At 44.2% G+C, this 144,179-nt stretch overlaps 3 protein-coding genes across 6 annotated transcripts; all 3 read right to left on the bottom strand.

The window, feature by feature from the left end:
• Positions 1-1,848: 1,848 nt before the first annotated feature.
• Positions 1,849-96,420, bottom strand: LOC101796452 (protein ARK2N). Of its 4 annotated transcripts, none has more exons than XM_038169464.2 (6): positions 96,259-96,391; positions 90,920-91,030; positions 41,579-42,397; positions 24,194-24,376; positions 20,135-20,261; positions 1,849-2,977 (listed from the first exon to the last, which is right to left on the bottom strand). In XM_038169464.2, exons 3-6 carry the CDS (start codon positions 42,297-42,299, stop codon positions 2,788-2,790), a joined length of 1,221 nt encoding a protein of 406 aa, XP_038025392.1. In that variant the 5' UTR covers positions 42,300-42,397; positions 90,920-91,030; positions 96,259-96,391; the 3' UTR covers positions 1,849-2,787. The 4 variants fall into 4 exon arrangements, 3 of the variants coding, with proteins under 3 accessions (XP_038025392.1, XP_038025391.1, XP_038025393.1); XR_011805639.1 differs by lacking the exon at positions 90,920-91,030 and adding an exon at positions 7,688-7,815 and having other exon boundaries at positions 2,843-2,977; positions 96,259-96,397; XM_038169463.2 differs by lacking the exon at positions 90,920-91,030 and having other exon boundaries at positions 96,259-96,420.
• LOC140000593 (uncharacterized) lies at positions 63,630-68,498 on the bottom strand. The gene is given in 2 exon segments (XM_072030616.1): positions 63,630-64,230; positions 64,233-68,498. Coding segments are annotated over 2 exon segments (858 nt in total). The 5' UTR covers positions 64,842-68,498; the 3' UTR covers positions 63,630-63,981.
• A 31,764-nt stretch (positions 96,421-128,184) lies between the features above and the next one.
• LOC140000519 (ribonuclease H-like) lies at positions 128,185-128,798 on the bottom strand. Its single transcript, XM_072030453.1, is given in 1 exon segment — positions 128,185-128,798. A coding segment is annotated over 1 exon segment (594 nt). The 5' UTR covers positions 128,779-128,798.
• Between the last annotated feature and the right edge of the window lie 15,381 nt (positions 128,799-144,179).

Here is a 144,179-nt window from a genome sequence, read left to right on the forward strand (position 1 = left end):
AAAAACAGAAGGTTTCATCTTGCACCAAAAATATATATATTTATATATATATATAACACTCTGTTTTATTATTTTTTTTTCTCCAAAGACCATTAAATACTAGATGGAAAATGAGAACTAAGTAATGAGTGTCGAGAAGAATCAAAATTTTTTAACTAGAGTCGCACATTTTAAACATTTAAATTCTAAGCAATGATTTGTCTTTACTACAGAAGATTCCAAGTTTACACTCCAGCAATTCAGGAACTGCTAAACCATGAAGGGCTTGAGCCAATGCACACTGAAGCTGACGGAAAGCCCCACAATCAGCTCCAGTGGGTTCTGGATCAGGCCCTAAGTGCATTGGTTCTTAGCCATACAATGGCTAACATTTCACTTTCCTGCTGAGAAGAGCAAAACCGTCCAGGCACCTTTTGCTCTCTTGTAAAAAAAAAAACAAAACAAAACAAACAAAAAAAAAATAAAAAAAACACTTCCTAGCTATCCAGTGATTGTGGTTTTTGGATCACTACCCTTTCAAATATGTTACAAATAAATGAAAATAATGTAGTGTTTTAAATAAAATAAAAAGAAAACCTGCATCAGACTACAATACATGAGTTGTTTAAACAAACACAGTGCACAATTGGAGGAAGTTTGGTTAGGACACAGTTGCTTTTATATATACATGGAAGTCATATCATATACAAACTGAAAAACAGATAGATAGTTTGCATTTTTAATGGAAGTACTACAAACGGGTCCCTACAGCTTGCTTCAAAACTGATCTTTAAAAGACTCAATGAAACAGCAAAAAACAGCCACACTAAATCAGTGTTCCAAAGTTACCTTACAAGCATGTGTGCTAGCCCACCAAAATGACAGCCGAGTTACGTGATGAAAACATGAGGAGAAAAAGATCAACAGCCAATGCTGTTAGAGCGTCCTGACGGTGCAGGCTTTTTTTTCCCTACTGTAAGGAGCGTGGGCTCCACTCCTCCCTCCCGCCCCGAGAAAGAAACCTGTCACTAGAAGCACCACATACATTGTCTGGTCATGCAATACACTTATCACAGCTCAATGTTTTAGAAAACTTTAAACTGGAAGAGCAATCCCTTACCTAATTGTTCTCAAGTGCAGTCATAACCTTTCTGCTTATTAAAGAAAAAAAAATGTTTGTTATTGACTATACCACCACTGCTTTTGTTTTTGTCTTTTTTTTTTTCTTTTTACATCATTACGTAACAACACAGGTATTGACTTTTGATGGTGTTTTGTTGTTGTTGTTGTTTTCTGCTCACAGAAAAAAAAAAAGGAAGCCAAATATATTTAAAAATGAGCCAACACAAAAACAAAACAGAACCGTGTCCTGACTACCCCCTGTTCAGCATCAAATGGCAAAAGTCTGCTGAGAGAGCTGTAGAACATTTCCATTTGAAACATTTGAATACAAAGGAATATTTTAATTGCACAACAGACATTTAAAGTGAATATCATCTTGTTTAAGTCTAATCTTTGGCTTTTGCCTTGCAAAAGGCTCAGTATGACAGATTAGGGCCAGGAACTTCCATATACGCTACAGAAACTAGAGCCCACTGAAGCAAGTGGTTCCACTGATTTCAGCTGAACAAATATTCCGGTAGAAAGCATTTCCTGGATCATACCCTAGAAGCAATTCCAAAACTAGGATAAGAGACATGACCTAAAGCCAGGAAAATGGTGCAGATCTAGTTAAAGAAAAGATCACAACCTCAGGCCCTGATCTTGCAACAACCTTTAGGACAGAGTTTGAAGCACTTGAATGCTCCCGTGAGTTTCAGCGAACTGTCAGAGCTTAACAATACACACCTGCTGAAGTGCTTTGCTAGTTTGGGGCTTTACACGTTTGTTGTTTTTTTTTTTTTATTTTTTGAGATGGTCAACGAAGCAGATAAACAATAGAAGAAATGAGGACTAGGAGCAAATATGTTTCGTTTTTCTTCTTCCCCTACTCCAGGCAAGATTCAGAAATAGGTAAAAAGCTCAGATACATTTAAGAAAAAGAGGGATGTTGGGCCTTTTTATTACTTTTCATTTTCTTGTGCTTTTGTAATAATTAGCTGCTAGAAAGTTTCTACTATGACTATTTTAAATTATAATAAGCTGTGGGAAATGATCAGTGAAACATAATAGTCAAGTAGACAGAAGACTCAGCACTGAAAAGAGTGTAAACTATAAATTATATTGAAAATAAAAGTCCTTTAATTAAAAGCTGTTCAGTGCATATGCTATGGGCCTTTTGTATTACAGACAGTTCCTCCTGCTGGTAACATAACCACATCAGCTTGGGTATAAATACTCTCGGCCCAGTTTTTGGAAGTGTTGAATACCCACAGTTCCACTGAAATCAGTGCAGACACAGCATTTCTCAAAATCACTGATGCTCACACAGCAAAACACTAACTTCTACTAACAAACCCAATATACTGATAAATTAAAAATGTTCTGAAGTTGGAGGCAGGAAAGGGTGGGAGGACAACTTTGTACACATTTCCTCAAATTAACACATACAAGTTAGCAACTATAGACGTGTTTTAAATTTGGAGCTATTGGGTCTTCATTCTGGGAAGAATCCTCCTTTGAGAAGGCAAAAAAAAAAAAACATTTTAAATGATCTTAAAATTATACTACATTCTTATGGAAATGAAAAACTTCATGAGTTTGAATTTCATAACACCAGGAATAGGGCTTCTAAAGCTGAAGCTATAACAATGAACTTCTGTGCCACAAAGGGAGGAGGGATGAGGACAGAAACACAGTGACACCGCATTACAGTAGATATTTGCGTCTGGTATCTTCATCCAAAGTGAGGTCTACTACTTCTGGGGGCGAAGACCAATTCTGCTGGGGAGTCACAGCTGTCCATGATTGCGTTTGCTGAGTGTTAATGTACTGTGAGCCTGAGCCATGCTTCCAGGAAGACACACTCTGGATCACGCCTGCCCTAGGATGCACACATCTGTAGCAAGGCAAAAAGCATTAAAGCTGCTATTGAATTCAAGCATGAGATTCTTAGCTTCAGTGTTTTACCACTTAGGCATTTAATTAACAAGTCCCTCCCCAAAATTTCCTTGGGGCTTTTCCATTTGTAGATCCACATCTTAAATACCCACTGATCTGCAAGTTCACCATGCTGAGACTAGACTTAAATTCATACTCAGGGGCAGAGCTGGGGAAGGGGCTGTTGGGGTTTAAATTCTTTTTAAGAACTCAATTCTACCAGTGGGCGTAAAGTGATGTTCCCCACTAAATATGTGCATGGATCCCCAGGAACCTGAAGAGTTTTCTGCCCCATCACATGTACTATGCCATGCATTATTCAGAAGCATTCCGTTTCCTGTTAGCAATTTTACCCACTGAAATTTTAAAAAGAGAAAAATTGAAAGCAAGGCTTGATGAGACAAAGAGAAAAGATAACTTTCTATATGAAATCAAAACTGTGTTACCATAAGGACATAATGATACCTTCATTACAATAATAAAGCCATTACACTTGATTTTTCTTCGGTCATCTTAACTAAAAATTACAATCATGCTGGGAAATGCTCCCTGCTAACAGTACAGCCCCACTTCAGCAAAACATTTAGGCTTTCAGTGATTGCAGTCAATGAAACTAAATCGTGTACTTAAAGATAAGCACACACTCAAGTGCCTTGCTGAAGTGAGGTACATGTCTACTTATTTGCACAGTATTTTTATCTATTATATTGATAACAGATAAGTGACAAATTAAGTACAAGCTAGGAACAACTAGAAAAAAACATAACAGAAGACTTGGCTTGCTCTATGAAGTGATGACAAGAATTACTGGAATCTTTAAGATGGTCACTCCATTCATAGCTGGAAATATTAAACGAGCACTAGTAAAACATTATAAATTCTGCTCCAAAAATCATTTTGCTCTTGCAAGCACTGGTGGCAGCTGCAGCTGCTCCTGACTGAATACATAAGCAGGAGATTTGGGGCTGCTAGGGTAACCTTTTCCATTCTCTTTTTGAAGGCATGTGAACTGTATTTCAGGCACCCACGTATCCTGCACTGGTCAAATATTCCTGACATTTTATTGACTTTAATTCAAGGTAGCACAATTTAGTTTCTCCAGAACGCCTTAAGTTATGCTATTTTTTTTTTGTCTCTGCTTAGAGAAATAGTTTCATGAAATAGGATGAAAAATCTCATTCTCTGAGCTCTAACTTGTCAGAATACAAATGTCAGATATGCTATCACTAGTCGGTCGAGGGAAGTGATTGTCCCGCTCTACTCTGCACTGGTGCAACCTCACCTCAAGTACTGTGTGCAGTTCTGGGCACCACAGTACAAAAAGGATGTAAAACTGTTGGAGAGTGTCCAGAGGAGGGCTATGAAGACGATGATGGGCCTAGAAGGGAAGATGTATGAGGAGCAGCTGAGGTCACTTGGCCTGTTCAGCCTGGAAAAGAGGAGGCTGAGGGGAGACCTCATCGCAGTCTACAGCTTCCTCACAAGGGGGAGTGGAGGGGAAGGCGCCGATCTATTCTCCTTAGTCACCAGTGATAGGACCCGCGGGAATGGTGTTAAGCTGAGGCAGGGGAAGTTTAGGCTGGACTTCAGGAAGAGGTTCTTCACCGAGAGGGTGGTTGCACACTGGAACAGGCTCCCCAGTGAAGTAGTTACTGCACCAAGCCTGTCTGAATTTAAGAAGCGACTGGACTGTGCACTTAGTCACACGGTCTAAACTTTTGGGCAGATCTGTGCGGTGCCAGGAGTTGGACTTGATGACCCTTATGGGTCCTTTCCAACTCAGGATATTCTATGATTCTATGACTCTAAATGTTTAAAGTGAATTATTCTGAAAAGAAACAAGAACACAAATAATTATTTTGGTTTATGTATTTGCATATTCATACTATAGACTTAAAAACTGAATTCCAAACAATGCTTCCTGATGTATAAAAACTTGGTATCTCAACATTTAGTATCTTAATATTTCATATGTTTAGCCTGTAAATCACAAGCTTAATCTAAATACATATGAGATTGATAACTATTCTCTAGAAAAACATTCTGATAACACGATAACAAGCAGAATAGAAAAAACAAGTGCAACATTTGCTACCTGTTGAGGGATTTTTGAAACAGCAAAGATCCCATGGCTTGCTGCAGCTGAGCAAACCAAGCTACCAGGACGACTACGAGAAGTTCCCACGACAATGATTCCCACATCGCCCAATTGAGGAATTCAGAAAAATATTGTTACCAGCAGCTGGCTTCAAGGACAAGATCTACGTGACTGCTAATCACAAGGGGGGTTCTTTTCTTGCAGGTGGGGTTGTTTTCTTCTAGTTGTTTGTCTGAGTGCTTTTGACTAATAATCTTGTGTGAAACACCGTCCGCCGTTAAGTTCACTATAAAAGTTAGGCTATTTGGACAATAAAATGGAGCATGATCTGACTCTGCTGGTGTCTCTCGTGCTTTCGGCCGTACTTCTTCTAACACCCCATCCCCATTTACATTTCCCCAGGAACTTTACCTACCAAGCAGTAGACTCATCCACACTTTTCCTGTTCCCTGAATTTTACACCCGGTAGCTTGCAAGATGGATACCAGCATGTTGTATAGGGGGAGGCAGGAAGGTGGGAGACCAAAAGCACTCACACAACCTTAGGGAAGACCAGAGGGTCCCGCAGAGCTGGGGTCAGCATGACGTGCCCACACACCTCTTGCCCACCCAACCTACATGTGGTGTTTGGGCACATGGGAGCATGTCCAGAGCTTTGGGGAGAGCAGGTTCCTGCTCCAGGCATTATATCAGCCCTGTGGTGGTTGGAGACCAGCCCCATGCAGATGTGGCTGTGGAAGTGGATCCACATGGAAAGTCCCATTGTTTGGACTCTGGTGCCAAGCAGAAAGAATGTGTCCTACGTTGAGTTTTATGATGGGGAAAGTTTTATGGGCTCAGTTTTGCCCTCTGGGAGGTGGGAATTGGGGGAAACAGTCACTTTTCCATTGTGCTTTTAATCATTCAGTTTTGGGAAGATGCCCCAGGTGCAAACTGCACCCCTGCCTAGATGGCCCTGGGAGAAGGTGTCCTCCCAGGGAATGCTGGCCCAGGAGCAGACACCACTGAGGTGCTTGTGTGAGACACTATCCACCCCTGTTAAGTTTACTATAAAAGTCAGGCTATTCGGTTAATAAAGAGGCAGCATGATCTGACCATACAAGTGTCTGTCCTGTTTTTGGCCGTTCTTCCTGCAACATATGGCCTTGTCCTTGAAGCCAGCTGCTAGCAACAATATTTTTCTAAATTCCTCAATCGGGCGATGTGGGAACACTGTCATGGGAACTTCTCATAGTCGTCCTGGTAGCTTGGTTTGCTCAGCTGCAGCAAGCCATGGGATCTTTGCTGTTTCAAAAATCCCTCAACACCGAAACACCTGAGAGAAATTGAGAAACTCCAAGCACCGACCCGGACACAGAAATCACGGGGAGACACAGGGAGAAATGGCGGTGAGACGGGGGAAAGTGACGTCATCGCGGTGAGACGCGGGACGTCCGGGATCGAGTTGCTACGGGAGATCGGAGGCGTCAGTGAACAACGGCAGACGACCGCCACCGTGTGGCGAGCTGGCATATAGCAGAGGGGTGGAGATCACGACCCTGCAGCCCGTCTGACCATGGAGGAGGAAGCGACTGTGCAGCTTCTCTCTAGCATTCTCTCTATGAGAGGCGTATCTTGCAATGTAAAAAAGATCAAATCCTTGGTACACTGGGCCCAGAAGGAGGGTTTTCTAAAGGGAATCCTTCTAATTTTTAGCCCAGATGAGTGGCGGCTCGTAGGAGATCATTTAAGGGATACAACCATCACAAGTGGAAAGTTGGATAAAGATCTATGTATGACCTGGCGTGCAGTGCTTAACACGCTGTGCGGTATGAAAACCGAATGGCAGATGGCTATGGTGGTGGCGCAAGCTTTCTCAGTACCATCTGGGACTGACAGACTGCCGAGTATGAAACCTGAGACTTCAGGAATTCAGCTGACACGATTTTTATCGTCGGTTCCTGCACCCACCCTGGTTCAGGGTATGACCTCTCCAATAAATCAATCAGCGGCAGAAGTAACTGAGGGACTATCCGAGCAGAGTGCTGATGGGGAGTGGGGGCTGCCCTCCCCACCCCCCGCGCCGGAAAACCTTGATAAAGCTGTGCTGCCAGCATCGGTGCCACTGCCAGGCAGCAATAAATCCACTTGGGATGCTTCACCAATGAGAGGTGCATCAGCAGCTTGCGAAAATCGACCTTCACTGAAGGAGCTGATGGGTACAGTGCAAGGAAAAGAAGACCTGATTAACAGACTGCAGACTCAGCTAGCAAAACAGAAACAGCTGAGGACTGAGGAACTCAAAATTGTTCAAGAGAAAGCTGCCAAGATCAAAGAGTGGGTAACATTTAAGCTGAGAGAGCTTGAGCTAGAAAACTGCCACCTGAAAAACTGTAATCGGAGGCTGACAGAGCAAATTGAAGCCCTTCAGGATACATTGCAAGGTATGACCAGCATTTCTCCCTTTAAATCTCTTTGGAGCTGTAATTCTCTGAAGTCCAGAGCACCACAGACTTCTTTCCCTGAGAAGATAGACCAGAAATCTATGCTTCTTGCACCTGGTTTCAGGCAGCTATGTCAAACAAGACCTACCAAACGTGTCTTCTCTACAACAAGCATCGTCCTTGCCAATGACACCTTCACTGAGGATGGAGAGGACAAATCTCTGCTTTCTCAGAACACACTGAAGCTCATGTCTGACCCATCAAGCTGGAATCTCTCTGCAGAAAAAGACATATTTTCAACCATAAACTCTGAAGGCCAACGGCATCCTGGCATTTATCAGAAACAGTGTGACCAGCAGGGCTAGGGAGGTGATCGTCCCCCTGTACTCGGCTCTGGTGAGGCCGCACCTCGAGTACTGTGTTCAGTTCTGGGCCCCTCACTACAAGAAGGACATCGAGGTGCTTGAGCGGGTCCAGAGAAGGGCGACAAAGCTGGTGAGGGGCCTGGAGAACAAGTCCTACGAGGAGCGGCTGAAGGAGCTGGGCTTGTTCAGCCTGGAGAAGAGGAGGCTCAGGGGCAACCTTATTGCTCTCTACAGATACCTTAAAGGAGGCTGTAGAGAGGTGGGGGTTGGCCTGTTCTCCCACGTGCCTGGTGACAGGACGAGGGGGAATGGGCTTAAGTTGCGCCAGGGGAGTTTTAGGTTAGATGTTAGGAAGAACTTCTTTACCAAAAGGGTTGTTAGACATTGGAACAGGCTGCCCAGGGAAGTGGTGGAGTCACCATCCCTGGAGGTCTTTAAAAGACGTTTAGATGTAGAGCTGTCCTGGTTTCAGTTAGCACAGAATTAATTTTCTTCCTAGTAGCTGGTGGAATGCTGTGTTTTGGCTTAGGATGAGAAGAGTGCTGATAACACCCCGATGCTTTAATTGTTGCAGAGCAGTGCTTATACTAAGCCAAGGACATCTCAGCCTTTTGCTCTGTCCTGCCAACGGGCAGGCTGGGGGTGCAGTAAGAGCTGGGAGGGGACAGACCCAGGACAGGTGACCCAAACTAGCCAAAGGGGTATTCCATACCATCTGACGTCATGCTAAACAATATATAGGGGTGGCTAGCCGGGGGGAGGGGGCCGGGACTGCTCGGGGTTAGGCTGGGCATCGGTCAGCGGGTGGTGAGCAATTGCATTGTGCATCACTTGTTTGTACATACTATTACTTTCGTATTATCACCATTGTATCATTATTATTATTATTGTTATTATTATTTTTGTTATTATTATTTTCCTGTCTTATTAAACTGTCTTTATCTCAACTCACGGGCTTCACTCTCCATTTCTCTCCCCCGTCCCAGAGAGGGAGGGGGGAGGGTGAGCGAACGGCTGCGTGGTGTTTAGCTGCCGGCCGGGTTAAACCACGACAAGAGCTTAGGGATATGGTTTAGTGGGGACTGTTAGTGTAGGTCAGAGGTTGGACTCGATGATCTTGAGGTCTCTTCCAACCTAGAAATTCTGTGATTCTGTGAACACAGCTTAGGGTGCTCTGATCCTGTGTCTCTGCACCCTCCAGCTGAGCCCACAAAAACCCTTGAGGCTTTGACTTTCCGGTCTTCACTAGAGGGAAACCATTGCACGGTGAGCACCTTGCAACAAGTGTCTTTGGACGGAGCCGGTTCCTCTGATGATCTGAGTGCCAGGTTCTGTTCCCACCACCTGGATTCCACTTCCTCAGGAGAAATAATGAGCATGCTTGAGGGCACCCTCCAGACTGCTGGGCCACCCCTGGCTGTGTCAATGTCGGCTGTTACAGCAGGTTCCATCTGTCCAGGGAGGGAATGTGGCCTTGGAAGTAGTATGACCTTTCCAAAAACACGGACTCCCAATGCACCAAGAGACGGTATCCAACTAGCCAAGAGACATTACAGCCAACCACAGTCAGGTGCTGGTTCTTTCCATTGTGTAATGAGCTTAGAGGCTAGCACCTTTCAGCCCCAGAACCACTCAGTCATTCAGTGCTGGCAACTCCTGGCTTTATGTGCTCCTCTGTTCCTGCCACAACATCACTTCCTCTGGTACATCAAACAGCACTTCCAGCGCCATGCAGACCCCAGGAGTGAAATAGGCAAGTATGCCATCTACTGCCAGAGATCAGTGGACCGCACTGTGCAAACTGGTGAGCGAGAAGCCAAGCCCTCACGGATGGAGATTGTGTCTCCTGCTGAGAAATACCTACCACCACTCACTGCCCTTCAGCATCCCGGTGTACTTTATGAATGGAACCTACCAAGACGTAGGTTTTGATGGCTCCTCAACAGTTATTCATCCATTTGCGGTGATTGGTCAGTGGCAAAAAGAAAAGGGGGAGAGTAAGGGGCGACAAAGACAGAAAGTATCAGGAGGATGCCACTGACACTAACAGCATGGGTAATAGGAGTAACATAAGTAAAACAGGTGATGGCAAGAGTGGAAAGATAGGGAAGCATTTTCGAGTTCTGGAATGGATTTTCCTACAGATTCAGCCAAAAACGAGTGTTCCATATTCTCCCACGGGCCAAGTGATGGTTGAACGATCACACCAGGTTTTAAAGGAACAATTAGTGAGACTATGTCCTGGTTTCAGTTAGGACAGAGTTAATTTTCTTCCTAGTAGCTGGTAGAATGCTATGTTTTGGCTTAGGATGAGAAGAGTGCTGATAACACCCCGATGTTTTAATTGTTGCAGAGCAGTGCTTATACCAAGCCAAGGACATCTCAGCTTCTTGCTCTGTCCTGCCAACAGGCAGGCTGGGGGTGCAGCAAGAGCTGGGAGGGGACAGACCCAGGACAGCTGACCCAAACTAGCCAAAGGGGTATTCCATACCATCTGACGTCATGCTAAACAATATCTAGGGGTGGCTAGCCGGGGTGGGGGGGCCGGACTGCTCGGAGTTAGGCTGGGCATCGGTCATTGGGTGGTGAGCAATTGCATTGTGCATCACTTGTTTGTACACATTATTAGTAGCAGTACTATTATCATCATTGTTATTATTATTATTATTGTTATTATTATTTTCCTGTCTTATTAAACTGTCTTTATCTCAACTCACGGGATTCATTTTCCAATTTCTCTCCCCCGTCCCAAAGAGGGAGGCGGGAGGGTGAGCGAACGGCTGCGTGGTGTTTAGCTGCTGGCCGGGTTAAACCATGACAGTCCTTTTGGTGCCCAACGTGGGGCCCGAAAGGTTGAGATAACGGCAGATCTGACCAGAGTGTGTTAAACTAAAATTGGTATAAGTATTAGACCTGCTTAATAGTTGCCAGTCACAATGCTGATTGCTTTAATCTCAAGTCTGCTGCGCCTGTTTTCCAAATTGAGTATTATAGCACATTATTTTCCATATGTGCTCTCTGTCATTTTGTTTATCCTCTCCGGGCCCTGGTTTTAGATCATTATGGTACTGTGCGGTGTAACACTGGCTTATGAGACGATTAAATATCTGGTCATGACTCTAACTTGGTATTTGTTCTCAGTAACGTCGTCCACTCTATACTTTGGAAACCGTATCTCAGAAACAATTATACCTGTTGCCTTTTTCCATTAGGGAGTCAATCTGTGGAGGGGAAGGGGGAAGATATTTTTTCTTACTCGTTCACTCTCCCTTTCTTCTTCACCACCCCTTTATCCTCCTTGATCACTCTCCCTTTCTCCTTCACCACCCTCTTATCCTCCGAGCTTGTTACAATAGTTCTCCAAGATATTGAATATCCTTGGGATACTCAGACCAGCATAGTCTTGTTGTTATGCCTCCTGAATGTGCTTCAGGTTTTGCTTAAAGTTAAACAACTACTTAGGAAGCTCATCCAGAGATCTGCCCGGAGGCAGGATAGTTGTGGGTGGCAGGGATTATGGGAGGATATGGGCAGGCATCTAGAGCAGTGGGCACCTCCTGTGTTTTGGAAATTCACCCCTGAACACCTGCAAAATCCGAAAAAAATGGCAGAATGCTTGAAAAAAAGGTGTCATGACTCTGGCAGTTCCCAAGTAACACAAATCATTGTAACGTGCTGGGGCCTGGCTCATGCCTATCGAGCTGCAATTGATACTACTATCAACTTAGTGACAGACCCTGAGGCCACTCCAATTCCTGTGACAGATCCAACGGCAACTATGACACCTATGATGGACTCTGCAGCCACTCCAGTTCCTGCAGCTGCTCCAGCTCCAGTTCCTGCAGCCGCTCCAGTTCCTGGAGCCTCTCCAGCTCCTGTGGCTGGGTCGGAGAAACGAGCTGTAGCAGTGCAAGTTGCCCCTGCAGAGGGTATTCCAACCCCTGTGGCAGACCCTGTAGCTGGGTCAGAGAAACAAGCTGTAGCAGTGCAAGTAGCCCCTGCAGAGAAGGTGAAAAAATGGTATAGAGATTCAGGTCGTTTAGAACGCAGAGAGTCTTCTGCCAAATCTAGGTATAGAGACGACGATGCTGGGCCATCAGGGATTCAGGAGGAGGAAGATGAGGATGCCGAAAAATCAACAGTAACTACCCGAAACCTATACGAGCGTGAGCTACGAGATGTGCGAAAAGATTTTGGTCACTGCATAGGTGAGCAGCTTGTCACCTGGCTGCTCCGGTGCTGGGACACTGGAGCCAATTGTGTGGAATTAGACGGCAGGGAAGCCAGACAGCTGGGATTCCTTGCTAGAGATGCAGGCATTGACAAAGCAATTGCAGATGGAGCACAATCTCACAGCCTCTGGAGGCGTCTCCTCTCAGCTGTGAGGGAAAGGTATCCCTTCAAGGAAGGACTTGTATGTCTACCAGGCAAGTGGACCACTATGGAGAAGGGAATCCAGTACATGAGGGAATTAGCCATAAAGGAAGTGATTTATGACGACCCAGACAACGGACAAACATCCAGAGATCCAGATGAAGTCAGGTGTACACAACCCATGTGGCGGAAGTTTGTACAGAGTGCACCATCATCATATGCCAGCTCATTGGCAATAATGGCCTGGAAAGATGATGAGGAACCCACAGTGGATGAAGTGGCTAAACAACTCCGGCAGTACGAAGAAAGTCTCTCGTCTTCCATACAGGCCTGCGTCTCCACTGTGGAGAAACTTTCTGAAGAGTTCCACCAACTTAAAGAGTATCTATCTTCCTCCCCACCTGAACCAACCAGTGTCCACCGACCAAAAGAGAACACTTGGGAGAAACTTTCTGAAAAGGTTCACCAACTTGAAGAGAGATTATTTTCCTCCCCACCTGCACAAAGCAGTGTCTCAGCTATCAGGGGTAAGCGTTCATCCGCACAAGGAAGACGATATGGTGGGTATTCACCCCGTGCCACCCTGTGGTTTTACTTACGAGACCATGGAGAGGACATGAGAAAATGGGATGGAAAATCTACCGTGACCCTAGAGGCACGGGTACGTGAGTTGGAAAAGAAAAAAATCGGGGAAAAGGGATTCTCTGAAAAGTTTGCTGCTCCAACTTTCAGCAGACAGTCCTTCAAACACAGAAACGAAGAAGATTCTGACCAGGATTAGGGGGGCCCTGCCTCCAGCCAGGGGGAGGAAAAGACAATCGAGTTTATTGGACTGTGTGGATTCGATGGCCTGGCACGTCAGACGCACAGAAGTATAAGGCTTTAGTAGACACCGGTGCACAATGTACTGTAATGCCATCGAGCTATAAAGGGCCAGAGCCCATCTGTATTTGTGGAGTGACAGGGGTGTGGAGGAATCGTTAAGTGAGGCAGGACATGTGAATGTTGAGCAGTTGGGAGACAATGGGCTGGTGAAGCACCGTACTCAACTCACATGAGCCTTGGCACGTATGCAGCTGGCTGAGAGCCAATCAGGCTCAAGGACACGATGCCCTTGGGCCATCGGGGAAAGTCCCTAAGGTGGGACAGGTAGCCAAAAGAAGGAGGACCAGACTGAAAAGCCCGGGAAGTGTTAACCAATCCTGAGCTTAGTTTCTGCAATATGTATGAGTTGATTATGTTCAAACTAGATAAAAGACGACTGAGCTATCCATTAAAGGTAGAAGTTCACTGTTCACTCATATTGATGTGCTGGGTCTTCCTTCCGTCGGCAACAAATTGGCGCCCGAACAGGGACCGGTCTGAACGGGATTTGGACACTGCTGGCAGTGATCCAGGGCCACGGTTGGACGGAATAAAGGAGAAGCCGGTCCTGCAACGCAGCCCAGGAGGTGAAAAGGACAAGAATCCCCGCACCCGCGCCGGGAAGGTGAAAAGGACGTGGAGTCCCCCGCACCCGGGAGTGGATCCCGCCGGTCGCGCGTCGCCGAGATCTGCAGCTCGGAAGGTGAAAGGGAGTCCCCGCACCCGGGATGAGCCTATTTAGGGTCCCGCCGGAAAAGCGCCGCCGAGGTCTTTGCAAAGGCTGCAATCGACGTATATAAAGGTATGAAAAGATAAGCGGCGTATTATTTGCTCAAATGCTTTTTAGAAAAGCAGAGCATTTTAGATACAGATTGTAGAAAAAGATTTGCCAGGGTTATTAGTATATGGGCTAGCTAAGGGTTGTTTTACAAGTCCTGATACAGTTTTTGAACAAACAGAGTGACGTAAATTTGGAAATAAATTGTTTGATGATGTTAGGAACGATGTTAAGTTTACTGGGAGATTTGATGAGGCCATGGAGAGTAGTGGCTAATGCATTAGCCACACATAAAGATGAACAAAGAGTTGCCGCTGCTGCAACAGAGTGGTTAGGACCACCAAGCAGGGTTAGTAATGTTAATCCACAGCAAATAAATATGGAAGGAACAGATTGCCCGTTGCCACCTTCCATTAGAACTTCTACTATTACACAGGGGGCCTCGGGAATTTCGGGGGTGCCTGTGACAATGTCCTCTGTAGCTAACTCATTTCCATCAAATATAAATCCCTTCACAACGGGGGCGCAGGGAGGAGAAGGTCTGCAGCCATCGAAGGCCTTTGCTGTTACGCCCCCTGTTGACCTGAACGTGCCTTTTGACCCAGGCCCTATTGGCCTTGGAAAGGAGCGATGGAGGCAAATAGCAAATGAGGCACTGCGTGAAGGGAATTATGAAACGGCAGCACAGTTAACACAAGGTTTTCCGGTAGTATACTCGCCAACAGATGCACAGGGTAATGTGACCGTTAATATGACAAATTTATACTGGAAACTATTAACTCAATTACGATCTACAGTAAATGATTCTGGTTTAAAGGGGGAACCTACTCGGCAAATGTTAGATTATATTTGGGGAACTAATATATTGCTCCCCGGGGACATACGTGGTATAATGAAGCTGATCCTAACACAACATCAACAGCTTCTTTTTAATGCGCATTGGCAAAGTGTTTGTCAAGAGGCAGTAGCTGTAATAAGGGCACCTGGAGATCCATTGTATGGTGTCACGTTGGAGGAATTGATGGGACTCGGACCATATTATAGATTAGAGACACAAGCATTGCTGGGTCCAGACAAAGCTAAAGAATCAATGAGATTGGCTCGAAGAGCCTTGGACCAAATTAGAGAGCCAGGGGGGATACCATCCTATATGGGCATCAAGCAAGGAAGGGAGGAACCATTTGGGTTGTTTATTGATCGAGTAGCAAACGCAATACAAGCGGCTGGGGTACCTGATTATCTAAAGGGCACTATTCTAAAGCAGTGTGCAATTCAAAACTGCAACCCTTCAACTCGTAGTATATTAGCTACGTTACCGGGAACTTGGACAATTAAGGAGGGTTTAGAAAGGATGGCTCAGGTACCCGTGGGTCCGCAGGCTATGCTGGTAGATGTAATAAAACAACTAGGGAATAGCATGAAAGAACAGGCACAGGTATTCAGAGAGACTGCACAGCAATCGCAGAATCAAGTACTCGCTGCCCTTGCTCCTTTGCAAACGCCCGGAGGCCGTCCTACTGGCCGAGGGTCTTCACTGCAACCGCGTTGTTTTCGCTGTGGGATCACCGGACATAGGAAACGAGAGTGCAAAACGAGATCAGTGTGGTGTCATCTGTCGGTATGGTGCGTCGGGAAACGGCCAGAGCAGCAGGAAGGACCGCCCCGCGACGACACAAAAAGTGGCATTTACCACAGCGGCCGGAACGACACCGGTTACCTCTGACCAGTCACCAGAGGGAGTCTCGGCTTGGATTTGGCAACAGCAGTAGATGTAACGCTATTGGACTCTAAACCCACCAGGGTAGGAACAGGAGTTATGGGACCAGTTATTGTCAATGGTGATCCTGTAGGAGCTTTATTTGATCGGAAGATCGTCTGCTACCTTGAATGGATTACAAATATTGGTTGGACTTACAGATAAAGACTATTGTGGGGAAATACAGATTATAGTTTCTGCAATGTTTCCTTTTAGGGGTTCATAGCATGGAGATGATGAGGAACCACCCACGACACGTCATTACATTAAGTCTGAAAATGATAATAAATGTATTATGAGAGTACTGTACCGAGATACGAAAACGGGACAATGGCTGGGGCCTGCTGATGTGATTTATATGGGGCGAGGTTATGTGTGTATCTCTTCCCCTACAGGGCCAACCTGGGTTCCTAGTCGATGTGTTAAACCAGCCATTGAAGAAAAGTCATCAAGTACGAATAACAGCAACCATGTCTGATCTAACGGCACAAGGGATTTTGGTTGCATTATCTTTGACAATGACGGTTGGACATAATAGTGCCATCCTAAGCAAAATCGATCCTCAAACCAATATGTGGGTCACTTGGGCAATTCAAACCGGACAAAGTTCATTTTGCCTATTACAAGATAGTTGGTTTGAAGGTTGGTTTACATCTGTTTTTGGGAACATGGGTGGATGGCTTTTTCTTCGTCAAAGAAGAACTTCGTTTTCTACTTATATTGATTATAGTTGCTGCAAAATAAAAACGGGGGAATTGTGGAGGAATCGTTAAGTGAGGCAGGACATGTGAATGTTGAGCAGTTGGGAGACAATGGGCTGGTGAAGCACCGTACTCAACTCACATGAGCCTTGGCACGTATGCAGCTGGCTGAGAGCCAATCAGGCTCAAGGACACGATGCCCTTGGGCCATCGGGGAAAGTCCCTAAGGTGGGACAGGTAGCCAAAAGAAGGAGGACCAGACTGAAAAGCCCGGGAAGTGTTAACCAATCCTGAGCTTAGTTTCTGCAATATGTATGAGTTGATTATGTTCAAACTAGATAAAAGACGACTGAGCTATCCATTAAAGGTAGAAGTTCACTGTTCACTCATATTGATGTGCTGGGTCTTCCTTCCGTCGGCAACACAGGGGGATCTCAGCAGTTGACTCTATTGGAGGCTGGAGTCTGACTGGGAATGAGTGGCAAAAGCACTGTATTGTGACTGGCCCAGATGTTCCGTGCATCCTTGGCATAGACCATCTTAGAAGAGGATACTTCAAGGACCCAAAAGGGTTCCGGTGGGCTTTTGGTATAGCTGCTTTAGAGACAGAGGACATTAAACAATTATCTACCTTGCCTGGTCTCTCAGAGGACCCCTCTGTTGTGGGGTTGCTGAGGGTCGAAGAACAGCAAGTGCCAATCACTAGCACAACTGTGCACCGGCGGCAATATCGCACCAACCGAGACTCCCTGATTCCCATCCATAAGCTAGTTCGTCAATTGGAGAGCCAAGGAGTGATCAGCAAGACTCATTCACCTTTCAATAGTCCCATATGGCCAGTGCGAAAGTCTAATGGTGAGTGGAGACTAACAGGGGACTATCGGGGCCTGAACGAAGTCATGCCACCACTGAGTGCTGCAGTGCCGGATATGCTGGAACTCCAGTACGAACTCGAATCGAAGGCAGCCAAGTGGTACGCCACAATTGATATCGCTAATGCATTTTTCTCCATCCCTCTAGCAGCAGAGTGCAGGCCACAATTTGCTTTCACTTGGAGGGGAGTCCAATATGCTTGGAATCAGCTGCCCCAGGGGTGGAAACACAGCCCTACCATTTCCCATGGATTGATCAAATCTGCGCTGGAGCAGGGGGAAGCTCCTGAACACCTGCAGTACATCGATGACATTATTGTGTGGGGTGACACAGCAGAGGAAGTTTTCGAGAAAGGAAAGAAAATAGTCCAAATCCTTCTGAAAGCCGGTTTTGCCATAAAACAAAATAAAGTCAAAGGACCTGCATGAGAGATCCAGTTTTTAGGAATAAAATGGCAAGATGGACGTCGTCAAATCCCAATGGATGTGATCAACAAAATAACAGCTATGTCTCCACCAACTAGCAAAAAAGAAACACAAACTTTCCTAGGTGACGTCGGGTTTTGGAGAATGCACATTCCAAATTACAGTCTGATTTTAAACCCGCTCTACCAAGTAACCCCTAAGAAGAATGAGTTTGAATGGGGCCCTGAGCAACGACAAGCCTTTGAACAAATCAAGCAGGAAATAGTCCATGCAGTAGCCCTTGGGCCAGTTCGAACAGGACCAGATGTAAAGAATGTGCTCTACACTGCAGCCGGGGAGAATGACCCCACCTGGAGCCTCTGGCAGAAAGAACCTGGGGAAACTCGAGGTCGGCCTCTGGGGTTTTGGAGTCGGGGATACAGAGGATCTGAGGCCCGCTACACTCCAACCAAAAAGGAGATATTGGCAGCATATGAAGGAGTTCGATCTGCTTCGGAGGTGGTCGGTACTGAAGCGCAGCTCCTCCTAGCACCCCGACTGCTTTTACTAGGCTGGATGTTCAAAGGAAGGGTCCCCTCTACACATCATGCAACTGATGCTACCTGGAGCAAGTGGGTTGCACTGATTACTCAGCGGGCTCGAATAGGAAACCCCAGTCGCCCAGGAATCTTGGAAGTGATTATGGACTGGCCAGAAGGCAAATACTTTGGGATATCATCAGAGGAGGAGGTGGGTCGTGCTGAAGAAGCCCCACTGTACAACCAGTTACCAGAGAATGAGAAGAAATATGCCCTGTTCACTGATGGGTCCTGTCGTATTGTGGGGAAGCATCGGAGATGGAAAGCTGCTGTATGGAGTCCTACACGACGAGTTGTCCTAACTGAAACCAGGACAGACTAAAAGAGATCAAGGACATCGATGAGCAATTGTCCTAGGCATTGGTTGTCTTGAATCACTCATATTTGACTAGGAACCGAGAAGACCCTCCTGCGAGCATTCATTTTCAAACAATAAATAGAGCAGCACCAAATGTGTTACCACAAATAAGAATGAATTACCGAGATCCTGCTACAGGAACTTGGAAAGGGCCATACGGGTACAGAAATACAAATAACACCTGTGATTACAATGACACTGCTAGGCAGGGTTTAGAGGCTTATGGCACGGAGACAAGGGGTAACAACTATAGCTTTTGGAACAATCGTACAGCTATCGCCTTACCTCCTGATGTTTTTCTGATTTGTGGGGATAGGGCCTGGCAAGGTATCCCTGCAAATGCTATCAGAGATCCATGTTACTTAGACAAACTTACTATATTTGCTCTTAGCTTGTCGCAGTTGCGTGAGATCACCAGACATAAATGGGCATTGCTTGCACCGGATTGCAATGATAATGTTGAATTGCTTGGTGTTGCAGCTAGAGCGGCATTGGCAAGTTTAGTGCCAGGAGTGGCCTCTGCAGCTGCACTTAACAACTTAGAAAAATTGGTATGCTGGGCCAAGAAGCAAGCCCATGCCACGACAGAGATACTTGAGGAGATGTTACCAGATCAAAATAGTCTGCGACATGCGCTCTTACAGGATCGAGCTGCTATTGACTTCTTGCTTTTGGCTCAAGGGCATGGGTGTGAGGACTTTGAGGGAATGTGCTGTTTGAACTTTTCTGATCATAATGAGTCAATTCACAAATCCATTACTTTCCAGAAAGAGCACATGAGAAAGATTCAATATGATATCAATCCTTTCAATCAATGGCTCACTGACTTGTTTGAAACGATGCCTAGATGGTTACTGGGATTAATCAAAGAGGGATTAAGGATTCTGTTTGTTGTGGTGTTAATCATCATTGCATGTTGTATTGTAATAAATGTGGTTAAAGGGTTACTTGCAAGACTGTTACATTGGGCTTGGTTTGCTCAAACAGAAAAAGGGGGAATTGTTGAGGGATTTTTGAAACAGCAAAGATCCCATGGCTTGCTGCAGCTGAGCAAACCAAGCTACCAGGGCAACTATGAGAAGTTCCCATGACAGTGTTCCCACATCGCCCGATTGAGGAATTTAGAAAAATATTGTTGCTAGCAGCTGGCTTCAAGGACAAGGTCTATATGACTGCTAATCACAAGGGGGTTGTTTTCTTGCAGGTGGGGTTGTTTTCGTGCAGTTGTTTGTGAGTGCTTTTGACCAATTATCTTGTGTGAGACACTATCCACCCCAGTTAAGTTTACTATAAAAGTTAGGCTATTCGGGTAATAAAACAGAGCATGATTTGACCATACAAGTGTCTGTCGTGTTTTCGGCCGTTCTTCCTGCAACAGCTACCTTTTGGGCATCAGTCATGGATGATAACCAGTGAAGTGGAAGTTTCCATTTTTGTTCTTTATTATTTTTTGCAGCATAGATATTCTGATAAAATTAATGAAATATTAAAACTGAAAAAAAGTAAGAAAAAGGAATTTATACCTGGCATGTTCCTGAACTCCAACAATCTCTACTTCACTATCAGAAGAGGCAATATTAATTTCTTCATTGATCTGGGCATTACCAGAAGAGGTTTTGTCACTTGCAAGGAAGCCTGGATCCAAATGACCTATAGAAGGGAAAAATGCAAACACTTAACAGCTTACATGTCTCAGAAATCAGCTGGAAAAGGAATTTCTAGATCTAACCCCCCAAAATAACGAAATACCAAGATCGGGAAAGGTTATTAGATCAACTTAGCTAACTTTCAGTTTGTTATCAGATACAGGATGATCATTAGATTTATCCTATCTCAGTAGCTCTAGTGACGGTGTTATCACACAAATGTGAGAAAAGACATACCATTATGTCAGGAACACTTCTCTGATTTAGGGGTAATTAGACTTTCCAACTGTTATTTTACAATAATGCTAAATTAGCCTGCACGTCAACCTCTTTGAAATAAAGCAAGATGACAATCTATTGTCAATAAATCAAACCCAGTGACACTATGGGAAAGAAAGCCTACAGGATGGATGGAAACACCACACACTCCGAGGAAATAGAAATGTTGGTGTCAACATTTTGTTCTAAACTAGGAGAAGACAGAAGAAAACAAAACTATCATTTTCTGGTCATGCCACTTCACATCTGCTCTTATATTATTACAAATACTTGAGAAAAAAAAAAATCTTTTCTTCATAACCTCTATATAAAGCACTGTTTTATTTTAGTTTAGTTTTTATTACAGCTCCTCAATAGCTATCCAGTTCATCAGTTTGTCAAACAAGTCCTTTCTAAACATAAGAAGTGTGGCAGGTTTTCGGTTTTCTGCCAAGTACTGCTGAGTACTTCACCACAATTAGTGAAATTGTGTTGTGAAACATTATACTTGCACAGAAAACACAAAATAGACAAAACATTTTTTGTTTTATAGAAAATAAACTAATTCAACACATAAAAGTATAAAAATATATATACTTTTATTGTCTCTCTTTAGCAGCAACCTGGAAGAAACAGGGCAGCCTTGAAGACGAGACTACCTACTTCTTGGAAACAATTCACACAACTGTATTACACATGGGAAGAATCATTTGTAGAGCAGGAAAATTTGAGATTAGCTGAATGTATTATCTATATCTAGTTTGACTGGACACTTCCTCAAAGATAGGAGGAGGAGGTTGCAATAATCATCTACAGAACTCTAAAATGTAGTGTGCAAACTACAGAACTGATTAAACCCCAAGGAGGACACAAAAAGAAGAAATTAATCTTAGAACATGTGCCGGGAAGACTTTCTAATTGAAAATACTCAGATACACTTGAAATACTTGGAAAAGATGGAAGCAAAATAGAAGGACAGAGTATGTTCACTGCTTCTGGAAAGTGAAGGCCCTTGGTGCAGCATCGGAGCAGGGCTGGAAAGGGAAGGAAATCCGTGTGCTGCAATAGGCCTGAAGGAGGAGTTTCCACCTCACAACACAAAAATGATTTTAAGCTGAACTTAAAATAATAGCCCAGGTAGACTTTTCCTAACATTACAGTTCAGCTGAACATTTCTTGGCAAATATCACTGACCGCCATGAAGTCCCAAAATGGGTCACAGATATTTCTTAAACAGAAGTGGCTGGTGCAACATGAAACAGAAGCTCAGAGGCTTTGATTCACATGCTGACAATGTAAACCAGGAGCTCGAGGTGATTGCTGCCCCAGAAGGTCGCATCACCCTGCTCCCAACAGCCACGGACACTGTGGCACTGGCAGCAGAACAGCAAAGTGCTCCTTGACCGCTTCCAGCTTACTGCTACTGCTCTCGGTCTGCCTTAGTATGTTAACTGCTGAGTCTAAAAAGCTGACATATGCCATCCTGCAACCTCTGCTAGACAGGGTAATGCCCGGCAGAGGGGCTTTTAGAGCCCTACAATGAGTCCCCAGGGTATAATCAAAGAGCCCCAAAAGAGTAGGATATTGCCATAGCTTGTTCAGACAACAAAAAGGTACTTAGCAGTAGGGAAAACATGATTAGCAAAGTAAATATTACAACATGTAGCTGAGTGTAAATCAGGATTACAGCAAACAGATTTATAGCCTCTGGCCATACAAATTTCATGCCTAATAACATGGTTACACTTTTTTAATGTGAAGATGACACTCAAAGGAAATGTTTTGTTTGCCCTACAACATCAGCTTGCAAAATAACTCCAAATATTTGCCTATACACAAAGATGTGATAGTGTGTCCCAGTAAGATTTTTCACTTGGATAAACTTTATGGTGTTATTTTCTCATGGGAACACATCTTTTAATGCATGCTAAACTAGATACTGGCTTGAGATTAATTTGGAAAACAGAATTATCAAATCTTACATCTGCTTTCCAAATGTGCAGTCTTAGGCATGGTAAGAAAAGGCCAGCACTGACAAATGTAGAGCCAGAAGTGTACTAGAGGTACAAGGTTCTGAGGCAAAGTATACACAGGGGAAAGAAAAAAAAAAAGAAAAAAAAAAAAGATTCATCCTTTCAGATGCTTTCCCAGCATGAGGAATGAATTAGTCTGGACATGTTCCCATTTGTTCAAGGATAAAGAAGTTTCTTGAAGTTATCTAGGTTTCTTTTACCTCGCAACCTCATCCTTGCAAAAGCAAAGTGCCCTTGGATATAGGTAGAAGGAGGGATAACAAATTTCTACCTGCATCACTCAACTGTACTCGTAAGAGCTAAGCAGAAGGGAGCTTGGTAAGAAACATTCACTTTTTATGTCTTTACATTCCTTTCTTTCTACTAAAGTACCAAATCATTAGTGCTATGTAATAAAGTTAATTTCAGCTGTTCTAATCTTTTTTTCTAATCACTTAATAAAGGAGTAGGCTTGTGAGCCTACTATCCTGCAAACAACAGCAGTGAACTTGGAAAACACAGGCTAGCTTCAAAAAGGCTGGAACATCATCCAGCCACAGAGCATAGCAAAGATAACATAACAGAGGTTCTCACATTCGCGTAACAGAAACGTCTGCTATATAGTAATGGAACAGCTCTTTCAGAATCTGCTACGTACTTGTCTTTCTTTAAGCCTGATAGACATAGAAAAGTAGCTCTGAGCTACCAGGAGACTTCCAGTATAGGTGCCTTTTGGCAGGCTTACATTTAAAAAACAGAGTAAAACAAAAAACTTCTCTGCTCCACCACCACAGGCAAGACTCCATGTCTTATGCAGTTAAAATCATAGCCATATATCAAAAATGAGTGGAAAGGAAGCTAATACATTGGCACTTGAGGATACTGGGTGAAGTCAATAGGAAACATTCCCCATTAGCTCCCTGCTTATATAGCACTCCCCCAAGATACAGGAACATCTTGTGTTAATGCTCAACTCTTTTTCTAGTGGAGTGTTGCAAGCACCAAGTGAAGCTGAGCAGTTTTTATGAAGCCTTCCACAGTATTCCTGCTCTTACTTTCTTGTAGGAAATTTCTTTTTAGTCTCTTGATGTGAAGCCCGCTTACCAGCACTTTTTCACCCTTCATCTTTATTTGATGTTGGTATGTTCAGTTTTCTAGGGTATGTTAAAGAATACAGATGGCATATGGAAATAATTAATGCTTGTATTTTAAGGAAATAAAAAGAGAGAAAAAAAGACATACAGAGACATAGACAATTACAACAATTAAAATAAGATTATGATTGGTTTACTAGCTAGTGGCATGGGTCATCAGAATCAACCATTCAGTAATAAGTTTAGCTCACTCTCATTAGAGAGGAGGAAAAAAGAAAAGAAGAAAAAAAAAAAAGACCTATTTTCCAAGAAGTAATTAGAGGGAAAGGAGGAAAAATAATTAAGAAAATTAGTTTAAAAAAATACATTGCAGGAATCTTTGCCAATTTTTACCAGTTGTATGTTGGAATAAATGTCAGACATTTTCAATTAGCTCCTATACTGCTTTATTGCATAGTCCATACAAGGTGCTTTTAAAGCCGTATAAATTACAAAGATATCAAAAGGACGGAAGGCAGAGACAGTGGCCAAGATGCTGGAATGAACATCAGAGGAAGGGAACTTCAACAGACCTGTATCAGCACTCAGCTCATCTAGAAGCCCTTTGGTTCTCCAGGTAGATCCCGAGTCTTGATTTCCTAAAGAATTATTGTGTTTTTGAACTACTGCAGCCGCCAACAGATTGTCCACATTTACCACTTCTGGGTCCGAATTTGTGTCTGATATATCATAATGAGCTACAACTGGAGGTCCATCTGCAGAAGGAGAGAAAGGCAGCAGTTGTCAGAAATCAGCATTCTGTGAAAGACACCTTAAAAAGTACAAATAAGTTGTTTAAGGATTAATGCAATCTCCCAGCAAAGCTCTTAAAAAACTATAAATTGTATCAATTGTATCACTTCAGTTAATGAACATAGTCTGAGATTACAGAGACATTTTAACCTTTGCATACACAGAAAACACAAATGTGAGAAAAAGTTATGAATGTATCCGTTATTTGTGTAATATCTTTCACATTAACACATAACAGCTCCATATCAGACAATGTCACATTTACAGTCCTAAAAGGATAAAACCTTCAGTTTAAAAGAAGAAATAATATACTACAGGACATTAAGTTTTGGCAAGACATTTAACTAAAGAATTTTACAAAACTCAAGTGACAGCTTACATTACTTTAGGGTTGATTGAATAAAGCTAACTTTCTGATATATCTGAATCATTAAACTGTAACTTTTACAACAATTTAACATTAGGCAAGCTTACTTATGTAACAGTTATCTGTCAGGGACGGGGGGATTTTTCAGAAGTGCATATTTTTAGTTTTGTTTGTTTGTTGTTATTATTTTTCTTTTTTTTTTTTTAAGATCAAGAACAACGAGGAAGGAAACTATAGTGTGCAGTGATAAATACACTTCTTTTTGTTTTTTATGATTACCATATGCACCTTTTGCCACCAAAGTGAAGGGGGGAATAAGCAGAGAGAATTGCTTACATGATTCTGAAATCTATTCCTGAGGAAAAACAAAACGATATTTTTGGTCCATTTTATTAGGATAGAATATTTCCCTTTTGAAAAACCCCTATAATTAGGAAGCATACTAGGAACAGAAGAGGCTCACAGAAACCTCAAATTCAAGATAAGGATTAATTTGCAAGTAAAGAGAGAATAGCTAAATATCGTCACACTGAAAGGATGCACATTTTAATTACACAGAATCACAGAATTTCTAGGTTGGAAGAGACCTCAAGATCATCGAGTCCAACCTCTGACCTAACGCTAACAGTCCCCACTAAAACATATCCCTAAGCTCTAATTCAAATACCTTGTCTCAGCTAGTAACTACAGCTTATTGATTCAGAGTGGGTGAAAGTGCTTGGAGTTCTCATTCAAGTGCCAGAATGAAAACTTGGTTTGGGCTAAGACTTTAGCCACAGAAAACAGTACAAAATGGAAAAATGGCCAAAGCTCAGCTGCTTTCCTCATGCAACTGAACAGCTCCAAAGGAATGCTGGCAGCTGAATGTCTGAGGGACTTTTTCATAGCATGATGTATCAGTCATATGGGACACTAATAACGTGTTCAGAAAGACAGGACCTTCAGAGTTACTGAATGACTGAAGAAATTTTTAAAATTCACAAAGAATAAAAATAATAAAAAAAAAAGTTTCAGGAAAGATTGGCCTCATTGAGAAGTAACCAAGGTCTATTGTTGAAGACAAAGAATGCAATGAGCTAAAAGTTTCTAGGTCTCTGAAAAGCTGTTTCTACTCAGGTTTGCTTGTGTGACTCGGTCCCTGAAACATAATTCAACACAATATCCTAAGAAATGCCTGTTCTGGGATTAGCAATGCACTTCATTAGAGTGACCATATTGCTTAAGTTGTACTAAAGATCAGTTTTGCAACAAGGTATGAAGAAATTCACAAAATATTTGAGATCAGACCTGCCTCCAAAACAATTTCATAAAACAACGTTATATTACAAACTTAAAACAGACCCAACAAAAATAAATGAGTAGTTAAATGCCAATGTATTAAAGACCAAATTGTTCACAACATGAAACACTGATGATTATGACTAGAAAATAAATCCTGATAATTAACTGAAAGGCAATCTTTTGCTTTTGAAAAGGCAATTGCAAAATAATGGCACTCCAAGTTCAAAATTAAGCTGGCTGATGTTCAGTTAATTATTTGTGCAAGCTGATGATTTAATTACATGCAGAAGTTACAAGTGGACTGAATTACAAGAGGAACGTTTTCTTTCAGTCTTATCATCAGAGTTCAGCATGAACATATATAACGTGATCTATAAAAATAAACAGTTGAGTGCAGAAGATACGAGGGTCAAGTACAATATTGACTATTTGACCATTTTTACAATAGGTTATCTAAAATTTCAGGAGCTGTGTACTATTCATTCAGGTATTTGTTTCTTTAGCTGCTTGATAAGGTTTCCAAAAGAAGCAGCAATATTTGATTTAGATAGACGTGTTTACACAAGTAAAATTGTATTTGGACAGAAGGCACCAATAGTCTCAAGTCAAAATTGTACCACTCCTACATGTATAATCATGCAAAAATGTATAATAAATGTATATACATGCAGAGTGATTCTCATCACCTACCCATAGAAATAACTTGTGTGAAAGTCTTCATCAGTAGGAAATACAAGCATAAACTTGTTATCTGTAGCTCCACTCTTGTATCTTCCACACTTCCAAACAGCACACCTTATAACTTAGCTTAAATTTAGTATACATCAAACAGACAAAAATATTTTCAATATAATTTATATACTGTAATTATAGTTGTCAGCGTAACAGCCACCAATTTAAAGGTCTGGAAAAAACAAGCTGACTGTTTACAAAGCAAGCACAGCAGAGGTCTCTGTGCTTTTCTCAGCGTTGCCTTTCAAAACCAGATTTGGAAAGGAAATCCAAATGTACCTATCACCAGTAAGCGGCCAACACGGCCAAGGTAACAAGTCCTAGGATTCTCAGCATGAATAAAAGAAGAAACAAGCAAGAAATGCTCACATGTGTTTAAAACAAACAAACAAACAAACAAAAAACAGACATAGATAACAACTAGATGAAAGTTGCAGTAGATGTATATCAAAAAATCCTCTAAAATAGCTCCAGCCCCCAAAACCCATTTCCTGTTCAATAGCAGGCGAATGGGGCAGGAGGGATTAAGCTTGGGCACAGTGCGACATGACCAACTGAGGGCGTGATGCAAAGTGACTGCGGGGTACTGAGAAATAAAGGCAACTGGCTTCAGCTAGGAAATAAGGACTGAAAAAGGCTTTCACGATGAAAAGGATCAACTAAAACCACAGTCACAACTCTTATCGGCTTGTCTTTGTGATAGAGCTGCTCCTTGCAGTAACTGACTGTAAAGGGATTTCGAAGGAGAAAAGAGACACCAAAACAAAACCATGGCAGGATCACAATTTAACGTAGCACAATTAGGAGGTTCCCTACTCAGTAATTTAAACAATGTCTTTAGGAAAAATCACATCTTCTGAGAACCCAAGGTAGCTGGAAGTCTTACATTTCACTGGTGATAATTTATTTACTGGGTTTAATTTATTACTAAAGCACTAAATGCTTCAAAAAGACAAGGCTGAAAGTTAATAAGTACCAGCAGCAAAATACACTTAATGTTAACAGGGGGAGGGAAAGACCGCAAGGTTTTTTTTCTTATTATTTTTTTAAAGAATCTGGAGGCAGAGGTCATCACAGGGACAACGCTTCCAAGCATCCAATTTTCCCTCGATTTACAGAGCCCATCAAAGCTAACTCCACTCAGGACAACCGAATTAAAAGCCACATGCACAAAAATCCAGGTCCACACAAAACAAGCTTAATTTGCAATGCAACAAATTCAGTCAGTTCCTATTTGCTAGCCACTGCCATGCTTTTCACAGAGCCACATCTCCTTTTATCCCCCAACTCACAAGAACAGCAGCACAAGAAAAAAGGGGGAACCAAGTGTAAAAATCCATCTGTGGGTTAAAAGCAGCAACCCTAGAAGCACCATTCCTTACCTTTGTGCTGAAGCAGCTGCTTACCAATGCACAATGTACCCGGTGGTCACTTTGGTTGTGAAACAAAGGGAAAGCTAGCACAACCTGAATGGGGAATTTACTCCTTCAAGTCATTCTCCCTCTTCAGCTTTCATAAATTTAGGCACGGAGACCCAGCTCGCTGCCCAAATGCCCTCCCTCTGCAGCCAGAGAGGGGGACTTTGGGGGATAGGCAGGCTGAGGAGGATAGGGGCTCACATTGCAGCCCCCGGCATCATCTCCCTCCCTCCTGGCCTCCCCAGCACGTGGGGTTCAGTCCAGCACCGGCAGGGCACCCATCTCCGGTACCAAAACTGCCCAGAAAGATCAGCTCCAGCCCTAGGGATGGGACTTATGCTGAGTACTTTATGCGCTTAAATTCCCTCCAAGTAAAGGAAAAAGACTGAAGGCTCCAGAGGACTGCCCTGGCTGAAGTCAGTCCAAAATTCAAAGCCTAATTCTGGTGGTTGGAGCTGCCCTCTGGAGCCAGCGGTGTCTGGAGACATGGAGCCTCATTTATGTGTGAGCAGCACCATAAGCTCTCAGATGCACAGACGTGTACAATAACAACAGTAGTAATTGCAGCGCTTTGTTCTTAACAAAGCTTTCCATTAGTGATCTCAGCGAGGTGGTTATTAATCTCCTTTTGCCTGTGGGGGAAACTGAGGCACACAGAGATTTGCAGCTTGCTCAAGGCTAACAAGCAGGGGAGCTGAGCTGAACTGAAAACAACACTCCCCTCAAATTACCGAGCTATTTTTAACTGGGAAATTATGGAGGAGTTTAAAAATAGCATTTGGGAATGTTTTCTTGAAACATGCAAAAGCTGAAAAGGCAACACACTGAGGTACCCAGGTACTCGTGGGCCTAAAGAGCCATGGACTCAGCTCTTGGTCTTCTTTAGGAATAAAGGCATTGCTCTGTTTTATGCCCATCCCAGTACTCTGAATTAAATTATTGTTTTTATATAGTAAAAATGACTACTGAGATATTTTAAAAGAATAAAAAAAAACAAGAACACCCTTCATTTACACCTCGCACAAATTTAAGAGAGAACTGACTTCAAGATTAAGCAAAACATAGCATGGACTTTAATAACCACATAAACAATCGCTCAGATAATCACTACGCTAATCAATGCAAACAAATTTTGGGCGCCAAAAACTAAGATCTAGAGGATTGCATCCTCAGTAACTTGCTGAAATAGTTTTATAGTAGATAAATCAGTAACTTCCACCTAAACAGGATGGTTTCATGTATGACTACAGGTTGAAGCAACCACTTTTTTTGTTGTAGATAAACAATACAAACCTGCTATTATTTAAGACATGATCCAGAGATACATCTAAACTAGGCTCGGTTCAGATGGCATAAATGATCTGAACTCTAAAACGTTCCCAAAGGAGGGTGGGGGGCAGGAGACCTTTGCTTTTTTATGTTGTTTAGCAACATGAAACACTTCATTACTATTTATGTTTATTTATTTATTCCATGTTACAGTAGTTACATTTCAAAATTTACAGGGTTAGGCAAAGAATACATGATAAATACAATAAAAAACAATAGTGGTGTAACAACATTCTGCCTAAAATCATAAAGTGAACAAAAAAAAAATTGATGAATCCATTTTCCTCACAGTTTCATTCATTTCACACAGTACAGCTTTTTTTTTTTTTAAATATATACATAATGATAATAAAATAATAGAAACTAACATAATCAAATGAGCATCTGTTCTCAGACTGGATCATTTATAATATATCACACCAGAAGAGATCTTAAAAATTCAAGTCTTGCTGATCATCATTCATTCTTTCAGGCTTTTTGATGGTCTGATGGAAAATATCTTAGATTTGTTTTACCAAATTATACAGAGAGACACAATAGTTATTTTCAATGTGCGTTAAGCAAAGGCACATGAAGCATGGTTGTGCACTGAGAACAGGAGGAAATGCACAATGTCTGTTGCACAACAGGACTCACTGTCGCTGGTGCTACTTAATGACTGCTTAATTGTGGAAGCAGACACATTAGCCAGATCTCTTCCCCAGTTTTACTTGGGAAAGGTGAATCAGGAGGGAACTGAAAGCATCACACAGAGCTATGACCAAAGTCTCCTGTGGAGGCACAACTTAGATTAGCGAAAGGCAGACAAAGGAGGGCAGGCTCACCCCACCAGAAGCATCATGTTTTTGTGAGCCCGAGCTGCATCCTCCCACGACGAGCTGCTACAGGCTTGATGAGACGATGCGAAACTCCTGATGGTCCGGACTAACCCTTGCTCCATCAGTTTGAGATTTAAGAGTGCTCAAAATTGGTTTTAATTTAATCTTGTCCTCCATGTGCCTTCGCTTTGCTGATCCAGCACCATGAGATTAATAAAATTTGTGAGAAAAAACGTTTTCTAGCGGCATGTTTTGCAAAGTACTGTCCATCTTCATCAATCAGCCTGAGTATTTAGCTTCTACAGTACTAATTGCACAGCGCGTTTTTTCTAATGCTTCCAAACACAGCTGCAGTGGTCACAGTGCAGACCTTGATCGTTTTAAAAAACAAACATCAGCTCAGGGAGCCCCATTTACACACTTTTATCAGGCAAAGAGTCCCCTTAATGTAGTCTCTGACCAAAACCTGCAGAAAGTTCATTTTAATTAAGTGAAATGCCAGCTCCATTGAAATTAGTAGAGGTTTTCTACTGGTTTTAATAGGGCTAGGATTTAATTTCTAATGCCCTTGAGATAGCACTTAAAGACATTTATAGTATGTGATACAGAAAGAAAAAATATATATTAACAAGAAAATGCAGTGATAATATAAATATGTTTTGATTGGCAAAATAACTGCCCAACCTAATCCCAGCCCATTTAAGTTAAGATTGGTCCTCCAGTCTTAACTTTAGCAGCTCTGACAAAATAACCAAACAATCCTGCACGAACACTAAAAAGACACCGTGAACTTAAAAATAAATAAATAATAAACAGATGCATATTTCTACCTGAATTATTTTGTTCTAATGTTGTTAGAAATAACAAAAATCAGTATACCTGAAAGGTCTAGGATTTTATTTATATATTTTTTGGCCTTTTTTTTCCCATTTAGTTACTTTTCCAATAGACTGTTTTAAGGCTCACTGCCTTGACTTGAATTTGTTTTATGCTGTGTGCTACTCTATTTTTTTCCCCCTAAATAAACCCTGAAAATTCACTTACTTTGTTAGAAGCATGTGAAGTAAAGACCCTGACTCTCAGCTAAAACAATATGTGCCAAACTTGGGGATTGCCTGTAGCTCTCAAAGCCCTCTCAAGGGCAGAAGGGGCATGAGTGCTCAGCCCCCCAGACCTCCAGGGGCTTCTGCGTTGGGTCCCACCCTAGGAGCAGATCCTGTAATGTTTCATTCATCGAATCGGCAGTTTGACATTTCGTGACATTTCAATTAAACCTTTCTATAAAGACTCATTTGCACCTTTATAAAAACATTAATGAAGTAGCTGTGTTTTGCCTCCGACTAAATCCTGACTGTGGTCAATTGAACGGGTGTTCAATTACTCCCATGCAGAAACTTTTGCCACATTGAAAACATAATTCAATATTAAAAATGGCAATGTAGAAATCTGAATAGGCCAGTTGGGTTTACATTGGCACCATTTACATGGGAGTTATCCCAGTCTACACCAGCTGATCTGACCTGACACATCTATTCTTTCAAAACCATAAGACCACAAGTAATTATTTACTTAAGAAATCAGAACGTGTCTTTAATCCTTTCTGAAGTATAAATCTTAGGAAAATTATACAAACTCCAAATCATCATCTGTGATTCTCCATACCTGTGCAAAAAGTCCTACTGATTTCTCCTCTATGTGTTAAAATCAATTGTTTTGAAGCAATTTTTTGAGATGTGAGCAAAAACATATATTCAAAAATCTATCTCCAGGTTCAAAAGCAAAAGAGTTTCCTCTTGATACAGTTAAATAAGGCTGGACTACTTTAATGCAGTATTAAATGGATGAGATTAAAATCTATGTTAAAATTTCAGCTGAAGAAATTCTAACTCCCTGAAAGTTTCTAGTCAAAGCCCTTTGAAAATGAACTTATAATGGAAACCAGGGCAAACTCAACTGTAGTCAGATACTACAGCAAAAATAATTCAATTTTTCCAGGAAATAAAAATCTCTGAAGTTACCTATCAGAAGCCCAGAAGTCTGTCTGCTCAAGGAGACACCTGTGAAGTCCAGACTCCTTGCAGCACGGTGTCAGGAGGCTGCCTGCCTGCAGCACACTGCATCCCCCAAACCCACGCTACAAAGTACTCGGATGCTCCTGCTGAACCTGCAACTGCCATCCTCAGGGGGGTCACAGAACCCTGAACAAAAACCGTGGGGGTCCCCTATCATCTGGAAGGAGATGCATACTCCCACACAGGGGACACATGCCAAGGGAGCAGATATTAAATGTCTGCTCCATGTCCAACGACACATACTTCCACCTCACAGGAGCCGAGTTACAACAGCTGAAGCTCTGACTCCAGCTTTGGGGCATGTGAAAGGAGCGAGCAAACAACATATTTGCCATTTCCAAAATCATTTGCCTATGCAAGAGCAACGGCTGTATTCTTAACACTAGGCAGCTTTCATGGGGAAAATGAGTTCAAATTACATCTCAGATAAACTATCCCCTCAACCTTCTGGATGCCTTTCAATAAATTGACCCTAATATTATTACAACTTTAATTGTCTGCTTGTTCTTTCACATTTATAGTTGTTTGCATTAAAAAAATAAAATAATAATGGATAAAAGTGTTGGAGATTTTTTTTTTACCTACAGTAACCAAATGCAAATTATAAATTAATTCAGTAAATTATTTCAATTCTGCTTTGTTATTGTTTTGTTTTTAAAGAAAAAAAAAAAAGATTACCTAAGATTACCTAACCAAGACATTGAAGGTTGGCAGAAATTTCACTGGCTAGATCCCCAAAGTTATAATCCATTTATGAGATCAGTACATAAAAGTCAGTTTAAGTCTGAGAGAAAAATAAGCTCAACCGATCCCCTTACACAATTTGTTTTGAAATACCTAATTGCTCCATATAAACTGTTTTACAGAAAAAGGCTAAGAGCATGCTTACAGACATACTGAGTTAAGTGATGCTTACACATTAAAAGAAACCAGTCACTGCAAAAAGCTGCTTCTGCATGCATGGGAAGGCTTTGTAAAGTTGTCATGCTTTAAAATATGCTGCTCTTATCATCAAGGTATATATATCAAATCTATGAACAACAGAAGGATTTTTTTTTCATATCAGCAAATTATCTTTCCTGAATGACCTTAAATTTTAAGAAGATAAGTTTATTAATTTCTAATTAAACATAATTCGTTTAAAGTTTACTTACGTTAAGTTAAAAATACAGACAAATTCAGATGAGGGAGTCATCTTGTAACTGCATATCAAAATCTTTTCATCAAAATTAAGCATGAAGTTGATATGATCAGTATAGATTTTATTCCGGTTCTTAAAAATTTTATCCTGCATAGTCTTCCAAACAGTTACTCTGAAAATAACACAGCTCTCTAACCTTTTTCTTTAATGAAGGCATCACAAATTAAAAAGAAAAAAGAAAAAAGTTTGGGCCAAGAATAATGTTAAAACACCAGCGATAGTATTATACCGAGAATAAAAACATTTCTTGAATTCCTGTTACAGGTTTGATCTAAAAGCCACAAATTGATGGAAAATCTCCCACTGACTTCAGGAAGGAAGAAGTTAGACCTACAGAAGATACAGTGGTTACTTCCAAAAGAAAGAGAATGAATTTGACTAAAATAATTAGAAAAAAACAGAAGTGACCAATGTTTAAAAGACAAAATAGCAGAGCCAAAAGATACCTATAGTGTTCTCTTTACTTAAACTATGCCTATGCAAAGAATTTCAATTTCCATTATTAAAATTTTGATTTTATTTGCATTAGAAACTTTTAACAAGTTCTAGCTGATGAGAAGTATACATTTTTGGTAGCTATGGAGAAGTTACTTAACACGAAGAAAGGCCTTACTGGAGGGGTGAACAAAAATCCCTGTGTGTAGTAGCAATAGTAAGAATTAAACAGAGGTTTCTAATATACATTTTAAATTAATTCTACTTTATAAACATCACAGTGTCAAGCCTGCCTATTCAGGATAACTATCAGTATTAAAAAAATCCACACAATAGCAAGTTCTTGCATTATTTAAATGAAACTAATGCTCTGGCATTCCCAGTCACGAGTAAATAATGATTTCAGCGGCATTCCAATGTGGTTCAGAAGCTCTCGCTGTCTGACCAAGAGCAGCAAACCATACCTCCTGACCACCACAGTGCTTGCTAATCTGCCTGTCAAACCTTTGTTTGAATTCCTGTGCAAAGAATCAATCCATCCAGCAATGGCTGCTTATTTTAGGACTGACACCACTATTTTTATCCCAGCACAAAGGATACAGTTTGATCATATATATATAAGGAAGCAGCAGTGCTTTGTATGCACAGGTCATGCATGCGCACACATGTCCTCTGGGTGTGATTCATCTCGCCTAACTTTAACTAAAGTTATCTCACCTAAACTATTTAGAAGGGGAGTTCGGACAACTGATGGAAGAGAAAGACACCACCAGGAGATATCCTCTATAGGTTCTTCTCTTTCCAGAGATCTCCAGAACAGCAAACTAGACATCTAAAATTAGAGGAGATGATTTCCACCCAAACTAAATATATATATATGTATACATGTGCTTATTTGTGCACACAGTGTAAGACAGCTGCTTCCATAAATATGCCATATGCAAGACAGCAGTGACATTAATAAGAACTCTGGACAGAAAATGAACTACTAAATGGGAGACAAAAAAAAATCAGTTGTGCACATTGGTTATATATAGCTAAATCTTTAGGACAAGTTCATTTATTACTTCTACCTAAAAAGGAAGAAGAAAAACTAATGTGTGCCATGTTCAAGCTGCAGAACTTGGGAACGAACAGAGAGTTAAGGGAAAGTTATGGGTCTGTATCTTGTCTGGATCTCTAGGGTACATCTTTAAATATAAAACTTATTTCCTTATATAAATGTTTTAACATGCAAAAAGAGCATTTGGATGAGTAGTCTAAATGTTCCTGTTGTAACAAACATAGCTCTTAAATACCTTTTGGGGTATTTAAACAAGGATTCTAAGTTATATTTTCCCAAGTCAGGTGATGAAAGCCTACAGTGTTTCCCACTCCCTCCTCCCTTTAAAGGTATTTTATGTGTGTGCTGGCACGTGCACATGGGTATATATATATATATATCTTTTTTAACTACATATATATTCTCTATAAATTAAAAAAGATACCATGGTAATCAAATCCAGAAGAGAAAAACAAAACAAATATATATGAAGAGAAAAACAAACCTTGTTTTTAGCATAATCCAAAGTAACATCAAGATTGCAAAGATAGGAGATATATATATATATTTAAGTTTATGATTGATTCAGATCAGGCTCCGCAATATTCCCATTCTCTGGAAACATAGCTGGAAAATTGTTATTAAAAGTCGCTGGAAACTCTAACATAGCATCAACATTTTGATAGCCCATGTAATAATTAAACGACTGCTGTGGAAGTACTTGGCTATCAGGCATCTGTATGAATGCCCCTGACTGTGTGGTAGGGGGGACTCTTTGGCCAACTAGTTGCATTTTAGGTTCTCTGGGCTCCAGTTGTTGCTTGCTTTCTTCATCTGTGTCAAGACGGGTTAGCTTTTCTATCCACATGCGAAATTTCTCCTCTGTCTGCCTCTGCATCTCGGCAAAGCAGTTCATGGCCTCTTCCAGGACATTGCCTATGCAGTTCCTATCCCATACGGTGCCCCTGTCAAGCAATCCTGGAATTTCCCTGGTCGCTCCTCCAGATCCCCCAGCACGACTGAAGCCAGCTTTAAAGACATTGAGGCCATTTGATAAGACATCATTAAGTAAGAACATAATATTGTTTATTAAGGCATGTTAACTCAGGAAAATAAACTTTTCTAATTGTGTCCCTTGGATATGACATCGGGGAGGAATTAGCAAATATTGAATCAACCAACAGTATTAATGTTAAAATAAGCAATATTTTACACTCACTGAAGTTATCATAAATTTTGGCTTCAAAATTATTTTTATTCTAGAATTCTCAGACAACTCTGTCACAAAGGTCTCATTTGTTTTATAAATCAAATTAGCCCAATTCCCTTGCAATTTCAGTTTTGAATTCAACTGAAGGAATCTGAAACATCATACAACAAGAGGCTTACTTCTCTTAAGCTGTGGTCCAAGATGCCACTGTTTAAATGATAAAACTGAATAATTATATTCATTTTACTTAGCTACTCGAACCCTTTTATAATAAACATAATCGTACACAAATAACAGAGAAAACGGCTGAAGCAGTCACTACAGATTCTAAAGCAGCCAAGCCCAGATCTTACCGCTCTTGGTTTAACTTTGGAAAAATCACTGTGCACCAACGAAGAGAATACACGCATGACACAAACACATAGACACGAGCACAAAAAGATACACGGACACTGTGCTAATACATGGGGTGAAAGCAGCTTTTGTTAGGTCTGATAGCAAAACCCAGCTCCATCAGAGGAATAACCCACAGATCAGGTCAGCGTGACAATGCTTATGCCAGCAGCACACATCGCAGACTGCAAGCGTGCCCTTAACCTCCAGAGCCAGCGGCTGGCCATGTGGCATTTCTCACGTTACTCCTTCTAGCCAGTGCTAAAAACAGGCTGGGCATAGCTGGAAGGAGATTTTTCTCCTTCCATCCATCCATCAAAATGATGATTAACGTGACTTTGGGATTTTCAGGAAGAACTTTATCGGCAAGAAGACAAGGCCATGTATCTTACTCTGCTTGTTAACAAGAGAAGGCAGTGGTATCTGTATTTTTAAGTTTAAAGTTCTCTTGGGAATCCTCTAGGAAGCATCAGAACTCCTAGAAGGTCAGGCTTTGCACCTGTTTGAGAAGTAATAACCAACGTGTGCATGCTGTCCTAACACAGGAACATCACCTAAGGTAACTCCACGAGACAAGCATCACAAACTACACAAAGCAGCTATATAAACTGACAATTTAGTATGTAAACACGAAACTTGTGGGATTCTCTAGCTTAAGAATAACAGAAAATATCTTAAGAATGAGAGAAATCATTGCACAACCTAAGCCTACTTACTAATAAAAGCGTAAGGCACTAACTCTTTAATTGGATTCCACTGAGCATACAAAATTACAGTATAACTTAATACATTCTTTTTAGGAGCTATTTAAATGAGGTATACCTAAGACCTTCAGTAACAGCTAAACAAAGCCTGGGATTACTCTCTTCTTACTTTCAAGCAGTAGCAATGCTACCAGTTGAGGGAAAAGACTTTCTATTAAAAACCCTACTTTTGAAGTCTTCTCTATCAGACAGTCTGGAAATTCATCATTCAGGTCCACTGCCCAAAAATAAATCACTTTATAGTAACTACCTTCCATCTCTTTGATGGTATTTAACTAAAAATAATTAAGTAAAATGGTACCTTTTTCCTAAAAAGCGGTTCCTTTTGAATATTCAATGTATTTTTCCCCCCTGAAAAAAAGTATTATTTCTGTTCACATACTCCTAGTGTTGAATACCCAACATGGTTCTATTTACTCTTCTTTAGTCAGGGATCTTATCCCAAGATGAAAGGACTAAACAGCAATCTGACTTCCACAAATTTAAGAATTTTAAAGTTTTAACTGCAATTTAAATAAAAAACACTACTGACAGTGATATGTGAGATACAATATAACCAGGCTTTTAAAGTTAAGAACAAATTAGCACAGTCAAAGCTGACAAAACTGTTTTGTAAACTAAAGAGACTATGTACTGAAATATACATTACCCTGCAATGTCATTTAAAAAAAGGCATCGTTCATAGTATATCTACAATTTACAGTAGCAGCAAATCAATCTGCTTCAAAGGCTTCCCTTGCAGTTCTACTACTTATAACATGTCTTACTCAATTGTCACTTACTGGTGGTTTTTGGTGTTTAAAAAAATAAGTCTAAAAATGCATTTCTATTATATTAAAAGCTAGCATTTATCAAATTGGTCCCCTTGCTAACTGAAAGCTTGCAGCTCTACAGTTTTAGAAGTTACACCAAGACAGCATCACCTGCAGAACAGCACCTATGAAATCCCCGTTGCATCCTTATGGTATCTGTTAAGTACTACCCAAATAATGACCACATCCAAAGTCATTTAATTTAGGAAACCAAACACCATAACAGTTAAGAAGACATGCTGCATCTTCACTGTAATCAGCATCGGTGGATGACACCTAGGCATTATGCCACCCTGCCCTTCCAAAGAGAGAGCTGACTGCAAATCACTCAGAATTTTCCCTATTCTAAAATTTGGCATTCTGTGTTCCTCCAACAAAATTCACCCCTTGCAAGATGCTTCAGCCAAGGTCTGTGCAATAACCTCAGGAGGAAGTAAACTGGCTCAGAGTCCCTCACACGCATCATGCTCCTCTCTTCAGATTTCTGTGTATTAAAAATCCTTTTTTTCTTTTTTAAACAAATGGGCTGCAACATCCTTTTCAAGATCAGTACTTCAAACTTAACAGACTTTTGAAAGCCTAAAACATGAGTCATCCCTATTTCAATTCAGACCTCTTCTTGAGTTGTAGAAAGCACAATGGCAGTGAAAGGACTTTTTAATATTATATTTGTATTTTTAAAAACCCTTTCCTTCCAAAGAAAAGTGTTTACAAAGAAATAAATACTGATTTCCAGACTTGTCCTCATGCCAATATCATTTAGAGTTATCTTGCATGATCACATCTGAAAGCATTTAAAGGGAAATCTTTCAATACCAGCAAGTCTAGCAGAACCTATTTCAGGACTCAAAGATCATCCTCTTATGCCCAAAGCGAATGCTATCTATTTTTTTGTTACAGCATGGTAAAACCCTACTGCCAACAGAGAGGCTCAATCATTATGATATAAGAAATTATTCCTCACCTGCAGTAATTCAAAAATCATGGCATTAAATGAAATAAAGAGCCCAAACTGCTTGAGTCAGTGAGAAAATTCTCAGTAGCATCCACGAGGTTTAGGCTGATCCTGTATTTTCATGTTTCCAGCAATTCTTCGTTACCCTGTATTATCTTCTAACTATTTGTTCCTTCACTAAATTTTGAGGATGCTTAGAGTATATCGCTAAGCACACAAAAAACAGATTTCTGTTCAGGAAAACAACCTAAGCTAAGCACTTTGCCCATCCCAACAAGAGGGCCCACGAACCTGTCATTGGAGGGGAGCGCTGGGAGCCCCCGGACTTGCAGTTCCCCAGTACCTGTGAAGCCCGCAACAAGCACAGGGAGCGTTTTTGGCTGCCTTTGTCCCATCTCTGCAGGGGATGGCTTTCCCTTGGACTAGCAGACTGTTTCCCACAAACCAACATTGTTTCTGTTCAAAGGAAAACCGCAATCTGGCAGGTACACATTGTGCCTAATTACAGAAGGACTGCTCAAATGTTTTGATGCCTTAAATATAATTCAATGCCAGGTGGGTGATAGGAGCTACCAAATCAAAAATAAAGGTCACTGTTCTCCAGGATGGGTTTTGCACTCCCACATCTTGCAACCCAGGTAAAATCAGCCATTGGTTTAATAATCATTAAATCTACAGGTTCTTCCATCCACTACAATGGGACCTTTTCAATGCATACCTCTCATGGCGAGACCTGGAGCTCAAATACTGAGGAGACAATTCACACAGAAAAGTATCCTGGAGTGCCTTCAGATCTCAGCACTGCAAGTCAGAAATCTAAGCAGATCTGAAAATACCAGGTAGTACCTTTCTGGGTCACAAGGTACATTATAACTTCATTAAAAAATGAAAACAATATACCCTGGGGGATTTTGTACTGGGGGTGAGTGGGTTGTTTTGGGAGTAGAGGGGCTGAGCTGTCCAAAACTCAATGAAAGAAAGTTTTCTTCCACAGGCTTTATATTAGGTCTTAATTGCCCAGCAAAGTGTAAATATAGTAAATAAAAATTCACAGAACTATGAAAGCTAGAGGTCTGGTAAAAATAATTTTAGAGTCTCTATTAAAATTTTACTGCACAATAATATAGGATTATGCCTTTCCCAGACTTTCCAATAAACATTAACTTCCTTCGTGCAACCTGCTTCCTAGCAATATGTGGGAAAAGTGCCAGTTCTCCTGGTGGCAGAACCACTCACCATCATCAAGCCAGTTAGAACAGTGATCGTTATTTGTAAAAACTGATGCAAATATATTAAATAACTATATTCTAGCAAACATTAATTCAGAAACTTAAGATTAATTATTGCAATTTTCCTTTCAATCTTCTTGCCTTACATAAGCTTATCTCAAAAAAAAACTTCTAGCACAGAAGGCAAAAAGACATGTAACCCAGTAAAAATTGGCAGGCAAAAAAGTTTATTTTTATGTGATTTTTTTTTGATTGCCATATGATGGTGGTTCTATGGTATAATATTCTGTAAGAGTAGTTCACACAAAATCCTGTCCATGGCACTTGGGCTAATAAAACAACAAAGATTCAGCAGACAATAAACTCAAAGAATTCATCTTTCTTTCTCTAATAAAGATGCTGCCTTCCATCTTTTAACATGAATGTGTGAGAAAATTAAAAAATATAGAAATTATGGATCCTTACAACATAGGAAAACAGTAACAGCTTTGTCTAAAACACTGAAAATTTAGATTTGGAAACAGCTTGAGCACCTGTGTAAACAAATTCATAATTCTGTCCCAAAATAGGTGACCAGCAGCAATCTGCAAGAATTTACAATAAGGCTAAGTAGGTTTGCATGCACTGAAACTGAGAGCTGAAAGCACAGTGTAAGTGCAATAGTGAACAGGGCCTTACTATAACACAGGCAAGAGGTATGCCATGTTACTTCAAACACAGCTGCAGAGCTGTGGTCTTAATATATTAAAGCAAAGCTGGCCACTTATCTTAAGAATGTATTTATTAGATTATCACAATCTAATGGGATTTAACAGCACTGACAGGAATTCATATAAGCTTACAAAGGAAGAGACCTGAAAATTCCAGAATTCAAAAATAGTCTTTCCTCCAATTTACCATTTCTATGCTTTGTTGGTGTGCAAAAGTGCACTGAAACCTCAGAACAGATTTTACAATTTGCCCATATCTTGTTAATATACTGCAGTCTTCAAATTTACAGAGCTGCAGTTCTCCTGTTTTTTCTCAAGTGTCACTCATCTAATTTAGCATGACAGCTGAGAAACAATGTCAGATGCGTTACAGTTCAGTTTAAAAAACATCCTCTACCTGGTATCTCTGCAGTGATTGTCTTGCTGCTCCCTGAAACCTCTTCATCATCATCTGATGAACTCGTGCTCGAGTCACACGTCAGGTCACTATCACTGGTACTGCTGTCCTGCAGCAGGTTGTACTTCTTGCGAGCAGCTGCCTCCCGCTTCTGTCTTAACAGCCGGATTCTTTCTTTGTGCTTTTGGCTTCGATGACCTTTTACCTTAGTAACTCGACCATTCTGCTTATCGCTAGACTGTCGGTTTTTCTTGGCAGCCATTGTTGAAGTTTCACTTTCGGACCTGGATCGCCTGGATTTCCTCCCAACTGCAGCCCCAGACACACCCGAAGGGTCTCCCTCAACAGCAGCTTCAGCTTGACAGGGCTCATTCTCTTCTGTGGAAGACAATGTGTCTGAGTCAGCCAAATGCCCACTGGAAGAAGGGGAAAGCATGCAGTGGTTAGAAGAGTCACTCTCATAAACTCGACCACCCGTTGGCTTATCACTCTCCGTGGATGCCAGCTGAGACTCCAAGGAGTCTCGCCTCAGTTCCATCAATAAGCAAGGCATTGAAGAGAGCACTGCAGAGTCTGACACAGCAGGCACACTGTCCTTCTGAGGATGTGGCTCCAGTTCTATAGGTCTGTCTTCATCGGGAGTGGTCTGCTTCTCAGAAGTCTTCAGAGGAACTTCTGAATTGAGAAGTTCTTCTGCTTTTCCCACTACCTCCATCTTCATTTCAGAACACCAAGGTTCTCCTGGTATCAAAGCATGGAGCACATGGTCTGGAAGATCAGATATGGTCAACTAGATATGGTTTTCAGCAACACAGCAGCCTGCACAAAAACAGAATAGTAAGAATCATTTACCCAAATAACTCAATCAATTTGTTGCTTTCAATCACAGAGGCCATTGCTCAGTACCATATTGTTTTTTTCATTTACTTTTTCCACGTGAACTCATCCTGTTACACCAATCTACTCTTCCTTTTACATGCTTATGAAAAACAGCACTGGAATCACAGGGAACATTTCTCATCTCACTAGATCAAAACGGATCAGAAAACAAAAAATATTTATGAACTTTTCCTTTATAAAGATTTAAACCAGTGCATTATAAGCAACATATGCTAAACTTCTTTACCTAGACCTTTAAACATTTTAATGAAGAACTTTAGCACTTATAAACATAGCCAGAGTGAAAACTCCCAGACTTGTAGCCATCTGCCTGGACAGCCCAGAACATTGTTCAGTTTCCATATTTATGAGAAATCTCTTTGCAGTTGATCAGGGCTCCAAACTTTATAATCTAATGTTTTTATGATAATTTACAAACTTACAGTACCAACATGAGCCATGCATAAAGACGTATCAGTAGCATCTAAAACACCATTCAGTGCTCCTTGAAAGGCTCCCGTACAAGTCCTGGTTGTATGAGAACCTACAGGCTGACATAGTTTCTCTTAAATCTGCCAGGAAAACAGCATCAAATAGTATGGGCTGCAAGCAACAAACAGCATCCACCCACACCGCTATTTTACTTTAAATTATAATTTAATAAATTGCATTGCTTCAGCACAAGTACAAAAAAAAAAAATACAAAAAAAAACCAACAAGCTATTTTTCTGATTAATAACTTGCACTTTATCAACTAAGCAGTACTTAAATCACCTTCAGAGATTTTATAAAAAAAAAAAATACCAGTACAACATTTATCATTTTATCTTAATTTTTCACACTCTGCCTTCAACCCAAGTTTTCATTTGGAACTCAATGCAAGAAAAAAAGTGAAGGAAGTTCTTAGTCACTACATTCACTCATAGATTAATTGTACGGAACAAATGGTTCATGGGTTTAGAAGTACAGAAAACAACAAATTTATGGCAGTTCAAAAAAAGCATAGACACGTAAGGAAAAGCAATATTAAGCTTTACTATTTTAAAACAATACTTTTGCAGACAAGGGCAAATAGGACTTGATCAGCCTAAGAGAGCATGGCTGGTACAGAGAGATTTTTCTATGCTCTGACAATCCTTCGTGTTTCACCATCTATCCCAAGCTGCCTGTAAGTGAATGCTGCTACCTGTAGTACAGAGTAAGGCTTCCCTGGTTCAGGAAGATGCTGTGAGAAGCTCAGGGTTGTGCTGTCTGCCCTAACCCACTCTGAAACTTCACTTTCAAAATATTAAAATAGAGGCCGTGTCTCCTTCAGGCAAATGAATGAAATGCTGGATGATGCAAGGGATTTGTGAAAATAAATATGGGAAACACCAGTTAAGGAAAGAAAACTTAGTTAATAACAGACAACATAAGAAAGGCACGGGTGACAACTCTAGGTATACTAAATACGAAAAAGGAAACAAAAAAGAATAGAGTAAGTTTAAAATAAAGGAAAAAATCTATCTATAGAAAAATGTTTCCAATATTTGCACTAAGAAAAATTCTCTTGAAACCAACTTAAAAGAAGAACTTCTGGAGATGGTAATTTAATGTATGCAATAAATATCACGTAAGAAACCATTTATTTACTAGGCCACAGCACAGTATCAACAAACCCACAAGACAAATACACCTTTGAGACAATGGCATCCCAATGCTGTAATAAAATCATTATTTCTACATATTTCATCAGCAAATGTACATTACCAAATAATTTTCCTAGGAAACATGAAAGTGAAACAGAGATTTGATGAATATATAACTCTTGGCAAGCCATTCACAGTGGGGTTTGTACTATATCTGTTAGAGCAACTCCCAGCTTTTTCTGTGGTACTACACTTAGAACAGAAAAATACCCTTCCAAGTGTCCTGGTTTCAGTTAGAACAGAGTTAATTTTCTTCCTAGTAGCTGGTAGAATGCTATGTTTTGGTTTAGGATGAGAAGAGTGCTGATAACACCCCGATGATTTAATTGTTGCAGAGCAGTGCTTATACTAACACAAGGACATCTCAGCTTCTTACTCTGTCCTGCCAACAGGCAGGCTGGGGGTGCAGTAAGAGCTGGGAGGGGACAGACCCAGGACAGGTGACCCAAACTGGCCAAAGGGGTATTCCATACCATCTGACGTCATGCTGAACAATATCTAGGGGTGGCTAGCCAGGGGAGGGGGCCGGACTACTCGGGGTTAGGCTGGGCATCGGTCAGTGGGTGGTGAGCAATTGCATTGTGCATCACTTGTTTGTACACATTATTATTAGTAGTACTATTATCATCATTGAACTAATATTTTTATTGTTATTATTATTTTCCTGTCTTAATAAACTGCCTTTATCTCAACTCACGGGCTTTACTTTCCATTTCTCTCCCCCGTCCCAAAGAGGGAGGCGGGAGGGTGAGCGAACGGCTGTGTGGTGTTTAGCTGCTGGCCGGGTTAAACCATGACAGCACTTTTGGTGCCCAACGTGGGGCCTGAAAGGTTGAGATAACAGCAGATCTGACCAGAGTGTGTTAAACTAAAATTGGTATTAGACCTGCTTAATAGTTACTTGTCATAATGCTGATTGCTTTAATCTCAAGTCTGCTGCACCTGTTTTCCAAATTGAGTATTATAGCACATTATTTTCCGTATGTGCTCTCTGTCATGTTGTTTATCCTCTCCGGGCCCTGGTTTCAGATCATTATGGTACTGTGTGTTGTAGCAATGGCTTATGAGACGATGAGATATCTGGTCATGACTCTAATTTGGTATTTGTACTCAGTAACATCGACGACTCTATACTTTAGAAACCATATCTCAGAAACTATTAGCAATTATACCTGTTGCCTTTTTCCATTAGGGAGTCAATCTGTGGAGGGGAAGGGGGAAGATATTTTTTCTTACTCGTTCACTCTCCCTTTCTCCTTCACCACCCCTTTATCCTCCTTGATCACTCTCCCTTTCTCCTTCACAACCCTCTTATCCTCCGAGCTTGTTACAATAGTTCTCCAAGATACCGAATATCCTTGGGATACTCAGACCAGCGTGTTCTTGTTGTTCTACCTCCTGAATGTGCTTCAGGTTTTGCTTAAAGTTAAACAACTACTTAGGAATCTCATCCAGAGATCTGCCCGGAGGCAGGATAGTTGTGGGTGCCAGGGATTATGGGAGGATATGGGCAGGCATCTAGAGCAGTTGGCACCCCCAGTGTTTTGGAAATTCACCCCTGAACAACTGCAAAATCCTCAAAAACTGGCAGAATGCTTGAAAAAAAGGTGTCATGACTCTGGCAATTCCAAAGTGACACAAATCATTGTAACGTGCTGGGGCCTGGCTCATGCCTATCGAGCTGCAATTGATACTGCTATGAACTTAGTGACAGACCCTGAGGCCACTCCAATTCCTGTGACAGATCCAACGGCCACTGTGACCCCTACGGAGGACTCTGCAGCCCCTCCAGTTCCAGCTCCTGCAGCTGCTTCAGCTCCTGCAGCCGCTCCAGCTCCTGTGGCTGGGCCAGGGAAACGAGCTGTAGCATTGCAAGTTGATCCTGCAGAGGGTATTCCAACCCCTGTGGCAGACCCTGCAGCTGGGTCAGAGAAACAAGCTGTAGCAGTGCGAGTTGCCCATGTAGAGAATGTGAAAAAATTGTATAGGGATTCAAGTCGTTTAGAACGCAGAGAGTCTTCTGCCAAATCTAGGTATAGAGACGACGATGCTGGGCCATCAGGGATTCAGGAGGAGGAAGATGAGGATGCCGAAAAATCAACAGTAACTACCCGAAACCTATACGAGTGTGAGCTACGAGATGTGCGAAAAGATTTTGGTCATTGCATAGGTGAGCAGCTTGTCACCTGGCTGCTCCGGTGCTGGGACACTGGAGCCAATTGTGTGGAATTAGAGGGCAGGGAAGCCAGACAGCTGGGATCTCTTGCTAGGGACGCAGGCATTGACAAAGCAATTGCAGATGGAGCACAATCTCACAGCCTCTGGAGGCATCTCCTCTCAGCTGTGAGGGAAAGGTATCCCTTCAAGGAAGAACTTGTATGTCTACCAGGCAAGTGGACCACTATGGAGAAGGGAATCCAGTACCTGAGGGAATTGGCAGTACGGGAAGTGATTTATGACGACCCAGACAACGGACAAACATCCAGAGATCCAGATGAAGTCAGGTGTACACGACCCATGTGGCAGAAGTTTGTACAAAGTGCACCATCATCATATGCCAGCTCATTGGCAATAATGGCCTGGAAGGATGATGAGGAACCCACAGTGGATGAAGTAGCTAAACAACTCCGGCAGTACGAAGAAAGTCTCTCCTCTTCCTTACAGGCCTGCGTCTCAGCTGTGGAGAAACTTTCTGAAGAGTTCCACCAACTTAAAGAGAATCTATCTTCCTCCCCACCTGAACCAACCAGTGTCCACCGACCAAAAGAGAACACTTGGGAGAAACTTTCTGAAAAGGTTCACCAACTTGAAGAGAGTTTATTTTCCTCCCCACCTGTACAAAGCAGTGTCTCAGCTATCAGGGGTAGGCGTTCATCCACAGAAGGAAGACGATATGGTGGGTATTCACCCCGTGCCACCCTGTGGTTTTACTTACAAGACCATGGAGAGGACATGAGAAAATGGGATGGAAAATCTACCGCGACCCTAGAGGCACAGGTACGTGAGTTGGAAAAGAAAACAATCGGGGAAAAAGGGATTCTCTGAAAAGTTTGCTGCTCCAACTTCCAGCAGACAGTCCTTCAAACACAGAAACGAAGAAGATTCTGACCAGGATTAGGGGGGCCCTGCCTCCAGCCAGGGGGAGGAAAGGGACAATCGAGTTTATTGGACTGTGTGGATTCGATGGCCTGGCACGTCAGATGCACAGAAGTATAAGGCTTTAGTAGACACCGGTGCACAATGTGCTGTAATGCTATCGAGCTATAAAGGGCCAGAGCCCATCTGTATTTGTGGAGTGACAGGGGGATCTCAGCAGTTGACTGCATTGGAGGCTGGAGTCTGACTGGGAATGAGTGGCAAAAGCACTGTATTGTGACTGGCCCGGATGCTCCGTGCATCCTTGGCATAGACCATCTTAGAAGAGGATACTTCAAGGACCCAAAAGGGTTCCGGTGGGCTTTTGGTATAGCTGCCTTAGAGACAGAGGGCATTAAACAATTATCTACCTTGCCTAGTCTCTCAGAGTACCCCTCTGTTGTGGGGTTGCTGAGGGTCGAAGAACAGCAAGTGCCAATCACTAGCACAACTGTGCACCGGCGGCAATATCGCACTAACCGATACTCCCTGATCCCCATCCATAAGCTAATTCGTCAATTGGAGAGCCAAGGAGTGATCAGCAAGACTCATTCACCTTTCAATAGTCCCATATGGCCAGTGCACAAGTCTAATGGCGAGTGGAGACTAACAGAGGACTATCGGGGCCTGAACGAAGTCACGCCACCACTGAGTGCTGCAGTGCCGGATATGCTAGAACTCCAGTACGAACTTGAATCGAAGGCAGCCAAGTGGTACGCCACAACTGATATCGCTAATGCATTTTTCTCCATCCCTCTAGCAGCAGAGTGCAGGCCACAGTTTGCTTTCACTTGGAGGGGAGTCCAATATACTTGGAATCGGCTGCCCCAGGGGTGGAAACACAGCCCTACTATTTCCCATGGACTGATCAAATCTGCGCTGGAGCAGGGGGAAGCTCCTGAACACCTGCAGTACATCGATGACATTATTGTGTGGGGTGACACAGCAGAGGAAGTTTTCGAGAAAGGAAAGAAAATAGTCCAAATCCTTCTGAAAGCCGGTTTTACCATAAAACAAAATAAAGTCAAAGGACCTGCATGAGAGATCCAGTTTTTAGGAATAAAATGGCAAGATGGACGTCTTTGTTGAAGACAAATCCTTTGCTGAAGCAAGGAATGCTGAAGCTGTGCCAGGGGGAACAATAGCAAGGCCGGGGGATAAGGCTATGGCCCAGCTGAAGTGCATCTACACCAATGCACGCAGCATGAGTAACAAACAGTAGGAGCTGGAAGCCATCGTGCAGCAGGCAGGCTACGACTTGGTTGCCATCACGGAGACGTGGTGGGACCACTCTCATGACTGGAGTGCTGCAATGACTGGCTATAAGCCCTTCAGAAGGGACAGGCAGCACAGAAGGGGTGGTGGTGTGGCTCTCTATATTAGAGAGTCTTTCGATGTTGTAGAACTCGAGGCTAGGAATGACAAGATCGAGTCCCTTTGGGTTAGGATCAGCAGGGCCAACAAGGCTAGTGTCCTGGTGGGGGTCTGCTATAGACCGCCGAACCAGGATGAGGAAACGGATGAGGAGTTCTACAGGCAGCTGACAGAAGTTGTGAAATCGTCGGTGCTTGTTCTCGTGGGGGACTTCAACTTCCCTGACATATCCTGGAAGCACAACACAGCCCAGAGAAAGCAGTCTAGGAGGTTTCTGGAGAGCGTGGAAGATAGCTTCCTGACGCAGCTGGTTAGGGAGCCTACCAGGGGAGGTGCCCCACTAGACCTTCTGTTCACAAACAGAGAAGGACTGGTGGAGGATGTGATTGTCGGGAGCTGTCTTGGGCAGAGTGACCACGAAATGGTGGAGTTCTCTATTCTTGGCGAGGCCAGGAAGGGGACCAGTAAAACCGCTGTATTGGACTTCCGGAGGGCTGACTTTGAGCTGCTCAGGACACTGGTTGGTAGAGTCCCTTGGGAGGCGGTTCTGAAGGGCAGAGGAGTCCAGGAAGGCTGGGCGCTCTTCAAGAGGGAAATCTTAATGGCGCAGGAACGGTCTGTCCCCACGTGCCCAAAGACGAGCTGGCGGGGAAGAAGACCAGCCTGGCTCAACAGAGAATTGTGGCTTGAGCTTAGGAGAAAAAAGAGGGTTTATAATCTTTGGAAAAGTGGGCAGGCCACTAGGGAGGACTATAAGGATGTTGCGAGGCTGTGCAGGGACAAAATTAGGAAGGCCAAAGCTCATCTGGAGCTCAATCTGGCTACTGCCATTAAAGATAACAAAGAATGTTTTTATAAATACATCAACACAAAAAGGAGGACTAAGGAGAATCTCCATCCTTTACTGGATGCGGGGGGAAACTTAGTTACAAGAGATGAGGAAAAGGCGGAGGTGCTCAATGCCTTCTTCGCCTCAGTCTTTAGCGGCAATACCAGTTGTTCTCTGGATACCCAGTACCATGAGCTGGTAAAAGGGGATGGGGAGAAGGATGTGGCCCTCACCATCCACGAAGAAATGGTTGGTGACCTGGTACGGCACTTGGATGTGCACAAGTCAATGGGGCTGGATGGGATCCACCCATGGGTACTGAGAGAAGTGGCAGAGGAGCTGGCCAAGCCACTATCCATCATTTATCAACAGTCCTGGCTATCGGGGGAGGTCCCAGTTGACTGGCGGCTAGCAAACGTGACGCCCATCTACAAGAAGGGCCGGAGGACTGACCCGGGAAACTACAGGCCTGTCAGTTTGACCTCAGTGCCAGGGAAGCTCATGGAGCAGATTCTCTTAAGAGTTATCACGCAGCACTTGAAGGGCAAGCAGGTGATCAGGCCCAGTCAGCATGGGTTTATGGAAGGCAGGTCCTGCTTGACAAACCTGATCTCCTTCTATGACAAAGTGACGCGCTGGGTGGATGAGGGAAAGGCTGTGGATGTGGTCTACCTTGACTTCAGCAAGGCTTTTGACACCGTTTCCAACAGCATTCTCCTCAAGAAACTGGCTGCTCTTGACTTGGACTGGCGCATGCTTCGTTGGGTTAGAAACTGGCTGGATAGCTGGGCCCAAAGAGTTGTGGTAAATGGAGTCAAATCCCGTTGGAGGCTAGTCACTAGTGGCGTCCCCCAGGGCTCGGTGCTGGGGCCAGTCCTCGTTAATATCTTCAGCAATGATCTGGACGAGGGCATTGAGTGCACCCTCAGTAAGTTTGCAGATGACACCAAGCTAGGTGCGTGTGTCGATCTGCTTGAGGGTAGGAAGGCTCTGCAGGAGGATCTGGATAGGCTGCACCGATGGGCTGAGGTCAACTGCATGAAGTTCAACAAGGCCAAGTGCCGGGTCCTCCACCTGGGGCGCAGTAACTCCAAGCAGAACTACAGGCTGGGAGAGGAATGGTTGGAGAGCTGCCAGGCAGAGAAGGACCTGGGAGTGATGGTTGATAGTCGGCTGAATATGAGCCAGCAGTGTGCTCAGGTGGCCAAGAAGGCCAACAGCATCCTGGCTTGTATAAGAAACAGTGTGGCCAGCAGGGCTAGGGAAGTGATCGTCCCCCTGTACTCGGCTCTGGTGAGGCTGCACCTCGAGTACTGTGTTCAGTTCTGGGCCCCTCACTACAAGAAGGACATCGAGGTGCTTGAGCGGGTCCAGAGAAGGGCGACGAAGCTGGTGAGGGGCCTGGAGAACAAGTCCTACGAGGAGCGGCTGAGGGAGATGGAATTGTTCAGCCTGGAGAAAACGAGGCTCAGGGGCTACCTTATCGCTCTCTATAGGTACCTTAAAGGAGGCTGTAGCGAGGTGGGGGATGGTCTGTTCTCCCACATGCCTGGTGACAGGACGAGGGGGAATGGGCTTAAGTTGCGCCAGGGGAGTTTTAGGTTGGATGTTAGGAAGAACTGCTTTACCGAAATGGTTGTTAGACATTGGAACGGGCTGCCCAAGGAAGTGGTGGAGTCACCATCCCTGGAAGTCTTTAAAAGACGTTTAGATGTAGAGCTTAGGGATATGGTTTAGTGGGGACTGTTAGCGTTAGGTCAGAGGTTGGACTTGATGATCTTGAGGTCTCTTCCAACCTAGAAATTCTGTGATTCTGTGACGTTGTCAAATCCCAATGGATGTGATCAACATAATAACAGCTATGTCTCCACCAACTAGCAAAAAAGAAACACAAACTTTCCTAGGTGACGTCGGGTTTTGGAGAATGCACATTCCAAATTAGTCTGATTGTCAACCCGCTCTACCAAGGAACCCGTAAGAAGAATGATTTTGAATGGGGCCCTGAACAACGACAAGCCTTTGAACAAATCAACCAGGAAATAGTCCATGCAGTAGCCCTTGGGCCAGTTTGAACAGGACCAGATGTAAAGAATTTGCTCTACACTGCAGCCGGGGAGAACGGCCTCACCTGGAGCCTCTGGCAAAAAAAAAACCTGGGGAAACTCGAGATCGACCCCTGGGGTTTTGGAGTCGGGGATACAGAGGATCTGAGGCCCGCTACACTCCAACTGAAAAGGAGATATTGGCAGCATATGACGGAGTTTGATCTGCTTCGGAGGTGGTCGGTACTGAAGCGCAGCTCCTCCTAGTACCCCGACTGCTTTTACTAGGCTGGATGTTCAAAGGAAGGGTCCCCTCTACACATCATGCAACTGATGCTACCTGGAGCAAGTGGGTTGCACTGATTACTCAGCGGGCTCGAATAGGAAACCCCAGTCGCCCAGGAATCTTGGAAGTGATTGTGGACTGGCCAGAAGGCAAATACTTTGGGATATCATCAGAGGAGGAGGTGGGTCGTGCTGAAGAAGCCCCACTGTACAACCAGTTACCAGAGAATGAGAAGAAATATGCCCTGTTCACTGATGGGTCCTGTCGTATTGTGGGGAAGCATCGGAGATGGAAGGCTGCTGTATGGAGTCCTACGCGACGAGTTGCAGAAGCTGCTGAAGGAGAAGGTGACTCGAGTCAGTTTGCAGAAGTGAAGGCCATTCAGCTGGCTTTAGACATTGCTGAACGAGAAAAATGGCCAGTTCTCTATCTCTACACTGATTCATGGATGGTAACAAATGCCCTGTGGGGATGGTTACAGCAATGGAAGCAAAACAACTGGCAGCACAGGGGCAAACCCATCTGGGCTGCTGCACTGTGGCAAGATATTGCTGCTCGGGTAGAGAACCTGGCTGTGAAAGTACGCCACGTAGATGCTCATGTGCCCAAGAATCGGGCTACTGAAGAACATCAAAACAACCAGCAGGTGGATCAGGCTGCTAAGACTGAAGTAGCTCAGGTGGACCTGGACTGGCAACATAAAGGTGAATTATTTATAGCCCGATGGGCCCATGACACCTCAGGCCATCAAGGTAGAGATGCAACATACAGGTGGGCTCGTGATCGAGGGGTGGACCTGACCATGGACGCTCTAGCACAGGTTATTCATGACTGTGAAACATGTGCTGCAATCAAGCAAGCCAAACGGTCAAAGCCTCTTTGGTATGGAGGACGATGGCTGAAATATAAATATGGAGAGGCCTGGCAGATTGATTACATCACACTCCCTCAAACTCACAACGGCAAGCGCCATGTACTTACAATGGTGGAAGCAACCACCAGATGGCTGGAAACATATCCTGTGTCTCATGTCACTGCCCGGAACACTATCCTGGGCCTTGAAAAGCAAGTCCTATGGCGACATGGCACCCCAGAAAGAATAGAATCAGACAATGGGACTCATTTCCGAAACAACCTTATAGACACTTGGGCCAAAGAGCATGGTATTGAGTGGGTGTATCACATCCCCTATCATGCACCAGCCTCCGGGAAAGTTAAACGATACAATGGACTGTTAAAGACTACATTGAAAGCAATGGGCGCTGGGACATTAAAAAAATAGGGATACGCATTTGGCAAAGGCCACCTGGTTAGTCAATACTAGGGGATCTGCCAACTGAGCTGGACCTGCCCAATCAAACCTGTTACGTGCTGTAGAAGGGGATAAAGTTCCTGTAGTGCATGTAAGAAATATGCTGGGTGAAACAGTCTGGGCTACTCCTGCCTCAGGAAAAGGCAAACCCATTCGTGGAATTGCTTTCGCTCAGGGACCTGGATACACTTGGTGGGTGATGCAAAAGAATGGAGAGGTCCGGTGTGTACCTCAAGGGGATTTAATACTGGGTGAGAATAGCTCATGAATTGAACTGTACCATGTTAATTACTATATAATACTGTATGTTATCACTGCCATGACTACTATACACCCTAGATGAAAATGGTGACTAATTATAATGTATGGAAAAGAGTGTAACCTGAGCATGACATAAATGGTATGGAATACGGGATGGATAGATGTCCTGGTTTCAGTTAGGACAGAGTTAATTTTCTTCCTAGTAGCTGGTAGAATGCTATGTTTTGGCTTAGGATGAGAAGAGTGCTGATAACACCCCGATGTTTTAATTGTTGCAGAGCAGTGCTTATACCAAGCCAAGGACATCTCAGCTTCTTGCTCTGTCCTGCCAACGGGCAGGCTGGGGGTGCAGCAAGACCTGGGAGGGGACAGACCCAGGACAGGTGACCCAAACTAGCCAAAGGGGTATTCCATACCATCTGACGTCATGCTAAACAATATCTAGGGGTGGCTAGCCGGGGGGAGGGGGCCGGACTGCTCGGAGTTAGGCTGGGCATCGGTCAGCGGGTGGTGAGCTATTGCATTGTGCATCACTTGCTTGTACACATTATTATTAGTAGTACTATTATCATCATTGTACTATTATTTTTATTGTTATTATTATTATTGTTATTATTATTTTCCTGTCTTAATAAACTGTCTTTATCTCAACCCATGGGCTTCACTTTCCCATTTCTCTCCCCCGTCCCAGAGAGGGAGGGGGGAGGGTGAGCGAATGGCTGTGTGGTGTTTAGCTGCCAGCCGGGTTAAACCACGACACCAAGGAACTTTGAAATGTGATTTCTGCTTATGCAAGAACAAATTTGGTTGCTCAAATACAGACAGAAAGAATACTAACCTGGCCAAAAGAACTGCATTTTAAAACTCAAGCTAGCAACTACAGAACTGCTTCTGCACCCTTCACCCTTTTAGTTAGGGGAGCCCAACACAGAGCTAAAGGGTGACCCAAATGAACTAGGGATTTTTTTCTCGCAAGTGTCCTACCCAGGAACATCATCTACTCACAGACCCCTAAGGGAATGTAAGGACATCAGTACTTGACACCCTTTTTCGCTGGTCTATCAGACAAAAAAGCTATATTTCATCCACATGTTGTGACCTTGCTGAGAGTCTAAATCCAAAAGGAAGCCTTTTATTATTATGCAGGATCTTGCTTTGACTACTCAAACCATGCTGGACCTCTCTTCACTCAAGGTGCAGTAACTTTATAAAAATACCAAGCTACAGCAACCGAAATTCTGATAGTCATGGAACCACAGGACAGTTTCTGTACAAAGGGTCTGGTCTGATGGTCTCTGCTCCCAGCTCCTGTCCACTCAGAGCAGAAACCATAAGATCGCGCTGGCCACAGCCTGGCCCTGTCAGACTTCTGGCATGTCTGCAGACAGATCCCACAACCCCTCAGCACCCCCATTCCTGTGTTTGCGACCAGGTGCCAGTTGGACTCCACACTATGAGCATAACCTGAAGCAGCTGAGCAGACTGCCACCATCCACCTCACCACCTGCCTACCCAGTCCATCTCCCACCAAGCTGACTACCAGAAGGGTACACATGCCTTTGTCAGAAGTGTCAATGGTCCAGGGATACCATACCTGCTACTCAGATGTGACTTGCCCTTTATAAATGCACAATGGTTGTTTCCAACCACATCTGCACCCCTCACGTGCCTGCGAATGGCCTCCAGGAGGATTGCACCACAATGCTGCTGGGCAGCAGGGTGAGGCCAACCAGCCCGGAGCTCCCCGGATCTTCCTCCTTGCCCTTCCTGACCAAGGGAGTAGCATTTGCCTTGCTCCAGTCCTCGGCAACCTCCCCCAAACACCATGAGTTTTCACAGATTGTAGAGATGATATCAAGGATATCTAGCAGCCTCCTCAGCACCTCCAGATGCCACGGACTCAAGTCTGCCTTACTGGCTTATGTGATATTCCTAGCTTCATCTGCAATAATTCTAATGTTACTGTATGTATAAAAAACCGCACATTTATCTCGGGGGAAGAAGGTTTGTCGTGATTCAAACAGACTTTGATGTAGGGAAGAATGCAGACTGGGGGGGTAAAATATCTATGCCAAGGAAAGTCACACCTCAAAGAAGAAAAAAACCATGATTTAGCTCTATTCAAGAGATGTATAGGTCATAAAGAGAAATAGACTGTACTGAAAAACTCTCATCCTTTCTTGTCACTCTCTTTTCTTGCAACGGTATTAGAAAAGCCAATTTCAAGGTAACATAAGCAAAAGAACAGTTTCCTTCTTAAATGAGAACAACATAGCACTGAAAAATAAGCTGTGGTGCTTACAGATACAGATGGATACTTAATTAGACATTGCTCAGAAATGTCATTCTTCTTTTCAGATGCACAGATATTGATTTAAAAAAGCAATCCTATAAAAACTTCTAGGCTAGCTTTTTTTTCAACAAATTATTTTATTTTTCAACCACACATAGAAAGTACCAGTATGTGGAAACTTTTCAATATCTACCTGCACATGAGAAATACTTTCAAGTCACAGACTCATTTGTAAAGGCACAGAATTTGCTCCCTTTAAAAACTGCACTTTTGTGAAGAAAGTCAGAAGGATTCCAAAGGTCAGATCAGCAGAGACAGGGTTGGATATTAGGAAGAACTTCTTTACCAAAAGGGTTGTTAGGCATTGGAATGGGCTGCCCAGGGAAGTGGTTGAGTCACTATCCCTGGAGGTCTTTAAAAGACGTTTAGATGTAGAGCTTAGTGATATGGTTCAGTGGAGGACTTGTTAGTGTATGTCAGTATGTCAGAGGTTGGACTAGGTGATATTGGAGATCTCTTCCAACCTAGATGATTCTGTGATTCTGTCTCATCACACCTTGAACTCACAGGTTCCAAATACCCACTGGAGAGAATACTGAGTGTTTCCTTCACAGCACTGTTTACTCTGAGATTTCTGAAGATAAAAAATTATTAAAAAGCAAAAAATGAGATTTAAACAGAGGTATTAGTAGTTGCTGAAGAACAACTATCATGGAATTTATGCTAATAATATATTTTACTGCACAAATAATTGTATCAAAGACAGTGTGCATGCTCTTTATCAATCAGTAACTGGCCACATAAGCATCCTTCATAACAATTTTTGTTTTGCTTTTAGCAAAGCAAATGTCCTTTAGAATTGTAAATCCTGCCACATCAGTAGGAAATGAGTTTCACCCAAACAAATGATAAGGCCTGACCTACTTAATAAACATCATGATAGCCTCATCTTCATTGTACATGATCTTTTTGGCATTATTGAACTTATTCATGATGAGACAGGGAACAAGACAAAGGATGGTAATTCCTGTAGGTCTTAGCTAGCACAGTTGTGTGTTAACGACCCAAAAATAAGGGAATAAAAGACTATGCATAGATAACGGAACCAGCAAGAACTGGCTTGACTGCTGAAGTCTGTCAAAGACAGAAAAGGTCAGAAGATAAGCAGCAAGGAAGACTTCTGGCCTTCAACAAAAGACCATCATAGTATGCTGCAGGATCACTCAAGGACTCCAGTACGCATGCAAATAGCAGAGGGAACATACGTTAATTATTCTTCAGAGACTTAATGAATATACAAGAGACTTACGGGAAATGAAATGAATATGTATTTGTCCCGCTAATATAAGCACGCTGCCAGTAACCGTTGGTGCACAAGTTAGTTGGAGCTAACCCCCTTGCGCCCGGCATGTGATTCAAAGATCGAAGCCGAAATTCCTTTAAGTGGTATATTCTTTATTGCAGCGCTGGATGCACGGGGGATCTCTCCACCTATCGTGCATACCCAAAGCAAAAAGCAGTCTTGAATTTATACAATCAATCTATCAATATTCTACAAGCACCTATACATATGCATTACCTATCCCCGCCTTCCCTCGCTTCTCATGCTAATTAGCCTTTTGGCACCTTGCGCCTGCGTAGAGCCTTCCAAGAATTGTGGGCAGGGGTCTTTGGGACGTGGGCAGGGGTCTTTGGGAGGAAGACCCCGAGTCTTCCTCACAGTGTACTTTTCACCTTTGGTCAGGAATCTGCTGAATTGGCACGTTTCTTAATTGCGAGAGCTGGTTGTTGCCAATTCTTCCGTTTGTTGTATCTTTATAATGAATTCCAATGTCCAATTTTGAGATTTATAGTCCTTCCATTTGTTTCTCTGTCCGTCTGCCGCTTCCTTATCATGAGTTCCAGTGTCTTGTTTCGAGATATACAGTCCATGTCTGGGGATTGTCCTTGCCTCCCCAATACCTCCCCAATACCTCCTTAATCAATCCCCCCTTTTCTTTTCCCATGCAAATTCTTTTGCATCAGATACTTTCATTATTTACTGTTGAGGGATTTCTTGAAACAGCAAAAATCCCATGGCTTGCTGTAGCTGAGCAAACCAAGCTACCAGGGCAACTATGAGAAGTTCCCATGACAGTGTTCCCACATCGCCCAATTGAGGAAGTCAGAAAAATATTGTTACCAGTAGCTGGCTTCAAGGACAAGGTCTATGTGACTGCTAATCACAAAGGGGTTGTTTTCTTGCAGGTGGGGTTGTTTTCTTGCAGTTGTTTGTCTGAGTGCTTTTGACCAATAATCTTGTGTGAAACACTGTCCACCCCTGTTAAGTTCTCTATAAAAGTTAGGCTATTCGGGCAATAAAATGGAGTATGATCTGACCCTACTGTGTGTCTGTCGTGCTTTCGGCCGTGCTTCCTGCAACATATGGCGCCCGAACAGGCTGAGACCTGAACAGGACCTGAACAGACATCGCACAGGAGCAGGACATCGCAGCACCGGAGCAGACATCGCAGCCGAGCACGGACATCGCAGCGGCGCCGGGGCAAACATCGCAGCGCAGCGGGACACCAGCGGCGCCGGCACATCCGAACGCAGGTAGACCAGGAGACCAGCGGCGCCGGGACCGGCGGCGCCGGGACCAGCGGCGCCGCGATCTCGCCGCGCCGTCGGGACTTCGGAGCGCCCATCCGACCGGCGCTTGAGCAGACCGGACACCGGCCCGGAAACACGGTACACAGGCCTCACGGTGAGACGCGGTACTCCCGCTGAGAGACGCGTGAAAACGGTGGGAAACGGGGTTTTTGCGGCGGGACGTGGAATTGCGGAGGGCCGCGGGTAAACGGAGTTGCGGCGAGACGTGGAATTGCGGAGGGCCGCGGGAAACAGAGTTGCGGCGAGACGTGGAATTGCGGAGGGCCGCGGGTAAACGGAGTTGCGGCGGGACGTGGAATTGCGGAGGGCCGCGGGTAAACGGAGTTGCGGCGAGACGTGGAATTGCGGAGGGCCGCGGGAAATAGAGTTGCGGCGAGACGTGGAATTGCGGAGGGCCGCGGGAAATAGAGTTGCGGCGAGACGTGGAATTGCGGAGGGCCGCGGGAAACAGAGTTGCGGCGGGACGTGGAATTGCGGAGGGCCGCGGGAAACAGAGTTGCGGCGAGACGTGGAATTGCGGAGGGCCGCGGGTAAACGGAGTTGCGGCGGGACGTGGAATTGCGGAGGGCCGCGGGTAAACGGAGTTGCGGCGAGACGTGGAATTGCGGAGGGCCGCGGGAAATAGAGTTGCGGCGAGACGTGGAATTGCGGAGGGCCGCGGGAAATAGAGTTGCGGCGGGACGTGGAATTGCGGAGGGCCGCGGGAAATAAAGTTGCGGCGGGACGTGGAATTGCGGAGGGCCGCGGGAAATTGACGTGATCACGGTGCGATGCGGGACATCCGAGATCGAGTTGCTATGGGAGACCAGAGGCATCAGTGGACAACGGCAGCCGACCCTCACCGTGTGGCAAGTCGGCACAGAGCAGAGGGGCGGACATCAGGACCCTGCAGCCTGTCTGACGTAACCATGGAGGCAGCGGCGGCTGTGCTGCTTCTCTTTGTCATTCTTTTTATAAGAGGTTTATCTTGCAGTGCAAAAAAGACTATTCGTCCCCAGATCGGTGTTATAACTATGTTTCTGGATAACATTCCGTGGGGTTGCCTCAGTCTACGGACTATTAATGACGATTTAGCTCTATTGCAGGGCAGGAGTGCAGAGACGCGGATTACACTGCCAAATGACCACCGGCAGGCTCGTTCACAAACAGCTTCTAGGATTGCAGCCGGCACTGCCTGTAGCCGTATAGCAGACGTTACACTCTCTTTCCTAACTAGTAATCATGTGTCTTATCCATTTGTGGTGAATGGTCAGTGGCAAAAAGAAAAGGGGGAGAGTAAGGGGCGGCAAAGACAGAAACGGTACCAGGAGGATGCCACTGACACTGACAGCACGGGTAATAGGAGTAGTATAAGTGACATAGGTGCAGGGCGGCGGCAGGCACTGCCGCGCTGTGGGGCGCTCTGCCTGCTGCTTGCCCTCACCTGCCTGTGCACTGCTGCCGACAGTGCTAGAGCAAAATGTGAAGACTGCTCAGACGGCAGTGATGAGAGTGCTTGTGTGAAGAAGACGTGTGCTGAATCTGACTTTGTGTGCAACAGTGGTCAGTGTGTGCCAAACAGATGGCAGTGTGATGGGGATCCGGACTGTGAAAATGGGTCTGATGAGATTGCTGATCTGTGTTATACGAGAACATGCCAGGTAAATGAAATCAGCTGTGGTCCTCAGTCAACCCAGTGTATCCTGGTGTCCTGGAAATGTGATGGTGAAAAAGACTGTAACAGAGATCCTGATTGCAAGGATGGAAGTGATGAAATCAACTGCCCTTCTCAGACCTGCAGGCCAGACCAGTTCAGATGTGAAGATGGGAACTGTGTCCATGGGAGTAGGCAGTGCAGTGGTGTGAGAGACTGTCTGGATGGCACTGATGAAGCAAACTGTAACGATGTTATTCAGTGCTCTGGACCTGGCAAATTCAAGTGCAGAAGTGGAGAATGCATAGATATCAACAAAGTGTGTAACCAGCAGAGAGACTGCAAGGACTGGGGTGCTGAGCCCCTGAAGGAATGCAACATACATGAATGTGACTGTCCAGCTGGGTTTGAGTTTGTAGACGAGAAACTGTGGAGATATTGATGAATGTCAAAACCCTGGTATCTGTAGTCAAATCTGTATCAACCTGAAAGGTGGCTACAAATGTGAACGTAGCCGTGGCTATCAGGTGAATCCTGCTACAGGAACCGGGAAAGGGCCATACTGGTACAAAAACACAAATAACACCTGTGATTACAATGACGCTGCTAAGCAGGGTTTAGGGGTTTGTAGCATGGAGACAAGGGGTAACAACTACAGTGTTTGGAACAATTGTGCAGCTTTGGCCTTACCTCCTGATGTGCTTCTGATTTGTGGGGATGGGGCCTGGCAAGGTATCCCTGCAAATGCTATCAGATGTCCATGTTACTTAGATAAACTCATTGTATTTGCTCCTAGCTTGTTACAGTTGCGTGAGATCACCAGACATAAATGGGCATTGCTTGCATCGGATTGCAATGATAATGTTGAATTGTGTGGGGTTGCAGCTAGAGCGGCATTAGCAATTTCAGTGCCTGGAGTGGCATCTGCGGCCGCACGTAACAACTTAGAAAAATTGGTATGCTGGGCCGAGAGGCAAGCCTATGCCACGACAGAGATACTTGAGGAGATGTTACCAGATCAAAATAGTCTGCGACATCTGCTTTTACAGGATCAAGCTGCTATTGACATCTTGCTTTTGGCTCAAAGGAATGGGTGTGAGGACTTTAAGGGAATGTACTGTTTAAACCTTTCTGATCATAATGAGTCAATTCACAAATCCATTACTTTCCTGAAAGAGCATATTAGAAAGATTCAGTATGGTATCAATCCTTTCAATCAATGGTTCACTGACTTGTTTGAAACAAGGTGTAGATGGTTGCTGGGTTTAGTCACAAGGGGATTAAGGATTTGGTTTATGGTGGTGATAATCATCGTTGTGTGTTGTAAGTATAGCTAAAGAGTCACTTGTAAAACTGCTGTGTCGGGCTTGGTTTGCTCAAAAGAAGAAGGGGGAATTGTTGAGGGATTTCTTGAAACAGCAAAAATCCCATGGCTTGCTGTAGCTGAGCAAACCAAGCTACCAGGGCAACTATGAGAAGTTCCCATGACAGTGTTCCCACATCGCCCAATTGAGGAAGTCAGAAAAATATTGTTACCAGTAGCTGGCTTCAAGGACAAGGTCTATGTGACTGCTAATCACAAAGGGGTTGTTTTCTTGCAGGTGGGGTTGTTTTCTTGCAGTTGTTTGTCTGAGTGCTTTTGACCAATAATCTTGTGTGAAACACTGTCCACCCCTGTTAAGTTCTCTATAAAAGTTAGGCTATTCGGGCAATAAAATGGAGTATGATCTGACCCTACTGTGTGTCTGTCGTGCTTTCGGCCGTGCTTCCTGCAACAATTTACAGTAACACAACAAAGCAGGCATCTAAACAACATGCACACAAATATTCCTAACACTACTAATGTGATTAGAGCAATGAACACTTGTTCCCACCATTGGAAGTTGGGCAACCAGGCGGTTAACTTATTCCATATTTCACTAAAACTCCATGAAAGATCATCTTTACTGATCTCATGTAGGACCCTTGTCTGCTTCCATATTTCTTCCAGGTCGGTAGAGATCCTTCCACTCTGATCTACATACATACAACAACTTGTATTTATTACTGTACAGACTCCCCCTTGAGCGGCCAGTAACAAGTCTAGGGCCATCCGATTTTGTAATACTACCTGTGATAAACTAGATATCTCTTCTTGTTGAGCCTTTATAGCATCCAGAGTTGTGTTTTCTAACTTCTCTATAATTGCAGAAATATTAACTATCGCCTTTTCCAATTCATTCACTCCTAACCATGGGATAAACCATCGAACAAAACTATGAAAAGCGGTGTGTCTCTCTATCAATGGATTGTTAATTTTTCGTCTAATTCTCCAGATATGATTTCTCAAGTAACCTCGAGGCACTACATCATGTACTGTCATACTGGGGACTACTGCTCCAAGAGTGCAAGTTCCCTTCCAGTTCTCGGGCAAGACCTTACGGGCTGTATCATTGCATAGCCAATACCACCCTTTTCCTTCTGGAACTGGCCAGCTGGTTGAATTTGCCCAACTGCTAGTTGTACTAATATCAATTGTTTGATTACAAGATGTCTGATTTCCCACATAAGTAGTACCCGTATTTATACAATCCTGTTTTCCCATACCCTTAGGCGGGTTACACCTTTGTACACATACATAGTAAGATTCCAATGGCACGAAGCTACCAACTTCTCGTTCCAAAACTTCTTCATATTTTTGACTCCAAGTTGTGTTTTCCCACAAATTCGTCCAAGGTAAGTTTGCAGGCAAGGGAATCCTGATTAACAATACACCCTTATTCCCATGCTGTGGCAGATGGGTGCATACCCAACAGTTTGTCTTATTAATCACTTGAGATACAGTTTGTATTAAGGTCAGGTGTAAGTTCTCATCCCAAACTGCCCTTCCCAAATCTGACAACCATACCCCCACAATCATTAGGATCTGGAAAAACGCAATTTTGCTGGTCCAATTGGGGTCGTGGTCCATATCCTCGCCGGGGCCTTTTTCACCTTTGAATCGTGGATCCAAGCTGCTTGCTCCTTAATCTTAATGGCGGTGCGTGTTGTCAGTAATACCTGGTATGGTCCCGTCCACTTTCCTTCCGTTTTTCCTCTAGGGGTTGTCCTGAAAAAGTCTTTATATATATAATCCCTGAGCTTAAAAGGGTGGATTGGTTGATCCAACCGTCTAGCCCAGGTCCTGACAACAAATTTATGTACTTTATTTAATTATTTCTGAAGTTCAGTTATATATGCATATAAATATTCTAATCCTAACTGCGTTCGATCCTCTCCACTAAATAGAAATGGATACGACCTTCCATATAAGATTTCAAAGGGACTCAAATTCCCTTTTATTCTAGGTTTAACTCAAATTCTAAGTAATGCTAAAGGGAGGGATTGAGGTCATGACAAATTAGATTCTTGTCCGATTTTAGCTATTTGTTGTTTAATTAAATGTTTCATTTTTTCTACCTGTCCACTTGCCTGCGGTCTATAAAGAGTATGCAGTTGTCTTTAGAATATCTTTAGAATCTTACTTATCTGTTGTACCACTTGCACACAAAAATGTGAAACTCTATCAGAAGACATTGCTACTAGAATCCCAAAGCATGGTATTATTTCATTTAACAAGACTTTAACGACTTCTTCTTGCTTTGTTTGTTCGACAGGGAAAGGCTTCAGGCCTTCCTGAAATCATGTCAGTCAGAACCAGTGAATAACAATACCCCCCTTTTCTAGGGAGTTCTGAAAAATCAATTTGCCACAGTTGCCCCGAATAATTTCCTTTACTGATTATTCCAAATTTTATTCTATTCTTGGTATTGGGGTTATTGTGTAAGCAAATGCTACATTGTTGAGTTACTTGTTTTATTGTTGTATATAAATTTTGTTCCACTAATGTCTGACTCAGGCTCTTATGCAATGTGTCAGCTCCCCGATGTGTTTTATTGTGTTCTGTAAGAACTATGGGCCATATCAAATTAGAGGGTATTATTACACAGTTATCTTTTAAATATACTCATCTATCTGGTTTCATTTTACCTTTCAAATCTTCAATTAATTTTAAGTCTTCTTTTGTATAATTTGGCTTTTTGGTTCATATATATAGTTTGGATTTTACCGTCTGGTATTAAAGACAATGCCTTCACCTCAGTTATTTCAGCTGCCTGTTTAGCCTCCTGATCTGCCAATCGATTTCCAATTTCAAAATCAGAGTTTCCCTTTTGGTGTCCTTGGCAATGCATCATAGCTACCTTTTCTGATTGTTTTACAGCCTGTAACAATTTTAAAATTTCTTCAGCATGTTTTCTTTTTGTTTTCCCTGAGCAGTCAGCAATCCACGTTCTTTCCATATCGCTCCATGAGCATGTACCACGCCGAATGCATATTTAGAGTCTGTCCAAATACTTATTTTCCTTCCTGCTGCTAGTTCCAGTGCTCGTGTAAGAGCAATTATCTCTGCTTTCTGGGCGGATGTCCCAGGGGGTAATGGTTTAGACTCGATTACCTGTTGAGCAGTTGTAACAGCATATCCTGCCTTACGTTGTCCTTGTTTTACAAAGCTGCTCCCATCAGTATACCAAGATTCGTCAGCATCTTCTAAAGGTTCTTCCTTAAGATTGGGTCGACTAGAATACACAGTCTCTATTGTTTCTATACAATCATGAGTTATAGGTTCATCCAGAGTTCCGCTAAGGAAAGAAGCTGGATTTACGACGTTAGTGACCACAATTTCCACATCATCTAGTTCTACTAATATTGCTTGATATTTTAAAATCATCAATTCTTGTTTAAAGACTTTTTGTGCTTCTCCAGTCCAGACTAACTTTGACTGGTTAATCTTTATCAATTCACATAGAGGCTTTACCAATCGTCCATAATTATAAATCCAAAGGCGACACCAACCTGTCATTCCTAAAAAGGTTTGTAGCTCCTTTACCGTTTGAGGTTCTGGAGTCCGGCAAATGACTTCCTTATGTTCAGTTCCTAGTTCTCGTTGTCCTCCCGAAATTTCAAATCCCAGATAGGTCACACTTTGTTGAGCCAGCTGGACTTTCTGTCAAGAGACTTGATATCCATTTTAAACCCAGAAAATTAAGAAAACTTATAATCCATTGAATACAGCTCCCTTTAGTCTCGGTAGCTATTAAGAGATCATCTACATATTGTAACAAAGCACCTTCAGTGTCCGGAGGCATCCATGTTTCGAGTTCCCTTGCTAATTGGTTTCCAAAAATAGTGGGGCTATTCTTGAATCCTTGAGGTAGTAATGTCCACGTAAGCTGCGTCTTTTCTGCCTGAATTGGGATTTTCCCATTCAAAGGCAAATAGGTTTTGGCTTTCTGTGGCTAAGCCTAGGCAGAAGAAGGCGTCTTTTAAATCCAGTACGGTAAACCAGACTTGACTATTCTTTAATTTAGTCGGCAAAGTATAAGGGTTTGCCACTACTGGATGTATATCCTCAGTGATCTTATTTATGGCCCTCAGATCCTGAACTAGCCTATATCTTTTCCCATCTGCCTTTTTAATTGGCAATATGGGTGTATTGTATTCTGATTCGCATTCAATCAATAATCCATACTGTATAAATCTATCAATTATCTCTTTAATTCCTTTCCTATCTTCTATCCTCAAAGGATATTACTTAACCTTAACGGGTTTCTCTCCTGGCTTTAATTTAATAATTATTAAGGTCACATTTTTGCTCTTCCAGGGACTTCGGTAGCCCAAACTCCTGGACATATTGATCTGTGATCTCTAAAGGTATTTCACTTTTAGGGTCAGTTTGTATTAGTGCCAAGCTTAACACATTTATTAGTTGTTCTCCTCCTATTCTTAATTTCATTTTCCCTTTTTCAACGACAATTTCTGCTCCTAATTGCTCTAATAAATCTCTACCTAAGAGTACCCATGAGGAGTTAGGCGTATATAAAAGTCTGTGTATGCCCCATTGTTTCCCTAACTTGTACTTCAAAGGTTCACAAAAATAAGCCTTTTCGGTTACACCTTGTCCTGGTTTCAGTTAGAATAGAGTTAATTTTCTTCCTAGTAGCTGGTATTATTATTATGTCTTATTAAACTGTCTTTATCTCAACTCACGGGCTTCACTTTCCATTTCTCTCCCCCGTCTCAGAGAGGGAGGGGGAGGGTGAGCGAACGGCTGCGTGGTGTTTAGCTGCCAGCCGGGTTAAACCACAACACACCTTTTACCCTAACATAATAATTCTGTGAAGGCATTAATGCTTGATTTAGAACTGAATACGTTGTCCCATATCAATAAGAAATTTCACTTCCATTCCTCCCCTAGCTTCATTATAATCAGTGGAGGATCCGCTAGGGTAAATTCCCCAGGTCCCCGTTATTCCTGTTGAAATCAGGGACCAATGATTACCCTAGAAAAAGGCTAGTCAATTTGTCCTCCGAAGCCAGGTCCAAACCGTTTTGTTTTATTTATTTATTTATTTATTTTCATTACATTTCAGAGTTGGTCCAAAAATTCCATAGGGGTTTCTTTTAGACCTTGTTGGAAGCATATTCTCAATTCCCAATTCATCCAGATTTTAGTATTTACTTAGCCGTTCATAATTTTAGGGATGATTAGGGTCTCAGTGGGGTCGGTCAGGGGAATGCAGTTGTCCACAGTTCCCTGAGCGGTCCCATCGGTAATCTGAGCTCGCACATGAACTCAGGTTGTTTTAAGAGTTAACTGCTTTTCTGTTTCCATAACAACTCTCTCTCGGACCCATCATGATCCATTTGCCCCAAAGGGCTAACACCCATGATTTTAAGATCTCTGCCTAGAGCAGAGGCAGAACTATTAACATTCCTACATCCTCTTTCCCTGCTCATTCAACTTCAAACACCTTTAACACTTTCAACAACCCTTTTAACACTTCCTTTATCTTTCTCCAGCCTGTACTTCTCTAATGCCAACATCAAAGGCTCAGTCAGGGGCCAACTTAATTCCGTACCTTTTCCCACCAAGATGCTGAAACAACATCAGTATACAACATTTCATCCTATTCTCCTTCTCAAAACCAACATTAACTGTAGCAAAACATTAGAGTTTAAAGTTCCATTTAGGGGCCACTTTTCTCCACATTCCAGCTTATAAAGCGGCCACCATTGATTACAATATTTTATCAATGTTTTCCTGTTCACACTTCCACCGGCAGATCCTCCAATATCCTTCCAGTGACTCAAAACACATCCTAACGCACTTTTCTTTAAAATTTCACTGCTTACTCGCCCCCCCATTTTCCAGTTTACACTTTCAGAATACACGTGTTACTTACAAAAGCGTATCACAAAAACGTATCACTCACAAAATTACAGGCACGCAATATCTTTCAGTAGCGATGTCACAAAGCTACTATTACCAGCAATATTGCTAAAATCACAATAACAATAGTCAGAGTCAAATTCCACATGCGATAAGTCAGAAAACCGAACTGTGTAACACCATAACGATATCTTTCTTATAACAATGCCACGAACCTACTATTACCACCAGAAAAATAGCCAAAATCACAGTAACAATAACCAGAGTTAAATACCATACTCCATGAGTCAGAAAACCGAAATAAACAACACAATTCCAGATGGACCTTAAAGCGAGCTCTTTCCTTAAGGTCCCCAAATATACTTATGGTGCTTACCACAAAGTATATACCAAACACTGCCTCGCAGAAGATCACCTTCTGACTTACAGACAGTTCCAGATACAGATGGACCTCAAGGTCCCCAAATATACTTGTGGTACTAACCACAAAGTATATACCAAACACTGTCCTGCAGAAGTCACCTTCCGACTTACTGGACAGTCCCAGATGACCGGTCTACCAGAAAACCAAACCAGAATAAAGAATATACTCACTTACAATGATGGGGTCCTTGTCTGCCTCCGCAGTGATCCGGTGAGTCGAGGAGTCCCTCCGGGAAATCCCGGGGGTACCCTAGGGAGTCCTGTCCCCAGCGGGTCCTGCGGACCGGCAGAGAGGTAGTCCCATCTGGGGTGCCAGATTGATTCAAAGATCGAAGCCGAAATTCCTTTAAGTGGTATATTCTTTATTGCAGCGCTGGATGCACGGGGGATCTCTCCACCTATCGTGCATACCCAAAGCAAAAAGCAGTCTTGAATTTATACAATCAATCTATCAATATTCTACAAGCACCTATACATATGCATTACCTATCCCCGCCTTCCCTCGCTTCTCATGCTAATTAGCCTTTTGGCACCTTGCGCCTGCGTAGAGCCTTCCAAGAATTGTGGGCAGGGGTCTTTGGGACGTGGGCAGGGGTCTTTGGGAGGAAGACCCCGAGTCTTCCTCACAGTGTACTTTTCACCTTTGGTCAGGAATCTGCTGAATTGGCACGTTTCTTAATTGCGAGAGCTGGTTGTTGCCAATTCTTCCGTTTGTTGTATCTTTATAATGAATTCCAATGTCCAATTTTGAGATTTATAGTCCTTCCATTTGTTTCTCTGTCCGTCTGCCGCTTCCTTATCATGAGTTCCAGTGTCTTGTTTCGAGATATACAGTCCATGTCTGGGGATTGTCCTTGCCTCCCCAATACCTCCCCAATACCTCCTTAATCACATGTGTGTGTGTGTGCAGCACTGAATAAACATACCTGATTTATAACCCTTCCCAAGTTATAGATTCTGATTTCCACAAGTCAATTTGGCAAGCCAGGCAGGAGACACTCTGCTTGGCTAGGGAATTGACTGTGGAGCGGACGCCCCCAGGCGCTCCCCGAGTATTTTCCTCGGAAGAGCCTCTACTCCCAGCCACTCACTGTGGGAGTAGACAACGACCTCCTGAAGCTACAGCCAAACGGCATGTTTAACAAAGGGGGCCAGGAACTCGTAGGGGACACACAAGCTTGGCCGGGGCTGTTGGTAAACCGCACAGAGACGTCTGACGTACAGCATAGTCCCCGTATGGGAGGAAGGTACCTTACAGGCTGACCGACAGAGCAGTCAAGGGGATTTGCTGACCAAGAGAGCGGCCGCTAGCAATCTTGGGAGTAGATCGAGCAAATCCGAGGTTACCGCTGCATCCCAGTATTGGGAGCCAGGACAGATCTGCAAACCTGCTAATGACTAGGAGAATGACTATGAGCAGGAGAAGGGTAAGCAGGCCCCTCACAATTGTGACAAGGTTACCTGGGTAATATTTGCAGCTGCTGGAGGGATATTAACTGGAGTGGTAATAATTGTGTCTTATTTGTAACTGTCGGGGTATCTCGTGTTGAAAGCATTTGTGTGTGTTTGAGACAAAATATTGTTGTGAAGTGAGTTACTCCAGGAGGAACATGGCCAGAGATAAAACAATAACCAGACTCGTTTGTATCAAGTGATATATTCTTGTGGTATGAATGAGAAGTGCAAAGGGCCTCTTTGTGCGATTGCGTGATTGTGCTGTGTGTTAGACGCAGCATCACTGCAAAGCGACTGCGGAGTTTTGATCTGCGGTTCCGTATTCTCCGTGAGGGGAACGTCCAGAGATGAACAAAGCACATGACAGATCAAAAAGAAGTCCTGTTTTATCCAAGTGTTGACTGGTGGTGCCCAATACATGGGCCCGGCGATGTATCTTGTAATCCTATTTTTGTTCCTAAATGTTTTGAGTGTGACAAGGAGGAAGGTAGGAGCATTATCTAAGTAACAGTCTAGAAGTTTTGGTATATTTGCTGTGGTGTTTGGTCAGTTTCCCAAGTATTGGGGGGGAGGGGGGGGGGAAACGGGACACGACACTGCCTGATCATCAAATTGGCAGAACAGAGAGAGTAACTCCTTCAGTGGTTCAGGCTCGAGTCCTGGGAATATTTGAATGAGGGGGGGAACTTGGTAAGAAGAGGAGAGCGAATTTATTTAGGAGGAGCATATTTAATACCCGGCGGACAGAAAGCGGCCTTAGATGGGGAACAACCTATCCCCAATACCTTTTAAACCCCAATATTGGTGGAAATGGAGGAGTGATTCCTTGTTTTGTGTGTGGGCTTACTAACAAAGGACATGAAAAAAATGGCACTCAGGTTAGGTCTTGTTGAAATGTAAAGCTTGTGAAAAAAGGTGATATTGCTTGTCTAGAAGACAGAAAGCTAAGTGTCCCAAATGTTATCCCAAAATTCCCGTGGATTTATGATTGGGACAGGGCCCATCAAGAATCTGAAATAGTGAAGTTTGTATGTGGAAAGACGAGTATAATCTCAGAGAATTTGGACGTTTCAGAAGAAGACTGAGAAGGAGGGGAGAGGGGGGATAGGAAATCAAGGAAATGGGTAATACCCAGAAAAAAGATGTTTTAAAGAAAAGCCCCCTTAGGTGCATACTGGCACATTGGAAGGGTACTGTCAGAACTGGGGGCATAGAAAGCAAGAGGACTCTCATTAAGTATTGCAATCAGTGGTGGCCACTATATAAGCTTGAGGATGGAGCTAAATGGCCACTTTACAGATCAATCGACTATAACACTATCTTGCAACTACTGTTGTTTTTGAGGAGAGAAGGAAAATGGAATTAAATGTTGTATACTGATATGTTGTTTCAGCATCCTAGAGGGAAAAAGGTATGAAATTAAGCTGGCCCCTGACTGAGCCTTTAGTTAAAGTACAGGCTGGAGAAAGATAAAGGAAGTGTTAAAAGGGTTGTTGAAGGTGTTAAAGATGTGGCATGTAGTTTCTGACAGAGCTGTTTGAAGTTGAATGAGCAGGGAAAGAGGATGTAGGAATGTTAGTAGTTCCAGGGTTAAGGCAGAGACCTCAAAATCACGGGTGTGAGCCCTCTGGGACAGAGGGATTGTGATGAGCCTGAGAGAGTTGTCATGGATTTTAGGTTGGATATGGGAGCTTCCCTGTGTTAATCCAAAAATTGATTCTGGGAAACTGCTGAGTCTGTAAATGTAATAGGAGCAACTGACCAACAGGAAAAGTGTGGGTTTTTTTGTTTGTTTGTTTTTTCAATGTTTGAAAATTAAATTGGGAAAAATGATTGGAATACATCAATTTTTATACTTGCCCAATTTGCCAAGGTCCTTATTAGGAAGGGACTTGCTGGAAAAAATGGATGCAAAAAATTCTTTTGAACTCTGTCGTGGTTTTGGCCCTTCTTCCTGCAACATGGTAAAAACATCAGCCCAAAAGGCTGAAATCATCGCCTTCATAAGAGCTTTTCAACTGGCAAAAGGGAAAAGAATTAATATTTGGACAGATTTGAAATATGCCTTTGTTGCGGTGCATGCACATAGGGCAATTTGAAAGGAGAGGCCTCTTATCAGCCTCAGTACTGGGCACTACAGTACAAAAAGGACATTAAACTGTTGGAGAGTGTCCAGAGGAGGGCGACAAAGATAGTGAAGGGCCTACAGGTGAAGGACTGACCTTGGGTGGTTGGTCATCTGGCATATTCTGGTGGTCTTTTAAGGCCAGAAGTCTTCCTTGCTGCTTATCTTCTGGCCTTTCCTCTCTTCAACAGACTTCAGCAGTCAAGCCAGTTCTTGCTGGTTACATTATCTATGCATACAGTCTTTTACTCCTTTATCTTTGAGTGGTTAACATACAATTGCGCTAGCTAAGACCTAGGAATCAACATTCTTTATCTTGTTCCCTGTCTGAATATTTGCAACAACATATAGTTTTGGGCAAGCAACGAGAACAAATCAATAAGAATGTTCTAGGCACTAAATGTTTTATTAGCCTCCCAACAGGGAGTATGCACATTAATAAATATTAGTTCCTGTATGTATGTAAATAAGGCAGGACAAACTGAGACAGATGTCAAAAATATTTGAGAAAAGACCAAGATCTTACATAATGTAGTTCAAGGTGACACCTCGTGTGGTTTTTAAGAATTATGGAACAAAATGACCTCTTGGCTCCCCAACTTTTCTTGCCTTAAGCAACTGTTTATAGGAATACTGACCTTGCTTTTACTTGTATTCTTAACCTGTATATTGGTACAGCGTACATTTTGTTGCTGTAGGAAAGGACTAGATAATTATGAAACCTGTAAGTATAACTGAATCAAGCACCAAATAGAACCATAGAATCATAGAATATCCCAAGTTGGAAGGGACCCATAAGGATCATCAAGTCCAACTCCTGGCACCACACAGGTCTACCCAAAATTTTAGACCATGTGGGAAAGTGCACGCTCCAAACGCTTCTTAAATTCAGACAGGCTTGGTGCAGTGACTACTTCACTGGGGAGCCTGTTCCAGTGTGCGACCACCCTCTCGGTGAAGAACCTCTTCCTGATGTCTTCCTAGCCTAAACCTCTCCTGCCTCAGCTTGACATCATTCCCGCAGGTCCTATTACTGGTGACTAAGGAGAATAGATCAGCACCTGCCCCTCCACTCCCCCTTGCAAGGAAGCTGTAGACTGTGATGAGGTCTCCCCTCAGTCTCTTCTCCAGGCTAAACAGGCCAAGTGACCTCAGCTGCTCATCATATGTCTTCCCCTCTAGGCCCTTCACCATCTTCTTTGCCCTCCTCTGGACACTCTCCAATAGTTTAATGTCCCTCTTGTACTGTGGTGCCCAGAACTGCACGCAGTACTCGAGGTGAGGCCGCAACAGCACAGAGTAGAGCTGGACAATCACTTCCCTCGACTGACTAGCAATGCCATGCTTGATGCACCTCAAGATATGCTGTGTTGGGTCTGTTTGGGATGGAGTCACCTTTCCCTGCAGCAGCCCACACAGTGCTGTGCTCTGCACTCGTAGCTGGAACAGCACTGATATCACTCCAGTGTTGTGTCTATTGCTGCATAGTGCTGGCACAGCATCAGGACTCCTTCCAAGCCCCCAAGAACCAGCAGGCTGAGGGTGGGAAAGTGATGGGGAGGGGACATTGCCGGGGCAGCTGACCTAAACCAACCAAAGGGATATTCCATAACACCTGATGTCACACTCAGCAATAAAAAGGGGGGCTCTCATGGGGGAGGGTGCTGTTCCTCCTGAACAACCACTATTCATTTTGAGGCCCTGCTTCCCAGGACGTGGCCAAACATCGCTCGTTGATGGGAAGTAGAGAATAACTTTTTTTTTTTTCCCCATTCTCTCTGTGCTTCCGCACGGACTTATTGTTTCTTTTGTTTCTTTTTCCTCCCCACTCCCTTTCCCGTTAATTAAACCATTCTCATCTCAAACCTCAAGCTCGTTCTTTTCTCCTCCTTCCTCTTTGAGGAGAGAGGGAGTGAGAGAGTGGTTGTGGTGGAGCTTGGCTGCCCACCCAAGTAAAACCATCACAGCCTTTTTTTTTTTTGGCTCCCAATGTGAGGCTCGAGGGTTGAGATAACAGTAAAAGAGATTAAAGTATTTACAACTAACATACTGCGAGTCACAATATTCGGTTTTCTGTTAATATTTTTCTGTGTGACTATGTTGTATGTAGTCTGTTCTCTTTTTTCCTCTACATCCGATCGGAGAACGTGTTGAAGTCTGTTTGGTTTCTTTATATTGTGCTGTAACATGCTGGCCTTCAGTTTCATCTGGTACTCAGGCCCGGCACTGTTATCATTCTGGTCTCCAGGAGATTATCTTAATGGCGCAGAAACGGTCTGTCCCCACGTGCCCAAAGACGAGCTGGCGGGGAAGAAGACCAGCCTGGCTCAACAGAGAATTGTGGCTTGAGCTTAGGAGAAAAAAGAGGGTTTATAATCTTTGGAAAAGTGGGCAGGCCACTAGGGATGTTGCGAGGCTGTGCAGGGACAAAAATAGGAAGGCCAAAGCTCATCTGGAGCTCAATCTGGCTACTGCCATTAAAGATAACAAAAAATGTTTTTATAAATACATCAACACAAAAAGGAGGACTAAGGAGAATCTCCATCCTTTACTGGATGAAGGGGGAAACTTAGTCACAAGAGATGAGAAAAAGGCGGAGGTGCTCAATGCCTTCTTCACCTCAGTCTTTAGCGGCAATACCAGTTGTTCTCTGGATACCAGTACCATGAGCTGGTAAAAGGGGATGGGGAGCAGGATGTGGCCCTCACTATCCATGAAGAAATGGTTGGTGACCTACTACGGCACTTGGATGTGCACAAATCGATGGGGCTGGATGGGATCCACCCATGGGTACTGAGAGAAGTGGCAGAGGAGCTGGCCAAGCCACTATCCATCATTTATCAACAGTCCTGGCTATCGGGGGAGGTCCCAGTTGACTGGCGGCTAGCAAACGTGACGCCCATCTACAAGAAGGGCCGGAGGACTGACCCGGGAAACTACAGGCCTGTCAGTTTGACCTCAGTGCCAGGGAAGCTCATGGAGCAGATCCTCTTGGGAGTCATCACGCAGCACTTGAAGGGCAAGCAGGTGATCAGGCCCAGTCAGCATGGGTTTATGGAAGGCAGGTCCTGCTTGACAAACCTGATCTCCTTCTATGACAAAGTGACGCGCTGGGTGGATGAGGGAAAGGCTGTGGATGTGGTCTACCTTGACTTCAGCAAGGCTTTTGACACCGTTTCCCACAGCATTCTCCTCAAGAAACTGGCTGCTCTTGGCTTGGACTGGCGCATGCTTCGTTGGGTTAGAAACTGGCTGGATAGCTGGGCCCAAAGAGTCATGGTAAATGGAGTCAAGTCCAGTTGGAGGCCAGTCACTAGTGGTGTTCCCCAGGGCTCGTTGCTGGGGCCGGTCCTCTTTAATATCTTCAGCAATGATCTGGACGAGGGCATTGAGTGCACCCTCAGTAAGTTTGCAGATGACACCAAGCTAGGTGCATGCGTCGATCTGCTTGAGGGTAGGAAGGCTCTGCAGGAGGATCTGGATAGGCTGCACCGATGGGCTGAGGTCAACTGCATGAAGTTCAACAAGGCCAAGTGCCGGGTCCTCCACCTGGGGCACAATAACCCCAAGCAGAGCTACAGGCTGGGAGATGAGTGGTTGGAGAGCTGCCAGGCAGAGAAGGACCTGGGAGTGATGGTTGATAGTCGGCTGAATATGAGCCAGCAGTGTGCTCAGGTGGCCAAGAAGGCCAACGGCATCCTGGCTTGTATCAGAAACAGTGTGGCCAGCAGGGCTAGGGAAGTGATCGTCCCCCTGTACTCGGCTCTGGTGAGGCTGCACCTCGAGTACTGTGTTCAGTTCTGGGCCCCTCACTACAAGAAGGACATCGAGGTGCTTGAGCAGGTCCAGAGAAGGGCGACAAAGCTGGTGAGGGGCCTGGAGAACAAGTCCTACGAGGAGCGGCTGAGGGAGCTGGGCTTGTTCAGCCTGGAGAAAACGAGGCTCAGGGGCAACCTTATTGCTCTTTACAGATACCTTAAAGGAGGCTTTAGCGAGGTGGGGGTTGGTCTATTCTCCCACGTGCCTGGTGACAGGACGAGGGGGAATGGGCTTAAGTTGCGCCAGGGGAGTTTTAGGTTGGATCTTAGGAAGAACTTCTTTACCAAAAGGGTTGTTAGACATTGGAACGGGCTGCCCAGGGAAGTGGTGGAGTCACCATCCCTGGAAGTCTTTAAAAGACGTTTAGATGTAGAGCTTAGGGATATGGTTTAGTGGGGACTGTTAGCGTTAGGTCAGAGGTTGGACTCGATGATCTTGAGGTCTCTTCCAACCTAGAAATTCTGTGATTCTGTTCTTCTGTGAAATATTAAGAATTACACTGCCTTCTTTATCTCCCCTAGCAGCCAATCTGTGAATAATATTGGGGGTGGTACCTTCTTCTTCTCTCCCTATGGGCTAATTGCAGCAGCCTTTGAGTATTTTGGATGTCCTTGGTCAGACGTTATCCTCCTGTTACTAGTTCTAGTGTTTGTCTTCCTCCCTAAGGTCAAACAATTTACTAAGAATATCATCCAAGGACCTGCCCTGAGACAAAGTAGTTGTGAGGGGCAAGGTGTTGGTGGGGATATGGGCAGATACCTGTCACGGTTTTCTCCTCCGATGATTCTTAACTTCACCCCTGAACAAGTGCGAAATCCAAGAAAACAGGTAGAATGTTTGAAAGACGTATGCCCTGACCCTGGCAATACTAGAGAACTCCACCAGCTTGCTACACTCTGCTGGGGTCTGGCTTATGCCTATCAATTAACACTGCCCAGCACCCTCAAGGGGATAGGGAAGTTCCTGAATTTGATGATGAGATAGCACACACTGTGACCACCCCAGAGGACCAACCATCTATGGTATCAGTCGCCCCTATAGTAAAGACAAAATTAAAGACAAAACATCGTATGATGTTTTTGTTTAGCTGTATGCTGGACATTTTGTCCAGGAGGATCCTATGGGAAACAGTATCAAAAGCTTCACTGAAGTCCAAAAAGATCACATCAGCTGGTTTCCCTTGATCGACTAGACAGGTGATCTTATCATAAAAGGAAATCAGATTTGTTAGGCAGGACCTACCCCTCATGAACCCATGTTGGCTGGGACCAATGACTGCATTGTCCCCCAGGTCTGCTTCAATAACTTCAAGGATTACATTCTCCATGATTTTACCAGGCACTGACGTGAGACTGACAGGCCTGTAATTGCTAGGGTCTTCTTTCTTACCCTTCTTGAAAACTGGCACAACATTTGCCAGCTTCCAGTCTACTGGGACCTCTCCAGATTCCCAAGATCGTTGAAAAATAATTGAGAGAGGTCCCACGATGACATCAGCCAGCTCTCTGAGCACCCTGGGGATGAAGCCCATCTGGACTCATGGACTTGTATGAATCCAGGTGGAGCAACAAATCCTGCACATGTTCAGGGTCAGTTGGGAGTTCATCATTCCCACCATCACAGTCCTCCAGATCAGGGCACCCTGGGTCCCAAAGCCCATCATCAGTGTTGAAGACGGAAGCAAAGAAGGCATTAAATATCTCTGCTTTGCCTATGTCATTGTCTGTGAGGAGACCTTCTCCACCAAGTAGCAAACATATGTTTTCTTTGGTTCTCTTTTTTTTAGATATGTGAACAGAAAAAGATCTTTTTATTGTCTCCCACAGACATGGCCAGCTTCAACTCTAGTTGGGCTTTGGCCACACGAATTTTCTCCCTACAAACACAAACAGCATCCCTGTATTCCTTCCTCGTCGCCTGATCTTACTTCCAGCAGCCGTACACTTTCTTTTTCCGCCTATGCTCCAGAAGATCCCTGGTCAGCCAGGCTGGCCTTCTGCCCCGCCTGCTTGACTTCTGATAATTTGGAATTGCCTGATCCTGTGCGTTTAGGAGGCAGTGCTTAAAGACTGACCAGCACTGATGGACACCAATGCCTTCAAAAGCAGCTTCCCAGGGGACCTTGCTGACTAGTTCCCTGAGCAGCCTGAATTCTGCTCTCCCCATATCCAGGGCTGAAGTTTTGGTGGCAGTTTTCCTGCTGTCGCCATAAATTTTAAAGTCAACCACTTCATGGTCACCAATTGCCACATCCCCCTCAGGACCCTCTCTATTCTCCAGCAACAGATCAAGGAGGGCACCTTTCCTAGTTGGCTCCCTTAACTTCTTGGTGCAGGTGCTATCATCTAGGTGCTTTATGAACCTCCTAGACTTGCTCCTGTCAGCCGTGTGGTCTGTAATAGACTCCCACAACGACATCCCCTTTAGTTGTTCGTCCCTTAATCCTTACCCAGAGGCTCTCAACTTTGCCATCGCCAACTTGAAGTTCCACGCAGTCCAGCCCATGCTTCGCATACATCACCACCCCCCCACCTCACCTACCCTGCCTGTCCCTCCTGAAGAGCTTGTAACCATCTATTGCAACATACCAGCCACAGGACTCATCCCACCAGGTTTCGCTTATGCCAATGATGTCGTAGCTGTGAGACTGGGCCAAGACTTCTAGTTCATCCATTTTATTCCTCATACTGCATGCGTTTGTGTAGAAGCACTTCAAATGCACCTCCCTACATGCAGCACCTTGTGGAGCTGACTGAAGGACCTCACTAGCACACAATCCCTCTGATTCTGGCATACCATCCCTTCGCTTACCACTGGCATGCCTGGTTTTATCCCTTTCCCCCTTCGACTCTAGTTTCAAGCCCTATCAACCCCAGTAACTCCTGAGCCAAAATCCTTTTCACCTTCAGAGAGGCGCACCCCATCTGGTGCCAGCAGGCCCAGTGTCACGTAGACCTTCCTGTGATCTACAAACCCAAAGTTCTGCTGGTTGCAGCAGTCCCAAAGGCACGTATTAATGTGACGAGTCTGCTTGTTAACGCCAAACCCCCCTATCGGAAGGACAGAGGCAAACACAACCTGTGCCCCTGAACATTTAACTAGTCGCCCTAAAGTCCCTTTTGATCGCTCTCAGACTTCTTGCTACCTCGTCATTACCAGCCTGAAAGACCAGTAGCAGATAGTAGTCAGTGGGCCATACCAGGCGAGTGACTATCCTAGCACTGTCTCTCACCCAAGCCCCAGTGAGAGAGACTTCCCTGTGGATTGGTTCTGGTTAGCATATTGGGCCCTCTGTCCCTTTCAGAAGGGAGTCCCCCATGATGATAACCCTTGTTTCTTTCTTGACAGAAGATATAGCGATAAAGGGGTAGGTTGCCTTGCCTTTAGGCACCCTCTCCAACTGGGACAGGCTTTTGTCTACATCGTTGTTTTGACTGTCATGTTCTAGAGCTCCATACCTATTATATAAGGGTAGATGGGAAGGTAAGGGGGGCAGGGACAGGGCTCGCCTACCACCCCAAACAGGAACATGCCTCCAAGTAGAAACCGATAAAAATTTTATGAAAACTTTGAATCATGGCGTGTTATAAGCAAAAGAATTTACTTAGGATAAAGAAGAGGGAGGGACTTGAGACAGGGAACAAGACAAAGGATGGTAATTCCTGTAGGTCTTAGCTAGCACAGTTGTATGTTAATGACCCCAAAAATAAGGGAATAAAAGACTATGCATAGATAATGGAACCAGCAAGAACTGGCTTGACTGCTGAAGTCTGTCAAAGACAGAAAAGGTCAGAAGATAAGCAGCAAGGAAGACTTCTGGCCTTCAACAAAAGACCATCATAGTACGCTGCAGGACCACCCAAGGACTCCAGTATGCATGCGAATAGGGGCAGGAACCTACATTAATGATTCTTTGGAGACCTGATGAATATACAAGAGACTTACGGGAAATGAAATGAATACGTATTTGTCCCACTAAATTAACATCCCACTAAATGAATATATTTGTCCCACTAATATGTTATTGTCCCATGTAAGCATGCTGCCAGTAACTATTGGTGTGTAAGTTAGGTGGAGCTATCCCCCTTGTGCCTGATGTGTGTGTGCAGTGCCAAATAAACATACCTGCTTTATAACTATTCCAAGGTTATAGAGTCTGATTTCCACAAGTCAATTATAAAGAATGAAACCAGTTCTCACCCAGCAGCTGTAGGTATGACAGATTCTTATTCCAGAAGAACTAAGCGCCTCATAGCAGCTTGCTCTTAGAAGAATCACGGAATACAGCTCCAGTGTCATAGATGTCCATGTTTTCATCTAAATGGTTTTAAATTTATATGAAACTAAAGAATACAGTGGCTCAAACTTATATAAACAATTATTTCTATCAGCAGTGAATTATCTCCCATTTACCCAAAGCAACTGAGCATAGGTAGAATAAAAGCTAAATGAGTTATAGACAAACGTATACAACTTAACCTAATGAAATTGACTTCCACAATTTTTATTTTTTTTTTAGTATTAAAAATGTAAACACTGGCAAGAGCAGCAAGAGCTCTGAATCAAGCACTTGATAGACTGTGTGTCTAAGGATAGGGGAGATGGGAAGGAGAAGAGCAGCACACAACCTGGATACTAAGGAGCTAACTATAATCACAGAATTGTAGGGGTTGGAAGGGACCTCAAAAGATCATTGGGTCCAACCCCCCTGCCAAAGCAGGTTCCCTAGAGCAGGCTGCCTGGGTAGGCATCCAGATGGGCCTTCAATATCTCCAGAGAAGGAGACTCCACAACCTCCCTGGGCAGCCTGTTCCAGTGCTCCATCACCCTCACCGTGAAGTTCTTTCGCGTGTCAGTGCGGAACTTCCTGTGATCCACCTTGTGGCCACTGCCCCTTGTCCTGTCCCCACAAACAACTGAAAAGAGGTTGGCCAAATCCCTCTGTCTCCCACACTTAAGATATTTGTAAACATTAATGTTTTTTCATCTTAGTCTTCTCTTCTCCAGGCTGAACAGACCCAGGTCTCTCAGCCTTTCTTCATAGGGAAGATGCTTCAAGCCCCGTATCATCTTTATGGTCCTCCACTGGACTCTTTCCAGGAGATCCCTGTCTTTCTTGTATCAGGGAGCCCAGAACTGGACACAGTACTCCAGGTGAGGCCTGACCAGGGCAGAGTAGAGGGGGAGGATCACCTCCCTTGACCTGCTGGCCACGCTCCTTTTAATGCACGCCAGGATCCCATTAGCCCTCTTGGCCACAAGGGCACAGTGATGGCTCATGGTCAACCTGTCGTCCACCAGGACCCCCAGGTCCTTCTCCTCAGAGCTCCTCTCCAGCAGGTCGTCCCCCAGCCTGTACTGATACTTCAGGTTGTTCCTTCCCAGGTGCAGGACTCTACACTTGCTCTTATTAAATCTCATTTGGTTTCTTCCTGCCCATCTCTCCAGCCGGTCCAGGTCTCGCTGAATGGCAGCGCAGCCTTCTGGCGTGTCAGCCACTCCTCCCAGCTTTGTATCACCGGTGTACTTGCTGAGGGCAGACACTATTCCCTCATCCAGGTCACCGATGAAGATGTTGAACAGGACCGGACTCAGCACCGACCCCTGGGGAACACCGCTAGTCACAGGTCTCCAACTAGACTCTGTGCTGCCAATCGCCACCCTCTGAGCTCAGCCAGTCAACCAGTCAGCCAGTTCTCAACCCACCTAATAGAATAATACCCAAGTCTACTTCATACTAACAGAATAATAACTTGGACAAACAAAGTTGTGCCCATTTGTGGCAGAAAATCACACGACTGAAGGTGTGGAGTTCCAGTGACTGGCCACTTCCAAATGTTTGCCTAAAACCTTTGCAGGTGTATCCACGTATTTGCCATGCCTTCTTTTCTACTCTAACCTGCTTCCTCGCCATTAACATCCATCAGGCTTCTTAATGCAGCAAAGTCATCAGTGCCATTCTCATACTAACACTGTGTGGATAAGCCCAACAACAAAATGCCTATGTAATTAAGAACTAATCAATCCACAGATTTAGACCACTATAAAAAACCTAACTTGCACGATGACAAATAAGGATGCTTTCAGGATTTCCCAACTGCTGTCTTTTGCACTCCTCCCCAAGGATACCACACATTCTTAAAGAGAATTAAAAGGCATGCACTAAGTATCACATATACCTCTGAATTTAAAGCAACACAACTGTAACCAGGAGTCAATTTAGCTCAAGACAGTTGACTCAGCACTGTGTGGACATCGTGCATACACAATGCTCTAGAGCAGATTTTTCATAACACTGAGCCACCCCCACATGGATACTGTGTAATTTATACAGTGTTCCTTTGAAAATGCTACCCTGAAGCTGACTCATGAGCATACAATTCTACCTAAGGCACATTTCTGGGAGTGGATTTGGCGCTTTATCAGATGATCCATAAATCAGGCCTGATAACAAACCTAAAGAATAGGACCCTTCCTGCAAGGGACATGGTAAGAGACAAAAGAAGAAAGTATTGAAGCAATGCTCTGTTTCAACTGGTTTTGCATAAACAAACCGAGGTTAAAAATAGGTTGCTCCTACTGCAGGAGCAACAGGCTAGAAACTACAAATTATTCAAGGCAGAATAAAAGCTACAAGCATATGTATTAAAACAAAAGGTTTGTCAAGCATCCTTTGCAACCTTTAAAAGCAACATTTTTCATTGTTAATAAAAAACAAGGTTTTACATTTAAATACAGGTCTTTGCATTATAATGTTTAATACACATGTTCTTCCTCTTCCAAATAAAATAAACTATACAAATAAAATAACTACCAGCTATGGGTTAGTTTACAGGTTGACACACACTTCCAGAAGCATTCACCAGCTGCACTGAAATCCCACAAAAATCAGTCCTTGTAAAAATAAATCAATTACCATAAAGATAAAGGCACATTTACCCTTCTATCCTGGTTTCAGTTAGGACAGAGTTAATTTTCCTCCTAATAGCTGGTAGGGTGCTATGTTTTGGATTAGGATGAGAAGAGTGCTGATAACATGCTGATGTTTTAATTGTTGCAGAGCAGTGCTTACACCAAACCAAGCTGGGAGGGGACAGACCCAGAGCAGGTGACCCAAACTGGCCAAAGGGATATTCCATCCCATCTGACGTCATGCTAAATAATATATAGGGGTGGCTAGCCGAGGGGAAAGGACTGGGCTGCTTGGGGATCGGCTGGGCATCGGTCAGCGGGTGGTGAACAACTGCATTGTGCATCACTTGTTTTATACACATTATTAGCAGTAGTAGTACTATTATCATCATTATTGTTATTACTGTTATTGATATTATTATTTTTCCGTATTAATAAACTGTCTTTATCTCAAATAGATATGTTTCCAGCCATCCGGTGGTTGCTTCCACCATTGTAAGTACGTGGCGCTTGCTGTTGTGAGTTTGAGGGAGTGTGATGTAATCAATCTGCCAGGCCTCTCCATATTTATATTTCAGCCATCGTCCTCCATACCAAAGAGGCTTTGACCGTTTGGCTTGCTTGATTGCAGCACATGTTTCACAGTCATGAATAACCTGTGCTAGAGCGTCCATGGTCAGGTCCACCCCTCGATCACGAGCCCATCTGTATGTTGCATCTCTACCTTGATGGCCTGAGGTGTCATGGGCCCATCGGGCTATAAATAATTCACCTTTATGTTGCCAGTCCAGGTCCACCTGAGCTACTTCAATCTTAGCAGCCTGATCTACCTGCTGGTTGTTTTGATGTTCTTCAGTAGCCCGATTCTTGGGCACATGAGCATCTACGTGGCGTACTTTCACAGCCAGGTTCTCTACCCGAGCAGCAATATCTTGCCACAATGCAGCAGCCCAGATGGGTTTGCCCCTACGCTGCCAGTTGTTTTGCTTCCATTGCTGTAACCATCCCCACAGGGCATTTGCTACCATCCATGAATCAGTGTAGAGATAGAGAACTGGCCATTTTTCTCGTTCAGCAATGTCTAAAGCCAGCTGAATGGCCTTCACTTCTGCAAACTGACTCGAGTCACCTTCTCCTTCAGCAGCTTCTGCAACTCGTCGCGTAGGACTCCATACAGCAGCCTTCCATCTCCGATGCTTTCCCACAATACGACAGGACCCATCAGTGAACAGGGCATATTTCTTTTCATTCTCTGGCAATTGGTTGTACAGTGGGGCTTCTTCAGCACGACCCACCTCCTCCTCTGATGATATCCCAAAGTATTTGCCTTCTGGCCAGTCCATGATCACTTCCAAGATTCCTGGGCGACTGGGGTTTCCTATTCGAGCCCGCTGAGTAATCAGTGCAACCCACTTGCTCCAGGTAGCATCAGTTGCATGATGACCCTTCATCATGCAACTTCCTTTGAACAGGAAGGGGACCCTTCCTTTGAACATCCAGTTGTCCTGGTTTCAGTAAGGATAGAGTTAATTTTCCTTCTAATAGCTGGCAGTATGCTCTGTTTTGGATTAGGATGAGAAGATTGCTGATACCACACTGATGATTTAATTGTTGCAGAGCAGTACTTACACCAAGCCAAGGACTCCACAGCTTCTTGCTCCCACAGCCACTCCAGCTGGAGTTCTAGCATGTCCAGCACTGCAGCACTCAGTGGTGGCGTCACTTCGTTCAGGCCCCGATAGTCCCCTGTTAGTCTCCACTCGCCATTAGACTTGTGCACTGGCCATATGGGACTATTGAAAGGTGAATGAGTCTTGCTGATCACTCCTTGGCTCTCCAATTGACGAACTAGCTTATGGATGGGAATCAGGGAGTCTCGGTTAGTGCGGTATTGCCACCGGTGCACAGCTGTGGTAGCGATTGGCACTTGCTGTTCTTCGACCCTCAACAACCCCACAACGGAGGGGTCCTCTTAGAGACCAGGCAAGGTAGACAACTCTTTAATGTCCTCTGTCTCTAAAGCAGCTATACCAAAAGCCCACCGGAACCCTTTTGGGTCCTTGAAGTATCCTCTTCTAAGATAGTCTATGCCAAGGATACATGGAGCATCTGGGCCAGTCACAATACAGTGCTTTTGCCACTCATTCCCAGTCAGACTCACTTCAGCCTCCAATACAGTCAACTGCTGAGATCCCCCTGTCACACCACAAATAAAGATGAGCTTTATAGCTCGATGGCATTACAGTACATTGTGCACCAGTGTCTACTAAAGCCTTATACTTCTGTGCGTCTGACGTGCCAGGCCATCGAATCCACACAGTCCAATAAAGTCGATTGTCCCTTTCCTCCCCCTGGCTGGAGGCAGGGCCCCCCTAATCCTGGTCAGAGTCTTCTTCGTTTCTGTGTTTGAAGGACTGTCTGCTGGAAGTTGGAGCAGCAAACTTTTCAGAGAATCCCTTTTTCCTGATTGTTTTCTTTTGCAACTCACGCACCCGTGCCTCTAGGGTCACGGTAGATTTTCCATCCCATTTTCTCATGTCCTCTCCATGGTCTTGTAAGTAAAACCACAGGGTGGCACAGGTTGTGTACCCACCATATCGTCTTCCTTGTGCGGATGAACGCTTACCCCTGATAGCTGAGACACTGCTTTGTACAGGTGGGGAGGAAAATAATCTCTCTTCAGGTTGGTTCAACTCTTCAGAAAGTTTCTCCACAGCTGAGACTCAGGCCTGTAAGGAAGAGGAGAGACTTTCTTCGTACTGCCGGAGTTGTTTAGCCGCTTCATCCACTGTGGGTTCCTCATCCTCTTTCCAGGCCATTATTGCCAATGAGCTGGCATATGATGATGGTGCACTCCGTACAAACTTCCGCCACATGGGTTGTGTATACCTGACTTCATCTGGATCTCTGGATGTTTGTCCGTTGTCTAGGTCTTCTTAAATCACTTCCCGTACTGCCAATTCCCTCAGGTACTGGATTCCCTTCTCCATAGTGGTCCACTTGTCTGGTAGACATACAAGTTCTTCCTTGAAGGGATACCTTTCCCTCACAGCTGAGAGGAGACGCCTCCAGAGGCTGTGAGATTGTGCTCCATCTGCAATTGCTTTGTCAATGCCTGCATCTCTAGCAAGGGATTCCAGCCCCCTGGCTTCCCTGCTGTCTAATTCCACACAATTGGCTCCAGTGTCCCAGCACCGGAGCAGCCAGGTGACAAGCTGCTCACCTATGCAATGACCAAAATGTTTTCGCACATCCCATAGCTCACGCTGGTATAGGTGTCGGGTAATTACTGTTATTTTTTCAGCATCCTCATCCTCCTGCTCCTCTGATGGCCCAGCCTCATCTTATCTATACCAAGACGTAGCAGAATACTCTCTGCATTCTAAACGACCTCAATCTCTATACCATTTTTTCACCTTCTCTACATGGGCAACTCGCACCGCACTGCTACAGCTCATTTCTCTGACTCAGCCACAGGGCCTGCCACAGGGGTTGGAATACATGCTGGGCCCCTCACAGGGGTTGAAGCAGCTGCGGGAGCCATTGTAGGGGTTGAAGCGGCCGTTGGTCCTGTCACAGGACTTGGAGGGGCCGCAGGGTCTGTCGCCAGGTTGATAGTAGCATCAATTGCAGCTCAATAGGCATGGGCCAGACCCCAGAACACTACAGTGATTTGTGTCACTTTAGAACCTGTCAGACTCATGACAACCTTTTATCAAACATTGTAACTTTTTTTTTTAATTATTATTTTATTTTTTAGGATTTTGCAGTTATTCAGGGGTGGATTTCCAAAACACAGGAGGTGCCCACTGCTCTAGAAACCTGCCCGTATCCTCCCACACTCCCTGCTACTCACAACTATCCTGCCTCAGGACAGATCTCTGAATGAGATTCCTAAGTAGTTGTTTAACCTTAATCGAAACCTGAAGCGCATTCAGGAGACATAACAACAAGAACATGCTGGTCTGAGTATCCCAAGGATATTCAACATTTGGAGGACTATCATAACAAGCTTGGAGGATAAGAGGGTGGTGAAGGAGAAAGGGAGAGTGATCAAGGAGGATAAAGTATCTTCCCCTGTCCCCTCCACAGATTGGCTCCCTCATGAAAAAAGGCAATAGATATAACTGTTAATAGTTTCCGAGATATGGTTTCCAAAGTATAGAGTTGACAACAGTGCCAAGTACAGATACCAGGTTAGGGTCATGAGCAGAAATTTGATCATAAGCCAGTGTTACACCGCACAGTACCATAATGATCTAAAACCAGGGCCCGGAGAGGATGAACAACATGACAGAGAGCACATACGGAAAGTAACATGCTATAAAACTCAATTTGGTAAACAGGTACAGCAGACTTGAGATTAAAGCAATCAGCATTATGACTAGCAACTATTAAGCAGGTCTAATACCAATTTTAGTTTAACACACTCTGGTCAGATCTGTCATTATCTCAACCCTTCATGACCCACGTTGGGCACCAAAAAGGACTGTCGTGGTTTAACCTGGCTGGCAGCTAAACACCACACAGCCGTTCGCTCACCCTCCCCCCTCCCTCTCTGGGATGGGGGAGAGAAACGGGAAAGTGAAGCCTGCGAGTTGAGATAAAGACAGTTTAATAAGACAGGAAAATAACGATGACGACAACAACGACGACACTACTACTAATAATCTATACGAAACAAATGATGCACAATGCAATTGCTCACCACCCGATGACTGATACCCAGCCTATCCCCAAGCTGTCCGGCCCCCCCACCCCAGCTAGCCACCCCTATATATTGTTTAGCATGATGTCAGATGGGATGGAATACCCCTTTGGCCAGTTTGGGTCACCTGTCCTGGGTCTGTCCCCTCCCAGCTCTCACTGCACCCCCAGACTGCCCGCTGGCAGGACACAGCAAGAAGCTGAGACGTCCTTGGCTTGGTATAAGCACTGCTCTGCAACAATTAAAACATCAGCACGTTATCAGCACTCTTCTTATCCTAATCCAAAACATAGCACCCTACCAGCTACTAGGAGGAAAATTAACTCTGTCCTAACTGAAACCAGTACAATTAGCTTGCACAAGGTCACCCTACTGAGGATAGCCATAGAGATGTAGTATCTTTTTTTTTTTTTTTTTTTTTTTTTTTTTTTTTAAGATTTTGAGTTTAACAAACTCTCCCCTTTTACCTATCCATTTGTATTAGGCAAGAGAAATGGAAGAAATGTATTCTGTGCTTCCTCTGTTGGTTCATGCCATTTTAAATAAGCAAACCTCTTCTCCAGAAACGTTGGTCTGTTGTTCTACTGTGGTCAATAAAGCAACTCTCACAGAAACGCCACATCTTAAATTGCTTGGAAACAACAGTAACACTTCAATCCTGATCTTCAGAGTACTGATTTGCTTTCTATTAAGAACATTTATCTGTAAAAGCCTGAAAGTAATCATACATTGCATTACCCGCTAATAGCTCAAAAGGCAAGAGCAATGTAACTTTGAAGTACGAGTCATCTCACTGCTGTCTCCAACAAAATCAAAGCAGATCCAGCACAGACAGGCACAAACGAACACTCTGTACCCTGCTGCTGTTGTTACTTGGAGAATGTGAAGCAGCAGTGAGTGCTATGGGACACTCATACTGCAGCTCCACAAGCCCTTCAGCCTCCAGCAGCTCAGTGCCACTGTGAGGAGGCAGAACTGCCTACCTGCTGCTCTGTCTGCAATTTGAATTCCCAGGAGGAAGCTCCCCTCCTTATCGCAGGGCCAGTGGACTGAACGAGATTAGAGAATTGCAGTCCAGGAGAACAAGGTGAGCAGCCTAATGCAAAGGACAGCAGTGACATACCTGCAGCAAGGGTATTATATTATGCAGTGACATACCTGCAGCACTGGACAATTCACCTGATCTCGCAAAACATCACCCCGTAATTAAATGACCCTTGACATGGGAAGCACAGACACACTCAGAGAGCGCTGTTTTGTCAAGTTCTGTGCCACTGCTCCCTTCCAGTTAGGGGGCTGCCTGCCTGCCCCTGTGCTCCTCTCACAGCTGATACAGCAGAGGAAGGGAATCACCACCAGCTCACAATCTCTTAAAGCTACCTAAAAGCCAAAGTCATTCAATGAACTAGTACTGGTACGAATTTATGACAGCCATTTGTCTTAAACAAAGATGAGTTAACAGACACATTAAGCAAATTTACAGTCTGCAAGTATTTTACAATCAGCGCATTTTACACATCTTTGTCACATATTAGTATGGAGGGAATAAACGCAAACAACATTTCTTATATTTTGAAGCTTCAAATACTTTAATACCAATACAGTGATGTTTTTTTAAAGCCAGTATCTTCCTGCCACATGTGGCAGTGACATAACCATTTTATGGTCTGGACAGCTGAAGAACTAGGTGACAAACCCAAACTCTACACAAAGGCTGGAAAGGACCTATAAGCCAGACCCTCACCTCAAGTCATTTCCTCATCCACAAGTTATTAACATTAATTTTTTGATTTAACTATTAAGCTAGAAGTGCAAAATATAAATGCTGTGATATGAAACTCCAGTAGACATACTACTAAAAAATAAATGACATTAATACACTAAAGACAAAGTCATGCTGCATTTAATCAAATTATGAAAGTTTTAGCAATAGTAGATATCAACTTGGGCTGTTATTGACAACAAAATTCCCCCCCCCTTTTTTTTTTTAAAAAAAAAAAACAAAAAACAAAAAACACACACAGTAATCAGAGATATCAATTCATGGTATTTTTTTGGTGTCTAACAGATTGCTAATGTAGTCTTTACACATCCAATGTGCTCCACTGAAGGAAGCGCTCATGGCACTGCTCTATTGTGACCTAATGACTCAGTAAGCAACAGACATAGCTCCAGCAGAAACAACCTGCTGCCTTTTCACTAAGAAAGTTCACCTGTGCTGCTGGACTCTAACCAAGACCACAGCTAACAAGACGGCCAAACTTTTAGTCTGTATTTTTACAAATCCTAATGCGCTGCTCCCTGTTTGAGGTTGTCGTGGTTCCGCTCGAGTGGGCAGCCGAGCTCCACCACAGCCGCTCTCTCACTCCCCCTCCTCAAAGAGGAATGGGGAGAAAATATGTGAAAAGGGCTCAAGGATTGAGATAAGGACGAGAAAATCACGCAATAATTAGTGTAACGGGCAAACCAGACTCAGCATAAGAAGACAGATAATAAGATTTATTGCTCATTACTAACAAGCTCGGTCACTCTTATCCCCTGTGCTGTGGGGTCCCACCCACGGGATGCAGTCCTTGACGAACTGATCCGGCATGGGCTTCCCACAGGCAGCAGCTCTTCAAGAACTGCTCCAGATATGGGTCCGTACCACGGGGTCCATCCCTCAGGAGAAAACTGCTCCAACCTGGGTCCCCTACGGGCAGCAGCTCCTGCCAGGTCACCTGCTCCTGCGTGGCCTCCTCTCCACGGGCTACAGGTCCGGCCCAGAATCTGCTCCGGCAGGGGTCTTCCACAGGCGGCAGCCTCCGTCGGTGCAGGGCCACCTGCTCCACCGTGGTCTCCTCCACGGGCTGCAGCGTGGAACCCTGCTCCACCGTGGTACTCCATGGGCTGCAGGGGGACATCCTGCTTCACCATGGTCCTTACCACAGGCCGCAGGGGACTTCTGCTCCAGCTCCTGGAGCACCTCTCCCCCTCCTTCTGCACTGACCTTGGCGCCTGCAAGGCTGTTCCTCACTCCCTTCACTCTCCCGGCTGCTGTGTGGCGCAGTGTTTTTTTCCCTGTCTTAAATATGCTCTCACAGAGGCGCAAAACAACATCGCTTATTGGCTCAGATCTGGAAAACAATGGGGCCCTTCCCAAACATGGGGCGGCTTCTAAATCTTTCTCCCAGAAACCACCCCTATGGCTCCCTGCTACCAAAACCTTGCCACGTAAACCCACTACAGAGGTTTCCTAAGAAACTACTGCAACAACAACCACCTCTCACAGGACACAGCAGCCATAGATGTCTGGACACAGACAGAATGCAAGAGACTGGGGCACAATCTGTTACGGAAGGAAAACAGAGCACATAAGGAAAAAGGACAATACGGGAGAGGATTAACTAGCTTTTGACAGCCAGCAGGTGAATAAATTAGTATTAGGTACACAGGTTGGTTCTACAACTGAACAGAAGCTACTCTGGGTATTTTTAAAACACAACTGACTGGGTCAGAAGCCAGCTGCATGTGCATTATGAATAATGCTTTTAATGCTGTTTTTACTATCAGATACTTCCTAAAGTATTTACTTCCAGTTGGCACAGGTGAAGAAATTGGACCTTCGCTATGAGAGGACAGACAGACCAGGAAACAGACATTTCTTTCTCACAACGTACAGAAGACTTCGCATATTTGACTACAGGGATTAAATATATCAGCATATCTAAGAGAACACCAAGTTACCAACTATAAAGAGAGCAAAAGAAAACTAGATAGTAGTTTTCATCAGTACTGTGGATGTATTAACAGAAAAAGAGTCCCACTTACCCTTAAATAAAAACACTATTTACCCCCAAATGATTTTTGCATTATTGTTCTCTACTTAAGAAAAAAAAGCTCATCTGGAAGAGCTTTCTTAAGAATAATGCTAGTAGTTAGCAATAGAAGACGTATAAATAACATATATACAACTTTCCTAACAAAAGAAAAAGGTAGAAGAAAAAATAGCATTAAGTCTGGAATATTAATTAAATCCCATTGTGTTCATCCAACACAGCCTTATCATCACTGTAGCTTTATGAATTCCATAGGAACAGTGAAATTCACTACAGGTGTTAAGTAGAACAAACACTTTCATCTTATAATCCAAAAAGAGAAATCTTAACTCCTCATAGATTCTATGCAATGCTGATCCAAAGGTATTACAAGCTTTGAAGGAACCACAGCTATTGACAACTCAAGTTGTATTTATAAGTAATTCAGCTCATGGGCACTGTTACCTACAAGCATGTTCTTTCCCATAGTGACAACTTCATTTCCAAAAGACATCTTGTGAAACACAAGGAGGCCTCAGGCTACTGACATTTCATCCAACTTATCTCCTTAGCAGAGTCTCTAAAAAAAAAATATAAATAAATAAAAAGTTTATCTTACTTATTCCTAGCAAGAGTACATGGGATTAATATACAGCTTCTTGACCCAGCCTTTATCACTCTTCTTCCCTAAAATTTTGCTTGTACCACATTACTTAGATCTCTCTATAGCAGGAGCTGCCATTCATATCAGCCTTGAGAAGAGAAGACTGAAAGGGGATCTTATCCATGTTTACAAATATCTTAAGTGTGGGAGACAGAGGGATTTGGCCAACCTCTTTTCAGTTGTTTGTGGGGACAGGACAAGGGGCAGTGGCCACAAGGTGGATCACAGGAAGTTCTGCACTGACACGCGAAAGAACTTCACGGTGAGGGTGATGGAGCACTGGAACAGGCTGCCCAGGGAGGTTGTGGAGTCTCCTTCTCTGGAGATATTGAAGACCCATCTGGATGCCTACCCAGGCAGCCTGCTCTAGGGAACCTGCTTTAACAGGGGGGTTGACCCGATGATTTCTTGAGGTCCCTTCCAACCCCTACAATTCTGTGATTCCCAGAGCAAGAATTGGCAAAGTAAACTAAGGAGTCAGATTTCTAGCTAATTAGAAACCAGGGTAAAGGAGAACCGTGTTATCTTATCTGGCTATCACATTAAGTTGCTTCTTTTTAATTCAGCAAGTTTGACAGAACTGTTGGAGCATACGGTGCGAACTGCTATCATGGAAATATAATATTCCCAATGAAAAATAAATTACTGAAATCGTAGAAACTACTCACAGACAACTGGCATTGCAAAGTCTGGCTCTTAGCTATTCCCAGCTCTGCTACTGAGAGTTTCTTGGTCTCTATCAATTTTGAATGAATGGAAGTGAAATCTGCTTTCTCCAAAATAGTCTTGGAAGACTAATGACCAAGCACTGTGAGACAAGACATTACAGAAGAAACATGACAAGAACATTATCCAACCACAGTCAGTCTCTGCCTGCTCACTTTCAGGAAATTCTAAAGCATGAAAGCAGAAGAGCATCCTGCAGGACACTGCAGAAGTCTCACTATGAAGTCAAAGCTATGATCCAAGCATACTGAAACAAAAATACTAGCTTGAATCTTAACTACCTACATTTAATTGAAGCATCCACCTGTTCTTCTTATGGTTTAAAAGCTCCCAACTTGAGACCTAACAGCTTTTAGCTGTCTTCTGGGAGATGAGTATCATAAGGTGTGATATGGCCAATGCCTGTACACTATTTTGCTAATTAAATCCCATTTCTGAACATTCAAGAGGCAGGCTTTGTGTTAAAATTGATTAAAAATGCTTTCTTAAATAAAAAGGTGCATTACGTTGGATCACTCTGAATCTAAAGATGACTCGCCACAGCCACATTACTTGACTTCCCTGTGCATTCAGTAATGCATCTGCAGCAGTGTAACAGCAACACCTCAGCTACTGAGCTGCATCTCATTTCCAGTCCTGAATGAGTAATCGGCGTGTGCCTCAACTGCAGAAACAAAGTCACATCTGTGCAGAAATTACTATACCATGTCAGCTCTACTCCTGCTTATCAGCCATGTGAAGGGGGAACAGAAACAAGTGCGAACAAGCAACCACAAATTTCAATTATAACTCTTCACAGTAACTGGGCGAGTGACACCGTATCAGTCACTCCAGAAAAGTTCAGAGATGGACTCTTGGGATAAAGCAACTGCAGAGGCTTACATTTATTCTATATCCAAATCTGTACTTTAAAAAAAAAAAACAAACAAACTTGACAGATATTGTTCCGTTTCTTTCTCCCTCGGCTGAAGGAGCTGGGCCTGTTCAGCCTAGAGAAGAGGAGGCTCAGGGGTGACCTTATTGCTCTGTATAAGTACATTAAAGGAGGCTGTAGAGAGGTGGGGGTTGGCCTGTTCTCCCATGTGCCTGGTGACAGGACGAGGGGGAATGGGCTAAAGTTACGCCAGGGGAGTTTTAGGTTAGATGTTAGGAAGAATTTCTTTACTGAAAGGGTTGTGAGGCACTGGAACGGGCTGCCCAGGGAGGTGGTGGAGTCACCATCCCTGGAAGTCTTCAACAGACGTTTAGATGTAGAGCTTAGGGATATGGTTTAGTGGGGACTGTTAGTGTTAGGTTAGAGGTTGGACTCGATGATCTTGAGGTCTCTTCCAACCTAGAAATTCTGTGATTCTGTGATTCTTTTTTCCCTCAGAACTGCCCATTTGTAGCAGTTACATCCTAGTTCCCAATTTGCAGACTCAAAGCAGTAGTTTTCGCTGCAGCAGATCCCGGTGCCGTAACAGCTCAGCTGCCCTGCAGCTACAGCACTGAAGTCAAAAGCACGAGCACCAGTTCTCCACTGAGCTCAGATTTGTATGCTGGAAAACTGAGCCAGAAGTGGTTTCCTTGCTGTCCTGAACACAGCCTGAGCTGCAGTCTCAGAGTTGTAATTGTGCAGCAGCACTTCTTCGTCCCAGAGCTCTTTCCCAGCCCCGAGCCCATCCTGCTCTCCCGCTGCAGTTTCATTTTTGGTTTCCCACTGCTACCCACAATGCACAAGTAAGCAAACGCTTTTTAAGTACTGGTACTTTTTCCCAGGAGTGACTCTTCTGAAGTGCATTATGTGTTTGCTGCTACAGTACCAAAATCTTTCACTTTGATCTAGTGAGCGTGTTATTGAGCCTGCTGCCCAGTTTCTGTCAACGCTTACCTTTGAGACGTTACAGAGAAAAGACACAGGTTGCTTAGAACAATTTACTCATGTGAAAAGTTTCCAAGCTTTCAACATTTTTAGTGTTAATGTTTTGGCCAGAGTGTAACCAGACAGCTCACACAGACTGAAGCCACCTCAACACAGCGTGTGGAGGCTCCCACCTCAGTAACAGATGTGTAAGTGAGATGCTGATATCCAAATGGGTCACAAATGGCACAAGCATCCTTGATGGAGCAGGGAGATGATGGGATCATACCTAAGAAATAGCGAAGAAAGTGAACAAAATTGGTTCTGGCCTTGGAGGCAAGGTGAAAAAGCCTGCACTTTAAATGTAAACACCCAGCAAGGAGACGGGCGGTGATGAAAAATGAGGCAATTATTTCGTGTTGTTCTGATCAAGTTACACCAACTTATCTCCCTAACGCTTAGCATTCAAAGCCTCTCATGATTCTCTATATTTACTCTTTGCTCATCCAATCTTATCTTACCTCATTAATCCCCACCTCCTCCACACTGTCAGCTGCCTGCGCGATCTGGATCTGCCCGTTTGCCAGACGCACGCAGACATCCTTCCTACCCCTCCGTTATTGATTACAGCACAGCTCAGCTTGCATGTGTTGTGACCACCATGTATTTACCGTTCCTAACTGCCTTGCAGTCAGCTTCAGGTTTCTTCCCTTTTTGCTTCCCCCTCGTGGTACCCAGCTCGATGCAACCACTTATTTCCCAACTCATTTTTTGCGTGCTTCGGGTTTTACCAAGCGGGCAGCCTTTGTGCAAGCACAGAGGGCCAGGCTGTGCCACAACACACATTGTGTGCGAGACCATGTGAGGAAAGAGTCTTTTCCTCTTCCTGATTTCTCAGGAATTTCTCATCACTCCTCTTTGTGAAGCTTATATGCTAGCCAACTAGCAATTAGCTTGAAGTGCAAACAGAAATAGTCAACACATTATAATTAAAAATTCAAGTGCTTAAAAATGAGTCAGAAGTGTTATTCTCATACTTGAGCACAAATACCAGCTGCCTATACTCACGTACTGTTTTCCGCACCTCCGTCCCTCCTCCTAGCCACCCAGACAAAATACCAACCTTGCTGGTATTCCAGAACCACAGAAAGCAACTTTTTATTAGCTTTCAGTGTTTACCTGTAATCTGAACTCCAGGTGAGGCATTTGGGTTTAGCAAATATACCTCATGAGCAACTTATTGTTCTCCTTAGAGGTAGTTACAGACTTATTCCCTCCACAAAGGCAGCTTTCCCTCCTCCAGGGCAGCAGGGGAAGCTGCACTGCCTGACTCCAGCTCTATCAGAAACAGCGATTACAAGAGTGAAGAGAGGCAGGAAGACCACACAATGAACACCTCAAAGGAGCACCATACCCAGTTTCCACTTTCTTGGAGCGCACAATATATTACCAAGGTCAGACCTTAAGCTTATTAATTGATTTAGGCAACTTAATATACTTTAAGACAAACATTTTAATTGTAAATGTTTGCCTGCTGTTCTAAGGAGACAGATAATAAAGTTTTTAGCTTGAAAACTGTAAGCATCCTATCCTGTGCGACTGCTATTTGGCCTCATGCTTGACAAGTACCAGAAAAGACTTAAAAACAAGTAAAATCTACTTGGAGAGGAGGTGTTTAAGAGAAAACTTACATTTTTAAGGAGACAATTACGGGTTCAAAGCTTTACTGTTCATTCATTTTTAAAAGCCAGAATTACAAGACAGTAAAAAAAAAAAAACAAACAAACAAAAAAAACACCACCACCAAAAAAAAAAAACAAACCACAAACAACAGGACTTACACTTATGCCATAGCCTCTCCACATCCAAGTTGTTACAGCCTTTGAGGTGCAGCAAGGTACTTTGTGCTGGTTTAAAGCATGCACGGAGGTGCAAGCAAGACCTCATTTAACTCAGCTATCGCAGTTAGGGCTTCACAAAGATACCTACAGACATCAACACGCGCAGCCGGATCCCACCATGAACAAATCAAGATGTAAGCACAACAAGGAGCTGCCAAGCAAGGCTGAAAGCTCCCTACCAACCGTACAGCCACACAAAAAAAAAAGAGGGGAGACTTTCCAGAGCAGCCTCATAGGTGTTTGCCTGATAGCCTCAATGCAAAGCTGTGATACTGAAACTGGGGAAAGTGCTTGGCTGCTGCAAGCTGCTCGGTCTGTCCCTCTTTTTATTTAAAGAGGAACAAGTGACAGAGTTAAACTTCATATTCTCCTTGCTCAAAGCCACAGCTGCACCCGCTACGCCTCATGAGCCAACTCAGGCTGGGTGAGCGATGACACCACAACTTTTCCCCAAAAAACACCCTCTCCCACACCACCAAGGAAAACGAGGCAACGCACAGCAACGGCAGGGCGTGCAGCCCCAAACCTCCGCCTCCAAAAGTCGTGCTTTTTTCCCCCAAATCACCCCCGGGGCACAACGCCCGTAACCCCTCGGGGGCGACACCGGGACGAGACACGGTGTAACGTCGGCGACAACAGAGACAGCGGCCGAGCCCGGCCGCTCTGCCCGCACTCACCCAGGCGCTGAGGGCCCCTCCTGGCCTCCTCCTCGGAGGGCAGCGGCTGGGGCATGGACGACCGGGAGGAGCCGAGAGCTCCACTGCAGCCCCGAAGCCGGAGAAAATGTCCCCGGAGGCCGCAGGGCTCCGCCGCCCGCCGTCACTTCCGCAGTCGGAGCAGGCGAGCGCCGCGCAGAGCGGCCGCCGCCCCGCAGCGCCTCGCCGTGGCGGAGGCCGACTATGGGGGAGCGGCCCCAGGCCTCGGGCCTGGACGTGGGGGGACTGGGGTCGGGGCCGGCCCTCGCCGGGGCTCAGAGCAGTGGCCCCCTCAGGGAGCCGCTGAGCCCCGCTGCCGGCCCCCCGCTGCCGGCCCCCCGCTGCCTTAGTGCAGATGGTGAACATGGGGAGTGAAAGGAGAGCAACCTGTTTAGGAATAAAGGGTTCTGTTGAGAGAGGGAGTTAGGAGAATCTTAGCAAATACAGATAGAGAGCGCTGACAGTATCAAACTCAGGGATGCTGCTTAATGTCTTTGCTAACTATAGTACATTGTGCAAATTAACTAAAGCAAGAAGCCTTGGACCCCTTACCAAGGTTAGTCTTGTTATAAATGAAGTATCAACTCAATCTGAATTTAGTAATATTTATAAAAGGTATAAATGGCAAGTAAACAGCACTGGGTATGCGGGGAGTCTACGCTCCATCAACACGCACACATGAACTTCAAACATTCTAAATATATAGAACATTGCTTTTATATACTAAACCCTAGTATGCCTATTGTAGGAATATAAATGTTGTTTTTGCAGAGTTACATTGTTTAGAAGGAGGGAATGTGGTACTGAGATATGCTTACAGTGATAAGAAAGCTTAGCAGGCGACCTTGCAAAATGCAGACAACCAGACTCCTTAGGACAATCACGGTGTCAAGTCAGATAAGTGAAGAAACATTACCACTTCAAGCAGTAAAAATGTCAAAAGAAAATTGAAATTTAACAGGCCAGCAACTGAAGGCCATGCATTGTTTGTGAAGCATCAGATAGATTGTGAACTTGGATTACCCACTCAGTGGGGAAACAGGGGAGGGTCCTGTCATCAAAAGGTATATAAACTGTGTTTTGGAACTAGTAGACGCGCTCTCTCCTGCCTGTGGGGTGCCCGCCATTGCAATCACGAATAAATTACTACTTCACTGAGATCCTCGCCTGAGCCTAAGTTATTGGCTACGGAGTGTTTCTTACACTATACAATCAGAAAAGGTAACAAACAATCCTTTAAGTTCCATGAGTTAACAGTCTCCATTTTCCATTCCTTTTCTTGATTACAAACAAGTCTCCATTTTCCATTCCTTTTGAACAATATGTCTTGCTTTAAGTTGTCGAGCAACTCGGTCTTCAGGCCTTATGTACCCCGTTCTTTTCGGATTGAAGAAAAGCATATCCATCTCCTTTTCAAGGCCAATAGGGCCTGGGTCAAAAAGCACATCCAGGTCAGCAGGGGGCGTAACAGCAAAACCCTTCGATTGCTGTAGCAGCAGAGGGGCCAATGGCGTAGTAGTCGGATCAGTAAAGGAGCCCGCAGCTCCCTCACTATCTGGCAAACCACACGTTTCTGATTGTGGCCCCACATGGCTCTTTAAGGCCTCAGAGACTGCTCGCCAGGTGCCGAGCAATCCCGCTGCAACCTTGTCGTTTTTAGTTGCAGAGTCCCCGATTCAAAGAACGAAGCTGAAATTTCTAAGTGACGAAGTATCCTTTATTGTCAGCGCTGGATGCACGGGGAATCCTTCCACCTAACGTTCATGTTTGAAGTGACAAACTATCTCATATTTGTACAGCAAAACAATGAATATTCTATTAACACCTATAAGTATTCATTACCTAAACCCGCCTACTCTCACTTCGTATGCTAATTAGCTTATCAGTCCTTGCGCTTGCGCAAAGCTTCCCAAGAATTGTTGGCCGGGGTCTTCGGGACGTGGGCAGTGGTCTTTGGGAGGAAGACCGTAGGTCTTCCTCATGATGTACCATAGGTCTTCCTCATGATGTACTTTTCACCTTTTGCTAAAGAATGCCAAGTTGGCTGAATCAGTTGTTTTCCAAGCCGCAGGAATGCTGAGTTAGCTCAAGTTAGCTCAAGTTTCAGCATAACTGAAGGTCGACAGATAGCAGGATGTTTCAATTAACAAGATGCTTCAACATAACAGAAGGTCGACAGATAACAAGATGTCATATATTTTGTTCTCATTATATTTTATCTACAAGATTTATTCTATCCTAAAGTGAGTTTATACAATATCATTCCCCCCTTTTCTGGAAAAACTAGTAAATTCTTTTAATTAATACGAAAATTTTTCTTCCCAGTCTTTATGATATGTACTCCTCAATACCTTACAGAATCACAGAATCACAGAATTTCTAGGTTGGAAGAGACCTCAGGATCATCGAGTCCAACCTCTGACCTACACTAACAGTCCCCACTAAACCATATCCCTAAGCTCTATATCTAAACGTCTTTTAAAGACTTCCAGGGATGGTGACTCCACCACCTCCCTGGGCAGCCTGTTCCAGTGCCTAACAACCCTTTCAGTAAAGAAATTCTTCCTAACATCTAACCTAAAACTCCCCTGGCGCAACTTTAGCCCATTCCCCCTTGTCCTGTCACCAGGCACGTGGGAGAACAGGCCAACCCCCACCTCTCTACAGCCTCCTTTAAGGTATCTGTAGAGAGCGATAAGGTCGCCCCTGAGCCTCCTGTTCTCCAGGCTGAACAAGCCCAGCTCCTTCAGCCGCTCCTCATAGGACTTGTTCTCCAGGCCCCTCACCAGCTTCGTCGCCCTTCTTTGGATCCGCTCAAGCACCTCGATGTCCTTCTTGTAGCGAGGGGCCCAAAACTGAACACAGTACTTGAGGTGCGGCCTCACCAGAGCCGAGTACAGGGGGACGATCACCTCCCTAGCCCTGCTGGTCACGCTGTTTCTGATACAAGCCAGGATGCCGTTGGCCTTCTTGGCCACCTGAGCACACTGCTGGCTCATATTCAGCTGACTGTCCACCATCACTCCCAGGTCCTTCTCTGCCTGGCAGCTCTCCAACCACTCATCTCCCAGCCTGTAGCTCTGCTTGGGGTTATTGCGCCCCAGGTGCAGGACCCGGCACTTGGCCTTGTTGAACTTCATACAGTTGACCTCAGCCCATCGGTGCAGCCTATCCAGATCCTGCTGCAGAGCCTTCCTACCCTCAAGCAGATCGACACACGCACCTAACTTGGTGTCATCTGCAAACTTACTGAGGGTGCACTCAGTGCCCTCGTCCAGATCATTGATGAAGATGTTAAAGAGGACCGGCTCCAGCACCGAGCCCTGGGGGACGCCACTAGTGAGTGGCCTCCAACTGGACTTGACTCCATTTACCACAACTCTTTGGGCCCGGCTATCCAGCCAGTTCCTAACCCAACGAAGCGTGCGCCAGTCCAAGCCAAGAGCAGCCAGTTTCTTGAGGAGAATGCTGTGGGAGACGGTGTCAAAAGCCTTGCTGAAGTCAAGGTTGACCACATCCACAGCCTTTCCCTCATCCACCCAGCGCGTCACTTTGTCATAGAAGGAGATCAGGTTCGTCAAGCAGGACCTGCCTTCCATAAACCCATGCTGACTGGGCCTGATCGCCTGCTTGCCCTTCAAGTGCCGCATGATGACTCCCAAGAGGATCTGCTCCATGAGCTTCCCTGGCACTGAGGTCAAACTGACAGGCCTGTAGTTCCCTGGGTCAGCCCTCCGGCCCTTCTTGTAGATGGGCATCACATTTGCTAGCCGCCAGTCAGCTGGGACCTCCCCCGATAGCCAGGACTGCTGATAAATGATGGATAGTGGCTTGGCCAGCTCCTCTGCCAGTTCTCTCAGTACCCTTGGGTGGATCCCATCCGGCCCCATCGACTTGTGCACATCCAAGTGCCGTAGCAGGTCACCAACCAGTTCTTCGTGGATGGTGAGGGCCACATCCTGCTCCCCATCCCCTTCCACCAGCTCAGGGTACTGGGTATCCAGAGAACAACTGGTATTGCCGCTAAAGACTGAGGCAAAGAAGGCATTGAGCACCTCCGCCTTTTCCTCATCTCTTGTAACTAAGTTTCCCCCCGCATCCAGTAAAGGATGGAGATTCTCCTTAGTCCTCCTTTTTGTGTTGATGTATTTATAAAAGCGTTTTTTGTTATCTTTAACGGCAGTAGCCAGATTGAGCTCCAGATGAGCTTTGGCCTTCCTAATTTTGTCCCTGCACAGCCTCGCAACATCCTTATAGTCCTCCCTAGTGGCCTGCCCACTTTTCCAAAGATTATAAACCCTCTTTTTTCTCCTAAGCTCAAGCCACAGTTCTCTGTTGAGCCAGGCTGGTCTTCTTCCCCGCCAGCTCATCTTTGGGCACATGGGGACAGACCGCTCCTGTGCCATTAGGATTTCCCTCTTGAAGAGCGCCCAGCCTTCCTGGACCCCTCTGCCCTTCAGAACCGCCTCCCAAGGGACTCCACCAACTAGTGTCCTGAGCAGCCCAAAGTCAGCCCTCCGGAAGTCCAATACAGCGGTTTTACTGGTCCCCTTCCTGGCCTCGCCAAGAATAGAGAACTCCACCATTTCGTGGTCACTCTGCCCAAGACAGCTCCCGACAATCACATCCTCCACCAGTCCTTCTCTGTTTGTGAACAGAAGGTCTAGTGGGGCACCACCCCTGTTAGGTTCACTAATCAGCTGCGTCAGGAAGCTATCTTCCACTCTCTCCAGAAACCTCCTAGACTGCTTTCTCTGGGCTGTGTTGTGCTTCCAGGATATGTCAGGGAAGTTGAAGTCCCCCACGAGTACAAGCGCTGAAGATTTTGCAACTTCTGTCAGCTGCCTGTAGAACTCCTCATCCGTTTCCTCATCCTGGTTCGGCGGTCTATAGCAGACCCAGACCAGGACACTAGCCTTGTTGTCCCTGCCGATCCTAACCCAAAGGGACTTGACCTTGTCATTCCTAGCCTCGAGTTCTACAACATCGAAAGACTCTCTAATATAGAGAGCCACACCACCACCCCTTCTGTGCTGCCTGTCCCTTCTGAAGAGCCTATAGCCAGGCATTGCAGCACTCCAGTCATGAGAGTGGTCCCACCACGTTTCCGTGATGGCAACCAAGTCGTAGCCTGCCCGCTGCACGATGGCTTCCAGCTCCTCCTGTTTGTTACCCATGCTGCGTGCATTGGTGTAGATGCACTTCAGCTGGGCCATTACCTTATTCCCCGGCCTTGCTATTGTTCCCCCTGGCACAGCTCCAACAATCCTTGCTTCACCCCATCCCCCTTCTTACCTAGTTTAAAGCCCTATCAATGAGCCCCGCCAGCTCCTGGCCAAGGATCCTTTTTCCCCTAAAGGATAGGAACCCGTCTACGGCCATCAGACCAGGTAATGCACGTTTGTCAAGGAGGCTAACATGGACATTCATTGTAACAATTTCCAATTCCAAATAAGTAATACAAAAGACAATATTAAACTTATACCAACTAATATCAATGAAACAATAATTGGGTGACTCAATGTGTTCAAAATCCCAGTTGCAGTTGGCGACCATCCAAAGAGTGTATCCCACCAGTTGTGACTTGTGTCTTGTTTCACTCTTTGCAAAACTCTGCTTATTTCCTTTGTATCATGATGGACAGTGATTAGAGTCTTCTCTCCATTTTCCTGAATGCCTTTTAAAATTTTAATCAGGTCTTGGTGTTTAACTAGTTGCTTCACTAGTGTGAGGTTCATCCCAATAGGTGTAGGTAATAACTTATGATACATTGTGCTGTTGGCCTTGATCAACTGGTGGGATTCCACTGGTGCCAAATATAGAAAATCACACTTGATGATTCTGACAAAGTTACAAATACAAAAGTTAGAATGATTTTTGCTATGGAGAGTTATGTTCTCCTTATCTACATCTACAAAATCACAAGCAGTTCTTAAACACACAGCCTTGACCAATATATACAAGCACAGTCTTTTGACTAGTATTTGGATGAATTTCAAAGTGGCAAACACCTTGCTCCGTGTCAAGACATACATCCTGTGCATCAATTGTATTGCTTTCACAAATAAATCCTCGTTGTTCCCGGGTAACACACGATTCTAGATTTACAGACTGCCATTTCCCATTCTCCATCTGTGCCCATGTTCTATGCTCTGAAGGATAGAGCACTGTCTTCTCATGGTTTAATCCTAGTGCAATGATCGGGTGGATAACATAAACTGTGGCATTACTTATAGTAAGCACGAAGGCAGTAGCCATGTTAACAATGGGATCATAGGTAAAATTTACCAGAGTCCACCAAGACTGGAACTTCTTCTCAAAATCATTGGCATTGTCCCAAACAGTCTTTCAGACTTCAGCTGGAAAAATGCCTTCACTTTGTTAGAAATGGCTCATTCTTCAAAATAGGATTAAATAAAAAAATAGGATTTATTAAAAGAATAGAGGTAAGCAAACAGCGCTGGGTGCACTGGGACTCTCCGCTCCACCAGGACGCACACCAGTTACATCAAGTAGCTGATTTTTATGCTCCTAGACTAATACATATTCATTACTACTTGTAAAAAAAACAGGTTATTATAATTAGCTTCCAGGATCCAGTCCCTCCTACTGGAGCATGCACATCAGTCTCCCGTGGTCCCTCTGGGGGTCTCTAGGGGTCTTTCATGCTGAAGGCTCGTAGTCTTCCTCTCCAAGTTTTTTTCTCTTCCTTCTCCTTTGTACTCCTTTGGCACCGTATCAAGTTTATAGAACATCCCCTGCAGGTCTTGTCTCCCAGCCGTCCTTCAGCTTCTTTTTTTCTTCTTAATCTCTTGGCCACCTGGCCAGATACCAGAGGCTTGCATAGTATCCCATAACAGTCACTAGTTGTTATCAGTTGTTCTGAAACCCCCAGACATCAAAGACTTCATACAAACACAAATAGCTTTCTTATTGACACTTCACGAGTAATTAAAACATTCCTCACCAGCCATTCACAGGGACAGTCACACCTATAGCAGTGTTAAATTAATCTCGAAGAAGACAAAAAAAAGGCTGTAACTGTTAGAAATAGAAGTCCAGAATAACAAAAGCAAACAGGTTCATAAATTTAAGGAGTATTTTCTGAAGACTTGATAAATTGACTAGAATGAGGGGGAGACTGGGACACACTGCATCTGTGGTTCAAGAATTAAATTGCCAGTGCAGGGCCCAGAGGCAGACAGGACTGTTCTTTATGGACACGAATTGTTAAAACATTCCTCACAACTTCCTTCCCTAATGATCAAGGCAGCGGTTGCCTGCAACCATAACTGTGCTTGCATACAACTAAGAGCTAAAGATACATTATCTTGAACCATACTAAGTGCATCTATTATTAGTTTGTGGTCTTGGTCTTCAGCCTTTTCCCATCTTGGTAACACCTTTGAAACTTGCCATTGGCTAGTTCCCAATGCCAATAAGGATGATTGTAGGGGTTGTTTTAGTTTTGTCAAATCACTTGTTGCTGTGGCTAGCTTATTCATTAATATTTCTGAATCAATTCCATTTAAAACTCCTAACCCCGTTCCTAGCATTCCAGTTAAGTCTCTTCATGACCTGCCCCTGAAGTGTACTTGCTTTTGTGACCATATTGTCTAGTCTTCAAATGATGTCTTTAGGAAAGGAGAGCAGGCTGGTTGAACTGCTGAGATGTTAATTTGTATTAGCAATTCAACATGCTTGAGAGACCATTCTGGATTAAATAACAATTGCTGTTGGCCTGTGTTCCTTACTACATATGGGCCTGTTTCATAAATTTTGGGTACCAGTTTGGTTGGAGGTGGGGCATGGGTTGTAGAGGGTCCCACTGTTGTAGTAAGTGCTGCATATATTGTAAAATTTAATATGAGGCCCTCACCCTTTTTGATTTTGAACTTTTGGCCATTATTAGTCCAAAAACAGCTGATTACTACATTCTGTGTCAATGTAAAATTATACCAGCAATCTAATTTACCTGGGCGAATACAACCTTTTCGTTGGCCATTTTTGGAAATCGGTTTCACTAAAATCCCCGTTACTTTCTCGTGGGTCGTTCCATTAATCATTTGGCACCATATTTTAATTTCGTCTCCTATGGTTCTTTCATGTGTCCACTCTTCCCCTAATTTTTACCAATCTGATGGTGTATATAAATGGTCACCATTTGTTCGCCAGATGACAACAACTGCTAACTTTCCATTAAAGTTCTTATCCTCTGTTGTTACGGCTTCAGTCCAGGGCCACTCACCATTCTCTGTTATCATAGAGGCACCTTCTTGAATCACAATTACAACTATAAGACATAGAAACAAAACAATTCTATGAACAAATTTTCTGCCAACCATATTACCAAATACTCACGACCGTAATGTCCTCATTTTGTTCGACTCAGCTTTAGTTTCAGTTCTGGAGCTTTAGTTTCTGGAGCTTTCTTCACTGGGGAACGATGGATCCAAGCGGCTTGTTCTCTAATCTTGATAGCAGTGTAAGTTGTCCGCAACACTTGATACAGTCCATTCCATTTTTCCTCTAGGGGTTGTCCTGAAAAAGTCTTTATATATATATATATAGCCCCCAGGCTTAAAGGGGTGGATTGGTTGATCCAACCCTCTAGCCCTGGTCCCTAAAACAAACGTATGTACTTTATTTAATTATTTCTGAAGTTCAGTTATATAAGCATATAAATATTCTGATCCCAAATGTGTTAGATCCTTTCCACTAAATAGAAATTGATATGGCCTTCCATATAAGATTTCAAAGGGACTCAAATTCTCTTTTATTCTAGGTTTAACTCTGATTCTAAGTAATGCTAAAGGGAAGGATTGAGGCCATGACAAATTAGCCTCTTGTCCAATTTTAGCTATTTGTTCTTTAATTAAATTGTTCATTTTTTCTACCTGTCCACTTGCCTGTGGTCTATAAGGAGTATGTAGTTGCCAATCTATCTTTAGGATCTTACTTATCTGTTGTACCACTTGCGCACAAAAATGTGAACCTCTCTCAGAAGACATTGCTACTGGAATCCCACAGCGTGGTATTATTTCATTTAACAAGACTTTAACCACTTCTCTTGCTTTGTTTGTTTGACAGGGAAAGGCTTCAGGCCATCCTGAAAACGTGGCAGTCAGAACCAGTAAATAACGATACCCCCTTTTCTAGGGAGTTCTGAAAAATCAATTTGCCACTGTTGCCCCAGATAATTTCCTTTACCGATTATTCCAAATTTTATTCTATTCTTGCTATTGGGGTTATTGTGTAAGCAAATGCTACATTGTTGAGTTACTTGTTTTATCGTTGTATGTAAATTTCGTCCCACTAATGTCTGACTCAGGCTCTTATGCAATGTGTCAGCCCCCAATGTGTTTTATTGTGTTCTGTAAGAACTATGGGCCATATCAAATTAGAGGGTATTATCTTTTAAATATACCCATCCATCTGGTTTCCTTTTACCTTTCAAATCTTCCATTAATTTTAAGTCTTCTTTTGTATGATTTGGCTTTTTGGTTCATGTATATAGTTTGGATTTTACCGTCTGGTATTAAAGACAATGCCTTCACCTCAGTTATTTCAGCTGCCTGTTTAGCCTCTTGATCTGCCAATCGATTTCCAATTTCAAAATCGGCATTCCCCTTTTGGTGTCCCCAACAATGCATGATAGCTACCTTTTCTGGTTGTTTTACAGCCTCTAACAATTTTAAAATTTCTTCAGGATGTTTTATCTGTTTTCCCTGAGCAGTCAGCAATCCACGTTCTTTCCAAATCGCTACATGAGCATGTACCATGCCAAATGCATATTTAGAATCTGTCCAAATATTTATTTTCCTTCCTGCTGCTAGTTCCAGTGCTCACGTAAGAGCAATTATCTCTGTTTTCTGGGTGGACGTCCCAGGGGGTAATGGTTTAGACTCGATTACCTGTTGAGCAGTTGTAACAGCGTATCCTGCCTTACGTTGTCCTTGTTTTACAAAGCTGCTTCCATCAGTATACCAAGATTCATCAGCATCTTCTAAAGGTTCTTCCTTAAGATCGGGTCGACTAGAATACACAGTCTCCATTGTTTCTATACAATCATGGGTTATAGGTTCATCCAGAGTTCCGCTAAGGAAAGAAGCTGGATTTACGACGTTAGTGACCGCAATTTCCACATTATCTTGTTCTACTAATATTGCTTGATATTTTAAAAATCTTTGTGGTGAAAGCCAACGGTTTCCTTTTTGTTCCAAAACTGCTGAGACCGTATGGGAGACTAACACTGTCATTTTCTGTCCCATTGTAAACTTCCGAGCTTCTTGTATATTGATAACAACAGCTGCAACAGCCCGAAGGCATCCGGGCCATCCTTTACTTACTTCATCTAATTGTTTAGAGAAGTAAGCTACTGCTCGTTTATAGGGACCCAATCTTTGTGCTAGTACTCCCAAAGCTATCCCTTGTCTCTCATGAGAGAACAACCAAAAGAATTTTGAGAGATCCGGTAATCCCAAAGCCGGAGCTTGTATAGTTCTCGTTTAAGTTGTTTAAAGGCTTTTCGTGCTTCTCCAGTCCAGACTAACTTTGACTGGTTACTCTGTATCAATCCATATAGAGGCTTTACCATTAGTCCATAATTATAAATCCAAAGGCGACACCAACCTGTCATTCCTAAAGAGGTTCGTAGCTCCTTTACCGTTCGGGGTTCTGGAGTCCGGCAAATGACTTCCTTACGTTCAGTTCCTAGTTCTCGTTGTCCTCCCGAAATTTCAAATCCCAAATAGGTCACGCGTTGTTGAGTGTCATGGTTTAACCCGGCCGGCAGCTTAACACCACACAGCTGTTCGCTCACCCTCCCCCCTCCCTCTCTGGGATGGGGGAGTGGAATGGAAAGTGAAGCCCGTGAGTTGAGATAAAGACAGTTTAATAAGACAGGAAAATAATAATAACAATAATAATAATGATACAATGATGATAATAGTACTAATGGTAATAATGTGTACAAACAAGTGATGCACAATGCAATTGCTCACCACCCGCTGACCGATGCCCAGCCTTACCCCGAGCAGTCCGGCCCCCCCCTCCCCCGGCTAGCCACCCCTATATATTGTTTAGCATGACGTCAGATGGGATGGAATACCCCTTTGGCCAGTTTGGGTCACCTGTCCTGGGTCTGTCCCCTCCCAGCTCTTACTGCACCCCCAGCCTGCCCGTTGGCAGGACAGAGCAAGAAGCTGAGACGTCCTTGGCTTGGTATAAGCACTGCTCTGCATCAATTGAAACATCGGGGTGTTATCAGCACTCTTCTCATCCTAAGACAAAACATAGCATTCTACCAGCTACTAGGAGGAAAATTAACTCTGTCCTAACTAAAACCAGGACAGCACCGCAGACATTGCAATAAGCAAGGTACAATAAGCAACAGAGTGAAAATCACAAGTAGAATTGCGATTGTAAAGTAGCGTGCCTAATAGAATCTCCATCAGTCAACAAACCACTAAGCGCTAGGGATGCTGCTTTGCAGCGATGATGCGTCTCACTCACACAGCACAATCATGCAGCCACGCAAAGAGGCCCCTTGCACTTCTCATTCATACCACAAGACTATATCACTTAAAACAATAACCAAACTTGCTTGTAGCATCTCTGGCCATGTTCCTCGTGGAGTAACTCACTTCACAGCAATACTTTGTCTCAAAGACTGTGGGGTACTCTCCTCCCTTATGGGGACTATGCTGCTATACTGCCTGCCAGACGTCTCTGCGTGATTTACCAGCTGCCCCAGCCACACGTACAACTTACAGGCCCTTCCAGTACTGTAAAACATACCGTTTGTCCATGGCTTCAGGAGGTCCTTGTTTACTCCCGTGGTGAGTGGCTGAGAGTGGAGGCCCCTCCGAGGAAAATGCTTGGTGTGCACCTAGGGTCATCCACTCCACAGTCGATCCTGCAGCCGAGCACAGCGACTCCTGGCACAAGGAATGATGCTATTATAGTTTTGTATAATTACACCAAAGAGATGCATTGTGATTAGGAGCAAGTGTGGCACTGACGATTTGTTTCATGGTTTGGTTTTTGCCCTTGTAATTGAACCTTACACATGCTGTTGCTGTTATACTTCCCAGGATATCTAATTCCTGTGGCTCTAGGGGTGCTTGCGGTAAGTAAACAGTCCAGTCTTTGTTATCTGCCAGGATCCCCACCAGACATGTTGTAAACACGTCATTAGCACTAGCCAGGGACAGGCACATCGCTTCTTGTCTTGTCATGTTGATGAGGGTGACCCAGATGTTGCGGTGTGGTTGTGTGGAGACCTAGGGCTGACAATAACCGATGACAGCAGTGATTGTGAGGGGAGGCCAACCATGGCCTTACTCCCCTTGCTGGTACCCATCTTGGTCCGTGACCCATGGAGACACATGCATGCCCTCGACCCCAAGTTATTAGAGGATGGGGTCCCTCCCGAAGACCTGTATTTAATTTTTTTTATTTTGCGGCACCTGTGACAGTGTACAATTCATATTTTTGTAATGTCTTACTATGGGCGGTACCTCTTTGTGAGGAAAGGGTAATGATAGGTGATTCATTACATAAAGTGCCTTTCCCAACCTGTTCTGTGGTGTTTCCTGGGTGTCTCCCCCTTTTTGTTTATTTAGCAGTACTTTCAAGGTGCAATGTGTGCACTCAACAATGGCTTGACCCGTGGGGGAATGAGAAATTCCTGTGATGTGTCGGATACCCCAAGTTTAAAAAAAGGTTTGAAGGAAGTGACTACCATAGGTGGGGCCATTGTCAGTTTTTATTTCCTTTGGGATGCCTAGCACTGAGAAAGTGACACGGAAGTGAGCCTTGACATGGTGACGAGTTTCACCCGCTGCAGCTGTTGCCCAAATAGCATGAGAGAAAGTGTCTACTGATACGTGAACATATTTCAAGCGACCAAATTCTGGAATATGCATTATGTTGGTCTGCCATAACTGTAGGGACCTCTAGGGTTTACTGTTAAAGACAGGGTCGAAACATGTTGTTGACAGTCAGGACATGTTTGGATAATCAATTTGGCGTCAATATAGCGAATTGTTTCGCCAAGACTTTGGCAGATTGATGGAAAAAGGCATGGGATAACTGGATAACTGTGCTTGCTCCAGCACCTTAGGCACTGGGGCAGTCAGGGTCATATTAGTTAGCTGGTCAGCGCATGCGTTACCCTCTGCAAAAATACTGGGCAACATGGTGCGTAAATAATGTAAATAATACAATACGGGTGCACTTGCTGCTCTACCAAAAATAACAGCTCTTTAAATTTTAGAAACAAGTTTTCCTTTGGGATATGTCTCAAATGTGCCCTCTCAATACGCTGAGCGACACCTTGTCCTGGTTTCAGTTAGAACAGAGGTAATTTTCTTCCTATTAGCTGGTAGAATGCTATGTTTTGGCTTAGGATGAGAAGGGTGCTGATAACACCCCGTTGTTTTAATTGTTGCAGAGCAGTGCTTATACCAAGCCAAGGACGTCTCAGCTTTTTGCTCTGTCCTGCCAACAGGCAGGCTGGGGGTGCAGCAAGACCTGGGAGGGGACAGACCCAGGACAGGTGACCCAAACTAGCCAAAGGGGTATTCCATACCATCTGACGTCATGCTAAACAATATCTAGGGGTGGCTAGCTGGGGGAGGGGGGGCCGGACTGCTCGGGGTTAGGCTGGGCATTGGTCAGCGGGTAGTGAGCAATTGCATTGTGCATCACTTGTTTGTACATGTTATTAGTAGTAGTACTATTATCATCATTGTATTATTATTATTATTATTATTATTATTATTATTATTATTATTATTATTATTATTTTCCTGTCTTATTAAACTGTCTTTATCTCAACTCACGGGCCTCACTTTCCATTTCTCTCCCCCGTCCCAGAGAGGGAGGGGGGAGGGTGAGCGAACGGCTGCGTGGTGTTTATCTGCCAGCTGGGTTAAACCACGACACACCTACAGCACATTGCGAGTCAAACACAATAGTCAAAGATACTGTTCTTTTTCTTTTTTTCCTCTTTTTATTTTTTTTCTTTTTTTTTCTTTTTTGTCTTTTTTTTTTTTTTTCTGGCTGCAAGGAGTCCATGTCCTCGATCACTGCATTGATTCATCGCAAATCATGCAGTAATCTCCATTTCCCGCTCTTCTTCTTGATGACAAACACTGATGAATTCCATGGCTGTTTGTCGGAACAATATGTCCTTGTTGGAGTTGTTCTTGAACCAACTCCTGCAAACTACTGCTTGGAAAAGAATCAATTGACCAATTTAACGCACACAAATCCATGGGTCCCGATGGGATGCATCTGCGTGTGCTAAGGGAGCTGGCAGATGTGATCGCCGAACCACTCTCTATCATCTTTGAAAGGTCCTGGAGAATGGGTGAGGTGTCTGAAGACTGGAGGATAGCCAATGTCACTCCGGTCTTCAAGAAGGGCAGGAAGGAGGATCCGGGAAACTACAGGCCAGTCAGTCTCACCTCCGTCCCTGGAAAGGTGTTGGAGCAGCTTGTTCTGGATGCCATCTCCAAGCAATTGGAAGAGAAGAAGGTTATGAGGAGTAGTCAGCATGGATTCACCAAGGGGAAGTTGTGCTCCACCAACCTCGTTGCCTTCTATGATGGCATCACCAGCCGGGTAGATGGTGGGAGAGCGGTGGATGTCATCTACCTTGACTTTAGCAAGGCTTTTGATACTGTCTCCCATGACATCCTACTAGCAAAGCTGAGAAAGGGTGGGATAGAGGAGTGGATGGCAAGGTGGGTTGAGAACTGGCTGACTGGCCGAGCTCAGAGGGTGGTGATCGGAGGAGCAGAGTCTGGCTGGAGGCCTGTGACTAGTGGTGTTCCCCAGGGGTCGGTGCTGGGTCCGGTCCTGTTCAACATCTTCATCGGTGACCTGGATGAGGGAATAGTGTCTGCCCTCAGCAAGTACACCGGTGATACAAAGCTGGGAGGAGTGGCTTACACGCCAGAAGGCTGCGCTGCCATTCAGTGAGACCTGGACCGGCTGGAGAGATGGGCAGGAAGAAACCAAATGAGATTTAATAAGAGCAAGTGTAGAGTCCTGCACCTGGGAAGGAACAACCTGAAGTATCCGTACAGGCTGGGGGACGACCTGCTGGAGAGGAGCTCTGAGGAGAAGGACCTGGGGGTCCTGGTGGACGACAGGTTGACCATGAGTCATCACTGTGCCCTTGTGGCCAAGAGGGCTAATGGGATCCTGGCGTGCATTAAAAGGAGTGTGGCCAGCAGGTCAAGGGAGGTGATCCTCCCCCTCTACTCTGCCCTGGTCAGGCCTCACCTGGAGTACTGTGTCCAGTTCTGGGCTCCCTGATACAAGAAAGACGGGGATCTCCTGGAAAGAGTCCAGCGGAGGGCCACAAAGATGATACGGGGCCTGGAACATCTTCCCTATGAAGAAAGGCTGAGAGACCTGGGTCTGTTCAGCCTGGAGAAGAGAAGACTGAGAGGGGATCTCCTCAGGGTATATAAATATCTGAGGGGTGGGGGACAGAAGGATGTAGCCAACCTCTTCTCAGTGGTTTGTGGGGATAGGACAAGGGGCAATGGCTGCAAGTTAGAGCACAGGAAGTTCCGCACTGACATGCGAAAGAACTTCTTCACGGTGAGGGTGACGGAGCATTGGAACAGGCTGCCTAGGGAGGTTGTGGAGTCTCCTTCTCTGGAGATATTCAGGGCCTGTCTGGATGCCTACCTGGGCATCTTGCTCTGAGGAACCTGCTTTGGCAGGGGTGTTGGACCCGATGATCTTTCGAGGTCCCTACAGTTCTGTGATTCTGTGATTCTAGTTCCCTTTGGTATTGACAGTGGTGGAGATGGTGTCCAAGCCATGTCCAAACCCACTACATTCCAGCCCTCGCCTCTGTGAAAAGCATATTTAAGAATAATCACAGTATACTCTTACTTTATGTGATATATGGAGTAATAATTCGTGTCATGGTTGATGTTAATAAAGAAGGGGGAGATGTGGGAGTGTGGCCATGGGGGTCGGCAAGCCCTATGATTGGTGATAACATCACTCTTAACGATGAGGCCATCAGGAATGTAAAGAGTTTAGAAGGAACAAAGAAGGGTGATTCAGGAGACCCATGCAGTCTCGGGCGTCTTGTTCTCCCACCGTTAAGGCATGGAAGTTGCTGGGGGTTTGCTGGTTGGAACTGTTAAAATTTGTTGTTTAATCATATTATTAGTGTGGTTTTGTGAGAAAAACTCCGTAGCCAATAACTTAGGCTCAGGCGAGGATCTCAGTGAAGTAGTAATTTATTCCCGATTGCAATGGCAGGCGCCCCACAGGCAGGAGAGAGCGCGTCTACTAGTTCCAAAACACAGTTTATATACCTTTTGATGACAGGACCCTCCCCTGTTTCCCCACTGAGTGGGTAATCCAGGTTCACAATCTATCTGATGCTTCACTAACAATGCATGGCCTTCAGTTGCTGGCCTGTTAAATTTCAATTTTCTTTTGACATTTTTACTGCTTGAAGTGGTAATGTTTCTTCACTTATCTGACTTGACTTAACACCGTGATTTTCACCTAATTGTCCTAAGGAGTCTGGTTGTCTGCATTTTACAAGGTCGCCTGCAAAGCTTTCTTATCACTGTAAGCATATCTCAGTACCACATTCCTTCCTTCTAAACAATGTAACTCTGCAAAAACAACATTTATATTCCCACAGTTTCAAGGGTTAATGAAACGCGGGAAAAGCAATCATGTTTTGTTGCTTTCGGGAACCTTGTGGAGGGCAGAGCATGTGCAGAAGAAGAGGGAGGCAGTCGAAGCCGCCCCTGCAGTCTGGACAAGATCCAGGAACAAAAGGTTGCTAGCGGTGATGGGGGGGAACCATGAGCCTTCATCCCCACGACCCCCAACGACCACCACAAAGAGAATTATAATACGAAGTGGGGATAGGATATACATATGTATAGGCGTACTCGGGTTTCTTATGAATATGTAAAAGCAATGTTCTATATATATTTAGAAAGTTTGACGGTGGGTGTGCATGTTGGTAGAGCATAGACTCCCCGCCCACCCAGCACTGTTTACTTGCCTTTTATAAATATTACTACATTCAGATTGCATTTATAAGAAATTGGTGACCCCGACGTGATCTTCTTGGGCTTTGGATCTGCGACCGGTAAAGGGAGGCGCCCCACCTAGTGGCCCTTGCTGATAGCGGCGCTAGAGTCCAACAAGATTTTGAACATAAGAGGCAAGAACCAAGAGCTCTTCCTCTGTGACCCGTAATTCTGCGCGCGAAGACCTGAATGAAGAGGATTTGTGAGTATACCGTTCGGTTGGGTGGGATTTGGCTATGTGACTGTGTGTAAGGGTGTGACTGAGATGGAACGTAGTTCCAAAGCGAGTGCGGAGGTCTTCTAACCACGGTTCCGATCTCCTGTGAGGGACTCGGCTGGTGAAGGACCAAAGCGATTAGTCTAGGAATTTGTGGGTGGGTTAACCACTTGCAAGACACCTCCAGACACAGGCACAGCCAGGGATTCGGAACCTCTTTAAGGGTTCCAGGGATTCGGAACTTATTTGAAGCTTCCAGGGATTTGGAACTTATTTGAAGGTTCCAGGATGGGTCAGGAGGAAAGTAGATTCTCAGACCTGAGAGGCTCAAAGAGCCCGGACATTCCACCAGAAAGCCTATTAGGGATAATGTTAAAATATTGGGATGACTGGGAATTGAGGAAAGGAAAAAATAAAGAGAAAATGGCTCAATTTTTTATGATAAAATGCCCAAAGGAACCTTTAAGGCCACATGTTTTTTTGGCCAGTTTTCGGATCCTTTGAGGATTGGGTATGTCAGGCATTGAACCTCTATGTTAACTCTAAGAAGCCTTTTGACCAATGTGAGATATGTTCATCTGATTCGTGTCAGTATGGAACAGTGCTGGGGCCGCATGGTATGATGAATGTGACCTTCTGTCTTACATACCCTTGTATAACCACAAGTCTAAGAAAAACAGAGTGGTTAATGTATATAATTCTTGTATCTTGCAAAGGAATGTTTTAGCAATTCGTGTCAATAGAGAGCTTGAAGGGAAATGTATTTGTAGGCTTTTCCTTGAAGTCTCTGATATCTGGGGGGTTTCAGAATAACTGCTAACTATTATGACTATTGCATGGGACACTATGCAAGTCTCTGATATCTGGCCAGGAGATTAAGGAGACGGGGAGAGCTGAAGAACGACTAAAAGACAAAGCTTGCAGGGGACGCTGCACAAGTCTCTGACATACAGCCAAGTTGGACAAAGGAGAAGGACAAGAGGGAGGAAGACTATGAGCCTTCAGCACGAGAGACCCCCAGAGACCCCCAGAGGGACCACCAGAGACTGATACACATGCTCCAGTAGGAGGGTTTGGATTCCAGAAGCTAATTATAATAACCCTGTGTTTTTTAGAAGTAGTAATGAATATGTATTAGTCTAGGAGCATAAAAATCAGCTGCTTGATGTAACTGGTGTGCGTCTTGGTGGAGCAGAGACTCCTGGCGCACCCAGCGCTGTTTGCTTACCTCTATTCCTTTAATAAATTGTAAACTTTGATTATAGTCCTATTTTGAAGACTGAGCCATTTATTACAAATGGGGGCTCATCCGGGATGGCTTTGGTTCCTGAATTCTGATTTGATCTAGGAGAGGCGCCCCAACATTTGGTGGCTCCTGTTTGAGTCAGGTCAGGACTAATGCCATCTTGAACCTGAATAAAGGTAAGCAAAGATTTTGATTTTTTTATGAGCTCCCTTGCCAGCTGCAGCACTGTATTTTGCCCGTAATTCTGCGCGTGAAGATCCGAACGAAGACGACGGAGTCGTAAGAGTTTAAGGAGTATACCGTTTGGTTGGGTGGAATTCAGTTGCCTGTGTGTGTAAGAGTGTGACTGAGATGGAACTTAGTTCCGAAGTGAGTGTGGAGGTCTTCTAACCGCTGTTCCAATATCCCGTGAGGGACTTGGCCGGTGAAGAACCAAAGCGATTCCTATAGGATTCGTGGGTGGGTGATGGGTCCTAAACCCCCTGCAAGACACTCTTACTAAGGTAATCAAGGGCTGTGGGAATTGCCATAGTAAAATTCCTAGATGGGTCAGACAGAATTGAAGACCAAGAACCAGAAGAAAGGGAGCAAATCACCAGAAAGTCCATTAGGAATAATGATTAGAAATTGGAACAATAGGGGCCCCAGAAAATGAAAGAGTAAAATAAAAATGGTCCATTATTATATGACAGAATGACCAAAAGAACCTTAAGACCCCATGTATTTTGGCCGATATTTGGGTTCACAGAAGACTGGGTCTGTCAGGCTTTGAACATTAATGTTAATGGTAGAATACCTGTGGATCCGGAAGAGAGCAAGTATGCTGCAGCTGAAACATTGGAATTAGAAATTAGAGAGCAATTGATTAAGAATGAATATGTGCTACATTTGCAATGTACTGTGCCTGTGCTGTGCTTAGACCTCCAGATAACACGAGCCCCTTGAACACCGAGAACCAGATCAAAACAACCTCATGAATCAGACTTTAACCAAGGGGTCTGAGATAAGGAGGACTGTTCACAAAGGGACAGGTTATGCATATGTATAGGAGTGTTGGGAAACTTCATGTATATGTAACTCTTTACTAGATATAACCAAAGCAAGTTGCCACGTTAGGCGTGCATGACTTTGGTGGGACTACCCCCACCATCCCCCCCGCCCCGTGCCGCCAAGCGCTGAGTAAACATACCTACTTTACAATCACAGAATCACAGAATCACAGAATCTCTAGGTTGGAACAATCTTACTGATTGTGGAGTCAGCTTTCTGTGAGTCATTTTGGTGAGCCAGGCAGGAGACACTCTGCTCGGCTGCGGGATCGGCTGCGGAGTGGACGCCCCTAGGTGCACCCTGAGTGTTTTGCTCAGACGGGAATCCACTCTCAGCCGCTCACCAAAAGAGCAGTCAAAGATTTCCTGAATCTGCGGACAAACAGTATGTTTTCAGCTGCTGGAGGGATACTAACTGGAGTGTTAATAATTGTATGTGTTATTCTTAAATGTCCAGGTATTTTGTGTTGAAAGTATTTGTGTAAGTGTAAGGGTTTAAAACAAAGTGGAATAAGTCACTACATGAAGAACGCAGTCAGACACAATACTTGTTTGGTTGGTTATCATTCTAAATTATATTCCTGTTGTATGAATGAGATGTGCTAGAGGCCTCTCTGTGTGATTGCGCGATTGTGCTGTGTGAGTGAGATGCAGCGTCGCTGCATAACGGGTGCAGAGTTCTGATCTGCGGTTCCGTATTCTCCACGAGGGGAGTGGGCGGAGACGAGCAAAGTGCGTGACAGACTGAAAAGAAGGGCTGTTTTATCCAAGTTTTGATTGGTGGTGCCTAATATATGGGCCTGGCAGTGCATCTTGTGATCCTATTTTTTGCTCTTAAATGCTTTGAGTGTGACAAGAAAAAGGCGGGAGCATTATCTAAGTAACTGAGAAGTTACTTTTGAGAAGTGTTGGTGTATTTGCTGTGGTGTTTGGTCAGTTTCCCAAGTACTGGGAGGGGAGGGGGCGGACTGATTATGAAAGCGGTAGAACGGAGAGAGTAATTTCTTTGGTGGTTCGGGCTTGAGCCCTGGGAATTTGTTAAGAAGGGGGAGAGCGAATTTATTTAGGCGTCAATAGAAAGGGACAAGAGGGAGGAAGACTATGAGCCTTCAGCACGAGAGACCCCCAGAGACCCCCAGAGGGACCACCAGAGACTGATACGCATGCTCCAGTGGGAGGGTTTGGATTACGGAAACTAATTATAATAACCCTGATTTTTTTAAAAGTAGTAATGAATATGTATTAGCCTAGGAGCATAAAAATCAGCTGCTTGATGTAAATGGTGTGCGTCTTGGTGGAGCAGAGACTCCCGGCGCACCCAGCGCTGTTTGCTTACCTCTATTCCTTTAATAAATTGTAAACTTTGATTATAGTCCTATTTTGAAGACTGAGCCATTTATTACAATAAGTACATTAAAGGAGGCTGTAGCGAGGCTCCTATCTTAAGAAACTGGCAGAAACTGGTCCTGCGGATGGACAAGAGCCAAGGAGCAACTGAGTCTGCGCAAAGACAAGAGGTCAACTAGCAGTGATGAGGAAGAGTCATCAGTCTTCATCCCCATAACCCCCGACAACCACCTCTAGAATACACTGTGCAAGCACAGATGGGAGTAGTTTATGGAATTGACTCCTTGGAACTAATTTTAATACGAAGCGGGGACAGGTCATGAATATGTACAGCTGTATTGTGAAACTTCATGCATATGTAACTCTTTACTGCATAGAACCAAGGCAAGTTGCCGCATCAGGTGTGCACGACTTTGGGGGGACTACCCCCCTATGCTGCCCAGAGCTGAATAAACATACCTACTTTACAGTCTTACTGATTGTGGAGTCTGCTTTCCGCAAGTCAGCGTCCTTATACTTGTCCCAGCATTCTCCCAAGTTTTTAAATCAAACACCGCCAAAACTGTCAACGGGGCCCCATTCTTTTGTAAGAACTTTATACATTTTACTTTATACGGGTCATATTTCACTCCTCTCTTTACCAGGAGTTGAGTCTGTAATTTAGCTATTGCCTCCTCCTCGGCCGATAGATTAGCTCCCATAGTTAATGCCCCAGGCGCTCACTTGCTTCTTGAGACACACAAAAAGTCAGGAAGACTAACGGTAAGGAATGGTAGGTATGTCTCATGAGGAACAGCTTAAAATACTCAGCTTTGAAATGGTAGACCGGGGGACCTGAGGTACAGAAATATCTGATGAGGGCAAGCAGGGGCCAGGTATGACGCTTCTTCCTCTACACGGTAAGGAGAAAACACAAGGTGGTGAGCTGAGCTTAGGGTTAGGAGCAAGACAAGTGTCTGATCTTGAATGAGACAGGAAAAAGGGACTATCCAGTGCTCTTCTTCCAATGAGCAGGTGCTACAGAGTTTAGCACCATACAGACTTATATATACACAAAACATACCACAGAAGACACATTACAAGGCTCATAGGACTGTGTCTTGATTTAAAGATCAAAGCCAAAATTTCCTTAAGTGGTATATTCTTTATTGCAGCGCTGGATGCACGGGGGATCTTTCCGCCTATCGTGCATGTTCGAAGTGACAAACTATCTCATATTTATACAGCGAAACAATGAATATTCTATTAGCGCCTATACATATTCATTACCTAACCCCGCCTACTCTCGCTTCATATGCTAATTAGCTGATCAGTCCTTGCGCAAAGCCTTCCAAGAATTGTGGGCCGGGGACTTCGGGATGTGGGCAGTGGTCTTTGGGAGGAAGGCTGTAGGTCTTCCTCATGATGCACTTTTCACCTTTTGCTTAATCAGTTGTTTTCCAAGCTGTAAAAATGCTGAGTTGGCTTTCGGTTTAACTGAGGGTCGGCAGACAACAGGATGTCTCAGTTAACAAGACATAACAGACAGTTGACTCAAGTTATCTCAAGTCTCAGCCTGACTGAGGGTTAACAGATAACCGGGTGTTTTCAAATAACAAGATGCTTCAGCATAACAGAAGGTCAACAGATAACAAGATGTCATTTACTTTGTTCTCGCTAACTTTTAACCACAAGTTTTATTCTATCCTAAAGTGAGTTTATACAATATCATTCCCCCCTTTTCTGGAAAATCTAGTAAATTCTTTTACTTAATACGAAATTTTTCTTCCCAGTCTTATGATATGTACCCCTCAATACCTTGCCATGCACATTTGTCAAGGAGGCTAACATGGACATTCGTTGTAACGATTTCCAATTCCAAACAAGTAATACAAAAGACAATATTAAACTTATACCAACTAATGTCAATTAAACAATAATTGGGTGACTCAGTGTGTTCAAAATCCCAGTTGCAGTTGGTGACCATCCAAAGAGTGTATCCCACCAGTTGTGACTTGTGTCTTGTTTTTTAACTAGTTGCTTCACTAGTGTGAGGGTAGGTAATAATTTACGATACGTTGTGTTGTTAGACTTGATCAGCTAATGGGATACCACTGGTGCCAAATACAGAATATCACACCTGACGATTCTAACAAAGTTACAAATACAGAAATTAGAATGATGTTTGCTATGGAGAGTTATGTTCTCCTTATCTACTTCTACAAAATCACAAGCAGTTCTTAAACACACGCAGCCTTGACCAACATATTCAAGCACATTCTTTTGACTAGTATTTGGATGAATTTCAAAGTGACAGATACCTTGCTCCGTGTCAAAACATTCATCCTGAGCCTCAATTGTATTGCTTTCACTAATAAATCCTTGTTGTTCCCTGGAAACACATGATTCTAGATTTACAGACTGCCATTTCCCATTCTCCATCCATGCCCATGTTTAACAATGGGATCATAAGTACAATTTACCAGAGTCCAGAAGGACTGGAACTTCTTCTCAAAATCATTGGAATTGTCCCAAACAGCCTTTCAGACTTCAGCTGGAAAAATGTCTTCACTTCCTTCCCTAATGATCAAGGGAGCCGTTGCCTGCAACCATAACTGTGCTTGCATAAAACTAAGAGCTAAGGATACATTATCTTGTGTCCAATCTTCTCCTAATTTTCGCCATTCTGATGGTTTATATAAATAGCTACCATTTGTTCGCCAGATGACCATAACTGCTAACTTTCCATTAAAGTTCTAATCCTCTGTTGTTATGGCTGTAGTTCAAGGCCACCCACCATTCTCTATTATCACAGAGGCATCATCCTGAATCACAATTACAACTATAAGCCATAAAAACAAAACAATTTGTCATGGTTTAACCCGGCCGGCAGCTAAACACCAAACAGCCGTTCGCTCCCCCTCCCCCTCCCTCTCTGGGACGGGGGAGAGAAATGGAAAGTGAAGCCCGTGAGTTGAGATAAAGACAGTTTAATAAGACAGGAAAATAACAATAACAATAACAATAACAATAACAATAACAATAACAATGGTGATAATAGTACTACTACTACTAATCTGTACAAACAAGTGATGCACAATGCAATTGCTCACCACCCGCTGAACAATGCCCAGCCTAACCCCGAGAAGTCCGGACCCCTCCCCCTGGCTAGCCACCCCTAGATATTGTTTAGCATGACGTCAGATGGGATAGAATACCCCTTTGGCCAGTTTGGGTCACCTGTCCTGGGTCTGTCCCCTCCCAGCTCTTACTGCACCCCCAGTCTGCCCGTTGGCAGGACAGAGCAAGAAGCTGAGACGTCCTTGGCTTGGTATAAGCACTGCTCTGCAACAATTAAAACATCGGGGTGTTATCAGCACTCTTCTCATCCTAAGCCAAAACATAGCACCCTACCAGCTACTAGGAAGAAAATTAACTCTGTTCTAACTGAAACCAGGACATCTAGCCACCCCTTATTCCATACCATTTATGTCATGCTCAGGTTACACTCTTTTCCATACATTATAATTAGTCACCATTTTCATCTAGGGTGTATAGTAGTCATGGTAGTGATAACATACAGTATTATATGGTAATTAACATGGTACAACTCAATTCATGGGCTATTCTCACCCAGTATTAAATCCCCTTGAGGTACACACCGGACCTCTCCGTTCTTTTGCATCACCCACCAAGTGTATCCAGGTCCCTGAGCGAAAGCAATTCCACGAATGGGTTTGCCTTTTCCTGAGGCAGGAGTAGCCCAGACTGTTTTACCCAGCATATTTCTTACATGCACTACAGGAACTTTATCCCCATCTACAGCACGTAACAGGTTTGATTGGGCAGGTCCAGCTCAGTTGGCAGATCCCCTAGTATTGACTAACCAGGTGGCCTTTGCCAAATGCGTATCCCAATTTTTGAATGTCCCAGCGCCCATTGCTTTCAATGTAGTCTTTAACAGTCCATTGTATCGTTCAACTTTCCCGGAGGCTGGTGCATGATAGGGGATGTGATACACCCACTCAATACCATGCTCTTTGGCCCAAGTGTCTATAAGGTTGTTTCGGAAGTGAGTCCCATCGTCTGACTGTATTCTTTCTGGGGTGCCATGTCGCCATAGGACTTGCTTTTCAAGGCCCAGGATAGTGTTCTGGGCGGTGGCATGAGGCACAGGATATGGTTCCAGCCATCCGGTGGTTGCTTCCACCATTGTAAGTACGTGGCGCTTGCCATTGTGAGTTTGAGGGAGTGTGATGTAATCAATCTGCCAGGCCTCTCCATATTTATATTTCAGCCATCGTCCTCCATACCAAAGAGGCTTTGACCGTTTGGCTTGCTTGATTGCAGCACATGTTTCACAGTCATGAATAACCTGTGCTAGAGCGTCCATGGTCAGGTCCACCCCTCGATCACGAGCCCATCTGTATGTTGCGTCTCTACCTTGATGGCCTGAGGTGTCATGGGCCCATCGGGCTATAAATAATTCACCTTTATGTTGCCAGTCCAGGTCCACCTGAGCTACTTCAATCTTAGCAGCCTGATCCACCTGCTGGTTGTTTTGATGTTCTTCAGCAGCCAGATTCTTGGGCACATGAGCATCTACGTGGCGTACCTTCACAGCCAGGTTCTCTACCCGAGCAGCAATATCTTGCCACAGTGCAGCAGCCCAGATGGGTTTGCCCCTACGCTGCCAGTTGTTTTGCTTCCATTGCTGTAACCATCCCCACAGGGCATTTGCTACCATCCATGAATCAGTGTAGAGATAGAGAACTGGCCATTTTTCTCGTTCAGCAATGTCTAAAGCCAGCTGAATGGCCTTCACTTCTGCAAACTGACTCGAGTCACCTTCTCCTTCAGCAGCTTCTGCAACTCGTCGCGTAGGACTCCATACAGCAGCCTTCCATCTCCGATGCTTCCCCACAATACGACAGGACCCATCAGTGAACAGGGCATATTTCTTCGCATTCTCTGGTAACTGGTTGTACAGCGTGGCTTCTTCAGCACGACCCACCTCCTCCTCTGATGATATCCCAAAGTATTTGCCTTCTGGCCAGTCCATGATCACTTCCAAGATTTCTGGGCGACTGGGGTTTCCTATTCGAGCCCGCTGAGTAATCAGTGCAACCCACTTGCTCCAGGTAGCATCAGTTGCATGATGTGTAGAGGGGACCCTTCCTTTGAACATCCAGCCTAGTAAAAGCAGTCGGGGTACTAGAAGGAGCTACGCTTCAGTACCGACCACCTCCGAAGCAGATCGAACTCCTTCGTATGCTGCCAATATCTCCTTTTCAGTTGGAGTGTAACGGGCCTCAGATCCTCTGTATCCCCGACTCCAAAACCCCAGGGGTCGACCTCGAGTTTCCCCAGGTTCTTTCTGCCAGAGGCTCCAGGTGGGGTCATTCTCCCCGGCTGCAGTGTAGAGCACATTCTTTACATCTGGTCCTGTTCGAACTGGCCCAAGGTCTACTGCATGAACTATTTCCTGGTTGATTTGTTCAAAGGCTTGTCGTTGCTCAGGGCCCCATTCAAACTCATTCTTCTTAGGGGTTACTTGGTAGAGCGTTTTTACAATCAGACTGTAATTTGGAATGTGCATTCTCCAAAACCCCACGACACCTAGGAAAGTTTGTGTTTCTTTTTTGCTAGTTGGTGGAGACATAGCTGTTATTTTGTTGATCACATCCATTGGGATTTGACGACGTCCATCTTGCCATTTTATTCCTAAAAACTGGATCTCTCATGCAGGTCCTTTGACTTTATTTTGTTTTATGGCAAAACCGGCTTTCAGAAGGATTTGGATTATTTTCCTTCCTTTCTCGAAAACTTCCGCTGATGTGTCACCCCACACAATAATGTAATCGATATATTGCAGGTGTTCAGGAGCTTCCCCCTGCTCCAGCACAGATTGGATCAGTCCATGGCAAATGGTAGGGCTGTGTTTCCACCCCTGGGGCAGCTGATTCCAAGTATATTGGACTCCCCTCCAAGTGAAAGCAAATTGTGGCCTGCACTCTGCTGCTAGAGGGATGGAGAAAAATGCATTAGCAATATCAATTGTGGTGTACCACTTGGCTGCCTTCGATTCAAGTTCCTACTGGAGTTCTAGCATGTCCGGCACTGCAGCACTCAGTGGTGGCGTGACTTCGTTCAGGCCCCGATAGTCCCCTGTTAGTCTCCACTCGCCATTAGACTTGTGCACTGGCCATATGGGACTATTGAAAGGTGAATGAGTCTTGCTGATCACTCCTTGGCTCTCCAATTGACGAATTAGCTTATGGATGGGAATCAGGGAGTCTCGGTTAGTGCGATATTGCCGCCGGTGCACAGTTGTGGTAGCGATTGGCACTTGCTGTTCTTTGACCCTCAACAACCCCGTAACACAGGGGTCCTCTGAGAGACCAGGCAAGGTAGACAATTGTTTGATGCCCTCTGTCTCTAAGGCAGCTATACCAAAAGCCCACTGGAACCCTTTTGGGTCCTTGAAGTATCCTCTTCTAAGATAGTCTATGCCAAGGATACATGGAACATCTGGGCCAGTCACAATACAGTGCTTTTGCCACTCATTCCCAGTCAGACTCACTTCAGCCTCCAATACAGTCAACTGCTGAGATCCCCCTGTCACACTACAAATAAAGATGGGCTCTGGCCCTTTATAGCTCGATGGCATTATAGTACATTGTGCACCGGTGTCTACTAAAGCCTTATACTTCTGTGCATCTGACGTGCCAGGCCATCAAATCCACACAGTCCAATAAAATCGATTGTCCCTTTCCTCCCTCTGGCTGGAGGGAGGGCCCCCCTAATCCTGGTCAGAATCTTCTTTGTTTCTGTGTTTGAAGGACTGTCTGCTGGAAGTTGGAGCAGCAAACTTTTCAGAGAATCCCTTTTTCCAGATTGTTTTCTTTTGCAATTCACGTACCTGTGCCTCTAGGGTCGCGGTAAATTTTCCATCCCATTTTCTCATATCCTCTCCATGGTCTCGTAAGTAAAATTACAGGGTGGCACTAGGTGAGTACCCACCATATCGTCTTCCTTGTGTGGATGAACGCCTACCCCTGATAGCTGAGACACTGCTTTGTACAGGTGGGGAGGAGAAAAATATCTCTTCAGGTTGGTGAACCTTTTCAGAAAGTTTCTCCCAAGTGTTCTTTTTTGGTCGGTGGACGCTGGTTGGTTTACATGGGGAGGAAGATAGATTCTCTTTAAGTTGGTGGAACTCTTCAGAAAGTTTCTCCACAGCTGAGACGCAGGCCTGTAAGGAAGAGGAGAGACTTTCTTCGTACTGCCGGACTTGTTTAGCCACTTCATCCACTGTGGGTTCCTCATCCTCTTTCCAGGCCATTATTGCCAATGAGCTGGCATATGATGATGGTGCACTCCGTACAAACTTCCGCCACATGGGTCGTGTACACTTGACTTCATCTGGATCTTTGGATGTTTGTCTGAGGTCTGGATCCTCATAAATCACTTCCCGTACAGCTAATTCCCTCAGGTACTGGATTCCCTTCTCCATAGTGGTCCACTTGCCTGGTAGACATACAAGTTCTTCCTTGAAGGGATACCTTTCCCTCACAGCTGAGAGGAGACGCCTCCAGAGGCTGTGAGATTGTGCTCCATCTGCAATTGCTTTGTCAATGCCTGCGTCTCTAGCAAGGGATCCCAGTCGCTTGGCTTCCCTGCCGTCTAATTCCACACAATTGGCTCCAGAGTCCCAGCACCGGAGCAGCCAGGTGACAAGCTGCTCACCTATGCAACAACCAAAATCTTTTCGCACATCTTGTAGCTTGTGCTCGTATGGGTTTCGGGTAGTTACTGTTGCTTTTTCGGCATCCTCATCTTCCTCCTCCTGAATCCTTGATGGCCCAGCGTCGTCGTCGTCTCTATACCTAGATTTGGCAGAAGACTCTCTGCGTTCTAAACGACCTGAATCTCTATACCATTTTTTCACCTTCTCTACAGGGGCAGCTTGCACTGCTACTGCTCGTTTCTCTGACTTTGTTACAGAATCTGCCACAGGGGTTGGAATACCCTCTGCAGGGTCAACTTGCACTGCTATAGCTCGTTTCTCTGACACAGCCACAGGAGCTGGAGTGGCTGCAAGGGCTGGAGCAGCTGCAGGAACTGGAGCTGGAGCAGCTGCAGGAGCTGGGACTGGAGCGGCTGCAGGAACTGGGACTGGAGCGGCTGCAGGAACTGGGACTGGAGCAGCTGCAGGAACTGGAACTGGAGCGGCTGCAGGAACTGGGACTGGAGTGGCTGCAGGAGCTGGGACTGGAGCGGCTGCAGAGTCCTCCGTAGGGGTCACAGTGGCCGTTGGATCTGTCACAGGAATTGGAGTGGCCGCAGGGTCTGTCACTAAGTTGATAGCAGTATCAATTGCAGCTCGATAGGCATGAGCCAGGCCCCAGCACGTTACAATGATTTGTGTCACTTTGGAACTGCCAGAGTCATGACACCTTTTTTTCAAGCATTCTGCCAGTTTTTGAGGATTTTGCAGTTGTTCAGGGGTGAATTTCCAAAACACTGGGGGTGCCAACTGCTCTAGATGCCTGCCCATATCCTCCCATACTCCCTGCCACCCACAACTATACTGCCTCCGGGCAGATCTCCGGATGAGCTTCCTAAGTAGTTGTTTAACTTTAAGCAGAATCTGAAGTGCATTCAGGAGGTAGAACAACAAGACTAGGCTGGTCTGAGTATCCCAAGGATATTCAGTATCTTGGAGAGCTATTGTAACAAGCTCGGAGGATAAGAGGGTGGTGAAGGAGAAAGGGAGAGTGATCCAGGAGGATACAGGGGTGGTGAAGGAGAAAGGGAGAGTAATCAAGTAAGAAAAAATATCTTCCCCTTTCCCCTCCACAGATTGACTCCCTAATGGAAAAAGGCAATAGGTATAATTGCTAATAGTTTCCAAGATACAGTTTCCAAAGTACAGAGTCGACGATGTTACTGAGTACAAATACCAAGTTAGAGTCATGACCAGATATCTCATCATCTCATAAGCCATTGCTACAACACACAGTACCATAATGATCTGAAACCAGGGCCCGGAGAGGATAAACAACATGACAGAGAGCACATACGGAAAATAATGTGCTATAATACTCAATTTGGAAAACAGGCGCAGCAGAGTTGAGACTAAAGCAATCAGCATTATTGCAAGTGACTATTAAGCAGGTCTAATATTTACACCAATTTTAGTTTAACACACTCTGGTCAGATCTGCCGTTATCTCAAACTTTCAGGCCCCACGTTGGGCTCCAAAAAGACTGTCGTGGTTTAACCCGGCCGGCAGGTAAACACAACGCAGCCGTTCGCTCCCCCTCCCCCTCCCTCTCTGGGACGGGGGAGAGAAATGGAAAGTGAAGCCCGTGAGTTGAGATAAAGACAGTTTAATAAGACAGGAAAATAACAATAACAATAATAACAATAATAACAATAATAATAATAGTAATACAATGGTGATAATAGTACTACTACTAATAATATGTACAAACAAGTGATGCACAATGCAATTGCTCACCACCCGCTGACTGATGCCCAGCCTAACCCCGAGCAGTCCGGCCCCCTCTCTCCGGCTAGCCACCCCTAGATATTGTTTAGCATGACGTCAGATGGGATAGAATACCCCTTTGGCTAGTTTGGGTCACCTGTCCTGGGTCTGTCCCCTCCCAGCTCTTACTGCACCCCCAGCCTGCCCGTTGGCAGGACAGAGCAAAAAGCTGAGATGTCTTTGGCTTGGTATAAGCACTGCTCTGCAACAATTAAAACATCGGGGTGTTATCAGCACTCTTCTCATCCTAATCCAAAACATAGCACCCTACCAGCTACTAGGAAGAAAATTCTGTTCTAACTGAAACCAGGACACAATTCTATGAACAAATTTTCTGCCAACCATATTACCAAATACTCACGACCATAATGTCCTCATTTTGTTCCACTAAGCTTTAGTTTCAGTTCATTGTAAACTAGTGTTACTTTCCAAGGAGCTCCTGGAGCCTTCTTCACTCGGGAATAGTGGATCCAAGCAGCTTGTTTTCTAATCTTGATAGCAGTGTAAGTTGTCAGCAACACTTGATACAGTCCATTCCATTTTTCCTCTAGAGGTTGTCCTGAAAAAGTCTTTATATATATATAGTCCCCAGGCTTAAAGGGGTAGATTGGTTGATCCAACTCTCTAGCCCTGGTCCCTAACACAAATTTATGTACTTTAATTATTTTTGAAGTTCAGTTATATAAGTATATAAATATTCTGATCCCAGCTGCATTAGATCCTATCCACTAAATAGAAATTGATATGGCCTTCCATATAAGATTTCAAAGGGACTCAAATTCTCTTTTACTCTAGGTTTAACTCTGATTCTAAGTAATGCTAAAGGAAGGGATTGAAGCCATGACAAATTAGCTTCTTGACCGATTTCAGCTATTTGTTGTTTGATTAAATGGTTCATTTTTTCTACCTGTCCACTTGCCTGCAGTCTATAAGGAGTATGTAGTTGCCAATCTATCTTTAGGATCTTACTTATCTGTTGTACCACTTGTGCACAAAAATGTGAACCTCTCTCAGAAGACATTGCTACTGGAATCCCACAGTGTGGTATTATTTCATTTAACAAGACTTTAACCACTTCTCTTGCTTTGTTTGTTTGACAGGGAAAAGCTTCGGGCCATCCTGAAAATGTGTCAGTCAGAACCAGTAAATAAAAAACCCCCCTTTTCTAGGGAGTTCTGAAAAAATCAATTTACCACTGTTGTCCCAGATAATTTCCTTTACCGATTATTCCAAATTTTATTCTATTCCTGGTATTGGGGTTATTACGTAAACAGATGCTACATTGTTGAGTTACTTGTTCTCCCCAATGTGTTTTATTGTGTTCTGTAAGAACTATGGGCCATGTAAAATTAGAGGGTATTATTACACAGTTATCTTTTAAATATACTCATCCATCTGGTTTCCTTTTACCTTTCAAATCTTCAATTAATTTTAAGTCTTCTTTTGTATGATTTGGCTTTTTGGTTCATGTATATAGTTTGGATTTTACCGTCTGGTATCAAAGACAATGCCTTCACCTCAGTTATTTCAGCTGCCTGTTTAGCCTCCTGATCTGCCAATCGATTTCCAATTTCAAAATCAGAGTTTCCCTTTTGGTGTCCCCAACAATGCATGATAGCTACCTTTTCTGGTTGTTTTACAGCCTCTAACAATTTTTAAATTTCTTCAGGATGTTTTATCTGTTTTCCCTGAGCAGTCAGCAATCCACATTCTTTCCAAATCGCTACATGAGCATGTACCATGCAAAATGCATATTTAGAATCTGTCCAAATATTTATTTTCCTTCCTGCTGCTAGTTCCAGTGCTCATGTAAGAGCAATTATCTCTGCTTTCTGGGTGGACATCCCAGGGGGTAATGGTTTAGACTCGATTACCTGTTGAGCAGTTGTAACAGCGTATCCTGCCTTACGTTGTCCTTGTTTTACAAAGCTGCTTCCATCAGTATACCAAGATTCATCAGCATCTTCTAAAGGTTCTTCCTTAAGATCGGGTCGACTAGAATACACAGTCTCCATTGTTTCTATACAATCATGGGTTATAGGTTTGTGAGGAATGTTTTAACAATTCGTGTCCATATAGAACAATTCTGTTTGAATCCTGTCTGCCTCTGGGCCCTGCACTGGCAATTTAATTCTTGAACCACAGATGCAGTGTGTCCCAGTCTCCCCCTCATTCTAGTCAATTTATCAAGTCTTCAGAAAATACTCCTTAAATTTATGAACCTGTTTGCTTTTGTTATTCCGGACTTCTATTTCTAACAGTTACAGCCTTTTTTCCTGTCTTCTTTGAGATTAACTTAACACTGCTATAGATGTGTCTGTGAATGGCTGGGGAAGAATGTTTTAATTACTCGTGAAGCGTCAAATAAGAAAGCTGTTTGTGTTTGATGTCTGGGAGTTTCAGAACAACTGATAACAACTAGTGACTGTTATGGGATACTATGCGGATCTTTGGTATCTGGCCAGGGGGCCAAGAGATTAAGAGGAAGGAAAAAGAAGCTGAAGGACGACTGGGAGACAAGACCTGCAGAAAATGTTCTATAAACTTGGTATGGTGCCAAGTGAGTACAAAGGGGAGAGGAAGACTACGAGCCTTCAGCATGAAAGACCCCTAGAGACCCCCAGAGGAGACTGATGCGCATGCTCCAGTAGGAGGGACTGGACCCCAGAAGCTAATTATAATAATCTATTTTTTCAGAAGTAGTAATGAATATGTATTAGTCTAGGAGCATAAAAATCAGCTACTTGATGTAACTGGTGTGCGTCCTGGTGGAGCGGAGACTCCCGGTGCACCCAGCGCTGTTTGCTTACCTCTATTCCTTTATATTCTTTTAATAAATCCTATTTTTTTAATTAATCCTAATTTGAATCCTGAGCCATTTATAACAGGTTCATCCAGAGTTCCGCTAAGGAAAGAAGCTGGATTTACGACGTTAGTGACCGCAATTTCCACATTATCTTGTTCTACTAATATTGCTTGATATTTTAAAAATCTTTGTGGTGAAAGCCAATGGTTTCCTTTTTGTTCCAAAACTGCTGAGACCGTATGGGAGACTAACACTGTCATTTTCTGTCCCATTGTAAACTTCCGAGCTTCTTGTATATTGATAACAACAGCTGCAACAGCCCGAAGGCATCCGGGCCATCCTTTACTTACTTCATCTAATTGTTTAGAGAAGTAAGCTACTGCTCGTTTATAGGGACCCAATCTTTGTGCTAGTACTCCCAAAGCTATCCCTTGTCTCTCATGAGAAAACAACCAAAAGGGTTTCGAGAGATCTGGTAATCCCAAAGCCGAAGCTTGCATCAATTCTCGTTTAAGTTGTTGTTTAAAGGCGTTTCATGCTTCTCCAGTCCAGACTAACTTTGACTGATTACTCTTTATCAATTCATATAGAGGCTTTACCATTAGTCCATAATTATAAATCCAAAGGCGACACCAACCTGTCATTCCTAAAAAGGTTCGTAGCTCCTTTACCGTTCGGGGTTCTGGAGTCCGGCAAATGACTTCCTTACATTCAGTTCCTAGTTCTCGCTGACCTCCCGAAATTCCAAATCCCAAGTAGGTCACGCATTGTTGAACCAGCTGGACTTTCTGTTGAGAGACTCGATATCCATTTAAACGCAGAAAATTAAGAAGACTTATAGTCCATTGAATACAACTCTCTTTAGTCTCGGTAGCTATTAAGAGATCATCTACATATTGTAACAAAGCCCCTTCAGTGTCCGGAGGTATCCAAGTTTCAAGTTCGTTTGCTAATTGTTTTCCAAAAATAGTGTGGCTATTCTAGAACCCTTGAGGTAGCACTGTCCACGTAAGCTGTGTCTTTCTGCCTGAGTCGGGGTTTTTCCCATTCAAAGGCAAATAAGTTTTGGCTTTCAGTGGCTAAGGATAGGCAGAAGAAGGCGTCTTTTAAATCCAGTACGGTAAACCAGGCTTGACTATTCTTTAATTTAGTCAGCAAAGTATAAGGGTTTGCCACTACTATGTATATCCTCGGAAATTTTATTTATGGCCCTCAGATCCTGAACTAGCCTATATCTTTTTCCATCTGCCTTTTTAATTGGCAATATGGGTGTATTGTATTCTGATTCGCATTCAATCAATAATCCATACTGTAGAAATTTATCAATTATCTCTTTAATTCCTTTCCTGTCTTCTATCCTCAAAGGATATTGCTTAACCTTAACGGTTTTCTCTCCTGGCTTTAATTTAATAATTATTAGGGTCACATTTTTAGCTCTTCCAGGGACCTAAGTGGCCCAAACTCCTGGATATACTTGATTTATGATCTCTAATGGTATTTCACTTTTAGGGTCCGTTTGTATTAGTGCCAGGCTTAACACATTTATTAGTTGTTTGTTAGAAGACGCACGGCCGAAAGCACGAGAGACACCAGCAGAGTCAGATCATGCTCCATTTTATTGCCCGAATAGCCTAACTTTTATAGTGAACTTAACAGGGGCGGATAGTGTTTCACACAAGATTATTGGTCAAAAGCACTCAGACAAACAACTACAAGAAAACAACCCCACCTGCAAGAAAACAACCCCCTTGTGATTAGCAGTCACGTAGATCTTGTCCTTGAAGCCAGCTGCTGGTAACAATATTTTTCTGAATTCCTCAATTGGGCAATGTGGGAATCATTGTCGTAGCCTTCTCATAGTTATTCTGGTAGCTTGGTTTGCTCAGCTACAGCAGGCCATGAGATTTTCTAAGGCCTACTCCTGGTTGCTTAAGGCAAGCTCAGATCGAACAATTGTTCCACAGACTCATGTCCATGCCCTGTATGCCAATTCCCAACAATTCCCCCTTTTTCTTTTTGTACGAGCAGTACTTGGCCAAAGGTTTTTTCATCAGACGTCGAATACATAACATAACACAACTACAATGACATAACACAACTTAAACCTAATAACACTACAGTTACTGTAACCACTTAATGGTAACACAACTTAAACCTAATCAATTAATGGTAACACAACTTAAACCTACTCACTTAATGTTAACACAACTTAAAACTAATCACTTAATGATAACACAACTTAAACCTAATAAAACTGCAATTACTATAGTCAATGAATGGTACCCCGCCAAGGGCTGGCTAAACTTGCACAGGTGGTGGTATTTAGTTCCCTAGCCAGCGATACCCAGACATTCTCCTTTGGATCGACGGCTGTTCTTGACAGTCCTTGAGGTGCCGCAGCCCGTATCGTCGTCAGAATGAATATCAGGAACCTCTTCATGGTCGTCTTTGGCGTGTGCCGATTCTATGGCTGCTTTAGTCCACTTTGCAGGGATCCACTGGGTACCTGTAGGCGTGAGCACGCACATGTATCCTTTGCCGATATACTGTACTACGGCAGGCCCACTCCACTGCCCTGTGGATAAGTCCCTATAGTAGACCTTCATTTCCGTAGGTCTATTGCCCTGAAAGGGTCCCGCGTGACATTTAGCCGGCACCGCTTCTGATTCTCCAAATATGCACAAATAGTTTAATACAAATAATGCTTTAGATACTCTTTCCTGTATATCATGAATGTCTTTAAACTTCTGTAGGTACCTTTTGACCGTTTGGTTAGCCCTTTCTACTATTGCTTGCCCAGTAGGGGAGTGTGGGATACCCGTGTGATGGACCACTCCCCACAGTTGACAAAACTTTCTCATGGCTGTACTGCTATAAGCAGGTCCATTGTCTGTTTTCAGTTTTAAAGGTACCCCCATTACCGCAAAACAACATGTCAGATGTCTTTTCACATGAATGGCCTTTTCTCCTGCCTGAGGAGTTGCCCAGATAAAATGACTATATGTATCAATCGTCACATGCAAATATTTTAATCTTCCAAATTCAGGCACATGCGTGACGTCCATTTGCCAGAGCTCACAGGGTCCCAATCCCTGGGGATTTATCCCCGTCCCCAAACCTGGTCCATGATGGCTGCACTCAGGGCACGTTCTCACTATACCCCGTGCCTCGCTCAAAGAGATACCAAACTGTTGTTTCAACCCTCTGGCATTTTGATGAAACATATTGTGGGCTTCCCTAGCTTTTACAAAGTCACTAAGTGGAACTCCGGTAGCAACAAGTTGGTTCGCTCTTTGATTCCCTTCCCCTAGCCCCTGGTTCCACATATGACTCCTGATATGGATCACGGCATAAGGACCCTGCCTCTGTCGTATGGCTGTTTGCAATTGTCGAAAGAGCTCATTGAGCCGTGGGTTTTTAGTATCCCGAAGCCTGGCGTCCTCAATGCGCTGTAGCACCCCTGCCACATATAAAGAGTCAGTCACCACATTAAGGGGTTGATCGCGCCATCAGAGGACAGCCCAAAAAACGGCTGCCAATTCCAGCGTCTGTAGTGAGTCTCCAGGGACGGCTTCTAGTAGGTGATGATGCCATACTCCGTCTTCCATCCAAGTGATCGCTGCTCGCCTTGACTTTTTCCCGGCATTGGTGAAGGCCGTTAGGGCGTTCTGCAGCGGAATTTCACTCTTCTTTGGTTTCACAATCCATGAATTCTGGCCCACCCGTTGCAAGGCCATCGATTTCAGCGGTTCCACACAAATGTTCTGACCCATTGTCAACAGACTAACTTGTAATTCCTCACTGTGTTGCAAGCACCAGTCCATACCATCCTTCTTTAACGGCACCCTCACCACTCCTGGCTCCTTTCCCGTAATTTGCATAATACGTATCCTTCCTTTCCGGATTAAATCTGCCAAATTTTCTAGTTTTTGCTCTATTGACTTTCGCGGCTGTATTCTTGTAAAAAGCCATTCAAGGATACGGACTCTCTCCCCCTTTTTCTTTTTGCATTGTGTCAATGCACCAATTAACTGCGAGGGTCCATTAAGGATCGTAAGATCTACTGGTAGGTTTGGATCCAGCCGATCAACCCATCGTTCTGTTACTTGTCTTGCAATCTTCTGCATTGTTGTAAGTTGCTCAGCCGACAGCGTAACTGGGGCTGCCGGATCAGTTCCTTTAAGGAGAGGTCGCAATACATCCAGATCATCATTAGAAATCCCTATGACCGGTCGCAACCACTGGAGGTCACCCAGCAGCTTTTGCGCATCATTGAGTGTTTTGATGGATGTAGCTATTTCCAACTTCTGAGGTCGCACCTGCGAATCTGAAATTTTCCAACCTAGACATGTCCATGGCGGTGATGACTGTATTTTTTCTGGTGCAATAATCAGACCCTGCTTTTGAAGTTCTTGAGACAGGAATGAAAATTGTTCTGGAGCAAAATCTTTCTCTTGGGCAATCAAGATATCATCCATATAATGATAAATAATGGCAAAGGGCCATGCAGCAGGTATGGGCCGCAAGGCATTGTCCACAAAAAGTTGACAGAGTGTAGGACTATTTCTCATTCCCTGTGGAAGGACAGTCCATTCGAACCACTGCGCAGGAGCCTCTTTATTGATGGCAGGTAAGGTAAAAACAAAACATTGAGTGTCGTCTGAATGTAATTGAATTGTGAAAAAACAAGTCTTTTAAGTCTACAATCAACAATTGCCAATGTTCTGGTAGCATAGATGGGTTCAGCAGTCCTGGCTGCAACGCTCCCATTGTCTGCATCTGACTATTGACTGCTCGTAAATCATGCAGCAGTCAAAATTTTCCAGACTTTTTCTTAATCACAAAAATGGGGGTATTCCAAGGGCGTGTGGATAATTGTAGGTGTCCTTGAGCGTACTGTTCTCTAACAAGGTCATGCGCTGCTTGGAGGCTCTCCATCTTTAACGGCCACTGCTCGATCCACACCAGTTTGTCAGTATTCCAACGGAGAGGGATCGGGAAAGCCCATGTTGCAGTGACCGTCAATGAAAAGGTTTGTCTGTGGTAAGCACCACACCTAGTTGGTCAAGGATGTCTCGTCCTAGGAGGCCATCCACTCCTTGTGGCAGACTCATAACCGTAATATGGGTACTTGCTGTCCGTCCATCAATTATTACGCAGACTCTGTCTCGGCTCTTTTGCACCGATGCGAGTCCTCCGACTCCTTCTACCCCCTTAACAGCGTGCACTAACGGCCAGCAACTAGGCCAGCGATCACAATGCACTATCGTGAGGTCAGCTCCAGTATCCAGCAGCATATCCAAATCCAATTTCTTTCCCGCACTATATAACGTGACTGATACCACCGGCCACTGATTCATAGCCATGGTCAACATAGCCAGCCCCCCTGTAGACCCAAACCCCTGGGTCCCTCTAGACACATCGGTAGTTGCCTTCATGCCTTCCGTGAGTTGTGGCAGCGGAACCAATTGCGCTATTTTACTTTTGGCGGGAATATGTAATGGTGGAAATAGCATCTGCACCACTATCAATATTGTCCCTTTGTAATCAGCATCAATAACTCCAGGTAATATAAAGAGTCCCTTAATCCCGCTTGACGAACGTCCTATTAATAAAGCACCGTGGGGTTTCTTATCAATTATTAAGGGTCCCATAGTAGTAGAAGGAATTTTAACAGGCTTCTGATCTATTATGGTCACGTCTATTGCTGTTGCCAAGTCCAAGCCAAGGCTCCCTTTTGTGGCTGGCTGCAGGGCACTGTCCGGAAGGGGTTGTTGTGAGACACCACTGCTGGTGTCCGTGGTTCCGTCGGAGCCAAAGCATTCCCCTCCACTTGGGCTGGAGCCGCCACTGTTGTCGTAGCGCAGCGACTCAGCGCGCTCGGTCTGCCGTTTCCCGAGTGGTGGCATACCACAGTATTGTGATTCGGTGACTTGCAGTTCTCACACCACACCTGTCGTGCTCGACAGTCACAGCGATGGTGTCCCTCCTTTCCACACCGGAAGCATTGATTTTGTTGTCGAGATGGAGCTCGAGGTCGCCTTTCTTCTGTCCGCAGCGGGGCTAGAGCTGCAAAGGCTTGCTGCTGTGCCTGTATAAGATCTTTCCCTAAATCGTGTACTGCTTCTACTAACATGGAGTTGGGCCCTGCTGGAAACCCGCTCATTCTTTCTAACATTAGTTCAATAGTGGCATCCCCCGGCAGTGTCAATATAATAGCCTTTGTAGCCGAATTTGTATTCTCCATAACACACTGTCAAAGTAAAGCAGCCTTCATCCACTCTGGGACATCTGCTTGATCTATGGCAGCAGTTACCTGATCAATAAAATTTGCAAAAGGCTTGTCTCTGCCTTGCTTCATGGACATGTAAGAGGGGGCCGTTGGAGTGGTTTTAACATTCTCCACTGCCACTCGAGCTGTTCTCATGGACTCAAGGCAATAATCCGGACCTAACTCGAGCTGAGCAGTGATGGTAACAAACATGCCTACTCCTATAAGCTGCTCTACAGTAACTCCGTGTAACGGATCGTTAGGGTTCCTCGGTCGCTGCGCTGAGATTTTGCAATGCCTCTGCCAATGGGCTTGCCATAACAACAACTGCGATTGAGTCATTATCATTTTCATTATCACCTTAATATCTTCAGGGCATAGCAGCGTCCCTCCCCAGATATAATTCAGCATTTGCTTCATAGGTTCACTATGCAATCCTGACTCATTAACTGTACTACGTAATTGAGACAACAGCTTCCAACTAAGCATAATATGATTCTCTTGCATGTTTCCATGGCCGTCCCCCTCGAATATCACTGGGAACACCATGGGATCTTGACAGATGTCTGTAAATGCTCCTAATTGGTTTTCCTCCACAGCTTTGCCCATAATTCTCCGCCAATTAACTCTTTGCACTATCCTTCTCTCCCCTCGTTCATCATCCCGTTCCTTAGTCTTACGATGTTCTCGCTCACTGACACGTTCTTCCTTCCTTTCGCTCAATTCCTGCGTAGCACAGTCTCCCTTCGGTGAAACGGCCTCTTTCCTCCTTCGTGTAACTGTTACGGAGCCCCAGCACGGAGGACCGCGAACCTTGCTCATACTAAAAAGCAAGGTGCTGTCTTCCCCGGTGCCTGCTGCCAACGCCCCACTCTCGGAACCTGACTCACCCTTTCCTCCATTCAATCTATCAGATGCCACCGCTGCCAAGTTCCTTTCTACTTGATATCGTTTTATCACTTCTCTCCACGGTTTCATCAATTTCTTTGCTACCTTGTCATCGTCTATTACCATATCCCAGAGTACATCCCCTAAATTTCTCCAAGCGGCTACTTCAAACAGTGATTCCGTACTTGTGAAACATGATTTTGTTTGACCGATCGCAACGAGTCCCGCTAGTTGTTTGCAGTCGACTCCCCGTTTTTCTAAAAAGTGCTGTAATAAATCTAAGGCTACTTCGTCCTCCATTTTCCTAAGATTTTTGCTGGCACTAATTTCCTATGATTTCAGCCTGCACTATGGCAATATCCTGCACTATGGCAATAACCTGCACTATGGCAACCTGCACTATGGCAACCTTCCTTCCTGCACTATGGCAAAAGCGTGCTCTCACTCACACAGTACACAGCACAATCACACACACACAGCACAATCACAACACCCAGAGGCCTCTGGCACAGCACAGCTCAATCAGTCATACCACTTTCGACACAAAATACCTGGACATTTAAGAGTACGACATACAATCATCAAGACTCCAGTTAGTATCCCTCCAGCAACTGAAAACACACTGTTTGTCTGGAGCCTCAGGAGATCTTTGTCTGCTCCTGCAGTGAGCAGCTGAGAGTGGAGTCCCCTCCGAGCAAGGTGCTCAGGGTGCACCTAGGGGCGTCCACGCCGCAGCCGATCCCGCAGCCAAGCAGAGTGGCTCCTGCCTGGCTCGCTAATTTTTCTAAGTTGTTACATAACCAAACAAACAAGTATTGTCTCTCACAGTGTTCCTGCTCCTGCGGTGAGCAGCTGAGAGTAGAGCCCCCTCTCCTGCAGGAAGTCAATCTCAAGAGTCCCCTAGTCCCCTCTCCCGTACGAAGTCAATCTCAAATTTCCCGCACCGCGAGTACTGCAATGTCCCGCGTTTTCTGCGGCTCCGTTTTCCCGCGTCTCACCGTGAGTCCCCGCGTCTCACTGTGAGTCCCGCGTCTCACCGTGAGTCCTGTGTCCAGGTTGGTGCATAGAGTGTTTCCGGTCGGTGTCCGGCATCCGGCAGGTCTGTCCGTGTCTCTCGTAAGTGGCCGTAGCCCTGCAGCGTCGATCAGTGCGTGTACCTCAGGTCTCCCAGTGCCGCTCCGATGTCCCGGCGGCGCTCCGATGTCCCGGTGCGGCTGGTCCCGGCGCCGCTGGTCTCCCTGCACTCCGATGTGCCGGCACCACTGGTGTCCCGCTGCGCTGCAATGTCTGTCCCGCTCCGCTGCGATGTCCTGTTCAGGTCTCAGCCTGTTCGGGCGCCATTTGTTAGAAGACGCACGGCCGAAAGCATGAGAGACACCAGCAGAGTCAGATCATGCTCCATTTTATTGCCCGAATAGCCTAACTTTTATAGTGAACTTAACAGGGGCAGATAGTGTTTCACACAAGATTATTGGTCAAAAGCACTCAGACAAACAACTACAAGAAAACAACCCCACCTGCAAGAAAACAACCCCCTTGTGATTAGCAGTCACGTAGATCTTGTCCTTGAAGCCAGCTGCTGGTAACAATATTTTTCTGAATTCCTCAATTGGGCAATGTGGGAATCATTGTCGTAGCCTTCTCATAGTTATTCTGGTAGCTTGGTTTGCTCAGCTACAGCAGGCCATGAGATTTTCTAAGGCCTACTCCTGGTTGCTTAAGGCAAGCTCAGATCGAACAATTGTTCCACAGACTCATGTCCACGCCCTGTATGCCAATTCCCAACAGTTGTTCTTCTCCTATCCTTAATTCCGTTCTCCCTTTTTCAAAGATAATTTCTGCTTCTAATCTAACAAATCTCAACCTAATAGAGATTTTGGAGATCCAGGTAGATATAAAAACCTGTATACAGAACATTGCGTTACATAATAACCCGAGTATGACTATACATACATACAATCAGGATAGGTAACAAACAATCCTTTAACTTCCGTAACTTAACAGTCTCCATTCTCCCAGCCTGTTCCTCTTCACTTCTTTTTCCTGCTTCTTTATTGATGTAACTTCATAGTGTCGCTTTTTTTTTTTTTTTTTTTTTTTTTTTTTTTGAGGGCAGGCTCCCCTCTTATACCCTTCTCTCCACAGCAGTTCTTTTCAAAACAACTTTTCATTGGTCAAACAACTTTGAATGTAACAACAACAGCAAACACCCAGAAACATACATGCGTTAACGGCTGTAGAACAAGAAACCACCTGGAGAACAAGAAACCCCAGACTGCATGGTGTCTCCTGAATCACCCTTCTTTGTTCTCTTTTAACTCTTTTATATTCCCGATGGCCTCATCGTTAAGAGTATAATGTTATCTCAATCATGGGGCTTTCCAACCCCCATGGCCACATTCCCAAACCTCCCCCTTCTTTATTAATATCAACCATTTTCTCAACACGAATTACCACTCCATATATAACATTTCCCCAACTTGTACTTCAAAGGTTCACAAAAATAAGCCTTTTCAGGTTGATCGGTTGCACCTTTTACCTTAACATAATCATTCCATAAAGGCATTAGTGCTTGATTTAAAACCGAATATGTTGCCCCATATCAATAAGAAACTTCACTTCCGTTTCTCCCCTAACTTCATTATAACCAGTAGAGGATCCGTTAGGGTAGATTCCCCAGGTCCCCGTTAGATCTGTTGAAATCAGGGGCCAATGATTTCCCTAGAAAAAGGCTAGTCAATTTGTCCTCTGAAGCCAGGTCCAAAACGTTGTTTTTTGTTTGTTTGTTTTTTTTTTTTCCTTCCCCATTACATTTCAGAGTTGGTCCAAAAATTCCACAGGGGTTTCTTTTAGACCTTGTTGGAAGCATATTCTCAATTCCCAATTCGTCCAGATTCTAGTATTTACTTAACCGTTCATAATTTTCAGGATGATTAGGGTCTTAGTGAGGGTCGGTCAGGGAAATGCAATTGTCCACAGTTCCCTGAGCGATCCCATCGGCAATCTGAGCTCACACATGAACTCAGGTTGTTTTAAGAGTTAACTGCTTTTCTGTTTCTGTGACAACTCTCTGGGACCCATCATGATCCCTTTGCCCCAGAGGGCTAACACCCAAGATTTTAAGGTCTTAGCCCCGGGCTGAGGCAGAACTGTTAACATTCCTACATCCTCTTTCCCTGCTCATTCAACTTCAAACACCTTTAACACTTTCAATAACCCTTTTAACACTTCCTTTATCTTTCTCCAGCCTGTACTTTTCTAATGCCAACATCAAAGGCGCAGTCAGGGACCAACTTAATTCCGTACCTTTTCCCTCCAAGATGCTGAAACAACATCAGTATACAACATTCCATCCTATTTTCCTTCTCAAAAACAACATTGACTGTAGCAAAGTATTATAGTTTAAAGCTCCATTAAAAGGCCACTTTTTTCCACATTCCAGCTTATAAAGCGGCCACCATTGATTACAATATTTTATCAGAGTTTTCTTATTTTCACTTCCACCCGGAGCCCCCCCTATATCCTTCCAATGACTCATAATACAACCCACCGTACTTTTCTTCGGAATTTCACTGCTTACTCACCCCCCCATTTTCTAAATCACACTTTCAGAATATATGTATCACTTACAAAAATGTGGGCACGCAGGTATCTTTCAATAGTGATGTCACAAAACTACTAACAACGCCACGAAACTACTATTATCACCAAGAAAATAGCCAAAATCGCAGTAACAATAACCAGAGTTAAATACCACACTCCATGAGTCAGAAAACCAAAATAGGCAACACAATTCCAGATGGACCTTAAAGCAAGCTCTTTCCTAAAGGTCCCCAGATATACTTATGGTGCTTACCACAAAGTATATACCAAATACTGCCTTGCAGAAGATCACCTTCCGACTTACAGACAGTTCCAGATGACCGGTCTACCAGAAAACCAAACCAGAATAAAGAATATACTCACTCACAATGATCAGGTCCTTGTCTGCCTCCGCAGTGATCCGGCGAGTCAAGGAGTCCCTCCGGGAAATCCCGGGGGTACCCTAGGGAGTCCTGTCCCCAGTGGGTCCTGCAGTCCAGCAGAGAGGTCGTCCCATCTGGGTCGCCAAATTGATTTAAAGATCAAAGCCAAAATTTCCTTAAGTGGTATATTCTTTATTGCAGCGCTGGATGCACGGGGGATCTTTCCGCCTATCGTGCATGTTCGAAGTGACAAACTATCTCATATTTATACAGCGAAACAATGAATATTCTATTAGCGCCTATACATATTCATTACCTAACCCGTCTACTCTCGTTTCTTATGCTAATTAGCTGATCAGTCCTTGCGCAAAGCCTTCCAAGAATTGTGGGCCGGGGTCTTCAGGATGTGGGCAGTGGTCTTTGGGAGGAAGGCTGTAGGTCTTCCTCGTGATGCACTTTTCACCTTTTGCTTAATCAGTTGTTTTCCAAGCTGTAAAAATGCTGAGTTGGCTTTCGGTTTAACTGAGGGTCGGCAGACAACAGGATGTCTCAGTTAACAAGACATAACAGACAGTTGACTCAAGTTATCTCAAGTCTCAGCCTGACTGAGGGTTAACAGATAACTGGGTGTTTTCAAATAACAAGATGCTTCAACATAACAGAAGGTCAACAGATAACAAGATGTCGTTTACTTTGTTCTCGCTAACTTTTAACCACAAGTTTTATTCTATCCTAAAGTGAGTTTATACAATATCAGTCTCACTGCAAGTCCACAAGACTGACACAAAGGTAATGTACAGCATTTTCTGGAGTGAATATACAATAGACCTATTCCTCCAAGTAAGAAAAACTCCCACAAATAATGGTTTGTAGTAAAAAAAAAACTGAGTAAACTCAGTATAAAAATCACGGATGAGACATTTATGAACACTGACCTAAATTAATTCTGTTCAACAAGATTACTCTAAGTTTTATCATTGATTTCAGTCAATCAGCCCTGAGTCAGGAGATTTTAGTTTTAAAAATGTAAGATTTTTTAATCCTTTCAATTGTGAGTTTAAATGATCATAAATACTATCTGTCCAAATCTGCAAACAAACTGAGAAAATAGAGTCATGAACTGCTCTATCAGTATGTTTCTTTGGCATATTATGGTAGTTAAATTCTAGCACATTCACTCTCAGCTCTAACTACCCTTTAACAGGTAGATAAGATAACGAGGTAAATTAACCTTCTGTGAATCAGAATTGCAATAGGGATGCATATATAGGATGGGAACAGAAAAGGTAGATAAAAAGAAGCAAAACAAAAAAAGAGGGTTAAGGGAGATTAAAAGAAGGGAAGGAAAGCTGATGAAATCACATAGATGTAGAGGTCTGCTATGTAAGTTGGACGATTCATGTCACAGAGGTTAAAAAAAAAAAAAAAAAGCAACTTTTAAGCCTTGGATCATTGCCAACAATTACCAATGGTGGAGCTTTGCCATTTGCTCAATTTGCCCTACTGTTATTTCCATTTTCTATTTCTAACCCTTCTAAAATTAGCACGTTTCCCCATCATCTGATGCTGGTGATGACAAGGGAAGCCTTTATAAAAGACATAATAACCCGAAATGCTATCAGTGCTATCAGTGTTCTGCACATTCACCGTAAGCAAATTTCTCATGAAGGAAGTTTTGCTGTGGGAAAAACGAGTGCCAGTTTACAGACATCATGAGCTTATGGACAGCATTAATCACGGGACTTACCCCTAACATATATGAGAATGAGGAACCTGACACCTTGTGTTCAACAAACGCTCTAAGTTGGATGTCTTAGCAACAAAGACCTTGAATATCAGGTAAATGTCAAAGCAATATTTTGATCCTAATTGGTAGCTGTAAATGCAGAAGCAGTATGTGGTCAGATAAACACTGCCATAAGATAAGAATAGAGGGAGGGGGCGAAAAAGAGCAAGAGAATTAACGAAGCAGCAGTAATTTTGAAGGGTTTGTCAAGACCGGCTGTCGAAGCAGCAGGAAGCAAAGAAAAAAGCTCATTGCCATAATCCAAACAAGAAACAACTCCTGCACAAGCAGAGGTTTTAATAGCAGAGCACATCAATTATGCAAGTGTTGAACAGTTATGAGGTTTTTGAACTACTAGGCAAGAATGAACAAGAGTGGATGGATTGCAGCAAGGAGCTTTGTGTCTGCGTTGCCTTCTCCCCGAGATCCCACCTCAGGGTGGTCTCACTGCCTTTCTGAAGTGTGAAGGCAAGGTGAAAATTCAGCTCAGACAAGAAGGCTAAAAAGGGAGCTATTCCACAGCAAATAAATGGAGAGGACCCAAAAGACTATGCATGGCTGGGCCTGTTAGAGCCCAGGTACCTGAGGTACAGAAATATCTGATGAGGGCAAGCAGGGGGCCAGGTATGACACTTCTTCCTCTGCATGGTAAGGAGAAAACACGAGGTAGTGAGCTAAACTTAGGGTTAGGAGCAAGACAAGTGTCTGATCTTGAACGAGACAGGAAAAAGGGACTATCCAGTGCTCTTCTTCCGATGAGCAGGTGCTAGAGTTTAGCACCATGCAGACTTATATATACACAAAACATACCACAGAAGACACATTACACGGTTCATAGGACTGTGTCTCACTGCAAGTCCACAAGACTGACACAAACTTTCACAAATTCATTGTAAGTCTCATGATGCATGTCAGTCTTCTGGAAACTCCACCTATAGTTGGGTAGAAATTTCACATATATTTAAGAAAGCTGGGTCTGAAGAAACGCTTGACAATACAAGCCAAATCCCTCATAAAAAAAAACAGCGCAAAGCCACCTGCGAATTCCTTCCCCACAAAACTGGACATAGGTGGCTGTTCTAAAATTTGCAATGACATCTGTATTTTCATGGAATCACAGAATCACTGAATCATACAATCATAGAATGGGTTGGGTTGGAAGAGACCTTAAAGAAGATCCAGTTCCAACCCCCCTGCCATGGTCAGGTACACCTCCCACTACACCTGGTTGCTCAAAGCCCCATCCAGCCTGGCACTGAACACTTCCAGGGATGGGGCATCCTTCTCTGGTCAACCTATGCCAGTGCTCCAGGTGCTTCAGCCTCTTGATCATCCTCGTGGCCCTCCTTTGGACTCATTCTAATACTTCCTTGTCCTTCTTGTGCTGGGCCCCAATTTTCCTGTGAAGTAATAACCTGCTCTTGGGACAAATGTTGTAGTCTCACATTAGGTAGAGATCACAAATGACAACTTATAGCACATTTCTGTTGAAGTGTAAGATAAGTGTTCTAGTATAAGGGTTATTGATAATCTTTGTTCTTCTTCAGGTATTTTGAGTTTTATGAAGGGCCTTTGGAATACAACTCCACCAAATGCCTGGAATTATGACAGGACATCATTGAGGTGAAGGTTTTGTCTATGTAAGTATGAATAAATGTTTGCTAAAAAGGTTACTTTTCAGGCAGGATGGAAATGATAAC

The sequence above is a fragment of the Anas platyrhynchos genome, chromosome W (genome assembly GCF_047663525.1).
Source record: "Anas platyrhynchos isolate ZD024472 breed Pekin duck chromosome W, IASCAAS_PekinDuck_T2T, whole genome shotgun sequence".
In the NCBI taxonomy this organism is placed as follows: domain Eukaryota; kingdom Metazoa; phylum Chordata; class Aves; order Anseriformes; family Anatidae; genus Anas; species Anas platyrhynchos.

What these genes read in the sequence shown, in the direction of transcription:
- LOC101796452 (XM_038169463.2), bottom strand. Translation starts at nt 42,299, where the DNA reads ATGAAGATGGAGGTAGTGGGAAAAGCAGAAGAACTTCTCAATTCAGAA. An exon ending in TGAGCTGAGTGCTGATACAG is followed by an intron (nt 20,262 to 24,193) that starts GTCTGTTGAAGT and finishes TCCCTTCTATAG; the next exon opens with GTCATTTGGATCCAGGCTTC. An exon ending in GGAGTTCAGGAACATGCCAG is followed by an intron (nt 2,978 to 20,134) that starts GTATAAATTCCT and finishes GCCTTGCTACAG; the next exon opens with ATGTGTGCATCCTAGGGCAG.